We start from the raw sequence: 121,896 nt of genomic DNA, 5'->3' as shown, positions 1-121,896 counted from the left end.
GTATATTCGATGAAGTGTACGTTTATCCACGTGTTTTAGGAAGTCCAAGCACTTTGTTGTCGTTTTGCTGTTGGTACAACATTTCAGGAATGGTACAGAGAACGCATGCCACACAGGGTGATTGCCGGTTACAGCTGTGATACTGATCTACAAATATGAAGAGTTAAGAAAAACGTCAAAGTGAACTCTAAAAGTTAACGTTTAGACACCACGAAACAAACGAGGAAATATATTTTGTGTATGACAATAAGTTCTGGCTTCATCACGACAAAGCATCTGACAAAACTACAAGTAAACATCTTCGTTCATACGGGTTAGAGTCAGAGTGTATAAGTCACAACGTTTTGTAAAGTGCCTTTAACTATATTATTATGTATTTCATGTCATTTTACTCTACATTGCATATGTGGCGACAGCTCGTGGTGTTTACGTATTTATTTGAAAGCAAATCCAAAGTGGACTATCTGCTGTGTTCACAGCAGGGAATCGAACCTCGGATTTTAGTATTGTAAGTTCATAGACTTATCGCTTTCTCAGCGGGTGGCCAGTTGGTGGTTTAGGAGAGTAAATATCAGATAGGGCATACAGAGAAACTTACATAAAACTCTGTATGTTTTATTTCATTCTTAGACCGTTAGAATAACTTTCTGAGTAAGATAACCCATGCTAGTGTTCTCATTGATTTCAACAGTTAGATACATAACAGGATGACATTTCTACAGCTATTTCAACAGTTAGATACATAACAGGATGACATTTCTACAGCTATTTCAACAGTTAGATACATAACAGGATGACATTTCTACAGCTATTTGATCAGTTAGATATATAACACGATGACATTTCTACAACTATTTCAACAGTTAGATACATAACAGGATGACATTTCTACAGCTATTTCAACACTTAGATACATAACAGGATGACATTTCTACAGCTATTTCAACAGTTAGATACATAACAGGATGACATTTCTACAGCTATTTCAACACTTAGATACATAACAGGATGACATTTCTACAGCTATTTAACAGTTAGATACATTACAGGATGACATTTCTACAACTATTTCAACAGTTAGATACATAACAGGATGACATTTCTACAACTATTTCAACAGTTAGATACATAACAGGATGACATTTCTACAGCTATTTCAACACTTAGATACATAACAGGATGACATTTCAACAGTTAGATACATAACAGGATGACATTTCTACAACTATTTCAACAGTTAGATACATAACAGGATGACATTTCTACAACTATTTCAACAGTTAGATATATAACAGGATGACATTTCTACAACTATTTCAACAGTTAGATACATAACAGGATGACATTTCTACAACTATTTCAACAGTTAGATATATAACAGGATGACATTTCTACAACTATTTCAACAGTTAGATACATAACAGGATGACATTTCTACAGCTATTTGAACACTTAGATACATAACAGGATGACATTTCTACAGCTATTTAACAGTTAGATACATTACAGGATGACATTTCTACAGCTATTTCAACAGTTAGATACATAACAGGATGACATTTCTACAACTATTTCAACAGTTAGATACATAGCAGGATGACATTTCTACAGCTTTTTCAACAGTTAGCTACATTACAGGATGACATTTCTACAGCTATTTCAACAGATAGATACATAACAGGATGACATTTCTACAGCTATTTCAACAGTTAGATATATAACAGGATGACATTTCTACAGCTTTTTCAACAGTTAGATACATTACAGGATGACATTTCTACAGCTATTTCAACAGTTAGATACATAACAGAATGACATTTCTACAACTATTTCAACAGTTAGATACATAACAGGATGACATTTCTACAGCTTTTTCAACAGTTAGATACATTACAGGATGACATTTCTACAGCTATTTCAACAGTTAGATACATAACAGAATGACATTTCTACAGCTATTTCAACAGTTAGATACATAACAGGATGACATTTCTACAGCTATTTCAACAGTTAGATATATAAACAGGATGACATTTCTACAACTATTTCAACAGTTAGATACAAAACAGGATGACATTTCTACAACTATTTCAACAGTTAGATAAATAACAGGATGACATTTGTATGGCTATTTCAACAGTTAGATACATTACAGGATGACATTTCTACAGCTATTTCAACAGTTAGATACATAACAGGATGACATTTCTACAACTATTTCAACAGTTAGATACATAACAGGATGACATTTCTACAACTATTTCAACAGTTAGATACATTACAGGATGACATTTCTACAGCTATTTCAACAGTTAGATACATAACAGGATGACATTTTACAGCTATTTCAATAGTTACATACAACAGGATGACATTTCTACAACTATTTCAACAGTTAGATACATAACAGGATGACATTTCTACAACTATTTCAACAGTTAGATAAATAACAGGATGACATTTGTATGGCTATTTCAACAGTTAGATACATTACAGGATGACATTTCTACAGCTATTTCAACAGTTAGATACATAACAGGATGACATTTCTACAACTATTTCAACAGTTAGATACATAACAGGATGACATTTCTACAACTATTTCAACAGTTAGATACATTACAGGATGACATTTCTACAGCTATTTCAACAGTTAGATACATAACAGGATGACATTTTTACAGCTATTTCAATAGTTACATACAACAGGATGACATTTCTACAACTATTTCAACAGTTAGATACATAACAGGATGACATTTCTACAACTATTTCAACAGTTAGATACATAACAGGATGACATTTGTATGGCTATTTCAACAGTTAGATACATAACAGGATGACATTTCTACAGCTATTTCAACAGTTAGATACATAACAGGATGACATTTCTACAACTATTTCAACAGTTAGATACATAACAGGATGACATTTGTATGGCTATTTCAACAGTTAGATACATAACAGGATGACATTTCTACAACTATTTCAACAGTTAGATACATAACAGGATGACATTTCTACAGCTATTTCAACAGTTAGATACATAACAGGATGACATTTCTACAGCTATTTCAACAGTTAGATGCATAACAGGATGACATCTCTACAGCTATTTCAACAGTTAGATACATAACAGGATGACATTTTTACAGCTATTTCAACAGTTAGATACATAACAGGATGACATTTCTACAACTATTTCAACAGATACGTAACAAGATGACATTTCTACAACTATTTCAACAGTTAGATACATAACAGGATGACATTTCTACAACTATTTCAACAGTTAGATACATAACAGGATGACATTTGTATGGCTATTTCAACAGTTAGATACATAACAGGATGACATTTCTACAACTATTTCAACAGTTAGATACATTACAGGATGACATTTCTACAGCTATTTCAACAGTTAGATACATAACAGGATGACATTTCTACAACTATTTCAACAGTTAGATACATAACAGGATGACATTTGTATGGCTATTTCAACAGTTAGATACATAACAGGATGACATTTCTACAGCTATTTCAACAGTTAGATGCATAACAGGATGACATCTCTACAGCTATTTCAACAGTTAGATACATAACAGGATGACATTTTTACAGCTATTTCAACAGTTAGATACATAACAGGATGACATTTCTACAACTATTTCAACAGATACGTAACAAGATGACATTTCTACAACTATTTCAACAGTTAGATACATAACAGGATGACATTTCTACAACTATTTCAACAGATACGTAACAAGATGACATTTCTACAACTATTTCAACAGGTAGATACATAACAGGATGACATTTCTACAACTATTAATACACCCATTCTCACGGAATGTACTTATTTCGTATTTCTTGTGGTTTGTAAAATTCTGTTGTTACAACAGCCAACTAGTTGGAATATATATTAATTTACTGTATTTTCCAAGCTGAGTAAGGGTGTTGATGGTTAATGAAATATAAATTGATTATAATTATGCTCAACCCCCTTGAAAAATAACTTCCACATTAAAACAGTTATTATTCCTATTACTTGATAACAAGTTATGCTAAATGTATCCGTGCAATACCAACGAAAATAAGACCGGTCGTGTCATATAATGCCCTCACGACCGTAACATACTCGGTAATAGGATTCGAATTCGCGAACTAATAAGGTAACTTTTTTTTTCAAATTATTATTAATATTTGTTCTTAGTTGTCGTGTGTAATTGTAATTTTTGACAGTATACATTTTCGGTTTTAGTTGTCTGTTTGTTTTGAATTTTGCGCGAAGCCATCACTAATTTTGTAGTGTAAGACCAGAGGGTAGGCAGCTATTCATCACCATCCACAGTCAACTCTTGGGCTAACTTTTTACCAACTAAAGTGAAAGAAAGGTGACGTAAGTAAAACTACTTAAAGAATTCCAGATAGTAATATCGAGATATTATGTAATGTTTTCTTTATAGTGAGTTAACACTTTTGAAAAGCTTTGCTGTTTAATAAATGTGTTTTCATGGTGGATAATAATCCATGTTACTGATTATGTATCTTTTCTATCAGGGATAAAAACTCTTCAAAAATAACTTGTTAGTGTTCCATAGTTTTATCAGATGTTTCCTTTAATGAAGGAACAATCTGGTCTTACCCTTTCTCTGATATTGTGGTGTTCCCTTTAATGAAGGAACGATCTGGTCTGTACCTTTTCTCTGATATTGTGGTGTTCCCTTTAATGAAGGAACAATCTGGTCTTACCCTTTCTCTGATATTGTGGTGTTCCCTTTAATGAAGGAACGATATGGTCTGTACTTTTTCTCTGATTTTTTGGTGTTCGTGGCTGGAACTCATTTCTGGATAAGTATGAAATAATTCCCAAAAGACAATAGAGTTCTTTCAGGAAAATTACTAGGGTTTTATTGGATTGAAACATTTCTTTCTGACGCATATAATGAAAGTGGTTAAGTGTTGAACAAATAAAGAAAATCTTTATTCAGCAATAAACAGAAAATTAATCCACATACCCACGATGATTTAGGTAGAGAACGTCCATTAGTGTTTTCTTATAGTGAATCTATATCGGGCTATCTGCTGTGTTTATTGAGGGGAATCGATTCCCTGTGTTTAGTGTCATAAATAAATCCATAGACATACCGTTGTCTCACAGAGGAACGCATACACCTGAAAACGTTTCTCAAGTAATTTGTACTTTCTAATTGTAATTAATGAACAATGTAAGATACCAAGATGTTTAAAATGGTGAATTTGTTTCGACTGAGTTTTGCATGAATTTGAACAACTCGCTTTCTGCAGTATTTGTGTATTTTTATGTGTTTGTTCACTCGGTGGAAACTGCACTCTTTTTGTTTTCCTTGCTCTTTCTGGATCGGCTCTTAAACGTTTTTCTTTAATTTTGTTCCTGATTATATAGTTTCAGTTATTCAAGGCTTAGTGTAATAAGCTTCTTCTTTTATTAAGCAGAAAGCTGTTTATTTAATTAATTAATTTTGATGATCAATAACACCACTACGGGTATCGAAACCCAGTTTTTCTCTAAAATTACGATTCTGGCTGATTGATATTACTAATTTAATTAAAAATTAAACCACATCTTTTATTAAGTCATTCTATTAGTTTTATTTTAAAAGAGTATTTATAAGTATGAATTAGAGTGTATATAACAAGCATTCTTAATTAAACGTGATTAACATTGTGCCTCTAAATACACAACTTAAGAAAATTTTATTTAATCTTGAATGTCAGACGTTTAGTTTATTAACCTAGGATGTTTAAAATAACGAATATGTTTTTATCCAAACTCGAGAAATTACCTCTGTCTTTTCTATATTTATTACAGAATCTGCTGGAAAACAAGCAGCTACAAACAATCTCGTGTCAGTGACTTGGAAAGCCACAAAGGATACATCTCGTGGCGTCTTCTTGCTGGTGTTTCCTTCTTTAAAAGTGGTCAACTCATATCAGTCGAACGTAATAAAATATTTTATCCTACAGGTAAACATGTTGGATGCATAATAACATCTCGCAATGTCTGTGACAAAAGGGTTATTAACTGACATTTTAAAAATAAAATCTGACTAGTGAAACATTTATAGCATGATATGAGCGTTCATTGTTATTATCACGTCTTTCTCACTGCGATTTTCCACCAAGTGGAAAGTATAATAGCAAACAACTGTTGTGATACAAGTTACATTAAGTAGTTTGTATAATTGTAATGATGTACTACTACATAATGTTATTAATAAGATAACGACATTGTATTAAATTAGAACTTCCAGTTATTAGAGATGTAACCTACCTACACAAGTCGTAAGTCGAATATCTTAATAGAAACGTGAAGATTATTAATTGTAAAAGAAATCATCTCTTTGTAAGATTTACGATTGAAATCCATGGGAAATCCAGTGGCACATTTTTATGTGGCGGAGAGTTACAATGCTAGAAACTGGGTCTCGATAACACTGATGGGCAGAGCACAAATAACCACTTGTGTACATCCGTGCTTAACTACAAACAAACGAATCAAATTATTAGCAAAATCAGTTTTTACTGCTTTTGATTTTCTGTTAAATTAACATCGATGATAAATGTGATGATTCATTTGACCTTTTCTAATTTCAGCGAAAATCTTTAACTCCCTCTTATTTTAAGTTTCACGAACCTTTTTAAATTGTTTAAAAGATGATCTTTAACCTTCTTCAGAACTAGATTAACTTTAACTAATTTGTTATTTGTTTTGGTTTGGATAAAATCCCTGTGTTTGTTTGTTTTACATTCTTCATTTTACAACACAATGTCCGTTGGTCTATTATTATTATTATTATTATTATTATTATGACTTCAACCCAAAAGAAAATTCGAACTTTTTCTGTTTCACCGTTGAAGTATATATATATATATATATATAAACAAATGCAATTTTTATGCTGACTTTAGAAACATAAATATTTAAATTTGGAGAAATCATTTTAAAATGAAAAAGGAGAAAATATTTTCATTTTAAGATGGTTTAAAACTGAATTTATTTTTTGTATTTAAATAAACATGTAATTATTTACTAATTAGTTTAACTTGATCTAACCTCACACAGACGGACTTGACCTAACAAAATAAAATATAAATGTTCATGCTCATTTTTCCAAATTTTAATTTATATTTGTGAAATAAACACTCAAAACTATATTAAATAAATGAATTTGAATGTGGTGCATGAAACAAAAGAGACTCCAAACGTCTTCTCAGAATAGTCTATTTCGTGACATGTTAAAGAATGTGAAATTTTTATTACGGGATATTTTAACATCAAACAGTCCACACAGATTTAGTAAACAAAAGTATTTTAATGCGAAAGTATATCCTCTAAAGAAAGTCGCTTACAAACTACTAATGAAATAAATAAAATATATGATACATTAAAACATAACAACCTCTTCTTCCTGAAATTCCGAAAAAAAATTTGTTCGTTTTTTTCTCTAAAAAATGAATTTTTATTACGTCATAACTTTGCATTGATTCTTCTATGTTTATGCATGAAAAACATTATGGCGTAAACCAAAATTAACATTTGTGTATAGATACGGAATAAATTAATTAATATTAAAAACAAATACATATTAATTCAATAAACTAAAGCCAAATCATAAGGTCTTGTTCCTTCTAAACTTCAAACAGCAGCAGTAGGTTAATAAAAACGTCAACAATAGAGCTATCTAGCAATTCAACAATAGAACTAAGTAACAAGTCAACAATAAAAGTAAGTAGTAAGTCAACAATACATTAAGTAACAAGTGATGATACATCTTAATAGCGAGTAAACAATAGACCTAAGCTACAATTCAACAATAGAGGTACCTTAGCTATCATGTTTAGTAATAAACCGAGAAAGTTCAACACAAGTCTAGAAGATTTCTTCACATTTGTGGTAGTGGTAATTAATTACCTCACAATGAAACCATATCTACTAAAATACTAATAACCTTTAACATTATTCACCTAGAAAATGGTTTATGAAATATTTACGTTTTATAAAGGCATAATTTCAAGCAGGAAACAGGAGAATAAATATTCTATACTTAATTACACACATCACGCTAATTATACACAGAATCTAACTTTTTTTCTTAAATATTAGCGAAATTCCCAAGAATTAACCAGTGCTGAAATACATTTCTCCCGTATTGACCAAGTCGTCTTTTGTATTGGTCGTAACTTTAATTATTCTGCACACATGTGCGTATAAGGAGTTAGAATTATTTTGACAATTGCATCACTGTGTATGATAATTGTATTTATAAATAGGAAATCACGACATTATTCGTTTCACCTAGTACTATATTCTACTTGCAGCTAGGCGATAGGGGGTAAAGTAAACACCAGTTTCTGAAAATGATATAAACATCATATATTAGGAACAGCATAGCCATAATAACCTATTCATTGTTCGTTTTACTTACTACTATATTCTACTTGCAGCTAGGCGATAGGGGTAAAGTAAACACCAGTTTCTGAAAATGATATAAACATCATATATTAGGAACAGCATAGCCATAATAACCTATTCATTATTCGGTTTACCTAGTACTATATTCTACTTGCAGCTAGGCGATAGGGGTAAAGTAAACACCAGTTTCTGAAAATGATATAAACATCATATATTAGGAACAGCATAGCCATAATAACCTATTTATAGAAACCAGACCAAAAGATGAAATGTACAGTTAATGTTTCGTATAATTTAACTGAGCAAAACAGTGACGATTGGCGCGTGAAATCCACATTTCTTCCTATTAACCAATCATTGCTATTTGACTGTTTCTGAGAGCATGAATGGTTTATTTGGAATCCTCATCAGAAGAATGTTTGGCGAGTGCCATAAGGATCATAGTTAGTTCTTTCTTGTTTATTTTCCCATCCTTGTTAAAGTCACAACCTCGCAAAATGGCGTTCTGGAACTCCAGAAGGTCTTGAGCGTCGTAGTCCTGAAGATGTTTATAAAATAATTACATCTATCTATCTTTAACACAAAAATAACCGTTTATTATAACAGGAAATTGGTATCTTTTTATTGAACAAGATATTGTTACTGGATACCTAACAGGGAATTTCAGCTGTATATATATCAGGAAGGACATTGCTACTGTTAACTGCATAACGAACATTGTACTGCTGTGACTTGATAAACAAGCTATTATAGTTTTTTACTCAATAAGTGTTTACTTCGGGAACGTATACAATGTTTGCTGTTTAGGCAAATGTTATGGGTGCCCATTGTTGTTTAATGTACTGTTTGCTGCTTAGGTGACCGTCATGGCTGCCTGTTATTGTTTAATATATTGTTTAATCAAGCGTTTGTTTCTGGAAACTAGTCAATGTTTACTGTTTAGGCGACCGTCATGGCTGCCTGTTATTGTTTAATATATTGTTTAATCAAGCGTTTGTTTCTGGAAACTAGTCAATGTTTACTGTTTAGGTGACCGTCATGGCTGCCTGTTATTATTTAATATATTGTTTAATCAAGCGTTCGTTTCTGGAAACTAGTCAATGTTTACTGTTTAGGTGATCGTCATGGCTGTCCGTTATTTATAATGTATTGTTTAATCAAGCGTTCGTTTCTGGAAACTAGTCAATGTTTACTGTTTAGGTGATCGTCATGGCTGTCCGTTATTATTTAATATATTGTTTAATCAAGCGTTTGTTTCTGGAAACTAGTCAATGTTTACTGTTTAGGCGACCGTCATGGCTGCCTGTTATTGTTTAATATATTGTTTAATCAAGCGTTTGTTTCTGGAAACTAGTCAATGTTTACTGTTTAGGTGATCGTCATGGCTGTCCGTTATTATTTAATGTATTGTTTAATCAAGCGTTCGTTTCTGGAAACTAGTCAATGTTTACTGTTTAGGTGATCGTCATAGCTGCCTGTTATTGTTTAATATATTGTTTAATCAAGCGTTTGTTTCTGGAAACTAGTCAATGTTTACTGTTTAGGTGACCGTCATGGCTGCCTGTTATTATTTAATATATTGTTTAATCAAGCGTTTGTTTCTGGAAACTAGTCAATGTTTACTGTTTAGGTGACCGTCATGGCTGTCCGTTATTATTTAATGTATTGTTTAATCAAGCGTTCGTTTCTGGAAACTAGTCAATGTTTACTGTTTAGGTGATCGTCATGGCTGTCCGTTATTATTTAATATATTGTTTAATCAAGCGTTTGTTTCTGGAAACTAGTCAATGTTTACTGTTTAGGCGACCGTCATGGCTGCCTGTTATTGTTTAATATATTGTTTAATCAAGCGTTTGTTTCTGGAAACTAGTCAATGTTTACTGTTTAGGTGATCGTAATGGCTGTCCGTTATTATTTAATGTATTGTTTAATCAAGCGTTCGTTTCTGGAAACTAGTCAATGTTTACTGTTTAGGTGATCGTCATAGCTGCCTGTTATTGTTTAATATGTTGTTTAATCAAGCGTTTGTTTCTGGAAACTAGTCAATGTTTACTGTTTAGGTGATCGTCATGGCTGTCCGTTATTATTTAATATATTGTTTAATCAAGCGTTCGTTTCTGGAAACTAGTCAATGTTTACTGTTTAGGTGATCGTCATGGCTGTCCGTTATTATTTAATGTATTGTTTAATCAAGCGTTCGTTTCTGGAAACTAGTCAATGTTTACTGTTTAGGTGATCGTCATGGCTGTCCGTTATTATTTAATATATTGTTTAATCAAGCGTTTGTTTCTGGAAACTAGTCAATGTTTACTGTTTAGGTGATCGTCATGGCTGTCCGTTATTATTTAATGTATTGTTTAATCAAGCGTTCGTTTCTGGAAACTAGTCAATGTTTACTGTTTAGGTGATCGTCATGGCTGCCTGTTATTATTTAATATATTGTTTAATCAAGCGTTTGTTTCTGGAAACTAGTCAATGTTTACTGTTTAGGTGATCGTCATGGCTGTCCGTTATTATTTAATATATTGTTTAATCAAGCGTTTGTTTCTGGAAACTAGTCAATGTTTACTGTTTAGGTGATCGTCATGGCTGTCCGTTATTATTTAATATATTGTTTAATCAAGCGTTTGTTTCTGGAAACTAGTCAATGTTTACTGTTTAGGTGATCGTCATGGCTGTCCGTTATTATTTAATGTATTGTTTAATCAAGCGTTCGTTTCTGGAAACTAGTCAATGTTTACTGTTTAGGTGATCGTCATGGCTGTCCGTTATTATTTAATATATTGTTTAATCAAGATTTTGTTTCTGGAAACTAGTCAATGTTTACTGTTTAGGTGATCGTCGTGGCTGTCCGTTATTATTTAATATATTGTTTAATCAAGCGTTTGTTTCTGGAAACTAGTCAATGTTTACTGTTTAGGTGATCGTCATGGCTGCCTGTTATTATTTAATATATTGTTTAATCAAGCGTTTGTTTCTGGAAACTAGTCAATGTTTACTGTTTAGGTGACCGTCATGGCTGTCCGTTATTATTTAATATATTGTTTAATCAAGCGTTTGTTTCTGGAAACTAGTCAATGTTTACTGTTTAGGTGATCGTCATGGCTGTCCGTTATTATTTAATATATTGTTTAATCAAGCGTTTGTTTCTGGAAACTAGTCAATGTTTACTGTTTAGGTGATCGTCATGGCTGCCTGTTATTATTTAATATATTGTTTAATCAAGCGTTTGTTTCTGGAAACTAGTCAATGTTTACTGTTTAGGTGATCGTCATGGCTGTCCGTTATTATTTAATATATTGTTTAATCAAGCGTTTGTTTCTGGAAACTAGTCAATGTTTACTGTTTAGGTGATCGTCATGGCTGCCTGTTATTATTTAATATATTGTTTAATCAAGCGTTTGTTTCTGGAAACTAGTCAATGTTTACTGTTTAGGTGACCGTCATGGCTGTCCGTTATTATTTAATATATTGTTTAATCAAGCGTTTGTTTCTGGAAACTAGTCAATGTTTACTGTTTAGGTGATCGTCATGGCTGCCTGTTATTGTTTAATATATTGTTTAATCAAGCGTTTGTTTCTGGAAACTAGTCAATGTTTACTGTTTAGGCGACCGTCATGGCTGCCTGTTATTATTTAATATATTGTTTAATCAAGCGTTTGTTTCTGGAAACTAGTCAATGTTTACTGTTTAGGTGACCGTCATGGCTGTCCGTTATTATTTAATATATTGTTTAATCAAGCGTTTGTTTCTGGAAACTAGTCAATGTTTACTGTTTAGGTGATCGTCATGGCTGTCCGTTATTATTTAATATATTGTTTAATCAAGCGTTTGTATCTGGAAACTAGTCAATGTTTACTGTTTAGGTGACCGTCATGGCTGTCCGTTATTATTTAATATATTGTTTAATCAAGCGTTTGTTTCTGGAAACTAGTCAATGTTTACTGTTTAGGTGATCGTCATGGCTGTCCGTTATTATTTAATATATTGTTTAATCAAGCGTTTGTTTCTGGAAACTAGTCAATGTTTACTGTTTAGGTGATCGTCATGGCTGCCTGTTATTATTTAATATATTGTTTAATCAAGCGTTTGTTTCTGGAAACTAGTCAATGTTTACTGTTTAGGTGATCGTCATGGCTGTCCGTTATTATTTAATATATTGTTTAATCAAGCGTTTGTTTCTGGAAACTAGTCAATGTTTACTGTTTAGGTGATCGTCATGGCTGCCTGTTATTATTTAATATATTGTTTAATCAAGCGTTTGTTTCTGGAAACTAGTCAATGTTTACTGTTTAGGTGACCGTCATGGCTGTCCGTTATTATTTAATATATTGTTTAATCAAGCGTTTGTTTCTGGAAACTAGTCAATGTTTACTGTTTAGGTGATCGTCATGGCTGCCTGTTATTGTTTAATATATTGTTTAATCAAGCGTTTGTTTCTGGAAACTAGTCAATGTTTACTGTTTAGGCGACCGTCATGGCTGCCTGTTATTATTTAATATATTGTTTAATCAAGCGTTTGTTTCTGGAAACTAGTCAATGTTTACTGTTTAGGTGACCGTCATGGCTGTCCGTTATTATTTAATATATTGTTTAATCAAGCGTTTGTTTCTGGAAACTAGTCAATGTTTACTGTTTAGGTGATCGTCATGGCTGTCCGTTATTATTTAATATATTGTTTAATCAAGCGTTTGTATCTGGAAACTAGTCAATGTTTACTGTTTAGGCGACCGTCATGGCTGCCTGTTATTGTTTAATATATTGTTTAATCAAGCGTTTGTTTCTGGAAACTAGTCAATGTTTACTGTTTAGGTGATCGTCATGGCTGTCCGTTATTATTTAATGTACTGTTTGGTTTTTATTGGATAGAATACTGAGAATAGTTTGGTTTGTTTTTAGAGGAAAATTAAAACTCAACCTGAATTTAATGTCGCTCACAAATTAAATAAAAGTATTTTATTTCCGTTTTCCACGTTTGTACACTCTCTCTCGCGCGTATCAAACGCTGCATTACTGCCCTTCATTTTTGAGTTCTACGTTTGTTTACTTTGAGATCTGCACAAAGGTACATGAAGGCTATCTGTGATATGCATTCATAATTTAGTACTGAAAGACTTTTGGTCTACTCTTTTACCAACGAATAGTGGGATTGATTGTCTCATTATAAAGCCTCCACGGTTGAAAGGGTGAACATATTGGATGAGACGGAGATTCGAACCCGCGATCCTCAGGTTGGGAGTCAAGCGTTCTAATTATTTGGTTATGCTGGGTCTATTGCTAATGTTTACCATTGGTGGGGTTCTTGTCTAATGAATACGTTAAACAAACAAGTCCGAAGTTAAATGAAATATTTATAATATTTATTATCTTTTGATCAATGTGATAATTACTCTTTTGACGAGTTCCAGCAAATCTTTCAAAAATCCTTTCAACTCTTCGTTTTCTATCGTGCCATTTTCGTCCTGTTACGAAAATACAAAAAAAAAAAAAAAGAATGGACGTTAGTAAATTTAGTCCACCCATAAAGGTTGCACCATTATCATTATCACATTATGAAAAACTTCCAAATACAGCAAAATAAGTGTCATAATTAAACTTTATTTAAAAAATAGCTAACACACTGTAAAATAAATAAACATTCGTTTTAAATTACATAAAACTGAATGAAATGAATGTGGTTCAGTCCATAATGCTGTATTTATTTTGTTGTTTTAATTTTGCGCAAAACTACACGAGGGCTATTTGCGCTAGCCGGCCCTAATTTAGCAGTGTAAGACTAGAGGGAAGGCAGCTAATCATCACCACCCACCGCCAACTCTTGGGCTACTCTTTTACCAACGAATAGTAGAATTGATCGTCACATTATAACGCCCCCACGGCTGAAAGGGCGAGCATGGTTGGCGCGACGGGGATGCGAACTCGCGACCCTCAGATTACGAGTCGCACGCTTTCATGACTACAAACACTAATCTCTGAATTCATTAAAACCTTTTCATCTGTCTCATGCTGCTCGTGATAATTTCTGAATTAGTTATATCAAGTTATTTTGTGAATTTTATTGAGGATGAGTTAGACCAAAAATGTTGAGGTGAAGTGTTCGTCAGGATATGTGCCACGCCACGTGCCTCAATATTTGAATTTACTGATGCTAACACACCGCATTCTAAATCCTTTGAAATTAACAGAAAAATATTGTATATACTATAGACTATTTGAGGAAAGAGCTTCTTTCGCTAGTGAATGGTAATCTCATTTTCCTATTATTTTCTGACATAATTTTAAATTATTCCATTCTTATAAATAAAAGTTATTCATTACAAACAGCCTCCTTATTAAAATCATCCATGTGTGCCGTCCCAAGTGAGAGTGTATCACATAGTCAAGAAGGATAGCCATCTGAGAAACCGATGCAATCACGTATCCACTACTTGCTTCTACAACATATCTGTTCACACGTCGCATACTTCTAACACCTACAGAAAGAAACATGTGTTTACGCTGTTCCTCACGGTCAAGTCAACGAATGCAGCGCTTACACATTTCTGTGTAACTGGGCTGTTAAAATATTAGCTGGAAAAACAGTCGCTCTGTTACTCTAGATTATGTAAAACAAGCAGAGGTTAGGGGTGCTTTCGATATGACAACCCCAGAAAAGGAACTTTATGCAATGGAAGTGACACTGAAGAGTCTTCAGACAGAGCATTGACGTTACGACATGGGTTGTAACGACAGGGTGAAACTCCAGAATAGTTTTAATATAACGTACCCAATCCCTGTATTGATTGCTTTACTCTTTAATAATTAACTTGTGTTAAAATGTGTTTATTTTATAAGAAATAATACACATCGTCACCTAACGCTTAGCGAAACGAGTAGTTGGACAAATTTTATTTTTTTGTTTATTTTTAGAATTTACTAAATCAAAAAGTGACAAACAACTCATCGTTGCAAACTCTAAGAGTGATTATAAAGCATCATTACTATCATTGTCTCCAACAGACAACTCATCGTAAGAGTGATTATAAAGCATCATTACTATCATTGTCTCCAACAGACAACTCATCGTAAGAGTGATTATAAAGCATCATTACTATCATTGTCTCCAACAGACAACTCTTAAGAGTATAGACAATTCTCTCTTAAGAAATAATGGTGACATGGTGTGTTTCATCAGAGTATGGAACAGAATTAAGTTGTTTTTCATCAACACAATTTGGTTATTAATTTTATGCAGTAACACTTACTCTGTCATAAAGTGCAAACACTCGCTCGATGTCTTCCCTTGTCAACTTGCTGCATCCCTGGAAAAACGTTGCATATAAATTTATTACAGTTCTTTAAGGAAGGCATACTTGCAAATTATTTGTAGTCATAGTAAGGACAGAAGCATAATAAAGGTGCAGCAATACTAAGGATGTAGTCATTAGTAAGAATAGTATGATAGTAACCATGAAGTCATTGTAAAAATGTATTCAAAGTAAAAGGGAAGTCATAGGGTAGAGTCATACAAAGAAAAGAATCATAGCAAGAAAGCAGTCGTAGAAAATATACAGTCATAGTAACGATATAATATAGTAAGGGTGTAGTCACAGAAATAGTACTGTCATAGTATTGATACAATCACAGCATGTTTGCAGTTACACTAAACGATTTGTTTGGTTTGAATTTCGCGCAAAGCTACACAGGGCTGTTTAAGCTAGCCTTTCCTGATTTAGTATTACACAGGGCTGTTTACGCTAGCCTTCCCTGATTTAGTATTATTAACTTACAGGGAAGGCAGCTACTCAACACCGTGAACCCTGGGCTGATCTTTTACCAACAAACAGTGGAAATAACCGTCACATTATAACCCTCCCACGGCTGAAAGGAAGAGCATGTTTGGTCATGGGGATTCAAACCCTTGAACTTACTACAAGGCCACACTAGGCTCCGTAGTAACGGTGCAACTACAGTAAGAATGCAGTCATAGTAAAGATGTAGTCATAGTGGGGATGCAACTACGGTAAGGATGAAGTCACAATAATAATGCAACAATTGTAAGGATGCAGTCACAGTAAGGATACAGCCAGAGTAAGGATGTAGTGACAGTAAGGACAGTGTAAGGATGTAGTGACAGTAAGGATGTTGTGACAGTAAGGACGTAGTGACAGTAAGGATACAGCCAGTGTAAGGATGTAGTGACAGTAAGGATACAGCCAGTGTAAGAATGTAGTGACAGTAAGGATGTAGCCATAGTAAAGAAGTAATCACGGAGAGGGTACAGCTATAGTAGGGATACAGTCATACGAAGAACGATACACAAGTGAATATTCACCATTGTCAATAACATGTAGAATAAACGTTTTTTTGCTTTTTTTACAGCTTCTACTTTTAATAAGTTGACGGCACACATTGAACAACGATAAAAACATGATCCTGTCCAATGAAAAAAGAAATAGTCTGTTTTAGATTTTTACTTTTATTTTTGGACGTGATCAGTATATCGATAAAATAAAAATAATTACCTTCTCCAATCAGTAAAGACCATTTCTTACGGATATACTTAATACATTATTAAACGAACGTTCTTATAAGAGCGCAAGTATGTTTGTTTTCTTTAAATAAAACTTATCGTTTAATTAAATTCTTTCGTCTTTAGAATTGCTTGAAGAAAAGCATTGTAAAGAATTTTCCGGAACGATTCGTTTCGTGTTTTTATATCCTTGTGTTACAAATAATATAGAAACTAAAATAAACATATTGATCTAAATCAATAAGTAAATACTAAAACATTTTGTTTTGTTTTCTTAACTTTGTAATTTCATGAAGGTGGAAGGATAACAAACTTACTCTAAAAGCAGACCGACACAGGAAGTTCTCTTTGACCGGAAGCAGCCTAGTGGCGAGAAACAACACATACGAATTTTGTAAACCACGAAACTACGTTATACTTGAAGTCACTATGTGCATTCAAAATTGTGTAATGTTATTTATACTTTATCAGTATTTGTTCAAACTAGTTAAATTATATTTATTACAAAGTGACGTTAAATATATTTTTGATAAAAATCAAAATATTTTTATTTTTATAAATATGTTTTATTTTATAAATATGTATTACTGACCACATATTTAACTAGTCTGTATACTTGGTCGTTTGTTTAATACACTCTAATTGTGTTATTGGCCATTTATTTCAGCGACTTGCTAACTTTGCTTTTAACCTTTATTATTGGACATTTTTACTTCAGTCTGTGTTGATAACTTGTTCCACTGACCTGGGTTATTGGACATTTTTATATCAGTTTGTATTCTAGGAACGTAACTATGTTAACTTTAATATTCGGGTTTTTATTTCGTAAACTTAATTTTGTATATTTGTTTCTCTGCTCTGTGTACGTGATTTATTTGTATTGATAATTTATTCCGTAGAGTTCGTGTTATAATTTCGTATTACGAGTTTATTGTATAACAGTTTTATGTTTTGTTTTGAGCACAGAAAGAGACAATACAGTAGGCCTAGTTAAGGGTGACTGTTTGTTTTGTAATTTTCTTAATTAAAACATGTTATTTTAGATATTTTTATGTATTTTAACCTTTTGTTTCAACATTCTATATTCCTATCTATTTGTTTAGCTAGTCTATGTTATTTTAAATTATTTCAGCATAATATGCATTTTGAACGTTCACAAACTTAAATTCTTTAAAGTTTGTCTTATCGACTTACTTCTGTGACACCATTTGACAAACCTTTATTCTCGAATGTTTCAGAGATATTATCCGTATATCTGTCGAAATGTCTATCTATATATCTATCTGTATATCTATCTCTATATCTCTCTCTATATCTGTCTATATATTTATCTGTATATCTATCTGTGTACTTACTTTGCCATTTCACTTAATTGTAATTTTCCATCTTTGTTGGAATCAAATATCTGGAGCTGTGGAAAGGAACAAAATATTTGGTAATTTATTGTAGACGTAAATACGAACTACATTTTATTAATAATTTCATAGCCTCTAGAAATTACTACAAATATAAAGAAACATAATACACTTAATGCTAAAGGCATACACGAGTGTGGATGCGCGCGTTTATTATATTACGCTGAGTGTTATTAGAACAAAACTGACGGTTTTGTTTCTCTCTCTCTCTGTATATATATATATATTTATGTTATTACTACAGTAGAGTTTAACAATATGATTACATTATTTTTTACAGGTATATTTTTAATACAGTAATTTAAGTATTAGCTAGAGGGCGTAAAAATAGAGAGTTTTATGTTGACTTCAGGTTTTACTCATACATTCGAAGTTAAATACGAAATAGTTCTGAATTGTGTTTGTGTTTTTCTTATAACAAAGCTACTTCGGGGTATCTTGTGTGCCCAAGACAGGAAATCGAACCGTTGATTTTAGTATTGTAAATCTATAGACATGTCGCGGGTATGTGAAGTATCTGGAGTTGTTTCGAGTGCAGATTGAGATGAAAGAAGTCAAGGTAATAAGCAGTTTTTTGTTTTTTTAATAAAGAGTGGAATCAGTCAGTGAAGCGTTTGGATTTGTGTTTGCTATCGCTCCTGTTCAGTTGTTTTACATAAGTAAGTTGATTGGTTTTGCGTTTGTTAACGTTATTTGTGATGAAGGCCTACAACAGTTTACAGTAGTGTACAAGCGTTCAAGTTTGTAGAAAAGTTAAAAGATTAACTAAAATAATTTATTATCGTTAAGTGGAGTGTACGTTGGATTATTTTTCATCAAATAATTGAAAAAAATCCGCCAACGAAAGTGTGTGTGTATGTTTTCTTAGAGCAAAGCCACATCTGCTGAGCCCACTAAGAGGAACCGAACCCCTCATTTTAGCGTTGTAAAGCCGTAGGCTTATCGCTGTACTAGCGGGGGGCGCCAATGAAAAACCAATGTCACAGCACAACAACGTTACACACCCTAACAAACGAAGACTGTTACACATTTCAAACTTATGTCGTATGCTCGCCAACGTATCTGTGTATTCTATCAACTTTTCTTCATCTACAGACTGGTACCCTTCTTAAGACTGTTATACATTTCAAACTTATGTCGTATGCTCACCAACGTGTCTGTGTATTCTATCGGCTTTTCAACCTTATGTCGTATGCTCACCAACGTGTCTGCGTATTCTATCACCTTTTCAAACTTATGTCGTATGCTCACCAACGTGTCTGTGTATTCTATCAGCTTTTCAAACTTATGTCGTATGCTCACCAACGTGTCTGCGTATTCTATCAGCTTTTCAAACTTATGTCGTATGCTCACCAACATGTCTGTGTATTATATCAGCTTTTCTTCATCTTCAGACTGGTACCCTTTTTAAGACTGTTATACATTTCAAATTTATGTCGTATGCTCAGCAACGTGTCTGTGTATTCTATCAGCTTTTCAAACTTATGTCGTATGCTCACCAACGTGTCTGTGTATTCTATCTGCTTTTCAAACTTATGTCGTATGCTCACCAACGTGTCTGTGTATTCTATCAGCTTTTCTTCATCTACAGACTGGTACCCTTCTTAAGACTGTTATACATTTCAAACTTATGTCGTATGCTCACCAACGTGTCTGTGTATTCTATCAGCTTTTCAAACTTATGTCGTATGCTCACCAACGTGTCTGTGTATTCTATCAGCTTATCAAACTTATGTCGTATGCTCACCAACATGTCTGTGTTTTCTATCAGCTTTTCTTCATCTACAGACTGGTACCCTTCTTAAGACTGTTATACATTTCAAACTTATGTCGTATGCTCACCAACGTGTCTGTGTATTCTATCAGCTTTTCTTCATCTACAGACTGGTACCCGTCTTAAGACTGTTATACATTTCAAACTTATGTCGTATGCTCACCAACGTGTCTGTGTATTCTATCGGCTTTTCAAAGTTATGTCGTATGTTCACCAACGTGTCTGTGTATTCTATCAGCTTTCCAAACTTATGTCGTATGCTCACCAACGTGTCTGTGTATTCTATCAGCTTTTCAAACTTATGTCGTATGCTCACCAACGTGTCTGTGTATTCTATCAGCTTTTCAAACTTATGTCGTATGCTCACCAACGTGTCTGTGTATTCTATCAGCTTTTCAAACTTATGTCGTATGCTCACCAACGTGACTGTGTATTCTATCAGCTTTTCAAACTTATGTCGTATGCTCACCAACGTGTCTGTGTATTCTATCAGCTTTTCTTCATCTACAGACTGGTACCCTTCTTTCTTCGCTTCTTTCAATAGATCATCCAAGAAATTCTGCAACAAATAGTTACCTTCATTTGTTTTGTCATGAATACATTTTCCAAACCATTTTTACCTGTGCTTTATCACGAATACACTGAGTAACTTGTGAACAACATTAATTCTGACCACACCTACCTCATTGTATGTATGATCTTTGACCCACCTCTTTATAGTGAAACTGACTTAAATCCCGAAACACTGAACTTTTTCTAAGAATATGAGAGTTAAACATCAACATTTGACTAATATAGAATGAGAGTTAAACATGAATATTTGACTAATATAGTATGAGAGTTAAACATGAACATTTGACTAATATAGTATGAGAGGTAAACATAAACATTTGACTAAATAGTATGAGAGTTAAACACGAACATTTACTAATATGGTATGAGAGTTAAACATAAACATTTGACTAATATAGTATGAGAGTTAAACATGAGCATTTGACTAATATAGTATGAGAGTTAAACATGAAAATTTGACTAATATAGTATGAGAGTTAAACATGAACATTTGACTAATATAGTATGAGAGTTAAACAGGAACATTTAACTAATATAGTATGAGAGTTAAACATGAACATTTAACTAATATAGTATGAGAGTTAAACATGAACATTTGACTAATATAGTATGAGAGTTAAACATGAACATTTAACTAATATAGTATGAGAGGTAAACATGAACATTTGACTAAATAGTATGAGAGTTAAACACGAACATTTGACCAATATAGTATGAGAGTTAAACATGAACATTTGACTAATATAGTATGAGAGTTAAACATGAACATTTGACTAATATAGTATGAGAGGTAAACATGAACATTTGACTAATATAGTATGAGAGGTAAACATGAACATTTGACTAATATAGTATGAGAGTTAAACATGAACATTTGACTAATATAGTATGAGAGTTAAACATGAACATTTAACTAATATAGTATGAGAGTTAAACATGAACATTTAACTAATATAGTATGAGAGTTAAACATGAACATTTGACTAATGCAGTATGAGAGGTAAACATGAACATTTGACTAATATAGTATGAGAGTTAAACATGAACATTTGACTAATATAGTATGAGAGGTAAACATGAACATTTGACTAATATAGTATGAGAGTTAAACATGGTCATTTAGCTAATATAGTATGAGAGGTAAACATGAACATTTGACTAATATAGTATGAGAGTTAAACATGAACATTTGACTAATATAGTATGAGAGGTAAACATGAACATTTGACTAATATAGTATGAGAGGTAAACATTTACATTTGACTAATATGGTATGAGAGGTAAAATGAACATTTGACTAAATAGTATGAGAGTTAAACATGAACATTTGACTAATATAGTATGAGAGTTAAACATGAACATTTGACTAATATAGTATGAGAGGTAAAATGAACATTTGACTAAATAGAATGAGAGTTAAACATGAACATTTGACTAATATGGTATGAGAGTTAAACATGAACATTTGACTAATATAGTATGAGAGTTAAACATGGTCATTTGACTAATATAGTATGAGAGGTAAACATGAACATTTGACTAATATAGTATGAGAGTTAAACATGAGCATTTGACTAATATAGTATGAGAGTTAAACATGAACATTTGACTAATATAGTATGAGAGGTAAACATAAACATTTGAATAATATAGTATGAGAGGTAAACATGAACATTCGACTTATATAGTATGAGAGTTAAACATGAACATTTGACTAATATAGTATGAGAGTTAAACATGAACATTTGACTAATATAGTAAAGGGGAACTGATTTTTAAACAAAACTGCTAACTTGTTTAGTGAGGAACCTACTGAACTAAATAATTAATTAAAAATACGATAACAGCAACTTTTATAATAGCCAAGTTGTGATTTTAGTAATTAGTAATTAAATTTTTTGTTACCTAAGTTAGAACTTACCTACTGTAAAGGTTGCTGTTATATTTTGTAATCAAGTGATAGTGATGTTATTTTTGGATTATTACGTAAGTGTTCTTGTTAAAAAAAAGATGTTCGACATTCATAATGCCAAACAAAATTGCTTATTGAACGTCCAAAATGTTTATTTGTTAACAGTGCTCTTAATATAACACTAAGCTGACTATTAATTCGATCTTTTCGCAAAAAAATTGTCATAAGGTGTCGTTAAGTCTAAATAAATCACCTATTGCTAGCCGTTCCAACGTCTACATAATGCTCTTTCTGTTAACATTCTCTGGCCAGGTTGGTAATCGTAATCTGAGGGTCGGATGTTTGAATCCCCGCCACACCAAACATTCTTGCCCTTTCAGCAATGGGGGCGTTATTATGTGACGGTCAATTCCACTATTCGTTAGTAAAAGAGTAGCCAAAGAGTTGGCGGTGGATAGTGATGACTAGCTGCCTTCCCTCTAGTCTTACAGTGTCTAAATTAGTCCCTAATTTATTAGGGACGGCTAGCGTATATAGCCCTCGTGCAGCTTTGTGCGAAATTCCAAAAAGAAACAAACAAAAGTAAATAAATAATCAAAACAAAGAAGAGTTTTCAATAACATTTGGTCAATTTAACATTTGTAAAACTTATTTATAATCTCAGTAACGTTAATATTATTACACTTAGGGAATTGAGAACAATTAAAATTTCTTCGCACATAAACTATCGTGTATTCACTGAAAAAAATCCTGAGACTCGGTAGTGTATGTAAGAAATACAGATTGTAATATTGAATAATAGAAAAGCCAAGGTAGAGAGACTGTCATAAAAATATTACAAAGGAATAAAAAATGTTTACAACTGAAATAGTGGTTTTGGTTTGTTTGGAATTTCGCGCAAAGCTACACGAGGGCTATCTTCACTAGTCGTCCCTAATTTAGTAGGGTAAGACTAGTCATTACCACACACCGCCAACTTCTGGGCTACTCTTTTATCAACGAACAATCAGATTGACCGTCACATTATAACGCCCCCACGGCTGAAAAGGCGAGCTTGTTTGGTGCGACAGGGATGCAAGCCCCCGACCCTCAGATTACGAGTCGCACGCCTTAACCCACCTGGCCATGCCGGGCTTCCCATTATGTCAAGACAAATGCCTATTGCTAACCATGCAAACTTCTTCATAATGTGTTTTCTAAAACACAGTCTCGTTACTTCCACACAGATTAACTATTGCCAGCCATGACAACGTGTAGATAATGTTTTCTTCTATCAACTGTGATGGTTTTATTATTATATATATGTTTTAATATCGACGTTTGTTTTAGATACATATGTATTTAGAAATGCATGTAACTTATACAGTTAAATCTGTATTGCGAAATACCCGCCCATTCACTGAGGTAGTAGAAGATTCGGGAGTGTAAGAATCAACAATGTATATGTGTATGTAAGTATCGTTGTTTTAGCTGAACTTTTTAGAATCTCGCTTAACGCTTATTAAAGGTAACCAAAGTAACGTGCCAGGAGAGAGTATGCATTATTGGTTTGCTACAGTTGGTATATTATAAACCTCAGAAAATGTAACTGTGCTTGATGCTTATTAATTAGGAACTTCAGATATTTAACTTCAACGGTTTAACCTTGGACGTTAGTATTTTTACAAAAACATTTTATAACTTTAGCTATGAAAAACTCATGCGTAATCAGCGAAGAGTTAGCTAGCTCCCCGGTAAGTGAATTGTACCTATATCAATTCAGTGATGTCGAGAAAACCCACTTGTAGAGAAATATATGTGTAAAAAACGGCTCGTTTGGGTTGAGAAAATATTTTACGTAGAGGAGCGAACAACGTTTTGACCTAACGATGATCGAAGAAGGTCGAAATATTGTTCGCTTCTCCACGTAAAATATTTTCTCAACCCAAACGAGCCTATATCAATTCAATTGTAATTCGCTCATCGTAAACCGTCGATAAAATATTCAGTCCTAGATAGAAGACTCAGTATTGTTTGTAAGTTTTTAAAACTGTTATATATAAATCAGTATTTGTAATAACCATTATTATAAATTGTATTATTGTTTGTATATTAAAATATATTTGTATTCAAAAAGAGAGAAAGTGCATGTATCAATCTTGTTGGGAAACACGACTAATCTGATACGTTTAATTAACTTCTACATTTAAATTACGATTTAACTCAGTTGCAAGCAATTTGAAATTGTAATAGGTAGCACAATGACTTATAGGCTCGTTCGAGATAAATTATGATACATAACAATAGTAAAGTTAACTCAGTTTCAGGCTGTTTCAAATCGTAATACGTAACATAAGAAATTGGAGGCACGTTCCAGATAAATCATAATATACAACACAATAGTACTACCATCAGTCTTCTTACGTCTAATTGAAATAACTATTGCTAACAGTATTGTTACATAAAAGTCCAGTGCCTTCTGCTGACAGTATCGTTGCGTCTTGCTCAAGTAGCTAATTTGTTATTTATTTATTAAGAGTAACCGACCTTTAGTTCGTCTGCTTCGATATATCCGCTGTCGTCGGTATCGTATTCCCGCCATATCTGCGAAGGAAGGATTTTTGGTTGTAAGAAAAGAAACCCAACAGTTACAAAATACATTAAGTGTAATGTTTATCACAAATTATTTTATTATTTCAAAAAATTTACGAATCACATTTTATCCTAAAAATCAAAACACGATAGTAGTTTCCACAAAGAAACGTTTCAAATATTTTGTATCACAATATTTTCATCAGTGTGTTTTCTTATATCAAAGCCACATCGAGCTATTATAAAAAAGTCCATAACTTGATATCAGTATATTACAAGATTGGAATGTGATCAAGTGATAACGAATTGGGTAAAAATAAACAATTAAAAACTGTATTATTAATAATAAGTCAGTAAACAACGACCTTTCAGAACAGTGGCTTACTTTGAAGAGAATATGTCTCATGTTACGACAAGCCATTATTTGGTTTTCTTTTAGTATTGACTACATCTGAAAACGATACTACTGTCGTAAAGATGCTTATGTTCCCACAAAATAAATCATTTTATTGTGCTTATAAATTGTTGTTTATCAACTCATTAGGTTCTGGCAATCTTGCAATCTGAGGATTGCGGATTCCAGTCCCCATCACATCAAACATGCTCGGCTCCCCAGCCGTGGGTGCGTTATAATGTCACTGTCAATCCCACTATTCGTTGATAAAAGAATAGCCTAAGAATTGACGGTGGGTGGTGATGACTAGCTGCCTTTCTTCTACTCGCGCGCCCAGCATGGCCAGGTGGGTTTAGACGTTCCACTCGTAATCTGAGGGTCGAGGGTTCGAATCCTCGTCGCACCAAACATGCTCGCACATTAAGCCGTGGGGGCGTTATAATGTTACGGTCAATTCCGCTATTCGTTGGTAAAAGAGTACCCAAAGAGTTGGCGGTGGGTGGTGATGACTAGCTGCTTTCCCTCTAGTCTTACAATGCTAAATTAGGAACGGCTGGTGAAGATAGCCTTCATGTAGCTTTGCGCGAAATCAAAAACAAACCATCTATTCGTATCCTGCGTAATTAGGGGCGGCTAGCGCGGATGTCCCTCTTGCAGCTTTGCGCGAAATTCAGAAACAAACAACTTATTAATACACTGCTGGCAAAAATCTTAAGGCCAATAAACATAATGAAAAAAAAAAATATGCATTTTGCATTGTTAGACTTAACCACTCATTTGAGTAGAGCTACAAAAGATGAACATAAGAAAAAAGAAAATAAAAACCTTTTGACCATTTAATAGGGAATATGTGAACACTATGAAATAATCCTAAATACTAGCTGGTCAAAAGTTTAAGACCATACTGAAACGAAGCATTAATCGGTAAACACGTAATGAAATTTAGTCATTTGTTCAAGCATTAGCGTTGTCAACATCTCCCACTGACATCTCCTGTGTTATATTGGGTAAAAACATTGCAAAGGCTAAAACGTTGACAGAGTTTGAACGTGGCAGAATTGTCGAGCTGCAAAAGCAAGGTTTCTCTCAACGTGCCATCGCTGGTGAGATTGGGAATAGTAAAACTGATGTTGAAAATTTCTTAAAAGACCTTGTTGAATATGGAACGAGAATTTCAAGTGGTCGGCCCAAGAAAATTTCGCCGGCGTTGAGCAGGAGTATTTGTCAAGTTGTCCGGCAAGACACCAGCCGATCGTCGAACCAGATTAAGGCCCTTACGGACGCAGAATGCAGCTAAAGAACAAAAAGACAGCATCTACGAGAGAAAGGCTTTAAAACCGTAAACGTTTTCAAAGGCCACGTCTCCTTCCACACCACGAAACAGCTCGGTTAAACTTTGTTGAGAGGCACCAAACGTAGGACGTAGAAAAGTGGAAGAAGGTTTTGTTCTCTGATGAGATAAAATTTAACCTGGATGGTCCAGATGGCTTCCAACATTACTGGCACAATAAGGATATCCCACTGGAGACATTTTCTACACGACACAGTAAAAGAGGTTCCATTATGATCTGGGGTACCTTCTCCTTCCATGGAACAATGGAGCTTCAGGTTATACAGGGGCATCAAACAGCAACTGGCTACATTGGTATGTTGGAGAGAGCATCCTTATTGACTGAAGGCCCTCGCTTGTGTGGAAATGACTGGACCTTTCAGCAGGACAATGCTGCAATCCACAATGCCCGCAGGACTTTTTCATGGCTAATAACATGATTCCTTTGGGCCATTCAGCATGTTTACCCGAACTGAACTCCACTGAAAATGTTTCGGGGTGGATGGCAAGGGAAGTCTATAGAAATGGACGTCAATTCCAAACAGTGCAATATCTTCGTGAGGCCATCTTCACCACTTGGAATAACATTCAAGCCAGCCTTCTGCAAACGCTTATATCGACCAGGCCAAGGCGAATGTGTTTGCAGTTATTCGCAATGACGGCCGTGGAACTCACTACTGATATCTCTTGTTGGGCATTTCCTACCCTGTTTAGGACTTCTTTTTGGTATGATCTTAAACTTTTAACCAGCTGGTGTCGATAGGCATAGCAATTTGATAAACAAACAACAAATTATTAGATAAATGAGAATTAACCTCATCTAATGGCTTTGGAAGAATAAATTAATTGAACATTGGACAATGAAACAAGTACAATCCTTTATAGATTTGAGTTTGTTTATGAATTTTGCGCAAAGCTACACGAGGGCTATCTGCGCTAACCGTCCCTAATTCACCAGTGTAAGGCTAGAGGGAAGGCAGCTAGTCATCACCACCCACCGCCAACTCTTTGGCTACTCTTTTACCAACGAATAGTGGGATTGACCCTAGCATTATAACGCTTCCATGATTGAAAAGGAAGCATGCTTGGTGTGATGGAGATTCGAATCTACGACCCTCGAATTAAGTGTCGAGTGCCTTAACCACCTGGCAATGCCAGGCCTCCTATATGGACAACCTTTTGCAATCACTAATTTCATTGTTTTCGATTATTTTTATAATAAGGACTATCATGAACTGAAATCTAGGATTGAAAACAAAATTTCCTGGTGGGGGACTAAAGTAACATATTTTCTTAGATTTAAATGCTTAATTTATCTAATTTTATCTTATGTTTCTTCGATGGTGGTCAACAGAAAGCTTTTTATGATTTTGTTTGTTTTAGCGCAAACCTACACAAAGCGCTGTGTGCTCTCTGTCCATGATTGAAAAGGAGACAACAAGTGAGTCGATTACTTAGCGGTATATTTCACCTTGATTTAACAAAACAGACGAGTCTTGTCGCAACATTTTCGGATTCTTTCTAAGTGATGTTAGTTTAGCTTCTTTTAATATAAATTTAGAACAACAACTGATGGAAAAAATACCGTAAAACACAGACGAAATCCGCTTGTAAACCTAAACCTCGATTTCTAATAAACACGACTTAGATAAAAAACATCTTTAAAGACGCAGTGGATGAAAAATGAAATAAAAGGGTGATAGGATGAGAGCGATGATGTTGTACATAACCTGAGGGTTGCTTGTTCGAATCCCCGTCCCACCACACGTGCTCACCCTTTCAACGAAGATGGCACTCGTGTAGCTTTGCGCGAAATTAAAAAAACAAACAAAAACATACACAATCGAAATGGATTTTGTTGTAAACAAAAAACAAATGCTTAACTTCTTCTCAAATTTAGAAGCAAAACTGACACAGTGAGCAAGGGCGCTGACTTGTGTCAGAAAATTAGAATAAAAAAGTATGAAAATGTTTGTTAGATTTGTATAAGGACTCTTAAACTAATTTCATGGTAACTAGAGTTAACCTGTATTGATATGACACCGAATTCTTTTATTAGTTTCGTTCAGAAGTGACTCAGAATCATCTCTGTTCTGCTCTCTGGATATGAATTATAAATTTTGCTTGCAACATTCGACTGATATATAATTACCATTCCTCCTGACAGCGCGAGGTAACAAACCGCGTGATAAGATTTAATTTTCATCACATTACGGATTAAAATAACTTCAGTCCATTTAATTATAAAGTCCCTATCAATTGACCACGAAGTGGTATCAAACGAAGCCGAAGTTTCTGACCTCCTTTGGTTGAAAGCTATTTGACCAAAATAAATAACAAGGATCGAATTCTTGTCAAGTTGTAAAACTTTCGTTGTTTACTGTACTGTGTCAGAAGGACGAACAATGTGAAGTTCGTACTGAACAACTTTCGTTGTTTACTGTACTGTGTCAGAAGGATGAACAATGTGAAGTTCGTACTGAACAACTTTCGTTGTTTACTGTACTGTGTCAGAAGGATGAACAATGTGAAGTTCGTACTGAACAACTTTCGTTGTTTACTGTACTGTGTCAGAAGGATGAACAATGTGAAGTTCGTACTGAACAAATTTAGTTGTTTACTGTACTGTGTCAGAAGGATGAACAATGTGAAGTTCGTACTGAACTACTTTCGTTGTTTACTGTACTGTGTCAGAAGGATGAACAATGTGAAGTTCGTACTGAACTACTTTCGTTGTTTACTGTACTGTGTCAGAAGGATGAACAATGTGAAGTTCGTACTGAACAAATTTCGTTGTTTACTGTACTGTGTCAGAAGGATGAACAATGTGAAGTTCGTACTGAACTACTTTCGTGGTTTACTGTACTGTGTGAGAAGGATGAACAATGTGAAGTTGTACTGAACAACTTTCGTTGTTTACTGTACTGTGTCAGAAGGACGAACAATGTGAAGTTCGTACTGAACAACTTTCGTTGTTTACTGTACTGTGTCAGAAGGATGAACAATGTGAAGTTGTACTGAACAACTTTCGTTGTTTACTGTACTGTGTCAGAAGGATGAACAATGTGAAGTTTGTACTGAACAACTTTTGTTGTTTACTGTACTGTGTCAGAAGGATGAACAATGTGAAGTTTGTACTGAACAACTTTCGTTGTTTACTGTACTGTGTCAGAAGGATGAACAATGTGAAGTTTGTACTGAACAACTTTTGTTGTTTACTGTACTGTGTCAGAAGGATGAACAATGTGAAGTTTGTACTGAACAACTTTCGTGGTTTACTGTACTGTGTGAGAAGGATGAACAATGTGAAGTTCGTACTGAACAACTTTCGTTGTTTACTGTACTGTGTCAGAAGGATGAACAATGTGAAGTTTGTACTGAACAAATTTCGTTGTTTACTGTACTGTGTCAGAAGGATGAACAATGTGAAGTTTGTACTGAACAACTTTTGTTGTTTACTGTACTGTGTCAGAAGGATGAACAATGTGAAGTTTGTACTGAACAACTTTTGTTGTTTACTGTACTGTGTCAGAAGGATGAACAATGTGAAGTTCGTACTGAACAACTTTCGTTGTTTACTGTACTGTGTCAGAAGGATGAACAATGTGAAGTTTGTACTGAACAAATTTCGTTGTTTACTGTACTGTGTCAGAAGGATGAACAATGTGAAAGTTGTACTGAACAACTTTCGTGGTTTACTGTACTGTGTGAGAAGGATGAACAATGTGAAGTTTGTACTGAACAAATTTCGTTGTTTACTGTACTGTGTCAGAAGGATGAACAATGTGAAAGTTGTACTGAACAACTTTCGTGGTTTACTGTACTGTGTGAGAAGGATGAACAATGTGAAGTTTGTACTGAACAAATTTCGTTGTTTACTGTACTGTGTCAGAAGGACGAACAATGTGAAGTTCGTACTGAACAACTTTCGTTGTTTACTGTACTGTGTCAGAAGGATGAACAATGCGAAGTTTGTACTGAACAACTTTCGTTGTTTACTGTATTGTTTCAGAAGGTTGTATAATGTGTAGTTAGTACTAAATAACTTTCCTTGTTTATTGTATTGTTTCAGAAGGTTGTATAATGTGTAGTTAGTACTAAATAACTTTCCTTGTTTGTTGTATTGTTTCAGAAGGTTGTATAATGTGTAGTTAGTACTAAATAACTTTCCTTGTTTACTGTACTGTGTCAGAAGGTTGTATAATGTGTAGTTAGTACTAAATAACTTTCCTTGTTTGTTTATTGTTTCAGAAGGTTGTATAATGTGTTGTTAGTACTAAATAACTTTCCTTGTTTACTGTACTGTGTCAGAAGGTTGTATAATGTGTAGTTAGTACTAAATAACTTTCCTTGTTTGCTGTATTGTTTCAGAAGGTTGTATAATGTGTAGTTAATACTAAATAACTTTCCTTGTTTGTTTATTGTTTCAGAAGGTTGTATAATGTGTTGTTAGTACTAAATAACTTTCCTTGTTTACTGTACTGTGTCAGAAGGTTGTATAATGTGTAGTTAGTACTAAATAACTTTCCTTGTTTGCTGTATTGTTTCAGAAGGTTGTATAATGTGTAGTTAGTACTAAATAACTTTCCTTGTTTGTTGTATTGTTTCAGAAGGTTGTATAATGTGTAGTTAGTACTAAATAACTTTCCTTGTTTACTGTACTGTGTCAGAAGGTTGTATAATGTGTAGTTAGTACTAAATAACTTTCCTTGTTTGTTGTATTGTTTCAGAAGGTTGTATAATGTGTAGTTAGTACTAAATAACTTTCCTTGTTTACTGTACTGTGTCAGAAGGTTGTATAATGTGTAGTTAGTACTAAATAACTTTCCTTGTTTGCTGTATTGTTTCAGAAGGTTGTATAATGTGTAGTTAGTACTAAATAACTTTCCTTGTTTGTTGTATTGTTTCAGAAGGTTGTATAATGTGTAGTTAGTACTAAATAACTTTCCTTGTTTACTGTACTGTGTCAGAAGGTTGTATAATGTGTAGTTAGTACTAAATAACTTTCCTTGTTTGTTGTATTGTTTCAGAAGGTTGTATAATGTGTAGTTAGTACTAAATAACTTTCCTTGTTTACTGTACTGTGTCAGAAGGTTGTTTAATGTGTAGTTAGTACTAAATAACTTTCCTTGTTTGCTGTATTGTTTCAGAAGGTTGTATAATGTGTAGTTAGTACTAAATAACTTTCCTTGTTTGTTGTATTGTTTCAGAAGGTACATTTATTCAGATAAATATCATTATCATTGTTGCACGATAAATATCATTGTTGCACGATAAATATCATTGTTGTATGATAAAACATACAACCTAGCCTCTATAAATATCATTGTTGTACGATAAAACATACGACCCCATAAATATCATTGTTGCACGATAAAACATACAACCCCATAACTATCATTTTTGTACGATAAAACATACAACCCCATAAATATCATTGTTGTACGATAAAACATACAACCTAGCCTCTATAAATATCATTGTTGTACGATAAAACACACAACCCCATAAATATCATTGTTGTACGATAAAACATACAACCTAGCCTCTATAAATATCATTGTTGTACGTTAAAACACACAACCCCATAAATATCATTGTTGTACAATAACATAGATCCCCATAAATATCATTGTTTGTTCATTAGGTTTTAACCACTTAATATAAATGAAATTTAATACTATTGATTGTTTTGAGAAACTGTGAACATAAAGAACAACAAAAGTCCTCATCTGTTGATACAATCATTGAATAATAAAGTACCAGGAACCATTGTCTAACTGTGTCAGGCAGACTGGACACCATGTAAGGAAAACTACAGCTGAAGAGAGTGACTTGAAAAATATGTTTAATTATTTAGTGGGCAAGAAAGAGAGATTAGTCAACAGTAATGAATTAATGTTTTATTGCGGGTGTGAACTAGTCGTTATTGTGCCAAAACTGTGAACTTAAGGATTCTTAGTTCGCGATCTCTGCCTCAAAAACGTGCTCTGCTTTTTGAAGCCGTGAGTATGTTATAAGAGTAACAGTTAGACCCCGGAATTTTGTCATTTAAAAGTAATTCAAGAGACCACTCACTTCAGTTGTTCAGCGGTAAATCTGAATACTTACAACGCTAAAACCTGGTTTCAAAACCCGTGATGTGCACAGTACAAATAGCCCATTGTGTAACTTTGCGTTTAGAAACAAACGAATAAACAAAACTAAAACCAAGAGAAAGATTTGTTGCTGTAAAAAAGCTGTCTTCTAGTTGAGAATCAAGGAGAGCCATGCTCAGATGCTCCTTTGTATAACTGAAACAAATAATATTTATAAAATATTTTGGCTGTATTATCTTACTGTAGTATTTGAATGCAGTGTTTATAATCGTATATCAAAATTTAATAGATTTAGAAATTCCAAATGACCGTACAAGAAATGTCATATGAAGTCATATATAGTCTAATATAGTGTTCTCCGGGTTCTTGAGGTGACAATATCACACAACAGAGTTACACTAAGAAAACAAGCCAGCATGAAGTCACACGTACTACAAGAGAGCGAATGCATCCTGGTAATCTTTGGAACAAAAATTTCGATTGGATGAAGTGTATATATTCGAACACAATGCGTGACGTCATTGAATTTCAAACTAAAGTCCAATCTTAAGTACTTATCTTTCAACAGGACGCAATAGAGACACTAGCGGATATCAGTAACTAGACTTTACCAAAAAATTACATTACATTATCTTGTTTCGACAAGAAATATACCATCCTTAAAAGTCCAATCACACAAGCACATTGTCCTGCGTACAAAGGATTTCAAAGAGAAAAAGTAACTTATTCAGATATAACACAAGCCTGTGAGTTGGTTTTGTTACTTTATGTAAGACTTTCATGAAATAAAACGAAAATAATGTCATACACAATCTTTAAAAAACAGTTTTTAACTTCTTTGGTTTCATTACCAGAAACGCTAAACAAACGAAACCAAAGCTATAGCTAAGGAAAGACACGATAAAATTACCATAGCAACGAAGCTTTCAGAATCGTTCGTTTGTGAAACTTCATAAAGCTTACGGTAATAACACGTTTCAAAAACCTTTACACTTCATTCAAAGTGACATTACGAATTTTAAAGATACGTTCTTCAGTAAATAGGAAAGTTACATATATAAACGCTCCATACTTTCTCAAAATCAAGCAACCTTCTATAATAAATTGAATATTGGAATATTTATCGATGGACGTTCAAAACTTTTATTCTTAATAACATACACTGAACCGAGGACTCACATCAGTAATTCTTACTGGCTTCCATCTCGTTTATCAAAAGTAAGAAGACATATATATATATACTCTTCAAAACAAGAAACACAAAAGGAATATTTTTGTCATTTTAAAGAGAAATTTTGTAATAACGTTACAAGCTCAGAGTATGTGATGTTACACGTGTTAAGGCACTGATTGTCAGACCAAAATGACAATAAAAGTTGTGCACTTTGAAAACGGAGGAAAACATCGGATTTTTCGCCAAAACGCATGTGTGTCCACTAAATTTGTTTGAGAGATCTGCATGTTCTGCAAGTGCAACATGTGCAAAACCCCTATAAAAGTGACGGGTTCTCGGTTTCCATAGCTCAGTGTTAAGCCACGCAATACAGTTACGCCAAGACTGACTGAAGCACAACGCAACAACGCCATTGTTCGATTGGAAGCAGGCGAATCTCGATCAGGTGTTGCCGGAGCTGTGAATGTCCACCCAAGCACCATCTCAAGGCTATGGAATCGTCACCAACAACATGGATCAACTCGTGACTGTCCACGATCTGGCAGACCTCGTGTGACCACATCCGCACAAGATCGCAACATCCGGTTACGTCACATATGGGATAGGACCACCAATGCGACGTATACTGCCTCAACCATACCAGGGCTGCGTAGGATTTCCGATCAGACCGTACGCAACCGTCTACGAGATGCAGGAATCCGACCTTGACGTCCAGTCAGAGGCGTCATCCTCACCCAGCAACATCGTCAAGCACGGCTGCAGTGGACTCGGGCACATCGGGTATGGCCTCATCGACGATGGAGGCATGTTTGGTTCAGCGATGAATCATGTTTTATGCTTCGTAGGCAGGATGGAAGGACCCGTGTTTACCGTCGCCGAGGTGAACGTTTTGCAGCAAACTGTGTGCAGGATGTTGACAGATTTGGTGGTGGCAGCGTCATGATGTGGGCTGCCATCGCCTACAATGCCAGAACAGACCTTTTGCACATTCGAGGGAATCTTACGGCTCAACCATACGTCGACGAGATACTTAGGCCCCATGTGCAACCCGTCATGGTGAACGTCAACGACGTTTTTCAACATGAAAATGCCCGTCCTCACACAGCCCGACTCACCCCTGTCTTCTTGAGACACCAGAACCTCAGCGTTCTTCCCTGGGCCTCCAGATCACCAGATTTAAACCCCATCGAACATCTTTGGGACGAGTTGGACCGACGTCTGCGACGGCGACAACCTCAACCGCAGACTCTACCTCAGCTTGCAGCAGCTTTGCAGGCTGAGTGGACAGCCATTCCACAGGATGTGATTCGTCATCTCATCGCTTCCATGGGCAGGAGATGCCAAGCAGTTATTGATGCTCACGGGGGGCATACTCGTTATTGACGTTGAGTGACATTAAACTTCACCTAGTGAGCGTGGACTTCGCCTTTGCAGACTTTGGATGTTCAGCAGTGAATGTGCAAAGTTTCACACATGTCATACAGAACTACCCGGAATAAACTTGTTAACAATTTGTCTCATATTCTGCCTTTTGCGTTTCTTTTTTTGAAGAGTATATATATACACACACACTTTCGAAATCAACAATACATTATACTGTACTTTAGGCTTAAGATCTCATATTTTTATTATTCTACTACTAATTACAATAATGATAAATACCCAGTATTTGTTTACGTTATTCCACTGGAGCATCTATGGTTGTCATTGTCATCATGTGTGCTTTCGACATAAAGATTTCCAAAGTTCTAACTGAGCAGGAACCACCTGGGTATTGAATTAAATACCCACACTTCTATGTCATTGAGTACAATATCTATTAACATAAATATCTACAACTGCTACTGACTAATTACCATATATTGTTAACTTAAATATCTACAACTGCTGCTGACTAATTACCATATATTGTTAACTTAAATATCTACAACTGCTACTGACTAATTACTATATATTGTTAACTTAAATATCTACAACTGCTACTGACTAATTACTATATATTGTTAACTTAAATATCTACAGCTGCTGCTGACTAATTATCATATATTGTTAACTTAGATATCTACAGCTGCTACTGACTAATTACCATATATTGTTAACTTAGATATCTACAGCTGCTACTGACTAATTACCATATATTGTTAACTTAGATATCTACAGCTGCTACTGACTAATTACCATATATTGTTAACTTAGATATCTGCAGCTGCTACTGACTAATTACCATATATTGTTAACTTAGATATCTACAGCTGCTACTGACTAATTATCACTGTTGTTATTTCAACATTTGTAAGTAGAAACGTATACTTCTTCCATCAAACTGTTTTACAGATTTACATAAAATATCTTACGTAAAAGTATATTCTCACCTTCATAAATTCCACGCTGGAATCCAGAGGGTTATCAAAACGAAACAACAACAGGAAACTCTCCTCTAATGGCAGAAGTTGGGCCAGCTAAAATAATGTTAAATAAATAGGTCAGTCTGTTAGAAAGTAACAAGAATTTTGTTTATATGAAAAGAAAAATTCAAATTAATTCCGTTTGGTTACTTTAGTTACACGTCATCAGTAACCTTTTCAAGATTGGTAACCTTATTACACGTCATCAGTAATATTTTTAAGATTGGTCGCTTTATTTACACGTCATAAGTAATATTTTCAAGATTCGTCACTTTATTTACATGTTATCAGTAACATTTCAAAATTTAAAAAAAATACATTTTTGTTTGTAGAAAACTAAACATATATGAGGGTGAATAAAATAATGTGTAAAATAACATCACAACTCCTAGCGGCTCAGCAGTATGTCTGTGAATTTATGACACTAGAAATAGGGTTGTGATACCAGCAGTGGCCACAGTACAGATAGCTTATCGTGTAGATTTGGGCTGAAGTACAAGAAAATATATATATCATACACTGAGGGTCGCGAGTTCCCGTCGCACCAAAATTGCTCGCTATTTCAGTCGTGGGAGCGTTATAATGTGGAGTCAATCTCGCAGTGCGTTGGTAAAAGAGTAAGTACCCAAAAATTCGGGGTTGGTGGTGATGACTAGCTGCCTTCCCTCTGGTCTTACACTGCTAAATTAGGGACGGCTAGCGCAGATAGCCCTCGGGTAGCTTTGTTCGAAATTCAAAACAAACAAACACAGTATACATAAAAGAGTAGCCCAAGAGTTGGCGGTGGGTGGTGATGACTCGCTGCCTTCCCTCTGGTCTTACACTGCTAAATTAGGGACGGCTAGCGCAAATAGCCCTCGGGTAGCTTTGTGCGAAATTCAAAACAAACAAACACAGTATACATAAAAGAGTAGCCCAAGAGTTGGCGGTGGGTGGTGATGACTCGCTGCCTTCCCTCTGGTCTTACACTGCTAAATTAGGGACGGCTAGCGCAGATAGCCCTCGGGTAGCTTTGTGCGAAATTCAAAACAAACAAACACAGTATACATAAAAGAGTAGCCCAAGAGTTGGCGGTGGGTGGTGATGACTCGCTGCCTTCCCTCTGGTCTTACACTGCTAACTTAGGGACGGCTAGCGCAGATAGCCCTCGGGTAGCTTTGTGCGAAATTAAAAAAAAAAATCCTTTACAGGAAGTGTAATAATAGTAGTCCTACCTCTCTTATCTCAATTTTTCCATCTTTGTTATCATCGTAAGCCTCCATAAAGGACTCTTTAAGTTCAGCCATCACTGCTTCAGATACAGTCTGTTAACGAAATCACATTTAGATTGTTGAGTGATATACAGACATTCTTAGAACTGAACACACATTTTAATGGTTAACATGAAACATGATGTGAGAAGTAAGCTTTCAAAATACATGTATTAATATTTTATGTTAAACTTTTCTTTATTCATCCAAGTTTTCGTGCAGAAGTTAACCTCACTTTGTTTGAATAATGTAAACATGTTAATACACTGGTTGCTGATTAGAGCCGTGGCACCGCTAGTGATGTTTTTGGCATGAATATATTCGGTTCAGAGCAGCTTACCACCTATACTACATTGTGCTTCTGAAGTGGACTTACGGATAGAGACGTTATTACAGCCCTTTATAAGGAAATAATTTAAAGAAGGAAGTTATCAAAGTTCTTCAAGGAAGCATAATATTTGACAGTGGTAACATTAAGACAGCATGAGGCTCTGAAATCTCACCATAAGTCAATCAAGAACGACGCAGGTGATCCACAAAGTGAAGATGATGGTTACAAAAGAGAATCCTTCATCTCCAGAAAAGACCCCTTACTAAAAATCTAAAATAAAAGTAATCCCCTTCAACCACATACATGTAAAACTCCCCGACGCTCCCTTAATGGGATTTTGTGCCTTTGATCGACTTAAACGTGGTCTTGAAAGCCGACGTCCATTTAAAACGAAATGAATGTGGAGAGTTTGTCAAGACCTGTGGTCTAAGATTAATTTCACAAAAACCTGTTACGACGTCGGTCAGCAGTGCGTAATCATGTCCACCAGACTGTGCCCGATCGATGAAGAGCATGTCTCTCGAAAAGCTACACGGAAATTGTAGCGTCTTTCTTATAAAGTGCGAATAACCCTCTCTATATAAGTAACAAAAACACATAACATGAACAAGAAAATTTAAATTCAGTCTACTGTGAAACAGTAAAAACGCTGCTCAGATGCTACTGCCCTCTATAGGTACAAAAATCTTTTTATTTCAAAGACATTTTAAATTCCTAGAAAGACTTCTAAAGTTAGATTATGTAACAACTTTATTTCTGTTTTCCAGTTAAAGTTTCGCCGTTGTTATAGTAAGGATAAACTAGCTTTGTATAAAAGTCTTGCGAATCAACTAAAATATAAGTGTTATTCATAAGTGTTATTCATAACTGTTATTCACAAGTGTTATTCATAAGTGTTTTTCATTAGTGTTATTCTTAAATGTTATTCATAAGTGTTATTCTCGGATTACGCATTTAAAATAATTCTAAACTGAATGACGCCAAAGAACTAATTACCTCAATCATTTAGTTGTTTTGAAGATATATTTATGAAATAAATGGAAGAAACTTACAAAAACAAGCGACAAAGTAATATCTGTTTTTAAACAAAACATCACAATAAGTAGATCTCGATACGTTCTTCAAATAAATGTTACAAAAATTACTGAGGAATCGTAGGCTATATATTCAAGTGTGTATTATTATTATCGTGATATTATAACAAGCACCCGAAAATGTATATTCTGCCTTAAAATTGTATCAGGATTTTATAATAAATACTTAGAACTATACATTGTATCGTAGTTCTTTCTCAGGATATTAAGAAACATTTAAAACTATATATTGTATCGTAGTTTTTATCAGGACATTAAGAAACACGTAGAACTATACATTGTATCGTAGTTCCTTCTCAGAACATTAAGAAACACGTAAAACTATACATTGTATCGTAGTTCCTTCTCAGGACATTAAAAAACACGTAAAACTATACATTGTATCGTAGTTCCTTCTCAGGACATTAAGAAACACGTAGAACTATACATTGTATCGAAATATATATGCAAAAACGGCTCGTTTGGGTTGAGAAAATATTTTACATAGAAGAGCGAACAACGTTTCGAACTTCTGCGGTCATCGTCAGGTTCACAAAGAAAGAGGTAACTGACCGGAAGCTGACCACATGTTTGAAAGGGGTTGTGAAACTGAGTGTCAGAATGTAAAGGGCGGTGTTAGATGTTTAAATATATAATTTTATTATATTATATTAATATAGGTATCAAGGTGTTCCTTTATATTGGTTTATTTTGGGTTTAATTTGTTGTATAAGTAAGGCTTCTTTAATTTTGCGTTTGTTTATGTTTGTTTTTTTATTTAGTAGTTGAGTGTTTTCTATGGTTATGTTGTGTTTATTTGACTTGCAGTGTTCGAAAACGTGTGAAGGTGACTTTTTATGTTCTTTGAATCTGGTTTCCATTCTTCTACTTGTTTCTCCAATAAAGAAGTCGTGGCAGTTATCACATTGTTTTTGCATGTATATTTCTCTACAAGTGGGTTTTCTCGACATCACTGATTATACATTGTATCGTAGTTCCTTTTCACGAGATTAAGAAACACGTAAAACTATACATTGAATCGTAGTTCCTTCTCAGGACATTAAGAAACACGTAAAACTATATATTGTATCGTAGTTCCTTCTCAGGACATTAAGAAACACGTAAACCTATACATTGTATCGTAGTTCCTTCTCAGGACATTAAGAAACACGTAAAACTATATATTGTATCGTAGTTCCTTCTCAGGACATTAAGAAACACGTAAAACTATACATTGTATCGTAGTTCCTTCTCACGACATTAAGAAACACGTAAAACTATACATTGTATCGTAGTTTCTTTTGAGGACATTAAGAAACACGTAAAACTATATATTGTATCGTAGTTCCTTCTCAGGACATTAAGAAACACGTAAAACTATATATTGTATCGTAGTTCCTTTTCACGAGATTAAGAAACACGTAAAACTATACATTGAATCGTAGTTCCTTCTCAGGACATTAAGAAACACGTAAAACTATATATTGTATCGTAGTTCCTTCTCAGGACATTAAGAAACACGTAAAACTATATATTGTATCGTAGTTCCTTTTCACGAGATTAAGAAACACGTAAAACTATACATTGAATCGTAGTTCCTTCTCAGGACATTAAGAAACACGTAAAACTATATATTGTATCGTAGTTCCTTCTCAGGACATTAAGAAACACGTAAACCTATACATTGTATCGTAGTTCCTTCTCAGGACATTAAGAAACACGTAAAACTATATATTGTATCGTAGTTCCTTCTCAGGACATTAAGAAACACGTAAAACTATATATTGTATCGTAGTTCCTTCTCAGGACATTAAGAAACACGTAAAACTATACATTGAATCGTAGTTCCTTTTCACGACATTAAGAAACACGTAAAACTATACATTGAATCGTAGTTTCTTTTGAGGACATTAAGAAACACGTAAAACTATACATTGTATCGTAGTTTCTTTTGAGGACATTAAGAAACACGTAAAACTATATATTGTATCGTAGTTCCTTCTCAGGACATTAAGAAACACGTAAAACTATATATTGTATCGTAGTTCCTTCTCAGGACATTAAGAAACACGTAAAACTATACATTGTATCGTAGTTCCTTCTCACGACATTAAGAAACACGTAAAACTATACATTGTATCGTAGTTTCTTTTGAGGACATTAAGAAACACGTAAACCTATACATTGTATCGTAGTTTCTTCTCAGGACATTAAGAAACACGTAAAACTATACATTGTATCGTAGTTTCTTCTCAGGACATTAAGAAACACGTAGAATTATACATTATATTGTAGTTTCTTATCAGGACATTAAAAAACACGTATATCTATTCCTTGTATCGTAGTTTCTTATCAGGACATTAAGAAACACGTAAAACTATACATTGTATCGTAGTTCCTTATCAGGACATTAAGAAACACGTAAAACTATACATTGAATCGTAGTTTCTTTTGAGGACATTAAGAAACACGTGAAACTATACATTCTATCGTAGTTTCTTATCAGGACATTAAAAAACACGTAAAACTATATATTGTATCGTAGTTCCTTCTCAGGACATTAAGAAACACGTAAAACTATATATTGTATCGTAGTTCCTTCTCAGGACATTAAGAAACACGTAAAACTATACATTGTATCGTAGTTCCTTCTCACGACATTAAGAAACACGTAAAACTATACATTGTATCGTAGTTCCTTCTCACGACATTAAGAAACACGTAAAACTATACATTGTATCGTAGTTTCTTTTGAGGACATTAAGAAACACGTAAAACTATATATTGTATCGTAGTTCCTTCTCAGGACATTAAGAAACACGTAAAACTATATATTGTATCGTAGTTCCTTCTCAGGACATTAAGAAACACGTAAAACTATACATTGTATCGTAGTTCCTTTTCACGAGATTAAGAAACACGTAAAACTATACATTGAATCGTAGTTCCTTCTCAGGACATTAAGAAACACGTAAAACTATATATTGTGTCGTAGTTCCTTCTCAGGACATTAAGAAACACGTAAACCTATACATTGTATCGTAGTTCCTTTTCACCACATTAAGAAACACGTAAAACTATACATTGAATCGTAGTTTCTTTTGAGGACATTAAGAAACACGTAAAACTATACATTGTATCGTAGTTTCTTTTGAGGACATTAAGAAACATGTAAAACTATATATTGTATCGTAGTTCCTTCTCAGGACATTAAGAAACACGTAAAACTATATATTGTATCGTAGTTCCTTCTCAGGACATTAAGAAACACGTAAAACTATACATTGTATCGTAGTTCCTTCTCACGACATTAAGAAACACGTAAAACTATACATTGTATCGTAGTTTCTTTTGAGGACATTAAGAAACACGTAAAACTATATATTGTATCGTAGTTCCTTCTCAGGACATTAAGAAACACGTAAAACTATATATTGTATCGTAGTTCCTTCTCAGGACATTAAGAAACACGTAAACCTATACATTGTATCGTAGTTTCTTCTCAGGACATTAAGAAACACGTAAAACTATACATTGTATCGTAGTATAAAAACCAAAATACCCTTTTATCGTTAAATAGTTACTTGCGGTTCATTAAATGTCCACAACCAATATAAAGGCAAATTGTGATACCGGTTAAGTTAAGGAATATCTAACCACACCACCTGTATTTGTTAACGTGATGCTAATAGAACGGTCTGAATTGCCTTTGCACATGGATCATATTTGACTGCTTGTTAAAGTGATAGTAACTGTATGGAAAATAATCTTTCTGGGATGTTTTTTTTAAGAAAACGAGTGAATGTGTTGTTTATATATAAGTCAGTTTATACTATTTGTTTAATCTTTTGGCATTAAAGTTTAACCTTCGATAATGAAATACTAGAAGAGAAAGGTCGCAGTTGTCGTTGGTCAAATTATTTTTCAATCTCATGAAGTAATTAGTTAATTTACGAGTTCCAGCAAAACTTGTATTTTTGTAGTTGGTTTATTCTAGGCTAAAGTAATATCTGGTTTGTAACAAAACATATCATTGGTGTTTCCATCAAACAGACTGACATCTTGAGCGCTGTAAACAGCAGGTGTTTGAATTCCAACCCAGGAACTGCTTATGAGTCCGTGGGTTGATTAGTCATGAGGAACTTATGTTACATAAAGAAAACTGAAATACCATAAGTATTGCAATTATGGCCAGATTGTCGGAGCGCTCTACTCGCAATCTGAGGGTCATACCAAACATGCTCGCACTTCTTCCAGCAGAGAGGGCGTTATAAAGTAATGTTCAATCCCACTTTTCGTTGGTAAAAGAGTAGCCCAAGAGTTAGAGGTGGGTGATGAAGACTGGCTGCCTTTCCTTTTGCCTTACACTGCTAAATTAGGGAAAACTAGCGCAGATAGTCCTTGTGTAGCTTTGCGCGAAAAACAAACAAACAATTAGAACTAGTACTAGCAATGTTTGCGAGGGTCCTCTGTGCAAAACCGCTTTTCTACAGTGTGTATGATGCTATATGTTGACGCCCACAATGTAAAATACGAATCGTGTCCACTGGCTCGTGCACTCAGATTTAAGATATTATGTTCCACAATCTGACCAGTTATTCACGCCCATGCTGTCTGACATGCGCAATCTCACGGGGAGGGTGGTTGGAACAAAGTCCAGCGTTTAATGTACCACCCTGCTGAGACAAGATCCTGTGGTTTTCGTCCTCTTTACCATATAGAAATAAATAAATAAAAACGACAGTTTGGGGTTTGGGGCGGGTCATAGAGTAATGGTTAATCCCACTGTTCGGTGTGAAAATATAGTACAAAAATGGAATTTATAACTTTAAAAAGTGAAACTCGAACGCAGATAGCACTCGTGTAGATTTGTGTCAAATCCGATAAACAGCGAGTCTAAGTAGTTTTGATCCGTAGTCAGTCCTCTGCGACCCAGACAACGAATCTCAATAATTTTATGTTTATGTAAAATCGTGTAATTAGTGTTGACCAATTTGGAGGACAGTTTACCTTCATAGTGTAATTTGAAAGGTAGCTTACTTTTCGTAGTGTAATTTGGAGGGTAGCTTACTTTTCGTAGTGTAATTTGGAGGGTAGCTTATCTCTCCCAGTACAATTTGGAGGGTAGATTATCTTTCCTAGTGTAACTTGGAGGGTAGGTTATTTTTCCTAGTTAATTTGGAAAGTAGCTTATCTCTCCTAGTACAACCTGGAGAGAAGTTTTTCTTTTCTAGTAGAATTTGGAGGAGAGCTTATCTCTCCTTGTACAATTTGAAGGTTAGCCTATCATAATTTAATTTGGAGGGTAGATTATCTATTCTAGTGTAATTTGGAGGGTAGCTTGTCTCTCCTAGTATAATTTAAAGGGTAGCTTACCTCTCCTAGGGTTATTTGGAGAACAGCCTATGTCCTTTAGAGTAATTTGGAATGTAGCTTCTCTATTGTATGACGACCCTCTTCGGAGTTTGTAAATATCACATGAATGTGATACATCAACGTGTTTTTTGAAAGTTATATTTCTCAATAAGTTTAGGTATGTTGTTTTTACCTTAGTTATAAGAAGATAATACTCGGGCATATCTAGAAGAATGACTTTGAATCCGAACTTGTGTCTTCACTAAAAGGAAGATGGAGCACGCAAGCGAGGAAAGTATGGGGCAAGTAACCCGCAGCAGCATTAAAAGATTTAGGGTTAGCAAAGAAGGTTGTCTCAATTGTATGGAGGCCATACGGTATGTCATAACTAAAACAGAAACTGCCATTTGAGGACCTGAACTTAAGAGGAACAGCTGATCCTGTTGCTCCAAGGGCCAGAAACAGGGCGTTTCTTTCATAGCTTTCAAATAACATTGCCCGAGATTTTAGTACGTACACTAGTACCAATTTGTATCACAATATAGTTTGCTGCTTTTAATTCTTGTATATTGAACTTTCTTTTTCTTATAGTGTGCCATTTCAATTCTTCAACATGCAACATAATGCACTATTTAGTTTCATTTAAAATAAAATAAATGGCTAGCGGTAAGTCTAGAGGCTTACATCTTTAAAAATTGTGATTTAATACCCGTGGTGGGAAAACCATAGGTAACCCATTGTGTGGCTTTGTGCTTAACAACAAACAAAATCCTGGGGAGCATGTCCCCATTCCGTTATAGACAAGTGTTGCTTTCTTGCATATTCATGCTTTAGATATGGTATTATATATATATACACACAGAAATTTCATTCTTGGTAATTAGTAAATTTTAATATCAAGCCCTAAGAACAAAGGATTCTTTCATAAGAGTTTTACAAAATGCAGAAAAAAGTAAAATGTAAATGTTAAAAAAGAATTTTGTGCTTCGTCAATAATTTCATTTTGTTCACGATGTCAGAAAATCACGTATATTTCAGAAGTCTTAATATTGAAACGATAAAAATCCTATAACTCAAGCGCTTTCAAAAATATTTCAGGTTCTTATTTCTTCTCCAGTTTACTGTTGAAGAAGAAAAGTCCACCTTTCGAAAGCGCTTTGGTTATAGGGTTTTAATTAATTTTGTAATTTTTGTAATTTATCGTTACAACAGAAAAAAAGTGCTAGTTTGACCGCTTTCTATCTCTAAGCTACAAACATAATTTCTAATTTTTTTAGTAAACCAAACCTATAAAGTTTATTAAATCCGTCAATTTTTCTATAGCGTAAGCAATTTCATACAAAAAATTCTAAAACGAATAGCCCTCCCATTAATATATTAGACAAATTAATTCGCAGATTTTCTCAACAATTAATGAGAACTTTGTCCTAAAATCATTAGTTGCATCAGGCGACTTTTCGTTAGATGGCGCCACATTTCCTCGACTGTACACTTTCAACCTGCTAGTACAGAATCCCATCATTGGAGGGAGAGAACTTTGTGCATTGACAAATGATATTCCTCTAGTGTGTAAATCTTAATTAATTCAAACCAAACTTTACAATGGTCTACAGGTTGTTGTGAAGCCTTAGTTTGAAGTAGGGACTAATCTAATACATCTCTGGAATATGGAATCAACGACCAACACAAGTTAGCTCTACCAGATATGTTACACAGATAGGATAAGAGATCAAACACAGAGGTCAATTTATCATAGTCTGTTACTAAAAGGTGGAAACAGCATGGAAATGTGTACTTACTTAAAGTTTAAAAGTTCTAGAGATTACAGACTTGCTGTCATTCGTTTGCTTTATTAGGATGAATAAGGATAGAAACAAGAGTTCTGAACAGTGAGTTATTAATGTATTTAGTTTCAAACAATTATGTAATAAAAAAGAGCTCCCAAACAGGAGATTACACGCTCAGCAGGAATCCTGGACTGTCCAGCAGAAGGATAACAAAAGACCGAGACCTGAACATCAATCTTGCAAATTACCATATGCACCAGCGTCTACCAGTCTCAATTTATACGTTACTGAAACATCAAGGGGATCACTACACTATAACATGTCACTACAACATCAGGAGGATTATCACATTATGATACGTTACTGCAACATCAAGGGATCACCACACTATAACATGTCACTACAACATCAGGAGGATTATCACATTGTGATACGTTACTGCAACATCAAGGGATCACCACACTATAACATGTCACTGCAACATCAGGAGGATTATCACATTATGATACGTTACTGCAACATCAAGGGGATCACCACACTATAACATGTCACTACAACATCAGAAGGATTATCACATTATGATACGTTTCTGCAACATGAAGGGATCACCACACAATAATAAGCCACTGCAACATCAGGAAGATTATCACATTATGATACGTTACTGTAACATCAAGGGATCACCACACTATAACATGTCACTGCAACATCAGGAGGATTATCACATTATGATACGTTACTGCAACATCAAGGGGATCACCACACTATAACATGTCACTACAACATCAGGAGGATTATCACATTATGATACGTTACTGCAACATCAAGGGATCACCACACTATAACATGTCACTACAACATCAAGAGGATTATCACATTATGATATGTTACTGCAACATCAAGGGGATCACCACACTATAACATGTCACTACAACATCAGGAGGATTATCACATTGTGATACGTTACTGCAACATCAAGGGATCACCACACTATAACATGTCACTACAACATCAGGAGGATTATCACATTGTGATACGTTACTGCAACATCAAGGGATCACCACACTATAACATGTCACTACAACATCAGGAAGATTATCACATTATGATACGTTACTGTAACATCAAGGGATCACCACACAATAATAAGCCACTGCAACATCAGGAAGATTATCACATTATGATACGTTACTGTAACATCAAGGGATCACCACATTATAACATGTCACTGCAACATCAGGAGGATTATCACATTATGATACGTTACTGCAACATCAAGGGGATCACCACACTATAACATGTCACTACAACATCAGGAGGATTATCACATTATGATACGTTACTGCAACATCAAGGGATCATCACACTATAACATGTCACTACAACATCAGGAGGATTATCACATTGTGATACGTTACTGCAACATCAAGGGATCACCACACTATAACATGTCACTACAACGTCAGGAAGATTATCACATTATGATACGTTACTGTAACATCAAGGGATCACCACACTATAACATGTCACTACAACATCAGAAGGATTATCACATTATGATACGTTTCTGCAACATGAAGGGATCACCACACAATAATAAGCCACTGCAACATCAGGAAGATTATCACATTATGATACGTTACTGTAACATCAAGGGATCACCACACTATAACATATCACTGCAACATCAGGAGGATTATCACATTATGATACGTTACTGCAACATCAAGGGGATCACCACACTATAACATGCCACTACAACATCAGGAGAATTATCACATTATGATACGTTACTGCAACATCAAGGGGTCACCACACTATAAAAAGTCACTACAACATCAGGAGGATTATCACATTATGATACGTTACTGCAATGTCAAGGGGATCACCACACTATAACATGTCACTACAACATCAGGAGGATTATCACATTATGATACGTTACTGCAACATCAAGGGATCACTTCACTATAACATGTCACTACAACATCAGGAGGATTATCACATTATGACATGTTATTGCATTATAATGGGGGTCAGTGGAAAAAGCACAACTCTGAAAAGCCCCCTCAATTTATGACATCATCTTCTTTCAAAATAATATAAACTGTAAGACATTGTAAAGTTCATTTTCACTGGCTTTAACTTCATACCACGTACTGATCCAAAGGCTGGGATGGTTACTTTTTAAGATGGGAACATTGATATAAATACTATGAGAGTCTTCAGTCAATGTTACAAGCTACTTACTACCTATCCAGAAAATACCCACAGAATTATAATCACCAATGGATAATTGAAAGGTAACACAGCATAGAATGTTGAGTATTGAATTTTCTTTCCTGGCATGTCTAAAAACAGTCACGTGTATAGCAGTAGGGTGCTTCAATGCCACATACCTCATCTGGATGCAGATCAGAACACTACTGTCAAAGGTTTACATTCACAATATAGCCATCAACCTTATATTGCTAAACATGGGGAGCCAACAAGAACTGTTGAGGGCCAAGAAGACAGAGACTTCTGCTTAGACCTTACTTTTGTTAACCCCAAATTTAGTATTATCTCTATTGGGCATTAGGGATATAATGTCTTCAGCGATCATCTCATGTGTGAGATACAAAAAGACATAGTGGTATTAAACAGCTTTAAAGTAAATACATGGATTTCCAGCTTTCTCTCAGTGTTTATTTCTTCAGAAATATCTCCACAATGCAGTTGAATGAACATGTACATAAGTCTCACTCCATTTTGGGTTAATAATGGTCTTCCAGGTTAATAAAGCCTGGAAATCGCGCAATCATGATCGGGTAGAGGAAACAATAATTCATAAAACTGAATTTATCTTCTCTATAGGTGATCGGCTTCCAAAGCAAGTTGCATGAAACGTGATGAATTATGCAGGAAGACTAATCACACTTCCGGTACTCACACAAATGTATGACTCATACAGGAACTGAAAACATTTACGATAACGATAGTACCTCACTCAGTAGAGATGAGGATAAAGGCAAACTCTTCATGAAGATATACATAATCCAATGTTGTAACGACTATATGTATTGGAAGTTCAAACTACAGTAATCGTTATCTGAGCTACAATTATATAAATATATGAAAGGCATATCTAACTTGGGTGAGATACACATATCCACAAATACGTCTAAGACTGGATCTCTATGCTAACATTGTGTGAATAACCCATACCTTTAAGAAGTTCATGGAGGTGGACTTGTTGAAGCTGTTGTTGGAATATCAACATAACCTGATAACAAGTAGCATATGAGCTGATAATTGAAACTAAATCCTTGTTCATTCTAATAGCCAAGTCTTCAAGTTGCAGCTGCTTCTGGAATAGTGTCAATATTTCGATGGCCTTTAAGAAAGATTGTTCTTTATGGTGATTATTACAGTGGGAGTATAACTTGAATCAGAACTGCTGAATTCACAGCTGAATAATGAAGATGTTTAGAAACTATTCAGAACACTGGCAGCAGTTGTAATCTGGAAGGTACCTAAAGTAGAGTCCAACTGTTCATTCTAGCTGAGAATAACTTTAAATAGCAATTCAACTTTACCAACCAAATTAATGCCACGAGTACCAGAGCCACTATACGTATCAATACAATGAAAGTTGAAGTTGAAAATAGAGCTGAAGAAAGCTGCCTGCCAAAATCTTGTATGCTCTATTTTAGAATGTGCAGATAATTCATCAGTATCAAATCTCAGACTCACCCATGAGATAAATGATTCATGTCGTGTATATTTTGGGAAATCACTGTTGGCAAAAAAATTAAATATTTGGCAGAGGTTAAAGTATAAAATCTATCAATACCCATTTAAAGACCATAGTCACCTGTTATTATAGTCACAGATAGTTCCTTCACCAAATAGTAGAAGAATTGATTGGACATTCACCGTTTCATGTACTAATACAACTCTACATAAGGTAGCATAGATTTCAAGCTTTCAACAAGCAGCACAAGGATAAAGTTGAAAATCATGAAGGAAGCTCTCATCTGAATTGTTCCTAAACAGTGTAATATTTGTGACAGGCAGTACTACTTAGACGGATGGCAATAGGTGCATGTATTTGATTGACCTTGCAGGGTAAAGCTAAATGAGGGTGCTGACAAAATCGCTATTAAAAATCCCTTTACTGGATGCAACACAACTTTATTAGCAGGTTGTCGATCTTCTATCGCTAGTAAAACAAAAGCTGTAACCATGAAGGGATACAAGACATATAGAGGGAATGTAAAACATAATTACATATGGTGTAAATAGGAAAAAAATATAAGAAATACACATGACCTTATACAGCCAGAATGTCACTTGAAAAACCAATTATCTTCTACGTCCTACAAGATGGCTAATTTACAAATGAGATATGTCATCTAGTACCCTCTCATCTCCACCCAACTGACGTTTTGTTTTGTTGTTGTTTTAAAAATTTAATATTTGAGCTTGTTAACACATGTTACCCCTATCATTCCGTCATCCTGCAGATTAAGAGATTTCATTGTCTTTAAGACTTCATACCTACAATTATTACGTTCATGGCTTGTTTACGTCATGTCGTAGAGGCTAAGTTACATACACGTCAAAACAATGCGTTTCTTGATTATCAGAAACTATGAATATTAAACTTTGAGAACTTTCTTATCTTCATATTCAGCTCATATTGTTAAAATCTAAATCACCTTTTTTCAGAGAAAAAAATGTTTAGAACAATTGATTTTGAAATGGATCTTCTGATTGAATAGAATTTACAAAACCATGTTTCATGGTTTGCCATGTGTTTCACACGTTGTAGTCGTGGTGTGTTATATGAGTGACAGTCAAATCTCACAATCTGATCAGATAAGAGTAATTCAACATCTGGTGCAGATAAGTGTTGGCGAGCTGCCTTACCTCTAGGATATTAGCTCAAAACTAGGGATAGCTATGAACCTTTCTTGACTATTGTGCAGCTGTGATAATATAAAATATAAAAAAATATTGTTATTTAGGCACGTGTTCTCATCATTACAAACATGCATCTTGTTATTTAGACACGTGTTCTCATCATTACAAACATGCATCTTGTTATTTAGACACGTGTTCTCATCATTACAAACATGCATCTTGTTATTTAGACACGTGTTCTCATCATTACAAACACGCATCTTGTTATTTAGACACGTGTTCTCATCATTACAAACATGCATCTTGTTATTTAGACACGTGTTCTCATCATTACAAACATGCATCTTGTTATTTAGACACGTGTTCTCATCATTACAAACATGCATCTTGTTATTTAGACACGTGTTCTCATCATTACAAACACGCATCTTGTTATTTAGACACGTGTTCTCATCATTACAAACACGCATCTTGTTATTTAGACACGTGTTCTCATCATTACAAACACGCATCTTGTTATTTAGACACGTGTTCTCATCATTACAAACATGCATCTTGTTATTTAGACACGTGTTCTCATCATTACAAACATGCATCTTGTTATTTAGACACGTGTTCTCATCATTACAAACACGCATCTTGTTATTTAGACACGTGTTCTCATCATTACAAACATGCATCTTGTTATTTAGACACGTGTTCTCATCATTACAAACATGCATCTTGTTATTTAGACACGTGTTCTCATCATTACAAACATGCATCTTGTTATTTAGACACGTGTTCTCATCATTACAAACATGCATCTTGTTATTTAGACACGTGTTCTCATCATTACAAACACGCATCTTGTTATTTAGACACGTGTTCTCATCATTACAAACATGCATCTTGTTATTTAGACACGTGTTCTCATCATTACAAACATGCATCTTGTTATTTAGACACGTGTTCTCATCATTACAAACATGCATCTTGTTATTTAGACACGTGTTCTCATCATTACAAACATGCATCTTGTTATTTAGACACGTGTTCTCATCATTACAAACATGCATCTTGTTATTTAGACACGTGTTCTCATCATTACAAACATGCATCTTGTTATTTAGACACGTGTTCTCATCATTACAAACATGCATCTTGTTATTTAGACACGTGTTCTCATCATTACAAACATGCATCTTGTTATTTAGACACGTGTTCTCATCATTACAAACATGCATCTTGTTATTTAGACACGTGTTCTCATCATTACAAACATGCATCTTGTTATTTAGACACGTGTTCTCATCATTACAAACATGCATCTTGTTATTTAGACACGTGTTCTCATCATTACAAACATGCATCTTGTTATTTAGACACGTGTTCTCATCATTACAAACATGCATCTTGTTATTTAGACACGTGTTCTCATCATTACAAACATGCATCTTGTTATTTAGACACGTGTTCTCATCATTACAAACATGCATCTTGTTATTTAGACACGTGTTCTCATCATTACAAACATGCATCTTGTTATTTAGACACGTGTTCTCATCATTACAAACATGCATCTTGTTATTTAGACACGTGTTCTCATCATTACAAACATGCATCTTGTTATTTAGACACGTGTTCTCATCATTACAAACATGCATCTTGTTATTTAGACACGTGTTCTCATCATTACAAACATGCATCTTGTTATTTAGACACGTGTTCTCATCATTACAAACATGCATCTTGTTATTTAGACACGTGTTCTCATCATTACAAACATGCATCTTGTTATTTAGACACGTGTTCTCATCATTACAAACATGCATCTTGTTATTTAGACACGTGTTCTCATCATTACAAACATGCATCTTGTTATTTAGACACGTGTTCTCATCATTACAAACATGCATCTTGTTATTTAGACACGTGTTCTCATCATTACAAACATGCATCTTGTTATTTAGACACGTGTTCTCATCATTACAAACATGCATCTTGTTATTTAGACACGTGTTCTCATCATTACAAACATGCATCTTGTTATTTAGACACGTGTTCTCATCATTACAAACACGCATCTTGTTATTTAGACACGTGTTCTCATCATTACAAACACGCATCTTGTTATTTAGACACGTGTTCTCATCATTACAAACACGCATCTTGTTATTTAGACACGTGTTCTCATCATTACAAACATGCATCTTGTTATTTAGACACGTGTTCTCATCATTACAAACATGCATCTTGTTATTTAGACACGTGTTCTCATCATTACAAACATGCATCTTGTTATTTAGACACGTGTTCTCATCATTACAAACATGCATCTTGTTATTTAGACACGTGTTCTCATCATTACAAACATGCATCTTGTTATTTAGACACGTGTTCTCATCATTACAAACATGCATCTTGTTATTTAGACACGTGTTCGTGTTCATCATTACAAACACGCATCTTGTTATTTAGACACGTGTTCTCATCATTACAAACATGCATCTTGTTATTTAGACACGTGTTCTCATCATTACAAACATGCATCTTGTTATTTAGACACGTGTTCTCATCATTACAAACATGCATCTTGTTATTTAGACACGTGTTCTCATCATTACAAACACGCATCTTGTTATTTAGACACGTGTTCTCATCATTACAAACATGCATCTTGTTATTTAGACACGTGTTCTCATCATTACAAACATGCATCTTGTTATTTAGACACGTGTTCTCATCATTACAAACACGCATCTTGTTATTTAGACACGTGTTCTCATCATTACAAACATGCATCTTGTTATTTAGACACGTGTTCTCATCATTACAAACATGCATCTTGTTATTTAGACACGTGTTCTCATCATTACAAACACGCATCTTGTTATTTAGACACGTGTTCTCATCATTACAAACACGCATCTTGTTATTTAGACACGTGTTCATCATTCATCATTACAAACACATGCATCTTGTTATTTAGACACGTGTTCTCATCATTACAAACATGCATCTTGTTATTTAGACACGTGTTCTCATCATTACAAACACGCATCTTGTTATTTAGACACGTGTTCTCATCATTACAAACATGCATCTTGTTATTTAGACACGTGTTCTCATCATTACAAACATGCATCTTGTTATTTAGACACGTGTTCTCATCATTACAAACACGCATCTTGTTATTTAGACACGTGTTCTCATCATTACAAACATGCATCTTGTTATTTAGACACGTGTTCTCATCATTACAAACACGCATCTTGTTATTTAGACACGTGTTCTCATCATTACAAACATGCATCTTGTTATTTAGACACGTGTTCTCATCATTACAAACACGCATCTTGTTATTTAGACACGTGTTCTCATCATTACAAACATGCATCTTGTTATTTAGACACGTGTTCTCATCATTACAAACATGCATCTTGTTATTTAGACACGTGTTCTCATCATTACAAACACGCATCTTGTTATTTAGACACGTGTTCTCATCATTACAAACACGCATCTTGTTATTTAGACACGTGTTCTCATCATTACAAACATGCATCTTGTTATTTAGACACGTGTTCTCATCATTACAAACATGCATCTTGTTATTTAGACACATGTTCTCATCATTACAAACACGCATCTTGTTATTTAGACACGTGTTCTCATCATTACAAACACGCATCTTGTTATTTAGACACATGTTCCATCATTACAAACATGCATCTTGTTATTTAGACACGTGTTCTCATCATTACAAACACGCATCTTGTTATTTAGACACGTGTTCTCATCATTACAAACACGCATCTTGTTATTTAGACACGTGTTCTCATCATTACAAACATGCATCTTGTTATTTAGACACGTGTTCTCATCATTACAAACATGCATCTTGTTATTTAGACACATGTTCCATCATTACAAACACGCATCTTGTTATTTAGACACGTGTTCTCATCATTACAAACATGCATCTTGTTATTTAGACACGTGTTCTCATCATTACAAACATGCATCTTGTTATTTAGACACGTGTTCTCATCATTACAAACACGCATCTTGTTATTTAGACACGTGTTCTCATCATTACAAACATGCATCTTGTTATTTAGACACGTGTTCTCATCATTACAAACACGCATCTTGTTATTTAGACACGTGTTCTCATCATTACAAACATGCATCTTGTTATTTAGACACGTGTTCTCATCATTACAAACATGCATCTTGTTATTTAGACACGTGTTCTCATCATTACAAACATGCATCTTGTTATTTAGACACGTGTTCTCATCATTACAAACATGCATCTTGTTATTTAGACACGTGTTCTCATCATTACAAACACGCATCTTGTTATTTAGACACGTGTTCTCATCATTACAAACACGCATCTTGTTATTTAGACACGTGTTCTCATCATTACAAACATGCATCTTGTTATTTAGACACGTGTTCTCATCATTACAAACATGCATCTTGTTATTTAGACACGTGTTCTCATCATTACAAACATGCATCTTGTTATTTAGACACGTGTTCTCATCATTACAAACATGCATCTTGTTATTTAGACACGTGTTCTCATCATTACAAACATGCATCTTGTTATTTAGACACGTGTTCTCATCATTACAAACATGCATCTTGTTATTTAGACACGTGTTCTCATCATTACAAACATGCATCTTGTTATTTAGACACGTGTTCTCATCATTACAAACATGCATCTTGTTATTTAGACACGTGTTCTCATCATTACAAACATGCATCTTGTTATTTAGACACGTGTTCTCATCATTACAAACATGCATCTTGTTATTTAGACACGTGTTCTCATCATTACAAACATGCATCTTGTTATTTAGACACGTGTTCCATCATTACAAACACGGATTTTGTATCTTCATAGATTGATGTCTAATGTTATATTGATATAACATTAAAAATTAGTTTGAAGTGTTGTATTCAGTACATTATTAGTTGTTAAGTGGCTCCTGCATGAAATCCTTGTATATGTTGATCAAGCGCCATCTATGTCTGTAGATCTTGTATATGTTGAACAAGCGCCATCTATGTCTGTAGATCTTGTATATGTTGAACACGCGCCATCTATGTCTGTAGATCTTGTTTGTGTTGAACACGCGCCATCTATGTCTGTAGATCTTGTATATGTTGATCAAGCGCCATCTATGTCTGTATATCTTGTTTGTGTTGAACACGCGCCATCTATGTCTGTAGATCTTGTATGTGTTGAACACGCGCCATCTATGTCTGCAGATCTTGTTTGTGTTGAACACGCGCCATCTATGTCTGTAGATCTTGTTTGTGTTGAACACGCGCCATCTATGTCTGTAGATCTTGTTTGTGTTGAACACGCGCCATCTATGTCTGTAGATCTTGTTTCTGTTGAACACGCGCCATCTGTGTCTGTAGATCTTGTATATGTTGAACAAGCGCCATCCATGTCTGCAGATCTTGTTTGTGTTGAACACGCGCCATCTATGTCTGTAGATCTTGTATATGTTGAACACGCGCCATCTATGTCTGTAGACCTTGTATATGTTGAACACGCGCCATCTATGTCTGTAGATCTTGTATATGTTGAACACGCGCCATCTATATCGGTAGATCTTGTATATGTTGAATAAGCGCCATCTATGTCTGTAGATCTTGTATATGTTGAACACGCGCCATCTGTGTCTGTAGATTTTGTATATGTTGAACACGCGCCATCTATATCTGTAGATCTTGTATATGTTGAATAAGCGCCATCTATGTCTGTAGATCTTGTATATGTTGAATAAGCGCCATCTATGTTTGTAGATCTTGTTTCTGTTGAACACGCGCCATCTGTGTCTGTAGATCTTGTATATGTTGAATAAGCGCCATCTATGATTGTAGATCTTGTTTCTGTTGAACACGCGCCATCTGTGTCTGTAGATCTTGTATATGTTGAACACGCGCCATCTATGTCTGTAGATCTTGTATATGTTGAGCACGCGCCATCTATGTCTGTAGATCTTGTATATGTTGAACACGCGCCATCTATGTCTGTAGATCTTGTATATGTTGAACACGCGCCATCTATATCGGTAGATCTTGTATATGTTGAATAAGCGCCATCTATGTCTGTTGATCTTGTTTGTGTTGAACACGCGCCATCTGTGTCTGTAGATTTTGTATATGTTGAACACGCGCCATCTATATCTGTAGATCTTGTATATGTTGAATAAGCGCCATCTATGTCTGTAGATCTTGTATATGTTGAACATGCGCCATCTATGTCTGTAGATCTTGTATATGTTGAACACGCGCCATCTATGTCTGTAGATCTTGTATATGTTGATCAAGCGCCATCTATGTCTGTATATCTTGTTTGTGTTGAACACGCGCCATCTATGTCTGTAGATCTTGTATATGTTGAACAAGCGCCATCTATGTCTGTAGATCTTGTATATGTTGAACAAGCGCCATCTATGTCTGTAGATCTTGTATATGTTGAACACGCGCCATCTATATCTGTAGATCTTGTATATGTTGAACACGCGCCATCTATGTCTGTAGATCTTGTATATGTTGAACAAGCGCCATCTATGTCTGTAGATGTTATATATGTTGAACAAGCGCCATCTATGTTTGTAGATCTTGTATATGTTGAACAAGCGCCATCTATGTCTGTAGATCTTGTTTGTGTTGAACAAGAAAATAAAATGTTTGTATCTTGATAACTAACTTCCTGTATAAAAAGAGATATATAGAACATGGAAATGAAGGTTTGGAGTCTGTAATAAAATTGTAATTACATGATCATGCCAGATTCAGCTTCTGAGAAGAATGACTTCATTTCTCTTGATTATTTGTGCTGCTAAATTTAAGGAGACTGTTCCCAATAACAAGTGCCATCTATATATGTAGATTTATTGACAGTTACGGTTTTACTAAAATTTTATTAACTGAAAAAAAACATGTGAGTGTTTCATGTTTTATTAATGCAACGAACACAGGAGTACATAAACATCAAACATTATAAATGAGCAGTGCTTCTCAAAGCAGCATTTTACGTTACTTACGTCGGGACTGACATCTGTTACGTTGACACTCGAGACAAATTCTCTTAAGAAGTTATCCAGCTCTCTTCCCTCGATAAAACCATTCCCTATAAAAGAAACAAAGAAAGAAAATCTTGATCCTTGTTATTTTATAAAGATAGGAATTAACACCTTCGTTAGCTATGAAATACATGTTATTGAACTTTATAAATGTGTAGACTAAACGTACAACAAGAATTGTTGTAATGATTTAAAATATTATCTGTGTTATCAAATTGTACACATGCTAACAAATCATATAAAGTTGATCACAATCGGAAACAAACAATGTGATTAATGAACAACAACAAAGAACAACATGTTCAGACTAACGAAGGTAATCAGTTGTTTTACTGGCACTGTTTCCAGGAAAGGTGATAACCTTTGTTCTGTACACGTTTCCAGGAAAGGTTAATAAACCTTTGTTCTGTACACGTCTGTTAAAGTAAACGATTGTTTGTTTTACGGGCACTGTTTCCACTAAAAGTAAACAAGTTTGTTCTTTAGACGTTAGCCTAAAGGCGTACTATCATTGGAAAAGGTTCGAAGATTTTTCTTGAAAAATGTTTGCGGTAAAGTTAAATTTCTGGTTTATTCAAAAGTAGTAATTATTTCCAGCTCTTGCTTTTGATTTTTAGTGATGATTTCTTAAATGATTTTCATGGACTGATTCTGCAAACTGTCTAGTTCGAGACGACTTTATGACGTAAGACTCAATCAAAGCTTGTAACGTTGTCTCCAGACAGAGGGCAGGGCCATCCTACAGGTAACTATGTCACCTATGTTCACCAAATTATCATAATAATCTCTCTGGAATCAGAAACTATTCCCTAATCCTTTCTGTGCTTTTGGTTAGGATGACATAATGATTTGGAGATATTTTGAGTTTTTCTCTCATCAGTTGCTTATTCACTAGTTTCACAATATATAAACGATTTCTAATACTTCGAAGACGGGTGTCAGTTTAGAAACATTTATCATGCGAAAGTTTCAACCCAGTGCATCAACACGTAGATAAACACCGTTCTTGGAGAAAAAAAATTACTTCTTAATATTTTAAGGCAAAGAAAAAAAGCAGAAAATACACCCATTAATAATCTATATATAGGTTATGATGTCCGAAAAATGTTTAATGTATCAGCCAATATTTGAAGACAATACAAATTACTGAGTACATTATATTTATATGATCTTACAAGTTTTACAAATAATGCTCTATCTGACGACGATGCAGCTTGACATATAATTTAATCCCCATTATAAAAGACTTCATTTTAAGGCTGTCATGTCTATAGCATCTCACTCATTTGTGCAAAATGTTCATAATCCATATAGTGTACAAGGATGATGTTATTTCAGAGTTATTTCAACAGAAGGTCCGGCATGGCCTGATGGTTAAGGCACTCGACTCGTAATCTGAGGGTCGCGGGTTCGAATTCCATGTTTGCCTTTCAGCTATGAGGTGTCATAACGAGACGGTCAATCCCCTTATTCGATGGTAAAAGAGTAGCCCAACAGTTGGCGGTTGTCTTACACTGCTAAATTACAGACGGCTAACGCAGATAGTTCTCGAGTAGCTTTGTGCGAAATTAAAAAAAAAAACAACACTTTATTTTCTTTTGAATACTGATGACTAAGAACTATCGGACAGCACTTTTTCAGAGGCTAATTTGGTTCCACTAATCAATTTCACAACTCGGGGGTCGTCTTATATGGCGATCATAGCACGAACACCTTAACTTAAAATTTAGGGGGCCGTCTTGTACGCCAGCATATACAGTCTAAAATATGTTTATAACATAATGAAATTAAAGAGGCTATTAAAAAGTCATTCTCTCATTGTGTAGGCAGTGTATTATTTACAATGTAATTGTATCATATAATGTGTAAATTGAACGTTTAACAACAAATAGAGCTAGTTCATATAATGTGCAAACTAATAACTAAACGTTTCCATAATATGTAAAATAATAACTGATAGTGTGTGTAAACTAATAGCCGAACGATTCGGTAATATTTAGGCTAATAACTAAATGCTTAAATAAATTGTAAACTATCAACTGAACTAATAACCAAACGTTTAGATAATGTGTAAACTAATAACTAAAGGCTTAGGTTAGTCTCTAGTACCACAGCAACATGTATGCAGACTTACAACTTTAGAAGAGGGGTTTCGATACTCGTGGTGGGCAGAGCACAGAGAGCCCATTATGCAGCATTTTGCTTAACTTTAAACAAACAAAAATTCAGCTGATGTGTAAATTAATAATTAAACATTTAAATAGTGTGTGAACTGATAGCTAAAGAACTCAGTAACAGGTAGACTAATATATAAACTATTAATTAAACGTTTAGATAATGTATAAACTAATAACTAAACGTTAAGATAATGTGCGAACTACTAAGTAATCTTGTTTATTTAACGTTATTAATGTTATACTGTGAATTTTACATGCTGGAATTTATCAAGGTTACATAATTAGAAAAACAGTATCACAGACACGCATTACCTGACTTCTTCACTGAACTTAAAAAAAACATTTTTCTCACCAGATAGAGTTACTTATTAATCTTGGTTGAAGTTCTAGGATTAAACTTACAAGCTACGAAAAGCAGTTAAGCACATCCTCAGGTTGTGTATAGGGGCTGGGATAACTTTGACTTGTTGGTGATAAACTGCAACAATAAACAAACAGCACACAATCCACTTTTAATCCAGTGTCACCGTTGCTATCTCCCTCCTAGTTATTGTTTTTTAGCAGATGTCACATGCTCAGGTTTTGTATAGGGGCTGAGATAACTTTGACTTGTTGGTGATAAACTGCAACAATAAACAAACAGCACACAATCCACTTTTAACCCAGTGTCACCGTTGCTATCTCCCTCCTAGTTATTGTTTTTTAGCAGATGTCACATGCTCAAGTTTTGTATAGGGGCTGAGATAACTTTGACTTGTTTGTTATAATCTGCAACAATAAACAAACAGCACACAATCCACTTTTAACCCAGTTTCACCGTTGCTACCTCCCACCTAGTTATTGTGTTTTAACAGATGTCACATGCTCAGCAGAATCGTGTCACATTTCTGATGATCCTGCTCAATGCAAGTTTCTGGTGATTCTGTCTACTATCTTCTTTGCTCTTAGGTGTACTCACACAATCGACTCATAGCCAACTTCACTTTACTCTAGTATTCTGTTGGTAAATTGTTATATCCTGTATGTCTAGCCAAACACTTCCTCCTGTACACTGTGGAACCTCTTCCTACACTACTGCGATTGTTGAATTATTGCTTCATGTTACTGTAACCTTTGGAATTCTTTTTGCTGTTTTAACTGAGGATTATTCATCATAATATCTAGTAGCATATAAAATATTTTAAACTTCTGTCGGGATATAAATACGCATCGAAAATTTAGTTCGAAAGATAGATCAAGATATGTGTTTGTGAGCTCAGCTATTTAGAGTATATAGTAGCAATTTGTAAAGTGAAATTATCTCTGGTTGTATTGTAATAACAGAGAAGAGAAGAATAATTTTTCTCATTAATAGTGTTCTAAAGTAACTGAACTAACTGTTGTGAACTTTGACGAAAAAGAGACAATCAGTTAAAGCTCCGGATACAACTGTAATAACTAACTGCTATATTGGTTGCTTTAAAATGAAATTATCCCAGATTGTATTGTAATAACAAAGCGGGAAGAAAATTCGTCTGATCAGATTGTGTTCTGAAGTAACTGAACCAGTCTTTGTCGATACATTCATATGTATATAGAAAAAGTGAATATTATAATCCTCAGTAGGAACTAAGGAGACATCTCTGGTTTAAAGATCAAGATTAGACACTGAAGAGTTGAGGATGATGCCAAGAACTAAACTTTCGAAGGTTTCTACCAAACAGTATAGCTTTAGTTTTAGTGTAAGGAAAAAAGGTAACGTCATATTGAAGTCAACTGTTAAGAGCGGTCATTGTGGGAAAGAAACAAGTTGAAATATGTTATTCTGAGTTCATTAAGTAAAGGGGATAAAACAGAACCTTGTCAAACGGTCAAAATAAAGTGTATTTAAGTAATATGACAGGCTAGAGTTACTAGCCGACATATGTAATAGATAGTTTCAAGAAAACACGTATACAAACTAATCTATGATGCCAAATGGTATCCAAACAACAAGATATACGAGTTATTGACGATAATATAAGATAAACTGAGAATCTTGTTTTGGATGAATGGTCGAGGTCGAAATCTCGCTTGAGAACGAGGCAGGTGGAGTCCTTGAGACTAAAATATACTCAAATGTCCTTCTGGAAACACCAGGGAGATTAATAAGTCAGTAAGAGCTCACTAATGAAGAAAGTTTATAGGGCTTGAGAAAAAGAAGTATATTGGGTCGGTCTCTTGAGTGAGAGAAAAAATTCAGTGCGTTTAATAATGCGGTTAGTAGTAAATAAAACTTGCAAGGGGCATTCCGTAGATGGCAGTTTGAAATGCTGTCCAATCCAAATGATTTATTTCATCTGTTGCGTAAAGCACGATGAATATCAGACACTGTAATGGGTGCAGTAAAAAGACTATTAATCAGGTTGGGGGGGATCTTTGTTTGTTTGTTTGTTTTGGAATTTCGCACAAAGCTACTCGAGGACTATCTGTGCTAGCCATCCCTAATTTAGCAGTGTAAGACTAGAGGGAAGGCAGCTAGTCATCACCACCCACCGCCAACTCTTGGGCTACTCTTTTACCAACGAAAAGTGGGATTGACCGTCACATTATAACGCCCCCACGGCTGGGAGAGCGAGCATGTTTAGCGCGACGCGGGCGCGAACCCACGACCCTCGGATTACGAGTCGCACGCCTTTACGCGTTTGGCCATGCCGGGCCGGTTGGGGGGAATCTATGGGTGAGTTCTGGAGAACGAGAAATACCTCCAGTTGTATAAATGTGAAAAGCTGGCAGACAAGCATCTGGAAAACTGACCCAAAATAACGTAAGAAAGCATTTGTCTTTTCTCGAGAAGAAGCAGGACTTACGTTAAAGCATTTGTCTTCTCTCGAGAAGAAGCAGGACTTACGTTAAAGCATTTGTCTTCTCCGAGAAGAAGCAGGACTTACGTTAAAGCATTTGTCTTCTCTCGAGAAGAAGCAGGACTTACGTTAAAGCATTTGTCTTCTCTCGAGAAGAAGCAGGACTTACGTTAAAGCATTTGTCTTCTCTCGAGAAGAAGCAGGACTTACGTTAAAGCATTTGTCTTCTCTCGAGAAAGAAGCAGGACTTACGTCACCAAAACGAATGAGATAACAAAAATATCCGAAACACGAGATTTGAAAGCTGGTGATGAGAAACCGCTAGGCCTAACATTTTTCATAGAAATCACGTAAAGCGAAGATTTTTTTTTATATTTATCTCACATTCCTCTTAATTTGTTCATTGCGGATTTAATGGTGCTGTCACGTGAGAACACTCCGTAAACTCGGATTCTAAATTGTTATGGGTAATTGAGTTGAGAATTGATCGAAGAGAGCTGTTAAACTAAAGTCGGTTCTAGATCAAACGAACTTTGCGATGCCACCTCTCCACAATCTATTAACTTGTTCCAGTTTTAGAATTAGATTTCTAAACCACCAGTTCGCCTTAATAAGTAACCTTATCATGACCGCTTACCAAAGTACTTACCGAATACGTTTATTAAACACGGCAAACAAACTTACTAATTATCTTTAACATGAGATCCAGCCTACTAAAAATACTTGTAAAACAAATTTATAAACACCCTTGTCACATCCAAACACTGACGCCCCCAATATATATTGTGTACATACCACATACGGTAGTTTATTTGGGTGAGTCTATCTGTACACACGGGTTCGAATCCCTGTCACACCAAAGATGCTCGATCTTTCAGCCATGGGGGCGTTATAATGTGACGGTCAATCACACTATTCGTTGGTAAAATAGTAGCCCAAGAGTTGTCGGTGGGTGGTGATGACTAGCTGCCTTCCCTCTAGTCTTATACTGCTAAATTAGGGACGGCTAGCACAGATAGCCCTCATGTAGCTTTGCGCGAAATTCGAAACAAACAAGCAAACATATTATCTGTACACAGATCATATTTATTGTTTTGCTATGCTTCTTTACCAAAATTACCATTCGTTCATTTCTAGGCGGATTGACTTGAAGCTTGGTACAGTTAAACTTTGGTCCAATACGCCCACATTCTTTTTTCGTTTTATTGGTTTGGGCTGTTTAAAAGTTTTTATGGGGTCAGAGGTCAAATAACCAAACAAATGTACATTTATGGCCTCTGTGTGGTCATATTTATAGTAAATATGAAAAATGTCAAATTATATATTTTCATATACTCAATACACTGGAATACAAAAAAGTTAGATTTGCCAATATTTAGTCTTCAGGACTAAAGGTGTTTGAAAAGCACAGTTTTAGGTTTATTGGTAACTATTTTGCTATATTTCTACCAATTTACATAAGATTTGGTATACAGAAACTGTTTACAGATTCCATACATATATACATACGGAAGTGTGAGCTGTTATCATTTTTGTCATTTTAGTGAGGAGGGGGGGTCGAAAATGTAAATAAATCCATAATTTTTGGAGTTTTGGTCAAGTTCTTCACCTTGTTTCTACTAATTTCGATGAAATTTCGTACAAATATATTTTTCTACAGGTAACATATCTTAACCAACGAAAATGATGGACTTCACATTTTGTTTGCGTTTTCTACGCTTTCTCTGGTGTCAAAATTGATCATGTTAGGGTTGCTTGGCGGAGACATGTTGCATTGCCTGCTAATGTTGATTATGTTTATTTTGAAATCCTTTAATGTAAGCGTTTTTTGAAATCTAATTCGCTTTAGTATAGCTGATATTGCATGGCTGATACCAACTTAAATATTGTTAGTAGAAGTCATTTAAATGTCCTAATGATATAAATCCTGTTTCAATATTCTTGGGAACAATTATTACGATGTACTAAATGATATAACACCCATTTCTGGATTGTTGACAATTACTGCTTAGATGTACTTATGATAGAAAATTCAGTCTCAGGTTTTTCATATTCCTGTTAAACGTGTAGACACATAATTAAGTGTTTCTTAAACATTACGTCAAACGTGTAGTACAGAAATCATGATGACATGTAATTTTTCGCAAATGTATAACATGAAGTCATTGCTACTTTCTGATACAGTAAATATACAGCAAACCAAGTGAAACCTATAAAACATTTATAAACATACGTGTTAAATGAAACGTGAAGCCTGATAAACCTATGGTAAAATTAGACACTTTAAAGAAAAATGTGTTGTGTGTCTACAACCACCTGGAACTATTTTACAGACATCGTTTGTCTCTTTCGTTGTATATTTTTAATAAAAGTTCTACGGTCGATAGGACATACCAAGAAATTCAGTAAACTATTCTCCACTTCGCTCGTTTGTTGAATTAGAATTTTCTCCTTGATGAGCAGTCGTATCAAGATAAGCACAGTCAAACTGCCAGTCTGATTAGGGATACCAAAGTTTTTAGTGGGAAAAAGAAAAGGCTCGGTACGACCAGCTGGTTAAGACGTTCGACTCGTAATCTGAATGTCGCGGGTTCGAATCCCCGTATCAGCCGTAGGGGCGTTATAATGTGACGGTCAATCCCACTTTTCGTTGGTAAAAGAGTAGCCCAAGAGTTGGCGGTAGGTGGTGAAGACTAGCTGCCTTTCCTCTAGTCTTACACTGCTAAATTAGGGACGGCTAGCACAGATAGTCCTTGAGTAGCTTTATGTGAAATTCAAAACAAACAAACAAACAAAAAAGAAAGAATACTTCCTCTTCATTATTTTTCACGAATGGAAATTTAAAAATTTGTAGGTCAAAACTTTTTCAAGCTTTATGTAATTTATATAGGATTTTGTTGTGTTTTTTTATTTTAATTTTGCGCAAAGCTACACGAGGGCTATCTGCGCTAGCCATCTCTAATTTTGCAGTTTAGGACTAGAGGAAATGCAGCTAGTCGTCACCACCCACCGCATACTTTTGGGCTACCCTTTTACCAACGAATAGTTGGATTAACTCTCACATTATAACACCCCCAAGGACTGAAAGGCGAGCATGTTTGGTGCAACAGGGATTCGAACCCACGACTCTCAGATTTCGAGTCGAAAGTCTTATCCACCTGGCCATGCCTGGCATTTATATAAGAACCATTTTCACTTGCGAAATCACTCGTTAGAGCAAATAAATCTATTAAATTCAGGGTTATTTTACCCACTTTCGGTTTTATTATAGTGTTTCATATTTTTTTCTCTAGATCTACAGGGACAGCCAGGAATTTCGGGCCAGTCATATCAGATACTATCAGTGACAAATCAGTTCCAGAGACAACACCCACGGACTCAGACTCATGCTGTCCTACAGATCCGCCACCAACTGATGCTAACACGAAATCTGATGACGAACACCCCGCATGGCCAAGTGGTTAGGGCGCTTGAACCGCAATCTGTGGGTGGTGGGCTCGAATCCCCGTCTTGATTCGTGCTTGCCCTTTCAGCCGTGTGGGTATTGTAAGTGTAGGTCAATCCCACTATTCGTTGGTAAAAGTGTAACCAATGAGTTGGTGGTGCATGATAATGACTAACTGTTTTCCCTCTAATCTTACACTGCGAACTGTTTTCCCTCTAATCTTACACTGCTAAATGTTTTCCCTCTAATCTTACACTGCTAACTGTTTTCCCTCTAATCTTACACTGCTAACTGTTTTCCCTCTAATCTTACACTGCTAACTGTTTTCCCTCTAATCTTACACTGCTAAATGTTTTCCCTCTAATCTTACACTGCTAACTGTTTTCCCTCTAATCTTACACTGCTAAATGTTTTCCCTCTAATCTTACACTGCGAAATGTTTTCCCTCTAATCTTACACTGCGAAATGTTTTCCCTCTAATCTTACACTGCTAAATGTTTTCCCTCTAATCTTACACTGCTAAATGGTTTCCCTCTAATCTTACACTGCTAACTGTTTTCCCTCTAATCTTACACTGCTAAATGTTTTCCCTCTAATCTTACACTGCTAACTGTTTTCCTCTAATCTTACACTGCTAACTGTTTTCCTCTAATCTTACACTGCTAACTGTTTTCCTCTAATCTTACACTGCTAAATGTTTTCCTCTAATCTTACACTGCTAAATGTTTTCCTCTAATCTTACACTGCTAAATGTTTTCCTCTAATCTTACACTGCTAATAAATGTTTTCCTCTAATCTTACACTGCTAAATGTTTTCCCTCTAATCTTACACTGCGAACTGTTTTCCCTCTAATCTTACACTGCGAAATGTTTTCCCTCTAATCTTACACTGCTAACTGTTTCCCTCTAATCTTACACTGCGAAATGTTTTCCCTCTAATCTTACACTGCTAAATGTTTTCCCTCTAATCTTACACTGCTAAATGTTTTCCCTCTAATCTTACACTGCTAACTGTTTTCCCTCTAATCTTACACTGCTAAATGTTTTCCCTCTAATCTTACACTGCTAAATGTTTTCCCTCTAATCTTACACTGCTAAATGTTTTCCCTCTAATCTTACACTGCTAAATGTTTTCCCTCTAATCTTACACTGCTAAATTTGTGACGCGAAATTAAAAAACAACCAAACAAACAAATTTATGATGACATTATGAATCGAAAGGTTTCTACACGTGAATTAATGATTGGTGTAAAAAATATTAAAACTTAGATACTGGACATAATAGTATCATAAGTATTATACAATCTACCTGGTTATTTAACTAACCTCCTAGCTCCCCGCTAGTACAGCGGTATGTCTACGGATTTACAACTCTAAAATTAGGGGTTCGATTTCTTTCGGTGAGCTTAACAAATATGCTCGATGTGGCTTTGCTATAAGAAAACAGACACACAGTAACCTCCTAAGTCTCACTCAGAGACTCAGAGTGATAGATTTGACTTGTTTGTAGTTCTATAAATCTTTCGTTATTATTAAAATGAATATAACACTACTAAAAATCAGATCTGTTGATACTAACAAGAAAAATGTTTTATTTCTAACAAAATAAATCTGTCACTAGTGAGAAGACGTATCTCCTCCCAACTAACATGTTCAAGATATCACTAGTAACAAAATAAATCTATCACTACTGAGAAGACATATCTCCTCCTAACTAACATGTTCAAGATATCACTAGTAACAAAATAAATCTATCACTACTGAGAAGACATATCTCCTCCCAACTAACATGTTCAAGATATCACTAGTAACAAAATAAATCTATCACTACTGAGAAGACATATCTCCTCCCAACTAACATGTTCAAGATATCACTAGTAACAAGATAAATCTATCACTACTGAGAAGACATATCTCCTCCCAACTAACATGTTCAAGCTATCACTAGTAACAAGATAAATCTATCACTACTGAGAAGACATATCTCCTCCCAACTAACATGTTCAAGATATCACTAGTAACAAAATAAATCTATCACTACTGAGAAGACATATCTCCTCCCAACTAACATGTTCAAGATATCACTAGTAACAAGATAAATCTATCACTACTGAGAAGACATATCTCCTCCCAACTAACATGTTCAAGATATCACTAGTAACAAGATAAATCTATCACTACTGAGAAGACATATCTCCTCCCAACTAACATGTTCAAGATATCACTAGTAACAAGATAAATCTATCACTACTGAGAAGACATATCTCCTCCCAACTAACATGTTCAAGATATCACTAGTAACAAGATAAATCTATCACTACTGAGAAGACATATCTCCTCCCAACTAACATGTTCAAGATATCACTAGTAACAAAATAAATCTATCACTACTGAGAAGACATATCTCCTCCCAACTAACATGTTCAAGCTATCACTAGTAACAAGATAAATCTATCACTACTGAGAAGACATATCTCCTCCCAACTAACATGTTCAAGATATCACTAGTAACAAGATAAATCTATCACTACTGAGAAGACATATCTCCTCCCAACTAACATGTTCAAGATATCACTAGTAACAAGATAAATCTATCACTACTGAGAAGACATATCTCCTCCCAACTAACATGTTCAAGCTATCACTAGTAACAAGATAAATCTATCACTACTGAGAAGGCATATCTCCTCCCAACTAACATGTTCAAGCTATCACTAGTAACAAAATAAATCTATCACTACTGAGAAGACATATCTCCTCCCAACTAACATGTTCAAGATATCACTAGTAACAAGATAAATCTATCACTACTGAGAAGACATATCTCCTCCCAACTAACATGTTCAAGATATCACTAGTAACAAGATAAATCTATCACTACTGAGAAGACATATCTCCTCCCAACTAACATGTTCAAGATATCACTAGTAACAAAATAAATCTTCTCACTGTTAATATGTTAAATCTACTCATCTCATAAAACCACCACTACTAACACGTTAAATAAAAAATACTGAATCCGAGGTATTCATCTAATCATTTCTTCCTTCTTCAGTTCTCCCAAAACGTTCTGAATCAAAGCTGATGTCTTAAATCCCTTATAAACTAGCAGCTTCATTTCACAAAGAATCGCCCTCCCGCTAGTACAGCGGTAAGTCTACGGATTTACAACGCTAAAATGAGGAGTTCGATTATCTTCGGGGGGCTCAGCCGATAGCCTGATGTAACTTTGCTATTAGAAAAACACACGCACTGTTAATTAGATGCCTTCCAGTGACGCAGTGGAATGTCTGCGGACTTACTTATTAAAAACCAGGATTCGATACCCGTGGTGGGCAGAGCACAGATAGCCCATCGAATACTTTTGTGCTTAATTCTGAACAAACAAACACATTAATTAGACACCACACCCCTATTATTGATACTGTCATTCAACGCCCAGTTTAGATAAACATTATCTTCACGCGCGAGGTAAAGACGAATATCATTAACCCTGAACATTTCAGTTGATGAAATTTTGAAACTAAATAAAGTTTATAAAACAAGAGCCATTTTAATGTCTTTACAACTGCCGGTTATATTCGAGTCCTCAGTGTTTACTACATGGATGCGAATGTCGGATGGCAACTCAATAAAGTTATGAAGATGTTACAAGCCACTGAAGTGTGTTTTTGGAAAAGAATGCTCGGGAGAGCATTGATTGAAAAAAATTACAAATGAAAAACTGCTAGAAGGAGCGAAAGCAAGAAGATCAGTTATAAAAACTGTTAGAAAAGGACAGTTAAAATTCCTATCGCATGTCATTCGCAAAGAAGGCTTAGTATATCAAATACTGACAGCAAAAATCAAGGGAAAAAGAGAGAGAGGAGAAAAGAAAACAAAATGCTTTAAGAGGAACAAACCAGCACTAAACTGACATCAGCCAGTTAGCTTGAGACGAAGGAAGATGGAGAACCATGATTGTCAAAGTCTGGTCTTATACAAGGCAGAAGAGAGACAGTGTTTTATAAAATCAGAAGTTTATCACAAGGTTATGAAACATCGCTTTAGGCACTCGACTCATAAGCTGAGGGTCGCGGGTTCGAATTCCCGTCACATCACACATGTTCCCTTTTTCAGCTGTGGGGGCGTTGTAATGTATAAGTCGATCTCACAATTCGTTGATAAAATAGTAGTAGCTCAAGAATTGGCGGTGGGTGGTGATAGTTAGCTGCCTTCTCTCTAGTCTTATACTGCTAAATTAGAGACGGCTAGCGCAGATAGCCCTCGAGTAGTTATACTTTTGTGCGATATTCAAAAACAAACCAAACTTCCCATCTTTAGAGAACCTGGTTACAATGAAAATAAAAAAAATGATGACACATGAAAACAGGACAAGGCAATCATTAGCCCAAAGGAAAAAGAAAGTACGATTTGAATATTTTTATATTTATTCAACAATTAATAAATGACATTTTAGTCTTTTTTTTTTTTCTGTGCCTAAAACAAATCGCGAAACTTAACACAAAAGAAATAACAAATGTCTAAGTTTGAGGCCTCTTTTGAGCTTACGGCAAGGTTCAAATGTCACGTCCTCTTCATCTAAATGGCAATATGGAAGAGGTCCTTTGACCTAAACTCACTTGATAACCTTCCACTTTAACGACATTCATTTGGCGGTGACTCTCGCCCTAACTATTGTTACAAACATGATAAATAAACTTAACGATATTACTAAAGCTATTAGTACCACAACATTAAGAGTATTTGATGGGTGATGAAGCTCAAACATACACAGTTTCTTTGTTCTGTGGCACAACATGAAGGTTATATTTTAATTGTAAAGTTGCAGGAACCACAGTTCGTATATTTTATAAACTTTACTAATAACACTATATAACACAAATTTTGTTCCTGGATAGTATGTGTTATTTATTAATTGCTTGTGTTGTAAAAGTACAAAAAATGGCCATTATTCCATTCAAACTTTGCTTTTGTTACCTGGATAATGAAATTTAGAAATTAACCTATTTTCTGTGTAAAAACGGGCAAATTTGTACATTTTCATTCACCTAAGGTCTAAAAAAAACAACATATGAATCAAGATTTACATGTATTTATACTAAAGTTATACCAAAGGGGCCTGGCATGGCCTAGCGCGTAAGGCGTGCGACTCGTAATCCGAGGGTCGCGGGTTCACGCCCGCGTCACGCCAAACATGACCGCCCTCCCAGCCGTGGGGGCGTTATAATGTTCCGGTCAATCCCACTATTCGTTGGTAAAAGAGTAGCCCAAGAGTTGGCGGTGGGTGGTGATGACTAGCTACCTTCCCTCTAGTCTTACACTGCTAAAGTAGGGACGGCTAGCACAGATAGCCCTCGAGTAGCTTTGTGCGAAATTCAAAAACAAACAGTTATACAAAAATGTTTAGAAGTGAGAAATTTTTTTTCGAGATTTGTGACTGTAATGTAAATCACTTTCACGTATCAGCCCCCAAATATAGTCTTCCATCATGTTTTCCTTATACGCTACTTTACCAAGTTCAAAGTCCAGTATATCTTAGTGGAAGTGCTCGTCTTGCTTCTCTGAGTATGCTCCCATGTTCTCCTTGAATTTATCAAGATGAGCGTTAAGAATATGAATTTTCAGGGACATCCTGCAGTCCATTTTGTTGTAGTTGACAAGAGCCTCAATTAGTACCAGAAATGCCAACCATTACGATTTGAGCGTAATCAGTACGATTTTGGTGTATACATTACGACTTGTTGCAACTCCCAAATTATTATATATTATATAGGTCTATACAATGAAGTGATAAATTGTTCCCCCATGGCTTGAAAGGGGGGAAAAGAAAATTTCTAGTGAGATACAAATAAATTTTGATAATAAATAAAAGACAGTCCACATGGCTACTTGCGATAATCATATTTGTGCTTGAAGTAATAAAAAATATTTGTATCTGCGACGTCTACCAACAGTTTGAGTGCAGTGCTTCGTACGTGGGGGAATTCATAGTTACATCATCAGTGCTTGTCAGCCAATCAGCGCTCGCGTAGATGGGTATTTCTCGTTTTCTAAGCGGCATAGAAACACCAAGGCGATCGTTCACAAGATGGAAACAAAAGAGGTCTCGTTTACCAGATTGTTTTGTTTCTGGCAAATCTAAAAGGACTAAAACTGTGAATCAAAAATTTAGGAAAGAGTATAGTGCAAAATATCCGGTCATTGCATCAGAAATCAGTGACAGTCGTATGTTTTGTACAATTTGTCACATCGATTTTTCTGTGGTGCATGGTGGGATAAACGATTGTTCTAGACATAGAAAATCGGCATCCCACCAACAAAAGGCTGAGGGGAAGACAAAAAACAAAAACGATGCATATAACGACATTTATGAGTAAGAATTCAGAACATGAAACCATAAATGCAGAAGTGATGTTCACGCAATCCGTCATTGCTCATAATTTACCCCTAGCTGTAGCCGATCATGCAGGACATCTATTGAGAGAAATGTTCCCAGACTGATATAGCAAAAAAATATGGTTGTGTTAGAACCAAAACTACAGCCATTGTACAGATGTTGGGTTGTGAAGATGACAAAATGATTTCAAGCATACTTACTAACAGTGTTTACAGTTTAGTCACAGATGGATCCACAGACATGGATGACTCAAAACTATCTAGTAGTTGTACGATATCTTGACCCTTTGCTTGGAAAAATTGTTTGTTCTCTTTTGACAATGGTGGAATGGAAAGAAGCTTCAACGGGAGAGAATATTTTCAAGCTTTTGGACCACGAACTGACAAAAAGGAAAATTCCATGGGAAAACTGTCTTAGTTTTTCTTCAGACAATGCCTCAGTTATGTCTGGTATAAGTAAAGGTGTGATGGGACACATCTTAAGACGACAACCTAGCATTTGCTTCATGGGCTGTGCCTGTCACCTCATGAATATTGCTGCCCAGAAAGCTTCCAGAAAACTGCCCTGCCCAGTTTCTGATATATTGATATATATCTACTAATTTCTGGAGAAAAGTACTAGCAGAAAACAACATTTCAAAGAGTTTCAAGGATTGTATGACAAAGAAACAAGAAAAATTCTACAACTTGTTAACACAAGATGGCTATTACTTCGATACATTTTTAACGCAAAAATATAAAATGTACTTTATTCGCTTTGCCTGTCGTGAGGATTACATCTCGAATTATTCCGTTATTATAAATTGTCGCGCTGACAGCTGAACTAGCATGTGAAAAATTGAGAAAAATATGAAACTTTGATAGTTCTTTCTACCAAACGTTTAGTTATCAATAAAAATCAAAACTTCTTACTGTCAATCGTTGGTAATTTGATAAAATGAGTAGATTCTGAGCTAAGCAATGATAGCACAGTGAGAGACACATTATAAAGGTATATAGCTCCAAAGGTATATAGCACAGTGAGAGACACATTATAAAGGTATATAGCACAGTGAGAGACACATTATAAAGGTGTGTAGCACAGTGAGAGACACAATATAAAGGTATATAGTACAGTGAGAGACACATTATAAAGGTATATACCTCCAAAGGTATATAGCACAGTAAGAGACACATTATAAAGGTATATAGCTCCAAAGGTATATAGCAGCAGTGAGAGACACATTATAAAGGTATACAGCAGGAGGAGACACATTATAAAGGTATATAGCTCCAAAGGTATATAGCACAGTGAGAGACACATTATAAAGGTATATAGCACAGTGAGAGACACATTATAAAGGTGTGTAGCACAGTGAGAGACACATATATAGTACAGTGAGAGACACATTATAAAGGTATATACCTCCAAAGGTATATAGCACAGTAAGAGACACATTATAAAGGTATATAGCTCCAAAGGTATATAGCACAGTGAGAGACACATTATAAAGGTATACAGCTACAAAGGTATATAGCACAGTGAGAGACACATTATTAAGGTATATAGCTACAAAGGTATATAGCACAGTGAGAGACACATTATAAAGGTATATAGCTCCAAAAATATATAGCACAGTGAGAGACACTTTATAAAGGTGTATAGCTCCAAAGGTATATAGCACAGTGAGAGACACATTATAAAGGTATATAGCACAGTGAGAGACACTTTATAAAGGTGTATAGCTCCAAAGTTATATAGCACAGTGAAAGACACATTATAAAGGTATATAGCACAGTGAGAGACACATTATAAAAGTATATAGTTCCAAAGGTATATAGCACAGTGAGAGACACATTATAAAGGTATATAAAACTGAGAGACACATTATAAAGGTATATAGCACAGTGAGAGACACATTATAAAGGTATATAAAACAGTGAGAGACACATTATAAAGGTATATAGCACAGTGAGAGACACATTATAAAGGTATATAGCACAGTGAGAGACACATTATAAAGGTATATAGCACAGTGAGAGACACATTATAAAGGTAAATAGCACAGTGAGAGACACATTATAAAGGTATATAGCACAGTGAAAGACACATTATAAAGGTGTATAACACAGTGATAGACACATTATAAAGGTATATAGCACAGTGATAGACACATTATAAAGGTGTATAGCACATTGAGAAACATTATAAAGGTGTATAGCACAGTGAGACACATTATAAAAGTATATAGCTCCAAAGGTATATAGCACAGTGAGAGACACATTATAAAGGTGTATAGCTCCAAAGGTATATAGCACAATGAGAGACACATTAAAAAGGTGTATAGCTCCAAAGGTATATAGCACAGTGAGAGACACATTATAAAGGTATATAGCTCCAAAGGTATATACCACAGTGAGAGACACATTTTAAAGGTATATAGCACAGTGAGAGACACATTATAAAGGTATATAGCACAGTGAGAGACACATTATAAAGGTATATAGCACAGTGAGAGACACATTATAAAGGTATATAAAACAGTGAGAGACACATTACAAAGGTATATAGCACAATGAGAGACACATTATAAAGGTATATAGCACAGCGAGAGACACATTATAAAGGTATATATCAGATTAAGAGACACATTATAAAGGTATATATCAGATTAAGAGACACATTATAAAGGTGTATAGCATAGTGAGAGACACATTATAAAGGTATATAACACATTGAGAGACACATTATAAAGGTGTATAGCATAGTGAGAGACACATTATAATGGTGTATAGCTCCATAGGTATATAGCACAGTGAGAGACACATTATACAGGTGTATAGCTTCAAAGGTATATAGGACAGTGATAGACACATTATAAAGGTGTATAGCACAGTGAGAGACACATTATAAAGGTGTATAGCCCATTGAGAGACACATTATAAAGGTATATAGCACTGTGAGAGACACATTATAAAGGTGTATAGCACGGTGATAGACGCATTATAAAGGTATATAGCACAGTGAGAGACACATTTTAAAGGTATATAGCACAGTGAGAGACACATTTTAAAGGTATATAGCACAGTGAGAGACACATTATAAAGGTATATAGCACAGTGAGAGACACATTATAAAGGTATATGGCACAGTGAGAGACACATTATAAAGGTGTATAACACATTGAGAGACACATTATAAAGGTATATAGCACAGTGAAAACACATTATAAAGGTATATAGCACAGTGAAAGACACATTATAAAGGTGTATAACACATTGATAGACACATTATAAAGGTATATAGCACAGTGAAAGACACATTATAAAGGTGTATAACACATTGAGAGACACATTATAAAGGTATATAGCACAGTGAGAGACACATTATAAAGGTATATAGCACAGTGAAAGACACATTATAAAGGTGTATAACACATTGATAGACACATTATAAAGGTATATAGCACAGTGAAAGACACATTATAAAGGTGTATAACACATTGAGAGACACATTATAAAGGTATATGGCACAGTGAGAGACACATTATAAAGGTATATAGCACAGTGAAAGACACATTATAAAGGTGTATAACACATTGAGAGACACATTATAAAGGTATATAGCACAGTGAAAGACACATTATAAAGGTGTATAACACATTGAGAGACACATTATAAAGGTATATAGCACAGTGAAAACACATTATAAAGGTGTATAACACATTGAGAGACACATTATAAAGGTTTATAGCTCAGTTATTTTGTTCTGTATTTTAATTACACTTCACAAAATGTCTTCTGTCACCTGAACATTTAGTTCTTCATTGTATATCACACCTTTAAATACATTATTTTTTACATAATTCATGAAATTTATATTGTTTACGTTAAATCATCACTTTTTAAAATCTGATTGTATTTTTCAAATATTAAAAATTTGTCCACCGCTGGTACAGCGATAAGTCTACAGATTTACAACGCTAAAATCAGTGATTCGATTTCCCTCGGTGGATTCTGCAGATAGCCCGATGTGGCTTTGCTATAAGAAAGACACACACATTCTTAGAAATTTACGATCTCATGTTGTGATAAATAATAGTTCATTTATGATGGCATTTTAATGTTTCATTCAGAAAATGTAATATTTTTCTCACACAGATTTTGAAACAATGTTATAGTAAATGTATTGCCTGTTCACTAAACAATTGTACGTATCATCAGTTACAAGTAAGTGTTTTGTGATTTCTTTTTATATAAAACTCATATTTTGTCACAATATGTTTTAAGTAGATATTAATATATGTAAGTAGAATGTCCGACTTAACAAGCGCACTGAAACGTTTATTAAAACTTCAAATACGCTGATATACTGCTTATGTGAACATCTTAGTTCCTAAGATAACAGATTAGGTTTCATACAATCTTTGTAGATTATTACCACTTGTTCACTTCAGTTGAATATGAAAAAAAAACTTTTATATATATTTTGAAAGAAAATGTTAGGGTACCATTTTGGTATTTCGCGCAAAGCTATACGAGAAGTACCTGCGCTAGCCGTCCCTAATTTAACAGACTAGAGAGAAAGCAGTTAGTCGCCGCCAACTCTTGCGCTACTCTATTACCAACAAATAGTGGGATTGACCGTCACATTATAACGACCTTACGGCTGAAATGGCGAGCATGTTTGGTGTGACGGGGATTCAAACCCGTGACTCTCAGATTAGGAGTCGAAAGCCTTAACCACCTGGCCATGCCGGGCCTTTGAGTGGAAGGCCAATAGACTGGTTTAGATCTGAGTTGCTGACACTGATGTATTGAAGAACCAGATTTGTAAGAGATTTAAAAAGTACCCTTACGTTATTCTTAAGTGTGAACAATCTAAACAGAGCCGTTTTATCCAATGGCAAAAGGGACAGTTACCCAGGGCCCGCCGCCATCAGGGACCCATAATGCATTGCGAGTAGAATAATAAATAATAGTATATGAAGTGTATTTATTCTTAATAGCTTCTTTTTACCAAATTATATGTTACTTTCTTAAAAGCATGTTCAATCAAGAATGGAACAATAGTTTGTATTTCGCACGGGGCCCACAAGTGTCTTAAGAGGGAACTGAATGTGTGGCTCAAATAATATCAGGGAAAAAAAAATAGAAAGAGTGGAAAAGATTCATAAAATATTCTATTTTTATTTTAAGGCGTTTTTATTTTATTATAAAAAAATAATAGGTAGTAAACATACGAGCAAGGTTTAAATAAGTATCACAAATCACCAGTCAGGGTTGGAAAACTAAACTTAACAGCACAAGAATCCCAGTCTACAATTTCACTGTTTTTGTTTCCTTTGAATCCTAATGTGAAATTTCATTATTTTTGCTTGCTTCTGTTTTATTGGCCTGGCATGACCAGATGGTTAGAGTGCTTGACTCGTAATCTGAAGGTCGCAGGTTTCAATCCCCTTCACTGAATATTCTCATCCTTTGAGTTGTGGGGGCGTTATAACGTGACGGCAAATCATATTATTTGTTGGTAAAGAAAGTAGCTCAAGAATTAGCTGGGAATGGTGTTAATTCGCTGTCTGCGTTTTAACTCTTTTACTGCTAGATTAAGGATAGCTAGTGCAGACAGCCTTCGTGTAGCTTTGTGCAAAATTTGAAACGAACTTTGTTTTGTGCAGTAAATCTGCGAATGACGTGGCAGTTTGTAGGAGATCCCCAACACTACCCAGAGCAACCACAAACCTACAATCCATATTAAGCTAAATAATAGATTATTGCCAAAAACACATAATTAAAATCAACGTTCCTGAAACATACACACAGTCTTATTCTCCAAAAGAAAAAAAAATGCTAAGAAACGCATGTCAGTTAGGTCTTTATGTAGTATGTATGACGTAAAGTAAACTGGAAAATCCATTTTAACCATATTAGGTTTAAAATGTGCAGACACGCAAATTATGTGAAGGGCCTGTCAGTTAACGGCTGAAGAACTTCAACACATAATGTTGGTAAAATATACAAATAATACATACGGTCAATAATCGAATATGTCAGTCCAGCACGAGTAAACATTTCACTAACCCTAATCAAAAGACAGTTAAAATCAACACAACATTTGAGACTCACTGTAGCATATAAAGTACCAATAAGAACAAGTTCAAGCTTCTTACACAGATATGAAATATGCATATCTTTTCAAGTTTCTTACACATATATGAAATATGCATATCTTTTCAAGTTTCTTACACAGATATGAAATATGCATATCTTTTCAAGTTTCTTACATATATATGAAATATGCATATCTTTTCAAGTTTCTTACACAGATATGAAATATGCATATCTTTTCAAGTTTCTTACACAGATATGAAATATGCATATCTTTTCAAGTTTCTTACACAGATATGAAATATGCATATCTTTTCAAGTTTCTTACACAGATATGAAATATGCATATCTTTTCAAGTTTCTTACATATATATGAAATATGCATATCTTTTCAAGTTTCTTACACATATATGAAATATGCATATCTTTTCAAGTTTCTTACACTTATATGAAATATGCATATCTTTTCAAGTTTCTTACACAGATATGAAATATGCATATCTTTTCAAGTTTCTTACACAGATATGAAATATGCATATCTTTTCAAGTTTCTTACACTTATATGAAATATGCATATCTTTTCAAGTTTCTTACACAGATATGAAATATGCATATCTTTTCAAGTTTCTTACATATATATGAAATATGCATATCTTTTCAAGTTTCTTACACAGATATGAAATATGCATATCTTTTCAAGTTTCTTACACTTATATGAAATATGCATATCTTTTCAAGTTTCTTACACAGATATGAAATATGCATATCTTTTCAAGTTTCTTACACAGATATGAAATATGCATATCTTTTCAAGTTTCTTACATATATATGAAATATGCATATCTTTTCAAGTTTCTTACACATATATGAAATATGCATATCTTTTCAAGTTTCTTACACTTATATGAAATATGCATATCTTTTCAAGTTTCTTACACAGATATGAAATATGCATATCTTTTCAAGTTTCTTACACAGATATGAAATATGCATATCTTTTCAAGTTTCTTACATATATATGAAATATGCATATCTTTTCAAGTTTCTTACACATATATGAAATATGCATATCTTTTCAAGTTTCTTACACAGATATGAAATATGCATATCTTTTCAAGTTTCTTACACAGATATGAAATATGCATTTCTTACATCTCTCAAATGATTATATTAAGAAAGAACGAGTTACTGACGTTACAGTTTTGCTACGTCATACGTGGTAAGAGTATGCCGATTACATCTCATTTAATTTACACTTTGAAAGCAACAATATGGCACTTAATGCTAGGCTAAATACGAGTGTCACTTAACTAGTTTATGATAAGAGTATTAATTAGGGTAATTTTGTCTAATACTCTTGTCATGAATTAGTGAAATTAATGGATCACGATATATGGAATGATTTGTCACCAAGCGAAAAAATGTACATTCCGATACAACATGCTACATACACGTGGTGTATGAATGAACAAGGCTTTAAAAGGGTTGTAACTAAAGATTGTAAAAGGTGCAACACCTTCACGTATAATTCATTTAGCATCTAGAAAACAGGATGGTGTCTTTTACAAGATCATTACAACAAGAGAAGAAGAAGTCTTCCAAACATCTGATCCTCCTAGGTCCTAACGAAAGGATCTAAATAGAGATCTCGTGCAGCAGTAAGTGGCTGTGATACTGTGGAGCTGAAACTGAGAAAGTATAGTTTATAACTTCTATAGTTGTGAAAAAATATTTTGTTCCGTCACTTGCGACATTTGCCATCCATCCTCTAGTGGCTCGAAGGCTTATAACGCTAGAACCAGGGTTTCAATACCCGTTGTGGGAATAGTACAGATAGCCCTTTGTGTAACTTTCTGCTTAGCTACAAATCAAAACATTTTCTTTCCCTTTGCATAATATTATTCTATATAACACTTCCGGAACCCAGATTTACGGATAATTGTAACTGACAGGTGTTAGTGTAGCTGAATATCATACATGTAAATATCACACGTACAATTCAGCCCAGGAACAACAGCTATAAAGGTTAGTGATAAACCTTGGACAACAGGATGTAAATAGACGTTAGGCGACGGTTCCGCTCGAATCAGCTAGGTTACTATGAAACTTTGAAACCTGGGCTTTATTGCATTTTACAGTAAGTTACAACTACTAGGATTATAACTTTAGGATCTGATATAAAACTATGGTGTTTGATAAATGAGGATTAGACTTGGTGGGGGTTTAAAGTAATTAGAAAAGATTAGAAGTTTCGCACTTAGTAAACGAGAGCTGTAATCCACAGTTTAAAAAGACAATATTTTAGCTAGTGAATTTTGTAACGGATTTAATGTGATATATTTATTTTAATATCTTTGCTTGATTCAGTTTACTATATATTTAGAAGTGCATGCAATTTATATTGTTAAATGTGTTTCGCAAAAGTCCCATACACAACATAACAAATCAGACACTCGTGTCCTCCCAGTGGCTCAGCGGTATGTATGCGGGCTTAAACGCTAAAAACCGGGTTTCGATACCCGTGGTGGGCAGAGCACCGATAGCCCATTGAGGAGCTTTGTGCTCAATTCAAAACAACAACAACAGACATTCGTCTAAGATAAATTATAATACGTAAGAGTTTAAATAAATGGATTATAACTTTTTGACTTGAAATAATATAAAAAAAAGATTCAAGGCTCCACGGTCAAATAAAATAATATTACTAGGTTTGTTAACAAGGAATTAAAATCATTTCATTTGATAACAGATGATAAAACTTTCAGGACTGGATTGTAACTGTAGAGTGAGATGAAAACGACTGTATCTCTTATTTTTGTTAGAATAGGATTTCAAACTTTGATAAGAACGGATTACAGTCCCAAAGATTGTGGACTTGATACGAAAAGAAAAATTTTCTAGAGATTAATAAGCGAGAATTACATCAAGACGCTTCGTTCAGAGAGAGCTCACAATTACAGTGCTTGACAAGAAGATATTACATATTCATCAGAGAAAGCTCACAATTACAGTGCTTGACAAGAAGATATTACATATTCATCAGAGAGGGCTCACAATTACAGTGCTTGACAAGAAGATATTACATATTCATCAGAGAGAGCTCACAATTACAGTGCTTGACAAGAAGATATTACATATTCATCAGAGAGCTCACAATTACAGTGCTTGACAAGAAGATATTACATATTCATCAGAGAGCTCACAATTACAGTGCTTGACAAGAAGATATTACATATTCATCAGAGAGGGCTCACAATTACAGTGCTTGACAAGAAGATATTACATATTCATCAGAGAGAGCTCACAATTACAGTGCTTGACAAGAAGATATTACATATTCATCAGAGAGGGCTCACAATTACAGTGCTTGACAAGAAGATATTACATATTCATCAGAGAGGGCTCACAATTACAGTGCTTGACAAGAAGATATTACATATTCATCAGAGAGGGCTCACAATTACAGTGCTTGACAAGAAGATATTACATATTCATCAGAGAGAGCTCACAATTACAGTGCTTGACAAGAAGATATTACATATTCATCAGAGAGGGCTCACAATTACAGTGCTTGACAAGAAGATATTACATATTCATCAGAGAGGGCTCACAATTACAGTGCTTGACAAGAAGATATTACATATTCATCAGAGAGGGCTCACAATTACAGTGCTTGACATATTCGGAGTTTGATGAAAGGGAATTATAGTTTCATGGTTTATTATGATAAGGCGAGAGTTATCGAGCTTCATAAAAGGAAGACTACCATCATTTGGTCCAATAAGAAAGGTTTAATAAGGGGAAGTTATAAGCATTTGGTTTCATAAAATAATAAAACTAGTTTTACCTACAACATAAAGGTTTATAACTGATTTCATAAGACTAACCTCCTCTGTTCGACAGGAGAACTGCAAATGGGTTTCATAAGAGAAAGTTGTACAGCTAGGATTCATAAGAGAGGTACAAGACAGGATTTCAGCCTCTGTTTTTAATTTAACGAAACAAGATAACAGAGACAGTTTTGATCAAATAAGAATATGAAGACTTACAGCTATTACGTTGCCTAAATAGCAACTACAAGTGCTCTTGTTGGAAAAGAAGGCTTAGAGTTACTGAGTTTCATAAAAAAAGTGACGGATAACAGTTACTTAAAAATGGTTGATAAAGTTGCTGAAGAGAGTTTGGAGTTGATAAGAAAGGATAAAACATACTGAGTACCGCAAGTATGAAATAATTCTAAGTACCGTGTTTAGTAAAAAAGTATTTCTATAAGTGGATGTTATAAGAGCAATTACAGAAGTCGCACGTTATCGGCTAATGAGAGCAACCATTTGAGAAAAATCAACAACAAAACTTGCACCGATGTTTGGGGTGAAACATCAGCTTCGATTTGAAGCTTGGGAATAAAACACAAAGATTTGAAGCTCAGGAGTAAAACACAAAGATTTGATGGTCTGGGATAAAACAAATATTTGGTGTTGTGGAATAAAACACAAAGATTTGGTGTTCTTGGATAAAACAAAGATTTGGATCTCAGAAATAAAACACAAATATTTGGAGCTCAGAAATAAAACACAAAAATATGGTGTTCTAGGATAAAACACAAAAATTTGGAGCTTAGAAATAAAAAGATTTGGTGCTCTGGGATAAAACGCAAAGATTTGGAGCTCAGGAATAAAACACAAAAATATGGTGTTCTGAGATAAAACAAAGATTTAGAGCTCAGAAATAAAACACAAAGATTTGATGCTCTGGGATAAAACACAAAGATTTAGTGTTCTGAAATGAAATACAGATTTGATGGTCGTAAGTCTTGGTGCTCAGGGCCAAAATGTCACATTCTGATGTGTTTTGTCAGTAGGTGCTCTTGTTGTAGTGGGTGATAAGTGTGACAGTGAATTCTAGAAAGGCAGTTTTGAAATGAACAAAAAACTTGCATATATTAAATAAATAAAATATAGTTGTCAGTATAATGTTATATATATGTATACACACACACACATATATGTATATAAGTAATAGACATATGATTATTTGCCAAATCAAATACTAGAATCTTCAGTTAAAAGTAAAATAAGGTAATGTATTTTACAATTTGTTTAAAGATTTGCTAAATTTATGCATCTGATTCTGTTTGTTTGTTTGAAGGTAGGCACATAGCTTCACAATGGGCTATCTGTACTCTGCCCATCACGAGAATCAAAACCTAGTTTCTAGCATTGTATGTTCGCAGACACTGCTGTGCTAATGGGAGGTGGCGATTCTGTCATGTTTTATAAGTCGGATGTTGATGTAGGCAAATGGTCTAAAGCAAAGACAGCTATTGTCTTCAACATGATTACTCGGATTCGAAAATTTTAATAAAAGTACAAAATACACATAAATATGTGAATGTTTACGTAGAAAAGCAACAGATATATAAAAACAAAATTTGTGAAGCTATGACGGGTACATCGTGGGCGAATATTAATTTTATTTGTCGATATAAACACTACGTTTCTTGGTAAACAGTAAAACATGGTAATTTATTCCGTATTTGACTGTTAACCAAGACATTTTAGTCTTTACCTATAATTAATTTCTTTATAAATTGAATAACCATCAAACGTTTAATAATATTTTTTTTTATATTTTTAACTTAACTTTGGGCGTGGCATGGCCTAGCGCGTTAAGGCGTGCGCTTCGTAATCTGAGGGTCGCGGGTTCGCGCCCGATTCACGCCAAACATGCTCGCCCTCCAGCCGTGGGGGCGTTATAATGTTACGGTCAATCCCACTATTCGTTGGTAAAAGAGTAGCCCAAGAGTTGGCGGTGGGTGGTGATGACTAGCTGCCTTCCCTCTAGTCTTACACTGCTAAATTAGGGACGGCTAGCACAGATAGCCCTCGAGTTGCTTTGTGCGAAATTCCAAAACAAACAAACAAACAATAACTTAACTTTAGTGTTTCGTAGACCTCTAGCCTGGCATGGGCAGTTGGTTTGGGAGCTTCACTAGTAATTTCAGGGTCTTGGGTTCGAATCCCCATCACACCAAACATGCTCGCCCTTTGAGCTGTGAGAGCGTTATAATGTTTCGAGCAATGCTACTATTCGTTCATAAAATGGTAGCCCAAGAGTTGGCGGTGGGTGGTGATGACTAACTGCCCTCCCTCTATTCTTACATTGGTCAATTAGGAACGGCTAGCGCAGATATCCCTCGTGTAGCTCAGCGCGATATTCACAAAACAAACAAACTCTTAGAACTAACAATCGAAGAAGTTTAGTTTGTGATGATCCGTTGTTTCTTCAAATCTTTGGTATTTCGTCTGTAAACCTGGTTTTCACATGTTACTTGTATAAATATTTTTGTTTTCGAATAATGGTTCTTCAGTCTCCTGTAAAATTTCAAGGACTTCGCAGAAACCTGGTTGTGTTACAATATTGAAGTTTACCTAACATTTAATACCATAATTAATATAATCAATGATTTTCAATGATAAGTTTCGTAACTTCATTTCAAACGTATAAAGGTGGTATATCACATTTTTTATAGGACGATTTGAATAACGCACAGCTACATATATGCCACAATAAAAGAAAACTTCTATGAATGCTTGTAGTGACGTGCCTTAAGACTAATACTCCATTTCTAGGTTTTATTTTACGAAGTTTTAATTGGATATCATTACGTAATGTATTGAGATAATTTATTTGAAGTGCACAAACTCATAGGTAATGCTTACAAAATATACATTGGCTGAATTAGTTTTCTACAGAAAAGTTTTATATGCATCTATATTTTATTACATGAAAATGTTAATCGCTGTGAACGCCACCCAGAGTGTTGGTAAGAATGTAAACCGTAAATCTTCACTTAATATCTCAACGTAAAACGATGTTAATCTACATATTTATAAAGCCTTATAAACTCCATACATTAAACTGTAACTTTTAATTAAAGTACTTTGCACATTTTACATATCATTAAATTAAATTCAGGAATGAAATCTATTATTGAAACTGTTGAAATATTGTAGAATCAGTTTTATTTTATGAACAAAGATACATACATGAGCTTGAGGTCCATGTGATGTCCAACATTTAAAAACTTCTTTGTCAAATATTGCCTGTCGGTAATAACTTAGCTAAGATATAATATATTACATTTCTTCTTTTTCTGTGTATTCACAATTTGTTTTGAGAAAAAAGCGAAATCTAAGTATGTTATTGTTCATCTTACTGAGGGTATGTCTAAAAATATATAATGTTCAGTATGTTCTTGTTCATCTTACTGAAGGTATGTCTAAAAATATATAATGTTAAGTATGTTCTTGTTCATCTTACTGAGGATAAATCTAAAAATATATAATGTTCAGTATGTTCTTGTTCATCTTACTGAGGGTATGTCTAAAAATATATAATGTTAAGTATGTTCTTGTTCATCTTACTGAGGGTAAATCTAAAAATATATAATGTTCAGTATGTTCTTGTTCATCTTACTGAGGATATGTCTAAAAATATATAATGTTAAGTATGTTCTTGTTCATCTTACTGAGGGTAGGTCTAAAAATATATAATGTTAAGTATGTTCTTGTTCATCTTACTGAGGATAGGTCTAAAAATATATAATGTTAAGTATGTTCTTGTTCATCTTACTGAGGGTAGGTCTAAAAATATATAATGTTAAGTATGTTCTTGTTCATCTTACTGAGGATATGTCTAAAAATATATAATGTTAAGTATGTTCTTGTTCATCTTACTGAGGATATGTCTAAAAATATATAATGTTAAGTATGTTCTTGTTCATCTTACTGAGGGTAGGTCTAAAAATATATAATGTTCAGTATGTTCTTGTTCATCTTACTGAGGGAAGGTCTGAAAATATATAATGTTCAGTATGTTCTTGTTCATCTTACTGAGGGAAGGTCTGAAAATATATAATGTTCAGTATGTTATTGTTCATCTTACTGAGGGTAGGTCTAAAAATATATAATGTTAAGTATGTTCTTGTTCATCTTACTGAGGATATGTTTAAAAATATATAATGTTAAGTATCTTCTTCTTCATCTTACTGAGGGTATGTCTGAAAATATATAATGTTAAGTATGTTCTTGTTCATCTTACTGAGAATATGTCTAAAACTATATAATGTTAAGTATGTTCTTGTTCATCTTACTGAGGGTATGTTTAAAAATATATAATGTTAAGTATCTTCTTCTTCATCTTACTGAGGGTATGTCTGAAAATATATAATGTTAAGTATGTTCTTGTTCATCTTACTGAGGATATGTCTGAAAATATATAATGTTAAGTATGTTCTTGTTCATCTTACTGAGGATATGTCTAAAAATATATAATGTTAAGTATGTTCTTGTTCATCTTACTGAGGGTATGTCTAAAAATATATAATGTTAAGAATGTTCTTGTTCATCTTACTGAGGGTATGTCTGAAAATATATAATGTTAAGTATGTTCTTGTTCATCTTACTGAGGGTAGGTCTAAAAATATATAATGTTCAGAATGTTCTTGTTCATCTTACTGAGGATATGTCTAAAATATATAATGTTAAGTATGTTCTTGTTCATCTTACTGAGGGTAGGTCTAAAAATATATAATGTTCAGTATGTTCTTGTTCATCTTACTGAGGATATGTCTAAAAATATATAATGTTAAGTATGTACTTGTTCATATTATTAAAGGTAGGTCTAAAATATATAATGTTCAGTATGTTCTTGTTCATCTTACTGAGGATATGTCTAAAAATATATAATGTTATGTATGTACTTGTTCATCTTACTAAAGGTATGTCTAAAATATATAATGTTCAGTATTTTCTTGTTCATCTAACTGAGGATATGTCTAAAAATATATAATGTTAAGTAAGTTCTTGTTCATCTCACTGAGGGTATGCCTAAAAATATATTATGTTAAGTATGTTCTTGTTCATCTTACTGAGAGTAGGTCTAAAAAATATATGATGTTCAGTATGTTCTTGTTCATCTTACTGAGGATATGTCTAAAAATATATAATGTTAAGTATGTTCTTGTTCATCTTACTGAGGGTATGTCTAAAAATATATAATGTTCAGTATGTTCTTGTTCATCTTACTGAGAGTATGTCTGAAAATATATAATGTTAAGTATGTTCTTGTTCATCTTACTGAGGATATGTCTAAAAATATATAATGTTAAGTATGTTCTTCTTCATCTTACTGAAGGTATGTCTGAAAATATATAATGTTCAGTATGTTCTTGTTCATCTTACTGAGGATATGTCTAAAAATATATAATGTTAAGTATGTTATTGTTCATCTTACTGAGGGTATGTCTAAAAATATATAATGTTAAGTATGTTCTTGTTCATCTTACTGAGGATATGTCTAAAAATATATAATGTTAACTATGTTCTTGTTCATCTCACTGAGGGTATGCCTAAAAATATATTATGTTAAGTATGTTCTTGTTCATCTTACTGAGAGTAGGTCTAAAAATAAATGATGTTCAGTATGTTCTTGTTCATCTTACTGAAGATATGTCTGAATATATGTCTAAAAATATATAATTTTAAGTATGTTCTTGTTCTTCTTACTGAGGGTATGTCTGAAAATATATTATGTTAACTATGTTCTTGTTTATCTTACTGAGGGTATGTTTAAAAAAATATAATGTTAAGTATCTTCTTGTTCATCTTACTAAGGATATGTCTAAAAATATATAATGTTCACTATGTTCTTGCTAATCTTACTGAGGGTATGTCTAAAAACAAATATAAGGTTGAGATTGTTAATGTTCATCTCACTGAGTATGTCTAAAACCGAATGTAATGTTGAGTTTGTTAATGCTCATCTCACTGAGTATGTCTAAAACCGAATGTAATGTTGAGTTTGTTAATGCTCATCTCACTGAGTATGTCTAAAACCGAATGTAATGTTGATTTTGTTAATGCTCATCTCACTGAGTATGTCTAAAACCGAATGTAATGTTGAGTTTGTTAATGTTCATCTCACTGAGTATGTCTAAAACCGAATGTAATGCTGATTTTGTTAATGCTCATCTCACTGAGTATGTCTAAAACCGAATGTAATGTTGAGTTTGTTAATGTTCATCTCACAGAGTATGTCTAAAACCGAATGTAATGTTGAGTTTGTTAATGCTCATCTCACTGAGTATGTCTAAAACCGAATGTAATGTTGAGTTTGTTAATGCTCATCTCACAGAGTATGTCTAAAACCGAATGTAATGTTGAGTTTGTTAATGTTCATCTCACAGAGTATGTCTAAAACCGAATGTAATGTTGAGTTTGTTAATGCTCATCTCACTGAGTATGTCTAAAACCGAATGTAATGTTGAGTTTGTTAATGTTCATCTCACAGAGTATGTCTAAAACCGAATGTAATGTTGAGTTTGTTAATGCTCATCTCACTGAGTATGTCTAAAACCAAATGTAATGTTGAATTTGTTAATGTTCATCTCACTGAGTATGTCTAAAACCGAATGTAATGTTGAGTTTGTTAATGCTCATCTCACTGAGTATGTCTAAAACCGAATGTAATGTTGAGTTTGTTAATGTTCATCTCACAGAATATGTCTAAAACCGAATGTAATGTTGAGTTTGTTAATGCTCATCTCACAGAGTATGTCTAAAACCGAATGTAATGTTGATTTTGTTAATGCTCATCTCACTGAGAATGTCTATAAACAAATTTAATGTTGTGTTTCTTGTTGTTCATCCTTATGTCTTAATAACTGCTTATACATTAAAGCCTCAGCTGTGCTGGTCAGTTTTCTTCATCTGTAATGTTTTCCCTTTCTTCTTTCCTTTGCGTGAAGATCTTATACCCTACAAGTTTTTGTGTACAGTTCTTGGTAATACGCTCCAAGTTATGCTTGAAACTCTAATGTCTTGTGATCTGTTACTCTAATGTCTTGTGATCTGTTCACTTCCCTCCCCACATTCTGTGTCACTAGTTGTGTAACTAGTCCCTTGAGTTTTAAACTGCTATCAGTGAAAGCTGATGCTTCATTACAAATAGCTCTACTGATTGTTTTTGTTAAGATTTAGTTTTTAATTTTTCTTTAAATCGTATTAAATGTGACCTTGAATTCATATTACATTCTTCTTTCCTTATTTGATCATGTCTAGCAACACTGTACAACAATTGTTTTAAAAAGTTTTGCTTCCTGAAAAGTTTTTGCTGATTGTGACAGGTACCTGATGGGTATGCACAAATATAGTTTTGATTTTGCTTCATCGCGTAGGAACTCTGAGAAATAGACCGTTACCAGCAATAATGTATTTAATTGCGTTTATGTTTCTAATACGCTATTAAGTTCAACATAATTAAAAGTGTTTTACTCCTGATTTTCGTTTGTATTCAATGTCCGGTGCATCACGTTGCAGTGTCCAACAGTAGTCAGCAAGCATTGACGGATTCCAGTTGCCCTGATATCGTTTTTCCATTGTAGCAATGTCCTGATGATTTTGATGAAACGATACGTGATAGGCAAATTTGGATATGATTTTCGTGATCAGCAGCCAAAAAACCTATAAGGAACACCCAACAGTGTTTAAAACCTGTTGTGTAATCTTTCTCTCTCACTTCAAGCCTTTGTGGTTGCTATTTTCAGTCAGTTTTCAAATATTTTCAAAGTTCTATCTTATTTTCACAAAAATGACATCCCACTCCTGACAACATGTGTTGTAACTTTGTTCTTCTGTTAGCAGGTTCTTTAAAATTAACTGGTGAAAGTAATTCAACATATAGTTCAGTAATAATCAGAGATTATTCTTCACCTTTTTAACATAGCTATAAAGATTGAACACTTTTACCCAGTTGTGAATTGTTTTATGCCTCAGATTCAAAATAATTCACACACACACTATTCTGAAACAACTTAACAACTATCTTGTGTTTATTATCTGGCTTAGACTTTACTAGAACACTTTATGCCACATCCTTAGGACTTTTATAAGCGTTCTACATCTATCTCATTAAATCTTTCCATTGCAAAGCTAATCGAGGGCTATCTGTTCTAGCCGTCCCTAATTTAGCAGTGCAAGACTAGAAGGAAGGCAGCTAGTCATCACCACCCACCGCCAACTCTTGGGCTACTCTTTTAGCAGCGAATAGTGGAATTGACCGTCACATTATAACGCCTCCCCCACAGCTGAAAGAGCGAGCATGTTTGGTGTGAGGGGAATTCGAACCCTCGGATTACGAGTTGAGCGCCTTAAACACCTGGCCATGCCGGACCCGTCATTATTTGTAATAATCGTTATTATAAATTGTATTACTGTTTGCATATTAAAATATATTAGTAGTAAGAAAGAAAACTGTGTATACCAATCTTGTTAGGAAGCGTCATAAATCTGATACATATCAACGTTTAATTAACTTTGAAATTTAAAGTTCCGTTTAACCCAGTTTCAGGTTACGTGAAATCATAATGTGTAACGTAATAAATTGGAGACTCGTCCGAGATACATCATAGCACGTAATATCATACAGCTTTTCTGACCAATTCCTGTTCAGAATTACATTGTCAGCAGATTGTTGAAGGCCATCATCTCTCATATTTCTAGTTTTATAATTGTATCGCACGCCACCTCTCGTACAAATAGATAACAAATTATTCTGCTGACAAGTTCTGATACTGACCTATTACTTCATTATTTATCGCCACCACAATTTAATCACGTAAATCCATAATGTGTTTTAAACAATATGTTTATGCACGTAGAACTCTGGCTTTACCGTGAACAATAGGAGGGTGTCTGTTTTCAGTTATTTACGTTACTGGTTTCAATAAAAAAACAAAAATAATTGTACTTCCCCGACATCGTAAGTAATCAGGTTTGTATGTCTTCCTTACAAACACAATATAAATGAAATATTACTACTTTAAGTTTAATGTTTGAAGGATAACAGCTGGCGCCTAATTCGTTCTTTCCATGTCACACAGACAATGGCTGCTTGAAAACTGTTTGTTATATGCAGAACCTTACTAGCTGTACCTTGTCGAGATTTTCTCTCTCTCTTGTGTTCCGAGTGTAGAATGAACACTCTGATGGACAATTCTACTACGCCAGTAAATATCACATTACTTGTACCTATTTATATGAAACTAAACTTCTGATATAATTGAGAAATCTGCGAGCATGTGTGTATATTTAAATAATCTCACTAAGTTGAGTAACCACCAAATAAACACTGCGTTTTAAACATGTTTCCTTACACTCTAAAGGTAATGGAGAATCAGTGGAAATGTTCCAGCTTATTTAGTAACAACTAGTTAAAAATACTTTAGGGTTAATTTCCTAAAGCAACTTTAATAAAGTTAGGATATCTGTAGTTTGTATTATATTATTTAAGGACCAAAACAAGTTTCCTCTACGTTATGTATATGTCCTGGTATAGACGGGTGATTGGGGCGCTCGACTCGTAATCTGAGGGTCACGGGTTCGAATCTCCGTTACACCAAACATGCTCACCCTTACAGTCTTTCAATCCCACTATTCGTTAATAATAAAAACGTAGCTCAAGAGTTGGCGGTGGGTGTTGATGACCAGGTGCCTTCCCTCTAGTCTTACACTGTTAAATTAGAAACGGTTAGCGTAGATAGCCCTTGTGTAGTTTTGCACGAAATTTGTAAAAAGAAACAAACGTTATGTGTGCTGGAAAACAAGTTTTGTTGAAGTACAATGATGTTAAAATTACCATAACTAAAGATGTTAGAGTTGTCATCATTAATAGAAATAAGTCTTTCACGCTTCAAAATAATGAAACACGACAAATTTCTGACATGTGATGGTGATAAATTACTACAGTTAATGCAAAAAACAAAAACAAAAACCGGTTAAGCACGAGGAGATTAAAACTACCACAACTAATAGAAACTATAATGTTATGACATAAACATCTCCTCTCCCCTAACGCTAAAAACGGGTATCGATACTCGTAGTGGGCATAGCACAGAGCTTATTGTGTAGATTTGTGCTTAATAATAAACCAGTTGTAACAATAGAATGTTAACATCATTGTAACCCATAATTCCGGTGGATTAGCGATAAGTCTGAGGGACAATAAAAATCGTAGTGGGTGCAGATAAAACAACCCATCGTGTAGTTTTGTGTTTAGCAACAAACAAATAAAATTATTCCTATTAATAAAAGTTTGTGACAAGCACTAGAAAAGTCTGAGCAACAAGATTGTAAGTATTATAATCTTTAACAAAAACCATTCTGAAGAATATACATTTTAAATAAAATAGAACGAACAGAACTATCAAAACTAACACAGAGGGAGAAAAGTGTTACCGAATACAGTGGATGTAACACAAAGTTAGAGATAACAGATGAGACACTAATGCTTTATCTGTCTACTTCAGTGTTTCTTTCAGATTTATTTATCAACTCTTTTTAGACAGGTGCATCTGTCTACTTCAGTGTTTCTCTCAGATTTATTTATCAACTCTTTCACGCTTCGTGTTTGTTTGTTTTTTTATTATCGCGATAACAAAAATATTATGAAATAAAAAGTTGTTGCTAGTGGAGTTTTAAAGTATGGTTATGATAAGGTAAGTAAGTAGTGTAGAACAAGGTATGGTTATGGTAAGGTAAGTAAGTAGTGTAGAACAAGGTATGGTTATGATAAGGTAAGTAAGTAGTGTAGAACAAGGTATGGTTATGATAAGGTAAGTAAGTAGTGTAGAACAAGGTATGGTTATGGTAAGGTAAGTAAGTAGTGTAGAACAAGGTATGGTTATGATAAGGTAAGTAAGTAGTGTAGAACAAGGTATGGTTATGATAAGGTAAGTAAGTAGTGTAGAACAAGGTATGGTCATGAATAGGTAAGTAAGTAGTGTAGAACAAGGTATGGTTATAATAAGGTAAGTAAGTAGTGTAGAACAAGGTATGGTTATGATAAGGTAAGTAGTGTAGAACAAAGGTATGGTTATGGTAAGGTAAGTAAGTAGTGTAGAACAAAGGTATGGTTATGATAAGGTAAGTAGTGTAGAACAAGGTATGGTTATGATAAGGTAAGTAAGTGCAGAAAGTAGTGTAGAACAAGGTATGGTTATGGTAAGGTAAGTAGTGTAGAACAAGGTATGGTTATGGTAAGGTAAGTAAGTAGTGTAGAACAAGGTATGGTTATGATAAGGTAAGTAGTGTAGAACAAGGTATGGTTATGATAAGGTAAGTAAGTAGTGTAGAACAAGGTATGGTTATGATAAGGTAAGTAAGTAGTGTAGAACAAGGTATGGTTATGGTAAGGTAAGTAAGTAGTGTAGAACAAGGTATGGTTATGATAAGGTAAGTAGTGTAGAACAAGGTATGGTTATGGTAAGGTAAGTAAGTAGTGTAGAACAAGGATGAATCATTTATTAAAATTATCACAAGCTTAAATACAATGAAAATATTGAATAAAAACGTTTCTGGAAAACAAAGAAGATTAAGGTTCTCTTTCATTCTAGAAAACAAGTTTCCTGGGAACCAGGATAATGAAGGTTCTATATCTGTTGTAAAACAACAAGTGTCCTGGGTACCAGGATAATAATAGTTCTATACCTGTTGTAAAACAACAAGTTTCCTGGGTACCAGGATAATGAAGGTTCTATACCTGTTGTAAAACAACAAGTTTTCTGGGTACCAGGATAATGAAGGTTCTATACCTGTTGTAAAACAACAAGTTTCCTGGGTACCAGGATAATGAAGGTTCTATACCTGTTGTAAAACAACAAGTTTCCTGGGTACCGGGATAATGAAGGTTCTGTACCTGTTGTAAAACAACATGTTTCCTGGGTACCGGGATAATGAAGGTTCTATACCTGTTGTAAAACAACAAGTTTCCTGGGTACCGAGATAATGAAGGTTCTATACCTGTTGTAAAACAACAAGTTTCCTGGGTACCGGGATAATGAAGGTTCTGTACCTGTTGTAAAACAACAAGTTTCCTGGGTACCAGGATAATGAAGGTTCTATACCTGTTGTAAAACAACAAGTTTCCTGGGTACCGGGATAATGAAGGTTCTGTACCTGTTGTAAAACAACAAGTGTCCTGGGTACCAGGATAATGAAGGTTCTATACCTGTTGTAAAACAACAAGTTTCCTGGGTACCGGGATAATGAAGGTTCTGTACCTGTTGTAAAACAACAAGTTTTCTGGGTACCGGGAAAATGAAGGTTCTATACCTGTTGTAAAACAACAAGTTTCCTGAGTACCAGGATAATGAAGGTTCTATACCTGTTGTAAAACAACAAGTTTCCTGGGTACCGGGATAATGAAGGTTCTGTACCTGTTGTAAAACAACAAGTGTCCTGGGTACCAGGATAATGAAGGTTCTGTACCTGTTGTAAAACAACAAGTGTCCTGGGTACCAGGATAATGAAGGTTCTGTACCTGTTGTAAGACAACAAGTGTCCTGGGTACCAGGATAATGAAGGTTCTGTACCTGTTGTAAAACAACAAGTGTCCTGGGTACCGGGATAATGAAGGTTCTGTACCTGTTGTAAAACAACAAGTGTCCTGGGTACCAGGATAATGAAGGTTCTGTACCTGTTGTAAAACAACAAGTGTCCTGGGTACCAGGATAATGAAGGTTCTGTACCTGTTGTAAAACAACAAGTGTCCTGGGTACCAGGATAATGAAGGTTCTGTACCTGTTGTAAAACAACAAGTGTCCTGGGTACCAGGATAATGAAGGTTCTGTACCTGTTGTAAAACAACAAGTTTCCTGGGTACCAGGATAATGAAGGTTCTATACCTGTTGTAAAACAACAAGTTTTCTGGGTACCGGGATAATGAAGGTTCTGTACCTGTTGTAAAACAACAAGTGTCCTGGGTACCAGGATAATGAAGGTTCTATATCTTGCATTATAAATAACAGTGCTGCTGTTTTTAAACGTTGAGTTTCGAAATATTAAACGATGAACTATAATTAACTGTGGCTAATTCGAAAGGTTAAATCAATATATTATGAAAGTAATCTTTCTCCAGTCCTGGTTTGAATGTTCTTGAAAGATTCTAAACTGTCACCCACCCATTACTTTCATCGTATTGGTTACTTACCATCTTTGTCATAGTGGCTCCATACTTCCATAAACTGAGTTGCTGTTAAGTGCTTCAGTTCTCTCGTCTTCTTGTCTCTGAATTGCCTCATGAAGTTTCCTGCATCGTGGGCCTCAGCCATCTCTCCTGATAAACGTGTTGAGAAACTAGTGGGTGTCAGCTTGGTTCCACTGCATCAACTGAACGTTACAGTTACCCACTTTCCACACTTTACCGCGGAGAAAGCTGACTGTACTGCGCATGCACTCTATCGACCCTATTCGATGTAACCACCGAAATCCGCGCTCTTTTATGGACATAGTTACAATTACTGATGCTCAGTTCGTCAAAAGACGGGAAACTTTACTTATTACAAAAATTATATTTTTTCCTAAGTGAACGCCTCACATTTTGTTACTTTCTTTATAGAAATATAGTACTGGTATTTGAAATGATTAATTCACTTTTATAACAGTCAGTTGTTAAAGTTGAATATGAAAGTTTAAAAGGACTGGCTTGAAAGAATTAATAGATACTTAAGTTTGTAGAGAGGTGAGGAGCAGATAATAAATAATTATAAGACTAGCTTCGAATTATATAGTGTGTTTAGTGAAGTGACTTCAGATAATAGATAAAAGAATATTTTTAGGGAAGTGACTTCACATAATAGATACATGAATATTTTTAGGGAAGTGACTTCACATAATAGATATATGAATATTTTTAGGGAAGTGACTTCACATAATAGATACATGAATATGTTTAGTGAAGTGACTTCACATAATAGATACATGAATATGTTTAGGGAAGTGACTTCACATAATAGATACATGAATATGTTTAGGGAAGTGATTTCAGATGGTAGATAAATACGTGTATGTGTTTAGGAATACGACCTTAGAAAATGGATAAACACTGGATGTGTTTAGATAAATGGATAGACACTGGATGTGTTTAGATAAATGGATAGACACTGGATGTGTTTAGATAAATGACTTTCAATACTGGATAGGCATATAACTGTATTTATAGAAAACAATCTTAACAACGGATGCATACAATTTTTTTTTTCTAGTGAAAAAAACTTGAAAGCTGATTCATGTATAAACTCTTACAGTATTATCAAATGTTTGATACTAAACCCGGAGATGGTGGCAAAGATACTTCCAAAACCCTAGCGGAGTTCCGCTCGTCTGTTAACATGTCTTTCTTTATCTTTCTTTGATAATGGTCTCTAATTACATAACTGCTTTTGTAACACTGTTATACACTCGGAAATGGTATTTCCATACTTATCAGAGGAAATGTGCTACAGATGTAGTGATTAATGGTACTTATACCACATGCTAATTATAATTAATCAAGACATTTTTTATAATCCATCATACTAAAATACTGCTGACATTATATCAAAAACAAGTTAGTTTCTGCAAAGTACACTAATTTTGAAAACGTGTTAATGGTAGATCAGTATATCTTTAGGCTTAGCATTTTTGTAATTGAAAAGTTGTTCACCTGTGATAAAAACTTTGTTTATTACATGTTTGTGACTGAAGTAATACCGTAATGAGTTGTCTGTAGTGTTTGAAGAACAAAAGAAACTGCACTTGTGGTTGTATTGTTCACTCTTGAGACCAGGCTAGCACAATTAAAAATAATCTCTAACTATTTCTTTATAAAATTAACATCATAGACTTGCTTGACAACAGAGGTCGTCCTATATACCATACCTCAAAGAAATACGCTTAAGTTTGTTAAAATACTGAGGGTCGTCTTAAACATTGGATCATCTTATACAACAACAAATACAGTAAGTAAAGTGTGGTGTCTTGTGAAAGCTGAGAGTTCAGGAAGACGTAGGTCAGTAGTCAAAGCAGTCCACGTGCTCTAGGCAAATCTTAGAATGATTGTGTTTGTGTGTGTTTTTTCTTATAGCAAAGCCACATCGGACTCTCTGCTGTGTTCACCGAGAGGGAATCGAATCTTTGAGTTTAGCGTTATAAATTTGTAGACTTACCGCTGTCCCAGTGGGGGACTCTAAGAAGGATCTCCGCCAGATAAATAGAAATAAGTCACATGTACACAAACTGCTTCCACAACATATCATCTTAACTGTCTCGTGCGTCAAGCGGCTGGGAAATGCAACAAACATTTTTGCTATTCTATTCGACAAACATACCGTTCAAGTTACCAGATGAGCATCTACGGATTTTTGAAAGATAACTCTGTTGACATGGATGCTGGAAAAAGAGTCTCCTACGTATATTACATATGGATTATTAGCCGCCTGCAGGGAGGACTAGTGCGTTTTGCACATGAAAGCTTTACAAGGGAAATTTTTGAAGGGAAGCTACGCTACAGGACTGTGGTCAACATGCACACTTGTCACTGAGAGAATGATTCGATATGGCTACAATGGCTGTAACAAGGTGGTGCGAATTGTTTTATAATAAAGTAATTTAACTTCTGTCTGGCAATGATATATCACCATTAATAACAAGCTGAACAGCAATATGAGATTTCTACTAAACCGATGGTATCCACCTACTGTTTTCAACTGTTAGAGAAATGAATAGATATTGTAGCGAAGTGAAAACCTCAGTTCAAATAACATCAAGAGAATGAATCAGAAGTCACTAACGTTACAACTGGTGCTTCCACTTGTGTTAACTTATGTGTTATTATTTATTACGAGTCACTAACGTTACAACTGGTGCTTCCACTTGTGTTAACTTATGTGTTATTATTTATTACGAGTCACTAACGTTACAACTGGTGCTTCAACTTGTGTTAACTTATGTGTTATTATTTATTAGAAGTCACTAACGTTACAACTGGTGCTTCAACTTGTGTTAACTCATGTGTTATTATTTATTATACTTTTTATCATAGATATGGAAATAACAAACTATTGAAGTGCATCCCAGAAAGTGAGAAGTTAAACAAAGTCAGTGCTTTCACTTACACACTTCACTGCTTGTAAAGGCTTCACTTCAGAATATATATATATATATCATTAAAAAATTCAATTCCACAGTATTTAACCTAACAGAATTACTATACAACCAGAGGGTCAATCATATCGAGTACCACTATGGTATTACCAAGAAATATCTCACTCACATCCTCACCACAGTAGAGTTAATAAACAAGGAGCTAAACGATATCAACCACCACAGTAGAGTTAATAAACAAGGAGCTAAACGATATCAACCACCACTATAGAGTTAATAAACAAGGAGCTAAACGATATCAACCACTACTATAGAGTTAATAAACAAGGAGCTAAACGATATCAACCACCACTATAGAGTTAATAAACAAGGAGCTAAACGATATCAACCACTACTATAGAGTTAATAAACAAGGAGTTAAACGATATCAACCACCACAGTAGAGTTAATAAACAAGGAGATAAGGAAATTAACCACCACTAATCAAATAATATATTGGCAATTACTAATTTAATAAACAAAAAGTTACTGCACAACTACTTGTTCATGGCTTTCGGACCAGAAAATAAGTCTGGCAAGGTTTGAATATTCAAATGCACTTTCGTCACTGATAAGTTTCTCAAGACTGGAGCTCAACTGTTCATCTAACATTCGTCGACGTTTTGAAAGCCATGCTCTAAATACACGTTAAGCAGCTTAAGAGTTTGTGGTAGTTTTCTGAGGATTGTTTAATCTGTAATGCAATATATTCAAGAAACGTTAATAAATAGTTTATAAAAGCCATTCTTTTGTCTGCATATTTAAGGCATTTTGTAAAAAGTTAAAAGATCTAACAAGTTTGCGTAATTAATTCACTACTGATTAACGTGTCGTGTCATATTTCGATTCTCGATTTTTTTAGTCAGTCTAAATTTGAAGATCGGTGTGTTGTCATGGCAATACTGTCTACTCTTTTCTCGCTGTTTTAAATAACCTGTATTTTGTTTGGACGAAATCTTAACGTCTTTTCTTTACTCTAACTATCTAATTTAGAATCTAAAGGAGATAAAGCTTATTGTCTTCAGTGTATACAGAAGGCTCTGCTTGTACGTTATGTACAGCGAACGGTACTGTTTCAAAAGAACATTGCAGCGAGGTCAGAAAATGAATTTCATATACCATAATCTTTCAAAATTAAAATCTTAATGTTTGAAACAGTTAACTTTTATCGTGGTGTAAATGAAAAGTGAATTATTAAACACCGACCAACCACTCAGTTTTACAATTAATATATCTAATGCAAAAATATTCGATAAAGTAATGCAGTGTAGATAACACTGGGGAACACTCATTTTGTTGCATTTAAAAAAAGACCTTTCTATAGTCAATTTGAGTGTGTTGATTTCAAATCTGAAGTCGGTTTTTGTCTGCAAGCTACAGATTTTATGCAAATTGACATTTTTATTTAATTTTTCGTCATTATAGGAAATTATAGGAATAGGTTATCAATTTGTTTGTGTATTTTATTCAGGTAGGAATTTGCGTTTGTAACTTTTGCGTTTGTACACTTCATCTGGACAATCTCGTTTAATGCTCCAGCAGTAGTCAGCCATCATACTTTTATCCCAGCGCCCTTGGTAGCGTTCTTCCATGACCTTTAGGTCTTGGTGGAATCGTTCTCCTTGTTCGTCACTCACAGCCCCCAGGTTGTCAGGAAACTTATCAAGGTGGCTGTTCAAAAAATGAAGCTTTATGCTCATGTTGCACCCGAGATCACGAAAAGCGAGGAGCATTCTGTTCACAAGTTCACTGTAGTTCTCCGCCTTATTGTTTCCAAGGAAGTTCTGAACGACTGCCACAAAGGTTAACCATGCTGCCTTTTCTAAAGCGGTCATCTTAGCAACAAACTGATCATCACGAATTAGGGTTCGAATCTGTGGGCCATCAAACACGCCTGCTTTGATCTTCTTAAATGATAACCCTGGTAAAGCTGTGATGATGTGTTGGAAACATTCACCTTCGGTTTCCAGTGCCTTGACAAATTGCTTCATCAAACCTAATTTGATGTGAAGAGGAGGAAAGATGATCTTATCTCTGCTTACAATTGGGTCTTGTATGATATTTGGCATGCCTGCTACAAGGGTGTCACGAATAGGCCAGTCCTTCTGGACCTAATGTCTGTCTCGTGCTCGGCTGTCCCACATACAGAGGAAACATGGAAACTTGGTGACACCTTTCTGTTGTCCAAGAAGAAAGTTGACCATCTTTAAGTCTACACAAATGATCCAATTGTGCTCATGATATTTTAATAAGTCCATGACCATTCTCATATCATCATAGTCTTCCCGCAAATGCACTGAGTGACCGACAGGTACTGCTCCATAAACATTCCCATTATGTAAAAGAACACACTTTAGACTGCGTTTTGAACTGTCTAAAAGAGTCTCCATTCAGCAGGACTATAGTAAGGTACACCCAGTTCTTTGAGAAGCCCTTGGATGTCATGGCAGTAAACAAACTGACTGTCTTCTGAAAAGAAGATCACTAAAAGCTGGTCACGCTTTCTGAAATATAATACTTTAACAGAGTGATCAACAAGATTTTGCCTTGTAATCTTGATGCCAAAAGCTCTGCTGCTTTCTTTGAAAGACCTAAATCCCGCACTAAATCATTCAGTTCAGCCTGGGAAAGAGGCTTGGGGACGGGGAAAGGTTCAGTGTCTGAAGAACAGTTCTCCGATTGTGTACACTTTTCTGACAATTCACTGTCACAACTTCTTGTTTGCTTGTATCATGTCCAATGTCTTTATCGTCCAATGAAGGCAAGCCTTTGAAAACTGGAACAGGAACTTCTTCAGAGTGCGGAGCAGGCCGAATAGCTGAGGGAATGTTCGGATACGTAATCTTATGTCGGTTTTTCTTCCCAACACCCGTTGTGTTTACCATGCAGAAATAACAGTCAGTTACATGGTTGGTGGGTTCGCGCTAAATCATTGGAACACCAAAAGGCAGACCTTTTCCTTTGGTCCAGTCTCGAAGCATTTCCTCACAATTGTGGCACACAACATGAGGAGCCCATTGCTTGTCTTGATCACCAAGATGAACTTCAAAATATGCCTTGTAGGCACGCTTGACGAACGAGGATATGTTACGTCTCTGACGATTGAGTGTGTAGCATCCACATATGTAGCAGAAGGCATCAGGCTTGTTTCTGCAATGATATCTATTTTTGGAAGCCATGTTTGATCCGAAACAAAAGAAGAATGATCAAAATATTAGAAGCTATCTATATATATGGACGTGAAAATGCTTATACATGGTTTACGCAAGTTCACATTTGTACAATTTCATTAACCTCAAATTGCATACAAACTAGAGCTTGTAGAGAAAAACTAATTTCATATTTGAAATCAGCGCCTAAAACTCCTTCGGAATGAGTTAAAATATCCAATGCAACTCAAAGTTACTGAAAAAGTGTTCCCCAGTGTAATTTGTATAATATACGTTAAACTTTCGACAATACTCCTGACTTCAGTATCGTTCTGAATATTATACATCTGTACTTTGTATACGACATTTGTGTCACCAATGTTAGAGAAATTAGATCTCTAACTCTGGTTACAGTCCTCATCCCTAACATTTTCGGAATATTAGACATCCGATGGTTGCTACATCTGTATAATGGAAATTTCTAGGCCCAAAATGTTAGAACGCTTCTCATCTTACCAATAATCTAATAATTACACTTCCACTACTGGAACACACAACTTATCACACCAATATTCCATGATTTCTATTGTATATCTTTCTCACACTATCGAGAAACTATGGATTACACTTCTTAGATCTCAAAAAAACCGCTTTCCTCACTGATACCGTATAATTAATCTTTTAACCGGAATTGTTTGGTATTAGTATGTTATTTAACACTCCTACGAAAAGTGGGGCCTAATAGGCCCCAGAGCAACTTGAAAGGTTATTAATATTAGGCTAATAATTTTGTATTTAAATGAAATTGCCATTTAAATCCATTAATGAATGGATTAACGAGATTCCCACTGTCCCTATCTACTATCTATCGAAACCACAGCCAGGGGAACGGGCTTGGAGAAATCAGGACTAGAAACGTCTTTTCGTAGGAGTGTTAAACACTATTATTTACATACTCATATTTATCATTGTTCATTGTTAGTTAATGTTTTCGTTCCCTATCTTGATTTAGAAAACAATATTCTATAATTACACCATGATGAACGTTTACTAGAGCAGTATTTAAACCCTAATAGTATCCAAGCCTAGGGAACTTATTCTCTTATAATTCACTATGACTTCTCAACCATGGTTGAAACATTCACTATGACTCCTCAACTATCGTTGAACCATCCACCATGACTCCCCAACCATCGTCGAAACATTCATTATGACTTCTCAACCACCGTCGAAACATTCACTATGACTCCTCAAACATCATTCAACCATTCACCATGATTCCTCAACCATCGTTGAAACATGCACTATGACTCCTAAACCATCGTTCAACCATTCATCATAACTCCTTAACAATCGTTGAAACATTCACTATGATCCTCAACCATCATTGAACCATTCACCATGTTTCCTCAACCATAGTTCAACCCTTCACCATGACCCCTCAACCATCGTTCAACCATTCACCATGACTCATCAACCATCGTTCAACCATTCACTAAAACTCCTCAACCATCGCTGAACCATACACATTCGTACAGCATTTGTCTAATTTTTAAACTGATTTGAATCGTATCGCTCAAAATAATGTTGTTCTACTTTAGAGAAAACACCTCGTCTGTTTGTAAGACAGCAATAACACTGAAGATTAAATGTTTGCTTTGCTGTAAACCTACACAATGGACTACATACGATTAAACAATAAATTATATTATAAAATAATATGTTTTTAAACTTATTTCAATAAAGTTAAACAATAATTATCATATGCATTTTCAAAGCAACGGTCTATCATTAAATGTTAAAAGTTTCTAATCACATATTTCAATCGCTTGACTTTACAGTATGTTAAATTTATGTTTCTCAGTCACGTCTGTAGGGAAGAAATTATTTTCTACAATTAGAACCAGTGATGATGAAATACATGAGGTTCTGGTTGTGAATTATTTTTATCGCTACTAAAATCCAGATGTTCTGTGTTTAGGGTTATGATAGTGTATTCTTCTCAGTTGCCTCGTCCTGGATTGAAATCTTAAAAGGTTTGACTCTTGCTGACCGCAGTGGTAACCAGTGACTATTATTCTTGGTTTTCTCAATGATGTCAGAAAAACACGTGGGTTCAATAAATTTTGACACAAAATAATAAAACTCGAGCGCTCGAAGTACATTTCTTTATTATTGATTTACTGATTTTCTTTATCTAATTACTTCTGCAGAAAGCCCTTTTTTCTGATTTTCTTTATCTGATTACTTCTGCAGAAAGCCCGTATTTTCTGATTTTCTTTATTTGATTACTTCTGCAGAAAGCCCTATTTTCTGATTTTCTTTAACTGATTACTTCTGCAGAAAGCCCATATTTTCTGATTTTCTTTGATTACTTCTGCAGAAAGCCCGTATTTTCTGATTTTCTTTATCTGATTACTTCTGCAGAAAGCCCATATTTTCTGATTTTCTTTATCTGATTACTTCTGCAGAAAGCCCATATTTTCTGATTTTCTTTGATTACTTCTGCAGAAAGCCCGTATTTTCTGATTTTCTTTATCTGATTACTTCTGCAGAAAGTCCGTATTTTCTGATTTTCTTTAACTGATTACTTCTGCAGAAAGTCCGTATTTTTTGATTTTCTTTATCTGATTACTTCTGCAGAAGGCCCGTATTTTCTGATTTTTTTATCTGATTACTTCTGCAGAAAGCCCATATTTTCTGATTTTCTTTATCTGATTACTTCTGCAGAAAGCCCGTATTTTCTGATTTTCTTTGATTACTTCTGCAGAAAGCCCGTATTTTTTTATTTTCTTTATCTGATTACTTCTGCAGAAGGCCCGTATTTTCTGATTTTTTTATCTGATTACTTCTGCAGAAAGCCCATATTTTCTGATTTTCTTTATCTGATTACTTCTGCAGAAAGCCCATATTTTCTGATTTTCTTTGATTACTTCTGCAGAAAGCCCGTATTTTCTGATTTTCTTTATCTGATTACTTCTGCAGAAAGCCCATATTTTCTGATTTTCTTTGATTACTTCTGCAGAAAGCCCGTATTTTCTGATTTTCTTTATCTGATTACTTCTGCAGAAGGCCCGTATTTTCTGATTTTTTTATCTGATTACTTCTGCAGAAAGCCCATATTTTCTGATTTTCTTTATCTGATTACTTCTGCAGAAAGCCCGTATTTTCTGATTTTCTTTGATTACTTCTGCAGAAAGCCCGTATTTTTTTATTTTCTTTATCTGATTAGTTCTGCAGAAAGCCCGTATTTTCTGATTTTCTTTATCTGATTACTTCTGCAGAAAGCCCTATTTTCTGATTTTCTTTAACTGATTACTTCTGCAGAAAGCCCATATTTTCTGATTTTCTTTGATTACTTCTGCAGAAAGCCCATATTTTCTGATTTTCTTTGATTACTTCTGCAGAAAGCCCGTATTTTCTGATTTTCTTTATCTGATTACTTCTGTAGAAAGTCCGTATTTTCTGATTTTCTTTAACTGATTACTTCTGCAAAAGGCCCGTATTTTCTGATTTTTTTATCTGATTACTTCTGCAGAAAGCCCATATTTTCTGATTTTCTTTATCTGATTACTTCTGCAGAAAGCCCTATTTTCTGATTTTCTTTGATTACTTCTGCAGAAAGCCCGTATTTTTTTATTTTCTTTATCTGATTACTTCTGCAGAAAGCCCGTATTTTCTGATGGGTCCAGGATTGATACTCGGAATATGATGTTATACATTGTAGAAAGTGTTTTTTGTTGTTTTCAGCACTGACTGTTTCATAACTGTGACTTCATTCATTCTTATGTTGTTCAGTCACATCATATAACTACCCTTCCGCTCCAAATTTTACCTACGACTCACTTTAATGACCTGGTGGTTTAGGATGCTCGACTCACAACATGAGGGTTGCGGGTTAAAATCCCCGTCACCATGGGGGCATTATAACGTGACGGCCAATATTCCTATTTTTTGGTAAATGAGTAGTTGAAGCGTTGGTATTAGGTTACGTTAATTTATTGCCTTCCCTTTAGTCTATTACTGCTATTAAATGGACACACACGCATATATAGCCTTCGACTTGCTTTGCTCGTAATACACTTCTTGATATGCTTAAAAGACTTGCATAGTGTGAACAGATTTTCATGAAAGAAAACTATGCAAGACTGTAAAAGGTTGTTAGAATTTTCATATATTTGAGCCGGATTCCTTCCAGTAGATGTTTGTGTTTGTTTTTAGTTAAGTATAAAGCTACACAATGTCCAACACGAGAGTGGCAGGTGTTTGTGACTTGTTGGCAATAAGTTTCCACAGTAAACAAACAACACACAGTCTGTTTGTATTAAAATGTTCTTACACTGTTCGTTATCACAGTTGTATTCATAGCTTGAAATAATTCCCTATTTTTCGTCAAAGTCTACAAAGGCTGATTAAGTTACTTTAAAACAAAGTCGACAAAGGCTGATTGAGTTACTTTAAAACAAAGTCTACAAAGGCTGATTGAGTTACTTTAAAACAAAGTCTACAAAGGCTGATTGAGTTACTTTAAAACAAAGTCTACAAAGGCTTTAAAACAAAGTCTACAAAGGCTGATTGAGTTACTTTAAAACAAAGTCTACAAAGGCTGATTGAGTTACTTTAAAACAAAGACTATCAAAGGCTGATTGATTTCTTTAAAACAAAGTCTACAAAGGCTGATTGAGTTACTTTAAAACAAAGACTACCAAAGGCTGATTGATTTACTTTAAAACAAAGTCTACAAAGGCTGATTGAGTTAGTTTAAAACAAAGACTACCAAAGGCTGATTGATTTACTTTAAAACAAAGTCTACAAAGGCTGATTGAGTTACTTTAAAACACAATTTAACAAAACGAAATATATTTCAAACTTTGTTATTATCAAAACCTTTGTGATAATTTGTGATAATTTCACTTCAAAATTATCATTTCACTGTTGGTTATCATAGTTGTATCCGGAGCTTTAAGTAATTGTCTCATATTCGTCAAACTCCACACAAGTCAGTTCATTTACTTTATAACACAACTTACAAAAGAAATTATTCTTCTCTACTCTGTCATTACAATACAGTCTGTGATAGTTTCACTTTAAAAATCTCTACACTTTTCATAACTAAACTCACAATCACGCCTCTAGATATATTTTCCTATCTATATTTTAAACGTATATTTCTACCCCAACAGAGGTATAAAGCTTTTCAAATACTTCTAGACATTATGATGCAATAATACTCATATAGAACAACGAGTAAAACTCAGAAGGTTCTAGTAATGTAACGCACTATAAAAAAAAAAAAAAAATCATAATTATTGAGCTACTTAACGTATGATTCTTAAAAGTGACTTAAACAAACTGGTGATAAAATATTGCTTCTAAAAATAACTAAATTTAACACTCGCGCTATATAACTACCTAAATCATAACCTAAATCGCATTAAACTTATAACTGAAGGAGTCATATATGTCTAACAAAAACGTTAACCAATAAAAAAATTAAATGTAAGGCGACATTTGTATTTTGTGGAAGAACAACTCAATTGTTTTATTTCACTTTGAAATCTAATTCATTGCATAATTTATCATAACGTCATTTTAGCATCTAATTTGGAAAAGACATGCGTGCTGTGTCCAATTTGTCTTTTTATTCAATGTTAACAAATTTATCAAACACTTCTATTAAGACTATTTTAGGTAGAGTTGTGCTTCTATGTTGAAGATTTTCAATGTTTTTTATGGTAGCTCTTAAAATTGCAAACTTTTTTTTGTCACACTTAGAACTTCCTAACAACTTCAATCCAAAAAATTGAGAAAAGAAAATATCTAACCAAAACAAGAAGCTGATTGAAAACCAGAAAGAAGCGGTGAAAATGTTATACATCCTGTTAGTCTTTCTCCCTCAGTATTAAATATCTCAACTGTCAACTGGCAATATGTTAAACTTAGGCTTATCGAACAAGTTGTTGATACCACATAATCTAATCTCAAACTCACTATAACGAGAAAATTATTGTTTGCAAACACTGATAATGAAGTACATGGTTGTGAATTATTATTATCGTCCCTAAAATTCAGTTATTCCGTATTTAGAATATTGATAATATATCAGGTAATTCAGTTATTCCGTATTTAGAATATTGATAATATATCAGGTAATTCAGTTATTCCGTATTTAGAATATTGATAATATATCAGGTAATTCAGTTATTCTGTATTTAGAATATTGATAATATATTAGGTAATTCAGTTATTCTGTATTTAGAATATTGATAATATATCAGGTCATCAAAATTCAGTTATTCCGTATTTAGAATATTGATAATATATCAGGTCATCAAAATTCAGTTATTCCGTATTTAGAATATTGATAATATATCAGGTAATTCAGTTATTCCGTATTTAGAATATTGATAATATATCAGGTCATCAAAATTCAGTTATTCCGTATTTAGAATATTGATAATATATCAGGTCATCAAAATTCAGTTATTCCGTATTTAGAATATTGATAATATATCAGGTCATCAAAATTCAGTTATTCCGTATTTAGAATATTGATAATATATCAGGTCGTATTTAGAATATTGATAATATATCAAAATTCAGTTATTCCGTATTTAGAATATTGATAATATATCAGGTCATCAAAATTCAGTTATTCCGTATTTAGAATATTGATAATATATCAGGTCATCAAAATTCAGTTATTCCGTATTTAGAATATTGATAATATATCAGGTCATCAAAATTCAGTTATTCCGTATTTAGAATATTGATAATATATCAGGTCATCAAAATTCAGTTATTCCGTATTTAGAATATTGATAATATATCAGGTCATCAAAATTCAGTTATTCCGTATTTAGAATATTGATAATATATCAGGTCATCCCATAAGTAATGTCCCAAAATTTAATCCGGAAAGTGAATCATCATTTCTGTCTTTATAGAAGGTTTTAATTACTAAAATATGTAGTAGGACGTGTATAAAAATGTTCAGACAAATAAAAGAAACTATCCCAACTCTACTTTTTCAGATCATTAATCAAATAAACCATTATGAAGATGGATGTGTCTAAGGAACACATTAGGTATATAATGTTTCATGAGTTTAAAAAAGGCAATAGTGCAGCAGAAACTACACGAAACATTCAAGGTGTTTATGGTGTGGAGTCTCTCAATGAAAGTAAACATCGAACGTAGTTTCAGTAATTTATATCAGGTAACTACAGCTTATGTGATGAGACGCGTTTAGGGCGTTCTGTCGAGTTTAATGATGACTTGCTGTTGGCTACACTTGATGAAGATTGTGCTGTAACAGTTGAAGAACTAGCACAGAAGTTTAACTCAACCCATTCAACAGTTCACCGTCATCTGTAACAGCTTGGAAAGAATCCCTGATAAAAGAACAAAAACAAAACATTTGAACTATGTGAATGTAAGACAAACGTCCCTTAAGTCCGTTAGAAACAAGATTCAAAGAACACCAAGGTCACGTGTGTAAAGGTGATTTATAGCTATTCGTATTAAGACATTATCAATGTCAAACAGGTCACAAAATATTTTGGAATGAAATTCTTCAACTATACCAACCAAAAACTACAACAGAAAGAGATTGTTTAGAAACATCATCAAAACAAATAATCTGCCATTAAACTGTGATGATGACCCTAGTAACATCAGTTGTGTTTAATATGGTCTATTTACCGTTCATAGACTCGATCACACTTATATCCTGTCACCTACTGACACCACCTCTGTTACATTTATCGGCTATTGTCTCTACAATGATATATAAGCTTTGGGTTGCTTAGTAATGATCCTTTGAAAAGAAGTTTTATTAGAAATCAATTAGATTAGATATTATAGCTGTTCGGACACCAAGCTAGTAAGACGTACTGATAGTAAGCCACCTGTCGGTAATAATCGACGGACTACCTGTAGAGAGACTATTTCCACGGGGTAAAGCAAACATTAACCAAAGGCACAAACCCCAAGTTGTAGTTATTCCTCAGCGTACCCGTACCCGTCGATCAAGGAAACAGCGTATGCTCCTTCAGCCCGAGGCCCCGGGCGACTCCAAATGGTTCTCAAACACGCTCGCCATCTATCAGCCACCAAAAGTACGACTACCTTACACGATCTCCTTAAGAAATGTCGAAAGCCATAAAAACAAGCACCCATTCACACTTTATAAAAGTTGTAACACTATTCAAACAGACTCCATTCTTTATCCTAATACATGTACGCGCTGTTTTTCTCGAGTTCTAATATTTCCAGACAGAACAACCACAGCGAAAGCCTTGCCTGTCCCCAACCTTATTCAGCATACCTCCCATTACCTCCACGCCACTCCAAAACCAAACCAAACTAAATCATTCAAATCCACTACTTGAACCAAACAACAGTAAAAGATCATCAAACCCAGAAAGCACTTATCACCAATTACATCAATAAGTGAACAAAAACAACCATAACAAAATGTTTGTTTATTTTGAATTTCTCTCATAGCTACGCTAGGGCTAAATGCACTAGCCGTCCCCACTTTAGCAGTGTAAGACTAGAGGGAAGGCAGCTAGTTATCACCACCCACCACCACCTCGTGGACTACTCTTTTACCAATGAATAGTAAGATTGATCGTTACATTATAATGTCCCAAAGGCTAAAGGGGCTAAAAGGGTAAAGGGGATTCGAACCTGCAACCACCAGATTACGAGTGGAGCGCCCTAATCACCTGCTCATGCTGGGCCCCACAAACTGAACAATTCCATGCCACATTATTAAACCTACAGTCTCTCCTTTCACATCTGTCTCCTTCAACAAGTGTCACTTTTATCACCCTATTAAACCTACAGTCTCTCCTTTCACTCCTTCTCCTTCAACAAGTGTCACTTTTATCACCCTATTAAACCTACAGTCTCTCCTTTCACATCTGTCTCCTTCAACAAGTGTCACTTTTATCACGTTATTGAATCTACAGTCTTTCCTTTCACTCCTGCCTCCTCCATCAGATGTCACGTGTGATGGATCTACTATTATATGCTTGTTCTGATATCATTTAAGTTAAATTTATATTTCTAAATGTTCATAACTTATACTTTAAAATCTGTATTGCGAATTTCCTGTCTGTTAACTAATGTTCTAGAAGATTCTCGAACGTATAAGTCAACAATGAATTATGTCTGTTTGCAAGCATCAGTGTTTCGTCAGTATTGTTGTGCAGGCTGAAATTATTAGAAACTATATAAATGTAACCGACATGACACGCCAAGAGATAGTATATATTATTGGTGTGCTGCGGTTAGTATACTAGAAACCTTAGATGCTATATCTATGATTAACACTTAGTATCAGGAAGTTATAGGTACTTAACCAACAACGTCTATAGATTTCGAACATTACAAACCTTTTAACTTCAGTGGATTCTCGTCGAAAATTAATGTTTTTACGAAAAAAATTATATAACTTCATCGGTTGGAGAAACTCGACGTATGACCATCTAAAACAGAACATAGAGCTAGTTCGCTTCCCGTTAAGTGAATTGTACCTCTAACAACGCAAAATTAATTCAGTCATTTATATACATGTACAAACGGCTCGTTTGGGTTGAGAAATTTTTCTCAACGTATTTTTGCATGTATATTTTTCTCTAAAAGTGGGTTTTCTCGGCATCACTGATAATTCAGTCGTGAACCGTCAATAAGATACCCAATTCCAGATCAGATAAAAGACTCAATATTGTTTGAAAATTTGTAAAACCTTTGTATATAACTCATTATTTGTAATAGCAGTTATTATTAATTGTATTATTGTTTCTATATTGAAAGATATTTGTATTAAGAAAGAAAATTACGAGAATCAATCTTGTTTTTAAATATGACACAAATCAATATGTAATCAATACATATATATACATAAAGGTATAAATATAATACATATCAATATGTAATCAATACATATATACATAAATGTATAAACATCATACATATCAATATGTAATCAATACATATATACATAAATGTATAAATATGACACAAATCAATATGTAATCAATACATATATACATAAATGTATAAATATGATACATATCAATATGTAATCAATACATATATACATAAATGTATAAATATGATACATATCAATATGTAATCAATACATATATACATAAATGTATAAATATGATACATATCAATATGTAATCAATACATATATACATAAATGTATAAATATGATACATATCAATATGTAGTCAATACATATATACATAAATGTATAAACATCATACATATCAATATGTAATCAATACATATATACATAAATGTATAAATATGATACATATCAATATGTAATCAATACATATATACATAAATGTATAAATATGATACATATCAATATGTAATCAATACATATATACATAAATGTATAAATATGATACATATCAATATGTAATCAATACATATATACATAAATGTATAAATATGATACATATCAATATGTAATTAACTTCTGAATTTAAAGTATAGTTTAACTGTAGTTTTAAATTGTAATACGTAACATAACGAATTGGAGGTTTGATATAAATTCAAATTCGATCAATTCTAAATCTAAATTCAATCTAACTTCAAATCATAATTCCATTTATATTGATCATATCCCACGAACAACTAGTGACTCCTAGTGGCACAACTGTGTGTCTACAGAACTCACATTTCTAGAAACTGGGTTTTGATGAATCACATCCCACGAACAACTAATGACTCCTAGTGGCACAACTGTTTGTCTACGAAACTCACACTGCTAGAAACTGGGTTTTGATGAATCACATCCCTCGAACAACGAGTGACTCCCAGTGGCACAACTGTGTGTCTACGGAACTCACATTGCTAGAAACTGGGTTTTGATGAATCACATCCCACGAACAACGAGTGACTCCCAGTGGCACAACTGTGTGTCTACGGAACTCACATTGCTAGAAACTGGGTTTTGATGAATCACATCCCTCGAACAACAAGTGACTCCCAGTGGCACAACTGTGTGTCTACGGAACTCACACTGCTAGAAACTGGGTTTTGATACCTCTGTTTGGCAGAACACAGATTGTCCATTGTGTATCTTTGTACTTAGTTCCAAACAAGCAAACGAACAACTAGAAAAATATAACAGATGTGAATTGTTCAACACTGTTAAAGTTTTAGAAATAGAGTACCAATGAAGTGAAAAAGCATATTATTTAAATACTTGTTGATGACGATTTGTATGTTTGAGGAAGTATTATGGGAATAGTCTATTTTCCTTACTGGCCAATTGGGTTTGAGTTATAAAGATAAGTTAGAGATCCAATTAAAACTCAAACAAAGTGAGCTTGAACAAGTTTCAAACGAAGCGTAGAAAGAATAAAAATGTATCGAAGCCGAGAAAGAAACGAGTTTGTATCGTGATGAAAAAATAAAAAAACGTCTTTAGGCTGAAAAAGCTCGCAATGAAGCCGAAAAAGAAATAAAAACTAGACCCAACTACATTCAACCAAAGCAAAATGTCAACTTTGAAATTAACTGATATATTAAAGTACCACTCACTATTCAATGAATATGAAGTTGACAGATATTTCTAACATTTTGAGAATGTTGTCTAAAACATGGAATGGCCACCAGTAAATGGTCATTATTACTACAAGGTGTTTTAACTGGTAAAACACAAGAAGCTAATACTGGTCTCCATCTAGAAGATTGTACAGAGTAGGATAAGGTTAATACAGCTATTTTCAAAGTATATTAATTAGTACTGGTAGAAGATTGTACAGAGTAGGATAAGGTTAAAACAGCTATTTTCAAAGTATATTAATTAGTACTGGTAGAAGATTGTACAGATTAGGATAAGGTTAAAACAGCTATTTTCAAAGTATATTAATTAGTACTGGTAGAAGATTGTACAGAGTAGGATAAGGTTAAAACAGCTATTTTCAAAGTATATTAATTAGTACTGGTAGAAGATTGTACAGATTAGGATAAGGTTAAAACAGCTATTTTCAAAGTATATTAATTAGTACTGGTAGAAGATTGTACAGAGTAGGATAAGGTTAAAACAGCTATTTTCAAAGTATATTAATTAGTACTGGTAGAAGATTGTACAGAGTAGGATAAGGTTAAAACAGCTATTTTCAAAGTATATTAATTAGTACTGGTAGAAGATTGTACAGAGTAGGATAAGGTTAAAACAGCTATTTTCAAAGTATATTAATTAGTACTGGTAGAAGATTGTACAGATTAGGATAAGGTTAAAACAGCTATTTTCAAAGTATATTAATTAGTACTGGTAGAAGATTGTACAGATTAGGATAAGGTTAAAACAGCTATTTTCAAAGTATATTAATTAGTACTGGTAGAAGATTGTACAGATTAGGATAAGGTTAAAACAGCTATTTTCAAAGTATATTAATTAGTACTGGTAGAAGATTGTACAGAGTAGGATAAGGTTAAAACAGCTATTTTCAAAGTATATTAATTAGTACTGGTAGAAGATTGTACAGATTAGGATAAGGTTAAAACAGCTATTTTCAAAGTATATTAATTAGTACTGGTAGAAGATTGTACAGATTAGGATAAGGTTAAAACAGCTATTTTCAAAGTATATTAATTAGTACTGGTAGAAGATTGTACAGAGTAGGATAAGGTTAAAACAGCTATTTTCAAAGTATATTAATTAGTACTGGTAGAAGATTGTACAGAGTAGGATAAGGTTAAAACAGCTATTTTCAAAGTATATTAATTAGTACTGGTAGAAGATTGTACAGATTAGGATAAGGTTAAAACAGCTATTTTCAAAGTATATTAATTAGTACTGGTAGAAGATTGTACAGAGTAGGATAAGGTTAAAACAGCTATTTTCAAAGTATATTAATTAGTACTGGTAGAAGATTGTACAGAGTAGGATAAGGTTAAAACAGCTATTTTCAAAGTATATTAATTAGTACTGGTAGAAGATTGTACAGAGTAGGATAAGGTTAAAACAGCTATTTTCAAAGTATATTAATTAGTACTGGTAGAAGATTGTACAGAGTAGGATAAGGTTAAAACAGCTATTTTCAAAGTATATTAATTAGTACTGGTAGAAGATTGTACAGAGTAGGATAAGGTTAAAACAGCTATTTTCAAAGTATATTAATTAGTACTGGTAGAAGATTGTACAGAGTAGGATAAGGTTAAAACAGCTATTTTCAAAGTATATTAATTAGTACTGGTAGAAGATTGTACAGAGTAGGATAAGGTTAAAACAGCTATTTTCAAAGTATATTAATTAGTACTGGTAGAAGATTGTACAGAGTAGGATAAGGTTAAAACAGCTATTTTCAAAGTATATTAATTAGTACTGGAGTATTATCTCTAAACGTTTCGAAGATATTTCAAGCAAGATAATCAAACTAATATAGAATTTACCCACGAAAAATAAATTTATTTTGCCCGACAGTGTAAGTCTGTCATTGTCACATTATATGATACACATGTACGTAAGCTGTCTGTCAGTATATTAGCTTAACCTTTATTACATTAGATGACAGATATATAGGTCCGACAGTGTAAGTCTGTCATTGTCACATTATATGATACACATGTACGTAAACTGTCTGTCAGTATATTAGCTTAACCTTTATTACATTAGATGACAGATATATAGGTCCGACAGTATAAGTCTGTCATTGTCACATTATATGATACATATGCACGTAAACTGTCTGTCAATATATTAGCTTAACCTTTATTACATTAGATGACAGATATGTAGGTCCGAAAGTGTAAGTCTGTCATTGTCACATTATATGATACATATGTACGTAAACTGTCTGTCAGTATATTAGCTTAACCTTTATTACATTAGATGACAGATATGTAGGTCCGACAGTGTAAGTCTGTCATTGTCACATTATATGATACATATGTACGCAAACTGTCTGTCAGTATATCAGCTTAACCTTTATTACATTAGATGACAGATATATAGGTCCGACAGTGTAAGTCTGTCATTGTCACATTATATGATACATATGTACGTAAACTGTCTGTCAGTATATTAGCTTAACCTTTATTACATTAGATGACAGATATGTAGGTCCGACAGTGTAAGTCTGTCATTGTCACATTATATGATACATATGTACGTAAACTGTCTGTCAGTATATTAGCTTAACCTTTATTACATTAGATGACAGATATGTAGGTCCGACAGTGTAAGTCTGTCATTGTCACATTATATGATACATATGCACGTAAACTGTCTGTCAGTATATTAGCTTAACATTTATTACATTAGATGACAGATATACAACTTTCTGTCAGAGTATTAATTTAATTTTTATCGAATTAGGTGATAAATATTTAGGTAAATCGTAAAACTGCCTTTTAGCCTGTTACTCTAAATTTATGAAGCTATATAACATGTATATATATATATATGTACCAGCAGACTCTAAAACTTTCTATTAGCGAATTGGTCTAACCCTTATCACAATAGACTACAAATATCTAGATATAAGATATAACTATCTGCCATCTTATCCATGAGTTCTTCTTTAAAACTGTTTTTGTGTAAGCTATTTGTAGTAATATAACATGATATCTCCATATATTGTCTGAAGTATTAGGTTACGTTACATATTTTTATTTCGTTACGTAATGACCATATTAGTATCTGAGGTGATAACGATGTGTGAGCAGGAAGGACATACAATCAAGAAATAAGCTAATTTCAATTGCATGTATTCTTTGACCATTTAGCTTGCACAATACGCAAATATATTTCAAAGTTTGTGCACATGTTAACCTGTCGGAAGTGTGCTTGGCACGTGAGCACCCTAACGAATCACGAGCTCAGAATACTGTGCAGAAGTGGAAATAATGAGTGAAAACCAATTAAAGAAAAACTGAAAAGACGATCAGTGGAATAATAAGAAGCCGAGAATGAAGTGCAGGATTACATCTTGTGACATCATCAACCTTTTTTGTTCTTTTGGACTCGATTGTGAGAAATGTTTTATTTTTTTGAATTTATCATTAAGAATAGCAAATATAGCGACACATTTTGCTTCACTTCAAAACTTGCTTTTAATTAGATTTCGATTATTACTTGGTTCGCACTTGAATTTATCGAAAAAGCTAAAAATCATCACAGTCCATAATGTGGTTATTATATCTGTTCATTTGAAGTATTTATTGTTGTAGATTTTTTTCATTGTAAACTTTATTTCTAATTAGCATCATGTATAGTGTTCAAATTTCACAATACTTTATTGAAACCTGATAAAATAACCATGCTTTTAGGAAAGGAATGTACTTTTTAACAACGGAGTTAAATATAAAAAAATGTAAGGAATGAAAGTCTATTTTTCTTCGTCTTGAACGAGATGTTTATAATACTTCTCTTGCGGTTAAATTTGGAACTAACATCTGTAAGAAAAAAACTTTCCAAAAAAGGAAATAAACGTATAGGCAGCAAATACCAATCCTGCAATGCAAACAATATAGTATTTTCCTCATCTCTACATAATAACACAAGCACACAGTGGTGTAGAATGTTAGCAAATAAAAATATGATAAATGAAACTCAACAGTGATTGTTATATACATATATTGTTATGTATAATAATTATCTCGGACGAACCTAAAATTTATTATGTTATACTATTTCTAATAGCCCAAAACTGAGTTAAATCGTAATTTAAATTTAGAAGTTAAGTAAACGTTGATATGTATCAGATTTATAATGTTTCCCAACAAGTTTGATATGCAAGACTTTCTTGAAGTTAAGTAAACGTTGATATGTATCAGATTTATAATGTTTCCCAACAAGTTTGATATGCAAGACTTTCTTTCCTAATACAAATGTATTTTAATAAACAAACAATAATACCATTTATGACAACGGTTATTACAAATACTGGTTTATAGTCAAAAGTTTCACGTGACTACAAACAGTATTCAATCTTCTATACGATACAGAACTGTCTTGATATCTTATCGAGTGTTGATAAACATTTATTTCTATATTGATATAGAAACTATTTTCTTAACTGGTAGCTAGCTAGCTCTTCGCTGATCACACGTGAGTTTTTCATAAATGAAGTTATACACTGTTTTCGTAAAAATACTGTCCTCCAAAGTTACTCCGTTGGAGTTAAACTATCGGTAAAGTTCGAAATGTATAAACATTCCTGGTCAAATATTTGTTGTTTTCCGATTAATAAGCGTTAATCAGAATAAAAGCTTCCGAGGTTAATAGTGTAAACCAATTGTAGCAATCCAACAATATTATAGTGTAACTTGGTGTATAGGTTTATAAACGTTTGACGAGATTCTCTAGATTTCAATTGACAACAGTATTGTTAATCACTGGCATTTATATACACACATCGAACTTAATGATTCTTACACTAAACAATTTTGTACAATGAATAGGGGCGGTAATTTTGCAACAGCGATTTAACACAATAAGTTACATGCATTGTTATGTATATTTAACTGAAACAAAGATTGATATTAAGATAGATATATAGTAGTGAATTTGTCACAGTGTTGCTACATGCTAATTCTTACCTCTGATATGATGTAGAGATGATGTAATATGTAGCCACCTACATACCATGGTAACTAACAGAAGTATGCAGTATAAGAGTTAAAGAAGCGTCACTAATACCTAATGACTCAGGGTTGTAGGATAACTGCCCCACAGTGATGTCTTCTCATATTAATATAACTGTTTAATATAGGAAAAACAACACATATTTCTTATATTTTATAGAAGACGAATTATTTAAAAGTTTTAACCCTTTCGCCCTAATTACCCCTTACTGTACATGTCGCGAGGTTTCAGTGACTTACATTCAGATGTTAATTAATTTTCATTTCATTATAATTAACAAAATTTAACATAAAACTTGTGTTATTTTCTCCAACTTAAACAGTTTTATATAATACAAGAAATATGTTTTTAATCATACTTTAATCACTTATATTAGATCCCCGCTAGTACAGCGGTAAATCTAAGGAGTTACAATGCTAAAATAAAGCGTTCGATTCTTCTCAGTGAGCTCAGCAGATAGCTTGATGTGGCTTTGTTATAAGAAACACTTGTATTAATATACATACGAAGATATTGCTGCGAGAGACAGTTGTCAGGTGACCATTTTACTTACACATACGTGTGCAGCGAATTATGGGAAACTAGTTACCCTAATATTTAGATACAATCTCAGAGTAGAAATACCCCCCCCACTAAGTATGTACAACGTAAAGCTCCCAAATGTTTACCATTTATAAGATGTACAAAATAGGCGAAATATTCCAATAGTAGGAATAGACCACCCTATATTTGTACAAGAACCTTAACCTCAAACCTTTTATGTAATACTGTGAATAGACGGATTTTTATAATTATGAAATTAATATAAATCAAAAACTTTAAAAAGAATCTCAAAAAAATTATTATTTTTTTATTACCAGTCCTTGTTGTCATTAAAACTCTTAATAATATTTGTGACCCATATCTTGCACACACTATCGTTCTCTATTACATTGTCATAGTTCTATCGAGAAACCTGTATTTCACTTAAAGAGGCGGTCTCATAAACTAATGTTTGTACCTAACAATAACTCTGCTTCCTATCAAAAGAGCTCAGTTGAGTTTCTAACTGGCTCAGACATTGTCCAGCTTAACTGAAACTTTGTAATGTTTGGTAATTAAACGAATTGAAGTCCAATTCTCAGGAGAACATAAGCGTTTCAATGATTTGTTACAATTGTTTACGATTTATGAGCCACTTCTGTATGTATTTTACCAACGATCACCTCAATATACATCAACTCAGACTCTGGTCCTTAGACTTTCAACTCTTTTGAACCCCTTGGGTTTGATCTCTTTAGATCATTAAACTTATAAAGCTCCTGCTCTACCAGTAACAGTAATTTGTTTTACCAGCATGATAGTATAGTGGATAACTTAGATCAACTTAACAAGACTCAGTATTTGATATTCAAACTCAATATTCCTTTCTAACATGTACTCTGAAAACAGATAACTTAATGACAGTTTTATTACGTGTATAAACAATATAAAATATTGGTGAGTTTTTCCTACGTAAGCGTCTCAACAATATAAATGGTGGAGATTTTTTCTACGTAAGTGTCTAAACAATATAAAATATTGTAGAGTTTTCCTACGTAAGTGTCCAAACAATATAAAATATTATAGAGTTTTTCGTCAAACAATATAAAATATTGTAGAGTTTTTCGTAAGTAAGTGTCTAAACAATATAAAATATTGTAGAGTTTTCCTAATAAATTGTGTCTAAGCAATATAAAACTTTGTAGTGTTTTTCCTACGTAAGTGTCTAAACAATATAAAATATTGTTTTGTATTTTTCATGAAAGTTTCTAGAAAAATATAAAACACCATACTTTGTTTTTCTTACAATAATTGTTAATTCCATAAAAAGCCAGTACTTATATTTCAGCACAAATGTTTATCTAACATGCATTTTAATAGCACTGAAGTATCAGTGCTCATTTCTTGAAGCGAGAACGTTTGTGATAAATACTGCCAGAACATTTTCTCTGATACTATAGATAAGTTAATAGTAATTCCTTCACCTGACTGCTCAGCAGCAAACAACCAAAATCATCTTTCTCTACAATAATGAAATTCGAAATAATTTCTTTATGTATGGAGAACATGGACGATAGATATCACAGTTATCTTTCCTTTACAAGAATTCCTATAGCCAACAGACAGTTCTTTGTAAATAAATAATATGTAATAAATAACTGATTTCTGAGCACAAGTATTTGTAATTTAGAAAAGATGATTTCCTGTTCTCTGCACAGTAAGTAGGCAGCATATATGTCGAGCTTTCTTACCTAGATAATTCAAAACTCTAAAAATGGACGTTCCTTACCTTCATGGAGAAGCCTACTTTTGTAAGAAACTGAAACTCTGTATAGCCAGTTAAAATTCAAAATACATCAGTCAAAAGCCAAACCATCACAATACACTAAACCCTAATGTACCTTCTGAAACACACTGGGTTGCTTTTCTTTGTATCCTGACAATTGCGTTTTGCTTTGGTTTTTTTTAATTTCGCGCAAAGCTACACGTTGTTACATACTTTATTTTAATTAAAGTTTTAATACCAATCGTCTTGAGATACATTTTTACTTCAAGTGGGTTTCCTGTTATCACAGATAAGTTGGTTAGTCAATACCATTCACTGTTAACTCTTGTCGGACGGAGAAGTTTCATTTGACTGTTACTCTTATAACGCACACGCGGTTCTAAAGTAAGGAATGATTTTGTTCTTCTGCTAAAGGACCATGACGTGATCTTAGGA

At 34.2% G+C, this 121,896-nt stretch overlaps 1 protein-coding gene across 1 annotated transcript; it reads right to left on the bottom strand.

Annotated features, from left to right (window-relative positions):
* Positions 1–7,423: 7,423 nt before the first annotated feature.
* On the bottom strand, positions 7,424–96,606 carry LOC143231733 (calbindin-32-like). Its single transcript, XM_076466354.1, has 11 exons — positions 96,406–96,606; positions 58,388–58,473; positions 37,834–37,923; positions 36,587–36,673; positions 25,174–25,230; positions 20,632–20,721; positions 18,329–18,384; positions 17,291–17,336; positions 15,706–15,762; positions 13,852–13,923; positions 7,424–8,999 (listed from the first exon to the last, which is right to left on the bottom strand). The coding sequence occupies exons 1-11, from the start codon at positions 96,524–96,526 to the stop codon at positions 8,853–8,855; spliced, it is 909 nt and encodes a 302-aa protein (XP_076322469.1). The 5' UTR covers positions 96,527–96,606; the 3' UTR covers positions 7,424–8,852.
* Between the last annotated feature and the right edge of the window lie 25,290 nt (positions 96,607–121,896).

The sequence above is a fragment of the Tachypleus tridentatus genome, chromosome 11 (genome assembly GCF_004210375.1).
Source record: "Tachypleus tridentatus isolate NWPU-2018 chromosome 11, ASM421037v1, whole genome shotgun sequence".
NCBI classification, from domain to species: domain Eukaryota; kingdom Metazoa; phylum Arthropoda; class Merostomata; order Xiphosura; family Limulidae; genus Tachypleus; species Tachypleus tridentatus.
Note: the sequence above shows the minus strand (reverse complement) of the source record. Positions and strands in the feature narration are given on the sequence as shown.

Coding starts and splice junctions, on each gene's coding strand:
- LOC143231733 (XM_076466354.1), bottom strand. CDS start 96,526: ATGGCTGAGGCCCACGATGCAGGAAACTTCATGAGGCAATTCAGAGAC. Junction 25,231..36,586: donor CCAGCGTGGAATTTATGAAG/GTGAGAATATAC, acceptor CTTCCTTCGCAG/ATATGGCGGGAATACGATAC. Junction 17,337..18,328: donor CAATTAAGTGAAATGGCAAA/GTAAGTACACAG, acceptor TCTCGCCACTAG/GCTGCTTCCGGTCAAAGAGA.